This window comes from Gnatocerus cornutus, chromosome 4 (genome assembly GCF_029298725.1).
Source record: "Gnatocerus cornutus isolate USDA-ARS CGAHR chromosome 4, icGnaCorn1.1, whole genome shotgun sequence".
Classification (NCBI taxonomy): Eukaryota; Metazoa; Arthropoda; class Insecta; order Coleoptera; family Tenebrionidae; genus Gnatocerus; species Gnatocerus cornutus.
In genome coordinates, this window is record NC_142236.1 from 9,401,983 (window position 1) to 9,546,161 (window position 144,179).

The 144,179-nt window shown below is 32.8% G+C and overlaps 2 protein-coding genes across 2 annotated transcripts; one reads left to right on the plus strand and one right to left on the minus strand.

Moving 5' to 3' along the window:
- Positions 1–38,922: 38,922 nt before the first annotated feature.
- Positions 38,923–103,201, minus strand: LOC148176370 (uncharacterized). Its single transcript, XM_088035065.1, has 5 exons — positions 103,126–103,201; positions 42,046–42,107; positions 41,890–41,997; positions 39,026–39,181; positions 38,923–38,979 (listed from the first exon to the last, which is right to left on the minus strand). Exons 1-5 carry the CDS (start codon positions 103,199–103,201, stop codon positions 38,923–38,925), a joined length of 459 nt encoding a protein of 152 aa, XP_087891191.1.
- Positions 103,202–125,840: 22,639 nt separating this feature from the next.
- LOC148176371 (uncharacterized) lies at positions 125,841–128,953 on the plus strand. The gene is made up of 4 exons (XM_088035066.1): positions 125,841–126,457; positions 126,558–127,547; positions 127,867–127,902; positions 127,945–128,953. Exons 1-4 carry the CDS (start codon positions 125,841–125,843, stop codon positions 128,951–128,953), a joined length of 2,652 nt encoding a protein of 883 aa, XP_087891192.1.
- The last annotated feature ends 15,226 nt before the right edge of the window (positions 128,954–144,179 follow it).

The following is a 144,179-nucleotide window of genomic DNA, read 5'->3' on the forward strand; positions in this document are numbered from 1 at the left end:
CTCATTACAGGGTTGTACTCATTTTCTTTCCTTGAAAGGGTACTTCTAACTACCAACACAATGCTACTTGACTCACCCCTTCCGGAACACCCTTATTTAGTCAGGACCGGGCTTAGCACAACTGGGAAGTCACGGAATTCTCGCAACAAAACATATTGCCACCTGCCTTATCGGCCTTAATCATTTGGATTAACTTACCGGGGGAGTTTCGCCCCCTGCCCCATCGCTGGATATCGGCTCGGATTACTGGCACTGACCCCATTTTCTGCAACGGCAGGACACCCATGTCCTTACTCCGACCCTGGAGAGTTACTCGAACGGCTGGTCGACACCCACGTCTTGGCAGCATCTCGGCATCTTTTTTTTTCTTCGAGTACGGTGAAATCTACCATCACCGTACCCACCCGCGTACTGGAAATTATTCCCATCCAGACGCCACTTGGAAATTATTCCCATCCAAGCAATCAAACTCGCGCTCTGGAAATTATCCCCATCCAGAACGCAACTTGGAAATTATTCCCATCCAAGTCACCATACCAGCGTCCTAGAAATTATGCCCATCTAGAACGCTACTTGGAAATTATGCCCATCCAAGTCAATACACCAACGCTCTGGAAATTATGCCCATCCAGAGCGCCACTTGGAAATTGTGCCCATCCAAGTTATTACACCAGCGTTCTGGAAATTATGCCCATCCAGAACGCTACCTGGAAATCACGCCCATCCAGGTAAACACACCGATGTTCTGGAAATTGTTCCCATCCAGAACACCTTCACGCACGACACTCATTCTACCCTTCACTTTCACCGCCCAATCCTTACTGCCTTAAGCCACACATTCTGGCGTCGTTTTTCCCTACTGAGGGTGCGCATAAGTTACTGAGCCAATCCAAGGGCTCTTAATTACAACATTAATGACTCCCAGTTACGTCATCATCATTATTACAAATACCACATTTTTATCGTCTTACATTTGTTCGCAAAAATTTTCTAACTTGAAGGTCTGTTCTGGGAATTTTTGAAATTTCGCGCAATTTTGTACAATAATTTCTTAAAACATGATTTCTACACTCAATTTTTTGAATTAATTATGTTGTTCCATATGGTCTTGCTGCTTGAATTTTCTTATACACACTACTGTCTCCATCACCGATAATAAATTTAAATCTTAAATTATGCATCTGAACAGACTTTTTAAAAGCCTCTAAAATAACACCTGCCTCCATTGATGTGGATGATTTTTTCCAATTTGCAAAACATTTATGGCGGGGCACTGATTTCTTATCAGTCTTGAATCGTTTACAAAACTTGCATAATTTATTTTTAACAGCCACATATAAAATTTTTTTGGTTCTCGCACCGATTACACATCCAACTCCCGATAAAGCATTATAATTAGATTTATAAGAACGCTTGGACCATGCTCCATCAACAATTACAGTAATAAAAGGTACCCCATCAGCATCAATATCACCTAATTCCACCGCTAATTTACTTTCTTCTTGTCCAGCAGATAGCATTTCATCAATAGCCAATGTTTGCGTTTTTTCAAAAACTTTTCTTTCCGTGTTAACGTATTTTTTAGAACTCATTTGTGGAATATCTAAAGCGGCACAAAATTCAGTTAATTGCGCATGACCCCCACCTACAGCAACATTTCCGCAAACAATAGATTCATTTATTTCACATCTAGCATTTTCTGGTTCTGAACTGAAAGTATCTACAATTCTGCACATGTTACACTTATACGTAATAGTTATTTACAGTCGCGTGTGGTAACTTACATTTTACAGCGCGAAATCAGTTTGAAGCACGACGGCGTAGCCGGAGTGCTTTAATGATTGAGCGCTGTAAAATGGTTAACGCACAAGAGTTGTATTAAACTTTTTGGCCGAAAAATTTTAATTTAAATAATTGGATTTATGGGAACTGTCACATCTGACATTTGTAAATTTCATCATCTGTCAATTCTGTCAATTTTGTAGTTGGTGCACAAAAAGTACACAAGATGGCGCTGTATAAAAAGCGTTTTAATATTACTTTAAAAATAGAAATATTGTCTTAATTGAGATAATAATTTAGGTAGATTCCACTTTGGTGATCATTCTTCATTATGGTAAAGTGATTTTAATTTATAAACGCATGTGAAGAGCAGACGATTTGGGCAATTTTTACAGCACGGCGTGTGTAAACGTCCAGGGCGCTTGTAAATCTAGTGTTTCCGAAGCTGTCAATTGAATGTTAATTTGACGTTTACAATTCATGAGGCCAAAAATATACTTGTATATTTAGTATATATAAAATATACAAGCGCCCTGGACGTTTACACACGCCGTGCTGTAAAAATTGCCCAAATCGTCTGCTCTTCACATGCGTTTATAAATTAAAATCACTTTACCATAATGAAGATTGATCACCAAAGTGGAATCTACCTAAATTCTTATCTCAATTAAGACAATATTTCTATTTTTAAAGTAATATTAAAACGTTTTTTATACAGCGCCATCTTGTGTACTTTTTGTGCACCAACTACAAAATTGACAGAATTGACAGATGATGAAATTTACAAATGTCAGATGTGACAGTTCTCATAAATTTTGAAAAATCCAATTATTTAAATTAAAATTTTTCGGCCAAAAAGTTTAATACAACTCTTGTGCGTTAACCATTTTACAGCGCTCAATCATTAAAGCACTCCGGCTACGCCGTCGTGCTTCAAACTGATTTCGCGCTGTAAAATGTAAGTTACCACACGCGACTGTAAATAACTATTTTAAACCTATTCGTTTTTCCGCAATTATATCAAAGTTCTGAAAATTGCAATTAAATTGATCGTGTTTTAAATTTTTTATAGTATTAAACAAATGATTTATATCTACAATTCTACGACCACTGAGAGAAAAATTTGTATTATTGGAAACATTTTCTATTTCAAAGACATCGTCCGATAACTCTGACTCAAAACCGCTATTTACATTTTCACTTTTGGAACTCTTTCTAACATTTTTCCATAACCGCTTCGCAATTTGCTTTCTACTTTTTCGTTTAACTGATGTGCTTACATGATTTATTGAACCGTTCGCCATTGTAAAATAAAATAATTAAAAGCAAATAATAATCTAATCTAAAAAACAAAAATTTGCCAGCAACGATAAACACTCTCTATATGTGTAATAAACAGCAATTCTGATACAAGCAACTCACCCACTTTGAACAACAAAACTCACTAAAGAGATTTAGAAAAGTAAATTGATTCAGAAGTCGAGCACAGTCAAAAACACAAGTGTTCACAGACTGAAAGAATTTAAATATATTTTTTTAAGATATTTATACATAGGGCTTTCATCCCTTTATTTGTTGTTGTAGTGGGATAAAGAAGTGGGGCTATCACCCTCTAAATGTCTTTTTCTAAGTAGGTAAGCTAAGAAACTCAAATTCGTTTTTAATTGGTTTTGGATGATTGGAGTTTAGGGATTTGCAATATTGTCTTGAAATGGAAATTATGGTGTTAATCTCGGGATTTTTTAAAGCAAAACATTTTTGAAAGCAAATTGTCTTATTGGTTAAGTGTAAAATCCACCGGTAGCAGGTAGCTTATTAGAGATGAGGATTTTTATGTAAAATTCGTACAATTAAAGACACAAGTGGATACAGGTTTTTAAAAAATAGTTTTTTGCATAATAACATTAAACGACAATTTTGCTTTTCCTGTGTGGTTCTGACTTAAAAAATATTAACCAATATACAGTATGTCCCCGGATTGAGTTCACAAGAGGGAAAAAAAGTTTATTTTCCATTTTACAAAAAAATGACAAAGGAATAACATTTCTTGGTTATTTCAAAATAGATAAATCTGCAATTAAAATTTCAAAATTATAAGTTTGTACTCTTAAAATTAATTTTTTCATTATTTTTATTTATTAAATTTTGTAATCGTATTTAAATAATAGCAGGCTGTGGATTCGCAATATTAAATAGTGCGTTAAAGATTAAAGAAAAATTTACCCAATAATGTGTAAGTATTAAAAAATTGGAAAAAAATGCAATTGTATTCTTAACAATAATTGAGAAAATTCCAAATGGTCTTAAAGAATTACAAGTTAGAATTGAACTATGTGCTAAAATAGGTAATGGGTCAATCAAATAGGGGAAATTGGTTTGAATTAAGGAACAAATTTCATTCCTTCGACATTTTTTGCAAAGTCAAAAATAAAAAAGTTCTTCGTTATTTTTTGTTTTATTCGATTTCGAGAACCCAACTTGATAATATTAAAGTTTTAATTAAAGATTTATTTATGTTAAATTAAGCAAAAAATATTATTCCTTTGTCATTGTCATGGGGACATACTGTAGAAACTATGATAATTTAAAATGTTAAAATTGTTAAAAATGAATTAGGGAACTATTTTTATTGATTATCGGGATGTATTATTATGAAGAGTTAATTTTTAAATCACAGAAAACAACAAAGTAAAAAAGGCCCAAAAACTCATGTGTCAGGTAAAAGGTTTGGTTAAAAAAAATTAAATGCGTTTTTCTCAAATAAAAATAATAAAATAATAAGTAATTTTAAACTTTCCCCGGCGACCAGTGAGGAAGAATTTCGGACTACATTTACGAAAATTACATTTTTCAATTAAAAAACATTCTGCCATTTTCCATTAATTGAAAAAAAATAAAAATACGCCCGTAAAATTTTTACCTACTAGAACCCAAAATTTCACGGGCTCAAAACGCAGAGAAACTCAAATCCTAATATTTAAACTCATCTTTGGTCCAACACGAATTTATTGTTCCAACCGCTGGGTTTCTTAGGAAATGTGCAGGTCAAGCGACCGTTTCCATAAAGTTTATGATTCCCTCATTACCAAATCCTCGGTAATCCCTTTTGGCAGCTGTCAATCAAAGGTGTTGTTAAAGTTGCATACTTTTCAAACAGAAATTTTCGGGCAGGCTTGTAGACCCTTAACCATTGGATGAGGGTAACCCAACACTGAAATACGCTTCAAACGAGTTAACCAAAAATTCTTGGTTTAACCAAGTACTGAAATACCGGGCCTTAGTGAGTTACCCATGGTCAGTCTGCTTACTACGGTAATAAAACCATAAATAAAAACTACTTCTTAAAACCCCAGCCCAAGTAGTTTAGATTATTATTACCATCATCTTGTGGTCAAGACAATAGCTAATAGTTTTGACTGCATTGATGGCCAAATTATTATTGCCCATGGCCAGTAAATCTTAAATACTTTGATAGTTGAGTCCGATACTTTACAAATTACACCCATGAAACGTAATAATTACAATATCTCACTATTATTATTTAATGTTTATCTTCATAAATAAATTAAATTTTTTCCGAAAAGGTGGGATTTGTGTAATTGCAAAAATTGAAGAATTAATAGATGCACTGAGATCTTCGAATTTTGTCCAAGATTTTTGTAAATTTAACAAAAAATAGTGAACATAATTATAAATAATTAAATTATAAATAATAATTATATTCTGTTGTTTTAGTGATTGATCTATCTTTTAAAACCTTTAAATTACGAGAAAATTATCAGGCTTTTCACCACCCCGATTCATAATTTTGACAACAAGACGTTATACTACTGTCTGGTTGTTCTCAAAATACGTATGTATGAATTTTGAAAAGTCTACCATGTGAAATGCAAAAAATTATTTCGCTTTCAGCCAAGTTTTCGTCTTTAATTAATCAAAAAGTCATTAAATATTCACTTTACAAAAATTGTATATAGCATTTAACATAGTGCACGGTGAACAGATTCATATGCAAAAAACAGAAAGCAATTTACTCAAGTAATTTTCGAGTAATCGTGTTTGGAAAAATACATTGAATTTACTTTATATTGAAATTTGTTCGAGATCTCCTTAAAAAAATAAAGATAAAGACAAATATTTATCACTTAAACTATTCTAAAACAATTTAAAATAATAATTTATCAGATATAAAGTTCAAAATTTTGAAATGATTATCCTCAAAGCTACGTTCAGTTTGAATGAAAGAGAAAAATCTTGTTTCAGGCAAATTTAAGATTTTGTGTGTTTATGGAAAAGCTTCAGTTGTAAACTATCCCTTTGGTTACAAAATTGATTTATGGTACGCTTACCCGCACTTCTACCTACCAGACAGCCCTCTCTGGTACAGAGAAAAGAGATGTTACTGCTAAACAAGGATATACTATTCCAATTCTTCTAACGTTTTTAAGGCACACAGTCCTCATTACCGCAAAGATTATGAGGATTCTCAAAAGAGCAAGCAACCCCATTGTAAATCATTTTCAGGTACCCGAAAGTGGTCAAGATCGAATTTGGGGCAGGGCCGGGTTTAGAATAAGAATTAAATCGGAATTAAAGTAAACACAATTACATGTTTGTTCTTTTTAATTAATTAGAATGAAATCAATCGCTGTCGCTTTTAGTGAAATTTTCATCGCTGTCGCTTTCTTCCAAATCAATCACAAATTTGGGAAAATTAGGCGACACCTAACTGTCCTCAACTTGTTGAAGATGGTTAACACAGTTTCTCCATAAATCGTGTCCAATTTTGGCGGCTTCTGTTTGAATCATGTCTACCACGTTCGAGTTTAAATTTGAAAACTTGTTCATCTTCCAAATCGATCTCTTCAGAGAGCTCCAAATTAATTTGAAGGGGTTCAAAACACAGTAATAAGGAGGCAGTCGAAGCACTATGTGGCTGTTTCTTTGCCCATCCGTAATTTTTAAAAATTTTTGAAACGTCCAAATCTTTTATTTACTACTCAGTGAGAATCAAAAGTGGAAATGTAGGTATAAATCAATCATATAGGTACCTATTAAATTACACTGGTCAACAGTGATTTTGTTGCCCTTGATGTAAGAGTGGTTTCGAATACTTCTATGCCAACAATTCACGAAACTATGAATGGTTTTGAAAAATTGGCTCTGATTTTTTTTCAATCTTGATTTTCATATTTTACTAAAAATCTGTAAAATTGAGAAAGAAATAGCAAGTATATTCTCAATTTTTTTTTTTTTTTGGAAATTATTACAAATTGTTTCGTTTGAATGGTTAATTAATGTACATAGATGTTGAAAAAGAAAAAAAATTATAAAAGTTATGTTAAACTTTAATGAAACGCATTTTATAAGCGCGTCTTTTATATTTTTTATGACCTTATTTACTGAAAATCTTGACGCTTTCCAACTTTTGTTGGTCACGTGGCGTGCACAAAAGCGAATTTTAACATAATAATGAACAGTTTATTATAATTCGTGTTCTGAAGAGCCGACGCAGTCTAAATTGTTAAAAATATAAAATACGCCAAAATCATAAAAACCAGAGCCAATTCAGTACTTTAAAGAATATATTTGAAAACTATGGTCTTGAAAACATAGAAATCCGCTTAGATATTCAGAGCAACAAAAAAAAATTTTTTTGTTGAGCTGTGTTATCATATCGCCCGTAAAATAACTCACAAAAAAATTAATCGAAAAATCAATAATAAATTTGTGGCATATTATTACTGCTTGAGCTGCAACAGAATTGAACAGAATTTGTCGATGCAATATTTTTATGCATCCGGTCCTGTTAAAACCTTTCTGGACGGTCGAAACCGGAATTTATGAGGGGTATTGTATGGGTTATTAGCGTTTCTAAGGGTGGTACTGCCATAAAAACGTTAGAAGAATTGGAACAGTATAAGATGTTTCGAATATGAAAATTTCGAAACACGATTTCTCAAAAACTATTAACTTTAAAAAAAATCTGTTTGGTCGACGTTATGTAAAATTAGTCTACGCATGTGGAATGCTAAAAATTAATTTGCTTTCAGCCAAGTTTTTGTATTTAATTAATCAAAAAGTCATTAAATATTCACTTTACAAAAATTGTATGTAGCATTCAACATAGTGCACGTTGAACAGATTCATATGCAAAAAACAGAAAGCAATTTACTCAAATAGTTTTCGAGTAATCGTGTTTGGAAAAATACATTGAATTTGCCCTATACTGAAATTTGTTTGATATCCCCTTCAAATGTCAGTTGAAAAATCGAAAGCCACATTTGTAATAAGCGGCAAATTTCTTTGACATTTCATAGCCACCCTTGATGCTAGAAACATTTATAAACACCTTGTATTATGCACACTGAAAATTGTATTGTAATGGTACGACTTTGCAATCGCGAACGGAATTTTTTCGGACATAATTTTGTTAAAACTGTACATTTTTGTCACCGCGACAAGTGTTGCAGTTAACACGTGTTTCCCATCTGGAGACGCTGTCCGAACCTTTTTAGGTTTGGCCTGCATTCCTCTTGTCCCTTCCGGGAGCAGGTAGAACTGGAAGACGCTCTTTGCTTCCAGCCAGATGTGGTAATTTTCCATTCAATCGCGCTTCGATGACGCGATAATTGAAATGAGTAAATTAAATGATTTAAGTTTTCAAAGACATGTAAAGCAATTGGAGTCGTAGAAGAACTACTTGCATGTAGAGCGTAGCATGACCTTCTCTTCCTTCGGATTGGCGATTAATTAATTAAATTAATTATTTAATTGTTTATTCTAGTAGTTCTAATAGTGCTTGCATTGAAACAAGTAGGAAAACAGCATGGAAGCAAAAGAGTACTAAGTGAGGCATAAGTTGCGTCAGCGTAGTGCGATTACTAATTAATTAATTAGTAATTAATTCGCGTCGGGTGCTTCGAAAGCTCCATTGCTGCAGGATGTATCTTTCTTACAGGTTCGCGACAAATTGTTTCGTTTGGTACGACCGTACCTCAATTGATGTCACAAATTCATTGTAATTAATTTAATTAGATAAGCAGGTAGATCTGAGTTGAAATGTTAATTCAAAAACCACAGATTGATCGTGTTGCCATTGTGGTACTCGGAGAAGATCTAATTAAGTTTAAACCTTTTTTTTTTGTAATTTTTGAGCATTGGTCGATCATCGTCAATCAATCAAAAATCAATCGAACAATTTGAAAGAGACACCAACAAAACATAAGTTAATTCGGGAGAACTTGAACAGCCAATAGGGAACAGCGTCCCCTTTGGAAGGGTAGTGCTGATTGGTCGAAAGATAGCGTCGGGTACGACCGAGCTTTTAAAAAGAGCTGAAACTGAAGATTTCGGGGCATTTCGATTCGATTCTGTTTTCTACTTCGGGTCATTGGATTCTGTTTTTCTATTTCGGGTCATTCGATTCGAATTCTAACTCGGGATTCGGATTCTAACTCGGGATTCTGAATTCGATGTTGTTCCTTTTCACGATTCGAATTCTGATTCTTCTACAAGATTCTAATTCTGATTCTTCTACACGATTCGATTCATTCGATTTGTTATTTGTGAAGTGTTTGTGCAATTTGCCACGTAAGTCTGATCACACTTCCTTTTTATTTTTGTTTGTTTATAAATTTATCGCGAGGATGAGATTTTACCTGATTTGGGGTCTCCCATTTAAAGCGATAACGAAGTGAAACCATCAGTTAGGGTGAAGCCAACGCGAATATAATTCGTTAGATAGGGTGAAGCCTTCGAAGCAATAAAACAATAGCTTTGCTAAAACCTCGAAGCGATCACAAAACCTTAGTTAGGGTGAAGCCTTCGGGAAAGTTAAATAAACCAGCTAGGGCGAAGCCTACGCGAATGATTGAGTCAATTAGGGTGAAGCCTTCCGGAAATTCATTAGCTAGGAGAACCATGCATTATCTTACGAGTACCGCCAGCTCGAGATGATGACGCCACGAATATTCGGCGCCATTTTGTACTTGCAGTGTGATGTTCTAATTCTCGTTAATTACTTCATAAATTAATTAACACAATAATTTTAATTTCACAATTTTCGTGCAGTCGTCAGAACTATGAGTTCTGTTTTTTTTTTGATTCAACAATCAAAATTTATTCTGAGACTAATTTTTCTTGTCTCATTTTCATTGATTACTTCCATTTTATGCTCCTTCTGAGTGCGAGGCGATCAATAATAAATGATCAGATTCCATTCTAGCGTTCACAAGAATTTCGATTCTAGTTTTTTTTCTGACAATGCATCTGACGCTATGAATATTTTGATTTGTCAAACAATCGTACGCTAAGGCGTTTGGCTTGAGCTTGCCCGTCAATTTACTCGATTCTATTGATTTCTGACCAACTACAATATGCGAAACTTTCCAAAACTCTATTGTAGTACAATTTTAAATGTATTCAATTTGGATTCTAATTAATAATCAAGTTCAAGTGTCTTTCTGACACGGCTATTTTCCACGACTGTACACGTGATTAATTCAATTTAACCTAATTTAGACTTTCGAAGTCCGATTCTGTTTGAGTCTCATGCAAATCCATTTGCAGATTTAATTCCATTCGAGACCAAACCAAATTCTATTTTTTTTTCTTTCAAAGTTTTAATTTAACTTTATATACTTTGAGGATTGAACATTGCAAGTCACACGATGCTCTGATATTCCAGAGAAGGCGATTGCGACTGAAAACACACGCAGAACGAGAAAAAAAAAAGACTAAATGAGCAATAATCCAAAACTCTTAAGTTCCGATCAGATCAAATTTTCTAAGAATTGCGACAGAGTGGTGTCTCCGACAAAGCGTTTGATTTGAAACAGTTCAAATAATTGACGGCCAAAACTCAAATCATTTTGATTTGATTTTGTTAATAAACAATAATTGAAAGAATTTCTTTGTGTTTCATTCGTCTTGTAAACTGCGGCCTCACTGAATTTGGGGTTACACAACATAAATGATTTAGAATTTGATTCTAAATATTTCTTTTCTTTCTATCTGAGCAAAAACACAACGTACATTTGGGTCCATTTCAACCAACTTTATATCATCGTTTACCATAAACCACCTCATCATAACCATCAAGGCATGGATAAGCGCATTTTTCGACTTATTACAATTGGTGCCGTGACCAGGATTTCAAAGGGTCACAAGTTGGGGCATCAGATACAAAACCACCAGTTTTTGGAAATCATCAAAACTTTCAAGGATGACAGTATCATCGATTTCTTACAGTATCAATATCGTTTAATTGTGGAGCTATAAATGATCGGTTTTACCGCATTCATATTGTGGGAGTCTCCACTTGATGTAGAAGAGCTTTGGCCTATTAAGGAATGAAAGTTTCAACAATAAAAGACAGCAAAACGAAATGAAACTAGTGATGAAAAAGCCTTGTCACAAAATTTAGCAACATACAAGAGAAATAACGTCTAAAACCTTTAAATTCACAAAACTTTGCATTCAAAGTTCTTTACTAACATTAGCGATGACAATTTGGATTTGCCATTTAAAATTAGAGTAACAATCTACGTCATGATCCCTGATTGGTTCCATCCAGACGAGAGAGACAATACTGCATAAGCGTATCAGCGATAGGAATCAATGCAATAGATAGAGACAAAAATAAAAAAATTTGTTGCACATGTTTTGTGTAACGTATGTCCAAATTTCCATATGATAACCGGATCTATTATTTTCCAAATCTCTGTGTATAATAAAGATTAAATAGTATGTTAAAAATTTTCTACAGTTGGAGATTCTGTGGTTTTAGTGAAAAGTGCGAGAATAGAATTGTCATATACGGATCACCATGACTAATAATTAAAAAACTAATAATTACATTATTCAAAAATTTGTACAGTAAACCTTCAACATTCGCAGGGGTTCTATTTTAACTTTTTGACGCAAATGTCAAATTCGCGAATGTTAAGTCGATTAACTTGTGTAAATGGAGAAATTAAGTTCAAAGAAAAACATCAATTTTTTTGGAAATCGCGTTTTTTTAAACTTATTTTTTCCCCTCATATTTTGACGCCCACCTACCATCGAATTGCTACAAAATTAAAGGACAAAAAACATAAAAAACTCTGCGTTATCAGTCCGCCCGTAAGAAACCTTATTAATGGCTATTTTAAAATAATTTGCGGTGGTGTTTATAAAACAACTATTAAGTTTCAAATAAAGTAAAGATTTTTGGGAAATTACAGGTTGTTATGGAATTAAATACACAAAATACACGCTCAGAATTTTGTATATTTCATTGCAATATTTAGCTCGATGTTAAAATAACTTTTCCACCAGTAAAATAATGTCAGGAATCATCAATTAAAATCCAGTAACATTTTATTTATTCCTGTTTAACGAGATTAAGTAAACAAAAATTCTGAAATGCATTGTTTATTTGCAAAGTTTTCTCCAAAGAAGCGGCTAATTCCAATTATTCTGTGCGTTCTGTGTTTTGTTCTGTGTTCAACTGTCCGAGGCGTTCTGTCTTGGTTTTGTGTTGAAATGTTGAAATGAAATGTCAAACAGACAAGGTGGTTCGTTCATTTGAACCAGAACAGAATGTTTATGAGTTTATTTCATTTTATTTATACTTCAAGTTACTTATTACGTGGATATGTCTAGTATGTTAACTTTCACTAATATCCAGAAAATTCAATTCATAGAACGAAATTAAAAATTCTTATCTTCAGGTAATAACTGACCAAATTCACAAAAATACAGAGGCTTGTCGATTACTTCAAAAGGGTTAATCCACTTACATAGATAAGAAACGTGTTTTAAGAACTATTTTAAATAATTGGAAACAATTGAAAAATAGTGCTTTAATGAGCTTTTTTGAGCATACAAACAAAGAAAAACGTCAAAATTGTGAACTATTTTCAATAATTGCTTGTAGTCTTATATTCTATTCAAATTCTTTTCAGATTATATACAACAGAAGCTGCTGAAAAGAAAGCTCTTGCAAACTAAAACAAAGAATCCGATAAAAACAGAAGACCAAAACCTGAAAATATACTCTTAATGCCATGTTGTAGTTAGTCGAAATATTCTCTGAACATTTAAGTTTGAATACAGGGGCTGCATTCATTAAGCAAATCAAATAAATCTTCTTATTTCTTTCATTCCAGTGGTACCATTCAACCTCATTCAGTGCTTCTAAAATTTCGACAGACTAAAAACAAAATTGGAAAAAACTGTACCATTTAGATCGTACAATGTCTTCAATCCCTTGACCGCCTAATGCCATTCCTCCAATTGTTAAAATAACCATCATGGCCATCGTTATTAAACGAAAATATTGCGAAGCAATGGAACCATCAAACTAAAAACGTTTTGTTAAGTTGTAATTATTGCGAAAACTTACCGTGAAATAAAATATAGCAACATTTGCTACATAAATTGTACCGATGATTTGAGACGGGAATACGAAGACTTCTGCTCGTCGTAAAGTCTTCAATAAATGTCTGAAAGAACTACGTAAAAGAAATTCATACATTTGGCTTTCGTACACGCAAAAGTGAACATGGTACTTAACCAGCTGGATCAATTTTCTTGTAATCGTTCTTTGGCTTGTACAGTTTTCGAAAATTTCATATCTAGAACTTAAGGCGCGGACATGGTAAATCAGCATTTCTTGATGAAGGGTAAGATGACCAACAAAATAGAAGATGGTAAAAATTGGAGCTCCACTCAAAATGAACATAGCTATAGGTAATATTATTTTTAATATCCAGATGGCAATGTCAGCCTGAATTATCGGAAACGATAGATATTTAGTTTTATAGTACTGCAGTACTATTCACTAATGTTGCGGAAAGACATTTCGGCATTTCCGACCGCTTATTCGATCGTAAATAATGTGCGAAACGTTAGTGAATAGTACCGCTGATAAGTAAGTACCTTTTTTCCAAAAGAAGCATAGAGGAGTGGAAACCAATAAACAAAATTTTGATCATCATTAATTGGTATAGCCATTGCAATAGCTGACAGTGTTCCACACCCAACAAACACAATAATGTAGATCATAATCCAAAAAGTAGCTTTTTTGACTTTCTTTTGAATATTTGTAGGTGCATCTTCGAGCCTCCACAACAAGAGGTTTTGCATATTTGTCTTTGAAATACTTTTAGCAAGTGGTTGATATAGCATACAAACTGTATTCTGAAAAACACAGTAAACGAAGATTAAGAAGACCTCAACTTACGTATAAAATGATGATGTATACGGTACTGTGTTTGATTAAATATTGGACGTCAAAATTGTACACAAACAGATATCCTTGAATTAAAACTGATAACACCATTAAAATTTTAATCGTTAAAATTGGCAATTGAAGATACTTGATTTCAAAAATATCAACTGTTAAGAATCGACATATCTTCATGCAGTTCCAGTCTGAAAAAGTGGTTAATTTGTAGAAACTTTTTTTCGAAATATTTTCCATAGCTAAGCTGGTTGTTCCAAAATTAGGATAGAACTGAGTGACAAGTCTGGGGTCAAATACGAACGTTGTTTTTTAGATAATGGAAATATAATGACTTCTAATTTTCGACCAAAATGTTTATAAGACAGTTATTTTCTCCTAATTATTGGTAATATTTCAGAGATCGAAGGAAATGAGCGAAGTGTATCTAAAATATTGACACTTTATTCGCGCTAAGCAATTTATGCTGTACTTGTTTAAATTGTTTATGTTTGTTTTTCTTGATCAGGTCGGGATTCGTGGGCATTTTTAAAAAATCGTCTAGGCAGAGAACTACAGTTAATCGGAAATATTGCATCTCGAAAATACCAACCGATAAGAATTGACAAATTTGCATGTAATTACCTATACATTCTGAAAAAAGTGGTTAGTTAATGCAAAACAAATAAACGATACTTACCATGATTGAACTCGTTTCTTCAAAAGTCTTAAAATGACTCGGTTACGCCAAGTCTTTCGTTCTTGACCTGAATAATGGAAACTTAAAGAGATTCTAATGTTCGAGTACCAATTTTTATTAAACATAAATATTTCTTGTTAGTGTTTTATTTTGTTGATTCATTTGATAAACTAAATTAGAGCGAATTTAAGTCTTTCTCTGCACTTATGCAAAGTTTGTGGGTGTGATATGACACGAATAGAATAGAATATTAAATACATTAAATACATATACAATGTAAATAAACCTGGCACGATCAACAAACCAATTTTCCATTTTCCAACACTTAACGAAATGTTACATATGTATACACGAATATAATGTAAAGATAAAATTAAATAAAATGACACATCACAATACAAGAGTGAGTATATCGATTATACATTTAAAAACTCTTCTATGAATAAATTTTGCCTAATAAAAATGATTTGACCTTTATTTTGAATCGACGTAAGTTAGACGAGTCTCTTATTGTGTGAGAAAGATTACTGAAAAATCTACAATCATTATAATGTAGACCTTTTTGAAAATAGGCAGTGCTATGTTGCATTGGTAGTAATAACTCTTTTATATATAATTATTTAATATTAAATATATTTATAATATTAGACAACAAAGTTTTTTTTTGAAAAACTGCATAGGAAAAACACTTAGGACTTTAAGTTTACCTACGTGATGCAAGAGAGTGCTCTCTAATTATACAAGAAAAGAAAAAAAAATCACATTTTTAATTATTAAAATACTTAATTGATTAGTGTAGTTCAAATAGTGTCTTTGTGGTGATAATAATTGTTTTAACTAAAAGACGCAATTTTTTTCTAAGAAAAATTATTATAGAAAAAACAGTGAAAAACCTCACAGCATAACTCGCATTAGTTCTAGAGATGCTAGAGGTCGGCGCTTATGCTGTACTGCAACAAACATGATCTAAATCAGTTCATATTTAGACTATAAAAAACAGAAAGAGTCGAGAAAAAAGTACGAATAACCTAAAACAAAATTTCAATAAATTAGAAGAAAATGGTAAAAGTTTACTAGTAATGCCATGTTGTAGTTGGTAGAAATATTCTCTGAGCATTTAATTTTAAACATACGTGCTGCATTCATTAAGCAAATCAAGTATATCTTCTTATTTTTTTCATTCCAGTGGTACCATTCAACCTTATTAAGCGCTTCTACAATTTTGACAGACTTTACAAAATTAAAGTAGAAAAACTGCAATTTTAAACTTACAATGTCTTCGATGCTTTGACCGCCCACTGCAAATCCTCCTAAGGTTAAGAAAACTACAATGGCTAAAGATATTAGGCGAAAATATTGCGACGACACGGAACCATCAAACTAGAACATCTTGTAAAAAATTTTGAAACACCATTTTGTAAACTTACCGCAAAATAAAACAGAGCAACATTGGCCACTTCAATTATACCGACGATTTGGAAAGGAAGCACAAAATTTTCGGTCTTTCTTAAGATTTCCTGCGCGTGTCTAAACAAACTAGATAAAAAAGAGTAAGAAGAGTGGATTTACATACGAGGAAAATAAGATGTGATACTTGGCAAATTGAATTAAGTTGTTTTCAACACTTTTTTGATATATAGAGTTTTCGAGAGTTTTATGTCCAGAGTCTAAAGCTCTAACATGATGAAGTAGCATTTCTACTTGTAAGACTACATGACAAATGAGATAGAAAATACTAAAAACAGGAATTACAACCCCGATGTAAATAAATATTGGAAATAAAAAAATTTTGTTACACCAAATTACAAGATTAGCCTGAAATAGTCTGGGAGTTAATGCATTCAAAAGAACTATTTTATAAAAGTACCCATTTTCCAAAGAAAACAGATACTAGAGGAATGAAATAGATAAAACGTTGATCATCTTTAGTTGGTATAATCATTGCTAGTGTAATTAGCACTCCACCCATGACACAGAAAATCATATAAGTCATAGTCCAAAAAGTGTGTTTTTTGAATTTCCTTTGAATACTCGCAGGTACGTCTTCAAATTTCCACAACTGCAATTGTTGTAATTGTCGGGTTATCATATTTTGAGCGACTGGTTGATACAGTAGACAAACCGTGTTCTGCAAAACAGTGTATAGACCTAAAAATTTGCAACTTTGAACTTACATATACAGCGCTAAAGTATATAGAGCTGTATTGGACTAAATATTGAATATCAAAGTAGTACAAAAATAAGAATCCTTGAACCAATAGTGACATCACAATGGTGATCTTAATTGAAGAAAGTAAAAATTGAGAATACTTCAGCTCAAAAACATCAACCGTTAAAAATCGACATATTTTCATGTAATTACACTCTGAAAAAAGTAATTCAAGTTTATGCAAATATAACTTATCAATACTTTCCATGACTGTATTCGTTTCTTCAAAAGTTGGAAAACGACTCGGTTACACCAAGTCTGTCGTTCTTGACCTAAATTTTGGAGACGTAAAGAAATTCTAATGTTCGAAAACAAATAAGTTCATCAAACATAAGTAATAGTAGTACTAGTCACTAGTGCCACGTGCCACGTGATTATATGTATGTAGACAGTTAAAGACAACAAACGTTATTTGTACGACACTAAGTAAAAATTGTGTTTTCATACCTTGCTATTGTTGAAACGGTCTAAAAGCTAAAAGTCACTAGTATTTTATTAGTCAAGAAGTAAACGTGGCTATTGGACATAAATTATATAAGATTGTCCGGTTAATAGCAGAATATTTAGAGAAATATCCTGAAATAGCTTAACTTTTATTAAATAGGAAAACTTGTTCAGAAGCAACTATCCATTTAGTACATTTACTTTGATGAAGCTCAAATTTCAATACCTCTAGTGAAAACTGTGTAGGTTCTAAGGATTTTAATTGATATAATAAAGATTAAAATATGTTAACATTTTTTTACAGTTGTTGATGTGGTTTTAGTGAAACATGCAATGTATACATTTTTTAAGCGAACGAGTGTTGTGTGATTTTAATAAATATAAAGAAAGATTATAACAAGTGTTCTATTTTATCAATAGATATGCATAACTACATCCAAATTCCTTTGGTATCAGCTGGATAAATACTACCGGAATACACTATTGTATATCTTTTGCTCAGCTCTTACGATGCCATCTTGAATGACCAAATGTCAAATTTACAACCATCTGTCAATTAAAATTTCCCGCCATTCCATATGTCAAGTGTTCTGCCGAAATCTGTCAAAATTCCCGCCGCCAGCTGTCAAATTCCCACCGCCATCTAACAAAAGTTATTGTCAAATTCAAAATGTTTAAATCTCTCGCCATTTAGGCGCGCATGCGCACATGACACGGATTAACGGCTCGCGGCCTCTCCAACCGGCGACACTTTTAAATCTCCCGCCGCCATATGTGCGCCTGATTGGCAGATGACCAGCAATACATTCTTCGCCGGACGAGCCGTCGACATTGTGACTTCCGCTGCAGAACTCGCTTTGTATCATTACTTTTTATACTCATCGCTTGTTTTTCGATGTTTTGCGCACGCTTTTCAGAACGCGAAGCAGTGTTTCGCGGTTGAGTAGGGCTAGTCGACCGCAAAACAAAACAAAAGACAATGGTGCCTTGACAACGTGTTTCACCAGTGTCAGTACGGAACTTAATATTGGAAGGATGAACCAAATAAGCGATTTCGACATTGGGGCACACAAATTTGAATATTTCACAACAAAATTACAAATATAAAAAATGGTTGCTAAGTTACCAATAACTATTTGATTTAATTTCTCGTTTTATTTCTGGACACAAAAACTTGAGCAGTTTGTCTACCCCTTTGTTTGCCTCCTTAGTGACTTGGAAGGACCATGTAATAGAAGATTTACAAAGTATGGCAACCGCATGACAATTCTGTCTAAAAATTTAGTAAAATCAAAAAAAAATTAATTAAAAATATATTCGTATAAAAAATGTTATACAATCCTCGTGCGCAAAGCTTGTTCGTGCATTCGCGTAAATAAAACACTCGCTCCTTTCAGTCGCTCGTACTTTAAATAAACGCTCATGCACGAACATAAGCTTCGCGCACTAGTATTGTAAATAACTATTCTTCAATTGTAAAAATTTTTTCATCCGAATAAAGAATTTCTCAGTACTTGTTATCTGCGTACCGACGTACAAGCTCTTTCTTGCCTAAATCTTTTTAAACATGCTGTAAAAAGATGCCTCTTTATACTAGTAAAAGCTTTAAATTTAAGGCCTTCAATGATAATTCGTTTCAAGAATATCCTTGAAAAATTCATTCACCTGCAAATCCATGAACTTCTGCTTTCGTCTCGGATTTCGACAAATACGAGTTTCAACAGCTTTTTTCGAATTTGCCGCTTTAATAGGTCCATTAAAGTACTCAATTTGGAGTCGTTTATAGGTATCTATAAAAGAACTCAAAGTAGGAAATTTTGTTTCTTAAGAATTGGCAGAACTAATTGGTCTGGCTGTCACCTGTTTCCTGACAAGTTCTTGGTCAATTTGGATTTTACGATTCGTGTTTAATAAATTGCTGCGTAAACAAAAAATGTATCAATATAAATTGAATTGTCCTTTGCGGCCAACAATAATTGTACCTAAATATAATTGATGTGAATACTGGCTGTGAGGTTAGGTTACGTTATGTCAAAATTCAGTGACAGTGAAACTCAATAAATGTCAAATTTTAAATTGCATTTGAAAATCAAGTAGCAAGTCGTGGTTACAAAACCATTACCAATCGTGTAAAACGAAAAGTCTTAGAAATGGAAAAGTTAAATTTTTTATTAAAGAAAGGGTGCAAATTCGAAAAAATAGTATAAAGGACTTGTTCTATAATGGCATTGGTGCACTCGCCCCATACAAAACTCGCCTACGGCTCGTTTTGTACACCGGGAACTCGTGCACCAAATTGGCCATTATAAAACACGTTCTTTAATATACTATTATGACTGCTAAACTTGTTTAATCATTCCCCTGATGATGGTAGCATTGCTATCAAAACGCGCGTCAGCATTTTTTACGAAATTTGGTGTTTGGGAATAAATTGTATTTTTGATAATTTTTGTCAACACCAAGATTTGATCCAACAATTTTCTCTACAAATTCTTACAAATAGCTAAAAATCAGGTTTTCAAGGCGTCGTGACGTCAAAACTATCGGTGATAAAAACAAATTTTTGCATCAGCTCCTAGAGCGTTGTCAACTATGACCGTATGCAAGTTTTTAAAATTGTATGATTAAGCTTAAAGATTATATAGATATAATAGATATTTACTATACAGGGCTGTATTTATTATATAGTGTTAGGACCCAAACTATTCTCGACAAAAATCTGTTGTTCTCGAAATCGTAGATCGAGAGAATTAGATTTTTGGAGTGAATAATTTTTCCTTACACTTAAATATAAAATTAGATTTTATCCAAAGTCTCAGTTGGTTGCAATTCAGGCATTAAAAGAATTGACAGAAGTGACAGCAGTGACAAATTTTTTGCGTTTAGAAAACCATGCTTGCGTTGTTGTCATGGAAATGTGGTATAATTTTCGTTAAAGTGTTTAGAGAGTAAAAGAGTACTTTATTTGTCTATAAAATGAGTTAATAAAGTACTACTTTTTTAGTGCATATTGGATAAATATTAATTATTGACCTTCTTAAATACAGGGTGATTTTTTAAAAACGGCAGGCGTTGTAGAATTTTTATTTATGAACCGATTTCAAAAAATTTGAAACTGCTGATTTTAATTTTTTTTTAAATGTCTTAATATCTTTTGGGCGATACTCAACTTTCTTATTTTAAATTGACACCCATTTTTTTTTCATAATTTAGAAGATATTAATTTTCTTGATTAAGAAATGTGTAATATGTTCTACTTTTGCAAAAAATATTTAAAAAAAATATCAAAAATGAAAAAATTTAGGCAATAAAAGTTAAAAAAAATCTAGGTGCGTGGTGTCAAATAACATAATATCGTTATTGTAATGTCAAAAAGCAGCAAATAACAGAAAGAACAAGTTTTCTTTCAACAAGATGGGGCTACACCTTACAATGCACAATGCATTTCTCGTAGGTGTCAATTGTGCAATGAAAAAAACGGGATGGCGTTTCAACAGTATTTTAATTAAATTAGGTAGTTGTTTTTTCTGATTTGTAATTATTATTGTCTTTTGTTATTAATAATTTCAAAAAAAAAATGCCGATCCTTTCTGTTATTTGCTGCTTTTTGACATTACAATAACAGCATTCTTTTATTTGACACCATGCATCTAGATTTTATTAACTTTTATTGCTAGTTTTTTTTTTCAATTTTGATAATTTTTTTTTAAATATTTTTGGTAAAAGTAGAACATATTACACATTTCTGAATCAAGAAAATTAATATCTTAAAAATTATGAAAAAAAAATATGGGTTCCAATTTAAAATAAGAAAGTTGAGTATCGCCCAAAAGATACTAAGACATTTAGAAAATTTTTAAAATCATCAGTTTATAGTAAATTAAAAACTATATAATTTGTTTTTAAAATTTTTGAAATCGGTTCATAAATAAAAATTCTACAACGCCTGCCGTTTTAAAAAAATCACCTTGTATATTTCCTTGGGTTAGATAATCACAACAAATACATAATTTGAAACAAGTTTTATTTTTATTACACTCAAGAGTTTACGTGATGCAAGAGACTGCTTTATAATTCTACAAAGAAAGTCACATTTTTAATTATTATTATTACAGTACTTAATTGATATTTACTGTAAAGTGCAAATGAGTCTTTGTGCATGTGGTTCTTAAAGAAGTAGTTGCATCTTATTTTTGTAATGCTGTTAGGCCGTCACTGATAGTTACAAAGATCGTTTTAACTAATAGATGCAAAATGGTTTTTTTTCAAGCAAAATTATTAAGTATAGAAAAAGTAGTGTGAAACATTGTATAGCTTTCACACCAAAATCTCATAGCATAACTCTCATTAGTCCTAGAGATGCTAAAGGTCAGCGGATCCTAATCAGTTCATATTCAGACTATAAAAAACAGAAAGAGCCGAGAAAAAAGTACGTATAAGCTAAAACAAACTTTCAATAAAAATAGAACAAAATGGTAAAAATATTCTAGTAATGCCATGTTGTAGTTGGTTGAAATATTCTCTGAGCATTTAATTTTAAACACACGTGCTGCATTCATTAAGCAAATCAAGTATATCTTCTTATTTTTTTCATTCCAGTGGTACCATTCAACCTCATTCAATGCTTCTACAATTTTGACAGTCTTTGCAAAATTAAAGTAGAAAAACTGTGTAATTTTAGACTTATAATGTCTTCGATGCTTTGGTCGCCCTCAGCAAATCCTCCTAACAAAAAGAAACCGCCAATGCCTAAAGTTATTAGGCGAAAATATTGCGACGACACGGAACCATCAAACTAGAACATCTTGTAAAAAATTTTGAAACACTATTTTGTAAACTTACCGCAAAATAAAATGCAACATTGGTCACTTGAATTATACCGACGATTTGAAAAAGGAGCACAAAATTTTCTGTCCTTCTTAAGATTTTTCGCACGTGTCTAAACAAACTAATAAAAAAAATAAAGATAGTGGATTTACCTACGTGGTAAATAGAATGTGGTACTGAGCAAACTAAATTAAGTTGTTTTCAACACTTTTTTGGTATATAGAGTCTTCGAAGTTATTGTATTCAAAGTCTAATGCTCGAACATGATGAAGAAGCATTTCTACTTGTAAGACTACATGACCAAGTAAATACAAAATACTGAAAACTGGAACTGCAATCCCGATGTAAACAAATATTGGAAGTATAGTTATTTTGCCACACCAAATCGCAATATTAGACTGAAATAATTTAGAAGCAGAGAGAATATACTAAAGAACTATTTAATAATTACCCATTTTCTAAAACAAAAATAGATTAGAGGAACAATATAGATAAAATGATGATCATTTTTAGTTGGTATGATCACTGCTATTGTAGCTAGCATCCCCCACAAGACACAGAAAATCATGTAAATCATAATCCAAAAAATGAGTTTTTTAAGTTTCTTTTGTATCCTCATAGATACGTCTTCAAATTTCCACAACTGCAAAGGTTGTAAGTCTCTGGTTACAAAATTTTGAATGACTGGTTGATAAAATATACAAACTGTGATCTGAAAAAACATTCTGAAGAGAAAGACCCAAAATTTTGCAACTTTCAACTTACATACACCGTGGTCCACGAGTGATAATGAGCCTGACCAAACTCAAACTGCAACCCAATATACATTTTCATAGCATTCGTTGCCAAATTTATATTTACAACAAGACAGCTGTCAGAGTTTCGACAAATTCTTTCACTCAAGATAGTTTCTAATTGCATGTGGAATGGCATCTCCTCTGACGAAACCTTAAGCAGGTGAAAGCAATGCTAAAACTTAGCAATCTTCATAAATTAAAACCATAACAGCGCGAGTATATTGTTCTAAAAAAATTGTCAACTTTGACGTTTATTTCAAATATCTACGACAGCTATGAAAATGTATGTTGGGTTGCAGTTTGAGTTTGGTCAGGCTCATTATCACTCGTGGACCACGTAAGGTCACTAGATCAAAGTGTCTGTTTTATAAGGTACCGATGTTAGTGACAAAATGAAAGACAACGATATTTTCTGTCTATCTCTACATGCGCACTAAATTTTGTGTTGTTTGTGTGGACACATTGCTTTATGAACTGTCAATTCTTGTCAAATATCGTTTGTAATAAAATGGTTTAAATGTGCGATTTCTCGACACGAATCGTTATGGTGTATTCGTTTCCTCCGCCGTAAGTAAATACTATTTGACGTTTTATGTACGACGACTTTCCACTAATTTCAGAAAACTCCAAATAGAAGGTAGATGGAAGCCCTATCGAAGCCGACTATCATTGTGACATTGATTAAGCAGTACGTATTGGGGAATGCTAAAGTTGATTTTTGTATATGAACCCTTGAGTACTTCTTATAAGGTTATGGAATTTTGTACCTGTTGTTTATGAATTCCGTGAACTAAATTTAAATAATGTTCCCTCAATTTGTCTTCAATCGCTTTTGTATCTCAATAGCCCCAATACCAACATGAAGTTTTTGCATTCAGGCGAATAACTCGTTCATCTTATTGTTAATATGAGTTGAAAATCAAATCTATGGACAGGAAAATGGAAGAAGGAAGGCCACTCACATGTGGTACTAGCTAAGTACATCACAAAACCTGCGTTATGAACAGAAATGTTTCAATGGCCTAAAAAATAAGCAAAAATCTTGTAAAGTGTAAGTTTGTCGGCCTCAACGGGAAACGTCATCAAAATCTGTTGTAGGACCAATTGACTTGCTACCCTTAATCTAAAAGAGGCACCTCATAAAACAGAAGAGGGACAAGATACAGTCATTGCACTAAACACTGCAGATACACAGCCTCAGGAGGGAGATACAGCATCGCTTTCAACATCAGCGGCAGAAGCTGATTGCCTTTAAGCCACTTTCTGCTTCCTCATAATGAAAGGAAACACTGAAAATGCAATAAAGAAATACACATAAGAGAGGCAAAACAGGTTCTACAGTTCTAAGTGGGGTACGAAGGTCCTTAAACACATGGGTGCTAACTCATAGCTATACATTCATGGAGAAAATGTAGTAGAATAAAAGATTTGATTAAAATTATTTTATTGTCGTTGAGTTAACATGCTGCACTATTTCTTTACTTTTTGGATACAACGTTGAATCTCCATTTTACCTGAAATTAATCATTGATTTTCTTGTTATTCATAAGAAAATCACAAGGTTTCATTGCAACAATCTGTATTTCAGTGTTGTGCACCCTCAAGTTCTTGAATATTTTCCCACATTCAAACTTCTCAACTATTCAACTATATCCATATACTCTTAGTCATTTCCTCACTATACGCGTCACTTGCATTTTCCATGTATGTCCGTCCTAATGCTTTTTCTCAGTTCTTCTTTAGGTCTTATAATTTTTATATTTCTCGCTACAGTTCACAACATATAAACAATTTATAACACTTATGCCCTTACTGTATACAGGTGGAATCGTTGAAACACTGCCAAAGACAACGCTAGAGGCTCAAACACATGACTCGCACTTCAATGGAATTGATAGTAATGTTGGTTTTCTCACTCACTTCTTACGTATTCAAATGGTCTCCTGTAGTGTTAGAAATAGATTTAATTTTGTATTTTAGGGTGCTATAACCTTAATATTTCCTCCTGATATTCGTTTTGTTGATGTTGATGATAATTGCAGTTGTTCTGTATAAACTCAATCAAGATCTTAAACATGTCTACATCTTCAAATTTGTAATTCTCTCTCTTGTAAATAGCGCTTGAAGAATATCTCATGTACTTCATTTTCTGCTCATGTATTTGCTTCTTCTATTTATGCAATGCTTTCTCTCAGTTCTTTTTACATCACATCATTGTCTGCATAAGCTACAATATAAAAAGTGCTGATAGCATATTCTAATTAGGGCGTTACTGCATACAGGTCGAATCGTTGGAGATTGCCAAAGACAGTGCTTGACGCCCAAGAACTTTACTGAGTGTTGCTCTTCCTTAACGTGGCAAAATGAAATCGGTCCTAATGTCGTTTAGCTCTTACGTATTCTTAGTCTGTTCTAATGTTAGAACCAATTTTCATTTTGTACTCACGGTTTATTTAAGTGTATTTTCAACAAATAAATTTAAGATAACCTTAAAATTTGTCAATGACAAATTTTACGTCAACAATTTTATGACAATTCCCTAGAATCTTGCGTCTCGTTCTAACCCATTGCTTTATGGATTATGTCTGTCTCTCTTGAATTGCGCACTGAAAACTAATAGCGGTACCTTATAAAACAGAAACTTTCATCTAGTGACCTTAAACCCTAATATCAGACAACGCAGTTTGACATAATGGCTAAATTTTGCGTTCCAAAACGTCACCGTTTCCGAGAAAAAAAGTTTTTTGCAGAATTCTCTGTGCGCCACTGAAATGCTATCAATGTCAATGTCAGCTCTGGCTATCGAAAAAGTGGTAAATCTGGGAACATCGAGTAAAAAAAATCGATGTTGAACTCAATTTCAACTAGAGCACAATTACGTCGATCTCCAATACATCGGAAAAAAACATCGATTTTAAAAAAGAGGAAAAAAAACTCAATATAGCATTGGTTATTGTGAAAAACAAAAATAAATAAAAACCTTAAGTAATAAACAAAATAATAAGTAAATAAATTATGTATAAAAAAATAAAAAATTCGAGATTAATAAGAATAAACAAAATTCTAAAATATAACAACATTTAATTAAATTCCAGTCTGATTTATAAGTATCACCAAAATCAAGAATATCGAAACCGCAATTATCGATTTTTAATGATGTTTTTTTTGGCAAAATCGATATTAATAGAAAATCGTTCTAAAAGTCCTAAATTTAAAAAGTGGGAATAAAAACGCTAATAAACAAATGGCAAAAATGTCTTTATCGAAGCTCAAGTCAGTTTAGCAATAATCGCAGTAGAGAAATGTGGATTTTTCAGTGTCATATTGTTTAAATTTGAATTATTTTGAGTCGGATTTTTTTAAGTATTCTTATGAACCTAAAGTTTTAAAAAGTCCTTTCGTTGCGGATAAAACTAAATTGGATTGTCAAATGGAAGGCGTTTGATTATTTTCCATAAAAACTTGTATTGCTCCACTCAAATTCAAGTTTCAATTTTTTTACAATTATTCGGGTTTACACTGAATAGTTATTAAAACAACAAGCGTTATTTTATTTAAACGATATTAAGTAAAAATTGTGTTATCATACCTTGCGTATTGATCAAACGGTCTAAACACTAAAAAAAAGGACTGTTTTATTGTTATAGGTCAAGAAGTAAACGTAAACTATATAACATTGTCTGGTTAATAGCAATATAATTGTAGAAATATCTTGAAGTAACTTAAACTTTTTTAAATAGGAAAAGTTGTCCAGCATTATCTAGCAACTACTAGAGTTTTTTAAATTAGTTTCGTCGTCATAAAAAAAATTATTTTTTGCAACTTTTTAATTTTTTATAATTTGAATTTTTGATCTCCCTTTAATCTTCAAATCTTCAAATTGTTTGGATTCTTGTGGATATGTTTTGGATTCTGATATAGACAGAGTGGCCCACACTTTCAAGCCCGATTTCTATTTTTTTAGTCATATTATTATCGTTTATGGTTTCTATTTACGCAAACTTTTTTTTTAATTAAAATTTGAGTAGACTTTACTCTTATTACGTACATGGTCAACAGTTAGAAAAATTTAACGAATTAATTTATTTTATTACATCTACAAGATGATAAAAAAAGACAGTTACCTAAGTAATGAATTGTAAGTGAATTTTGTGGAAATCCAAAACCAAACACTTAAACTAAATTTGTATTTGCTAGAGAAGCCTTCGAATAAATTGTTTATAGGTTCTAGTGGTCAGATTGAAATGTAACGTACATCTTGAAGCTCAATAAAAAAAAATTAGAAGGTGAGCTTCTTTGAATTAATAAGACTTAGCTGGGCCACCTTATATGAACACGAAGCTATAATTAAGTCAAAAAACTCGCTTTTTTATTAACTAACTTTGTTTTTCAGACCTGAAGTGCATGAAAATTTGTCGATTTTTAACAATTGATATTTTTAGAACAAATTATGCCCACTTATTATTTTATTACGCAAAGATCATAATGGTATCATCCATTTTGAGTCAAGGATACTTATTTTTAAACTACTTTGATCTAAAATATCTAATCCAATACAGCACCATATACATTTGTATTTTATATGTAAGTCATTGAAACTAAGTACTTGTTGATTCAGTGTTTTTTAGAGCACAGTTTGCATGCTTTGTCAACTACTTGCTTAAAATATTGCATCGACAGATCTAGAAAACCTGCAGATGTGGAAACTTGAAGTTGTCTCTATCAGGATTCAAAAGAAAATAAAAAAAACTGTTTTTTGGATTATGTTTTACATTATTTTGTCTATTTTGTGTGGAATACTATACGTTGTTGCCATGATCACACCGACTAAAGATGACTACAAGTTTATCTATTTCTACCCATTAATGTCGCCTGTTTTTGGAAAATGGGTATTTACTTAGATATGTTATACAGGTGTTTCAAAACTTGCGCTTCAAAAACTAGATAGTAAATTCGAAAAACAAGTGCTTCGCATTGTTGTCTAGATAAGCAGACTTCTGGAACAGCTGTATAAGTTAGCAGTATTTTAACTCTTAATATCTGTAATTTAGACTGATCTGGTGATATTCTTTGGCAAAATATCGACGCTACCTATCAGTTTACCTTGCGATCGGAATTCCAGTTTTCAACATTTTATATAGCATTGGCTTCATCGCCTTGCAACAAGAACTGTTAATTCATCAAATCCAATAAATAAGATATCATTCCCGCCAATTCAAAGGGCAGTAGAAAATTTTCTGCACGATAGAGAGCTTTATGTCCGTGTCTGAAATGTACGTAATGAAATAATAAATTAATATCACGAAGTAATTTTCCATACTCATAAAATTGTTGGTAGTTTTTGACAAGTTGTCGCAATTTTACTATAATTATTTTGTGATATTCACAGCCGAACGAGCATTTGTAAGAGATTAAGAGACGGATATGATGAGTCATCATTCGTTTTTGAAACGCAATATCATCAACATAACGTACAAGATTAAAAGCTGGTATACTACCACCAATGAAAGTTACCAACGGCATTACAATCACTTTCACAGACCAAAACATAAAATCACCCTACAAATCTGTCAAAAGTTAATATTTAAAAGCGTTTTACTTTTTACCCATCCTTTGAAGATTGTATTTATTATGGGAATAATAAAAATGATATTGTAGTCTTCTTCCGTTGGAAACCAAAATGAAATTGCGAGCAGCAATTCGCACGCAGTTAAACAAAGCATATTTGTTTTTGAGACTTCCGCCTAATTTTTGAATTTACGTCGGTAAATTTCCAAACTTGAATTTGTGATAAGTGTATAGTCATAATACTTGCGGTGAGGGGTTGGAACAAACAACTCAATAACGTCTAAAAAATAAATCATAATGTAAACTTTCATTTTCATTACGTTACTTTAACGCTAACGTAGAGTAGAATACTGTATAGGGTGGCATACACTGAACGAAATATTGCAACTCAAATGTTTTTAAAATGTAGTTATTGCTATAGTTGTTAGATTCAGCACAAACTTAAATAATTTTACATGGAAAATATCCACTGTTAAAAACTCACAAATTTTTGCATAGATGGAATCTAAAAAAATTGCAGTTAGGGATTAATGGAGGCAGATAAGTAAAATACCGTTCATATTAGACTCTTCTTAGAAACAGTCAAGAATTATTTCCATATACTTCAGTATCAATATTTTTATTGATTGTAATAATTACGCCACTTTAGAAAAATAGTGTCCTTGTTTAGCCTTCTATCTGTCGATATAATTAGTATTGATTGAAATAAATATTCTCAAAATAAAAAAATCGTTAGTTTATTTATTACACAAGTAACTTATTAGTATATTATGTAACAAGTTTTATAAATGTCACTTTAGACACAAGTTCACTTAGACACGAGCAAAGCGAGAGTAGTTTATAAGCGTACTATTCTTTTTCTACGACCTCAAATTACCACCATAAATATTGAAACTAAAATATAAAACGTGTGACATTTCCTTTCGTAAATAGAGGCATGAAAACATCAACTATTTAACTGTATAAAAAACGCCACATTCATATGGGGTCGTAGAAAAATGACATTTAGAACAGATAAGAAATGAAGTACAGTAGACTCTCGATTATCCGGTTATTCGAGTCTCTGCGTTATTCAAGCAATCTGTAGTTGGGAATTCCTCCGAGTTATTCTATTTAATCTAGAATTTTATCCGAGTTTTTTCAGAAAATGAATGTACCTATAATAACTCAAGTTTACTCAAAATATAAGCGAGATATGGATATCAGAAGTTTGGCATAAATTTTGCGCAAACCACATTTCAATATCTCAAATAGTTTCCGAGATATTTAACTTTAAAAATTAGGAAAATTTTTTGGATACTTTGATCGGCCATAACTCAGTTTTTTGTTGTCGGATCTGAATTTAGGTCCCAGATTTGGAATCTGCGGAAAATTCTGCGTGCACTGATGTAAATAACCTAAGATTACTCCTAAAAGTAAGCGAGAAATGGATATCCGAAATTTGGCATAGTTTTAGTCATAATTTTTCGCGAAAATTAGCAAATTTCGACTTTTAAAAAATCTAAGAACTATTTCTTATGTAAAAAATCGCGATAAAAACGATGACACAAACCGCATCTTAATATCTCTAATAGTTTCCGAGATATCGAGCACCAATTGTTTCAAACCTTCAAAAATTTGGCCCTCAGGCGACAACCCAAAAATTCAAACGGCCATAACTCAGTTATTTGTTGACAAAAACCGTCGTGCTTTAAACTGATTTTGCGCTGTAAAATATAAGTTATCATACGCGACTGTAAATAACTATTTAAGTTTTCTGCCGAAATCGCCGTGCGACACTCAATTATTTGGGTAAACTAGTTCCAATGCCAGGTTTAGTTCAGTTCAACTTTACAGTGCCAAATTGATATTAATCCATTCATTCACTTCTTGTATATCCTGCAGCAACAAGTTTGGGATAACCCATATTCTGCACAAGTACAGTTCACCAAACGATCTAGTGCGGTTATGGCTTTGACATTTTAAATCGTTTACAGCCACCTTACCGCAAACCCCCATAAACATAAACATCCTCAAGTGGTTGGGTTTTATCTGCATTGAAATGAAGCGCTAGGCTAGACGTATTTTGAGGAATTCCATTGTTTAGATTTGTAAGACTGACCAGCTGGGTAAAAATATTTATTGCGGTTCAGACCCAACCACTTGAGAATGATCATGTTTATGAGGGTTTGCGGTAAGATGGCTGTAAGCGATTTAAATAGTCAAAGCCATAACCGCACTATATCGTTTGGTGAACTGTAGATGGTGTAGCACACGAGTGCAAAATAGCCATTCCAAACTATACTTTTTCGACAACCAACGATAAAACCCAACGAATAAATTAACATTTGACTAACATTTTGACTAACAGGTAGTAATTGTGCAAATTGACATTAAATGTGGTTCCACAGGATGCTCTACTAGTGGTCATTTTCCAACAATATTTTGTTGGACTGATCGTAGAAAAAGCGGCTGTTTTTTACTAAGATGCGATCAATCTTGTTATTCTTTCTGTTGTTTTATTTGTTATTGTAGTACTTTTTTCAGTATAAATAAAAAAATACTAATAAGAAGAGTGCAAGTGGTTTATTTTAATACCATTTAAAGAATCCAAATTAATTTTAAAAATATGCATGTTCCACATTGAGTGTGACTATAAAATAACTTATAATTATATAATACATCATTCTTTAAGCCAATCTCTTTCTTTAATTTTCTTAGAAACCAAGGTATTAATTACACTGCGCGTCAAATTCAAATTAACTTTAAGTATTTTATTTGAAAGTTGGTGATTTGTGACCTAAACAAATTGCCAAACAATATATTCACCTTAAAAATGTTATGTCAATTTGAAAAATATTTAAAAAAGCATGGAAAAAAGTTTGTTTTTTCAGGTTTATTTAAGATATTAATGCAGTTATGGTCTAAAAGATTCAAAATGTATTAGAAAGAAAAGAAATAAAAAAAATAAAAATGTATGCAAATCATATCTGATTTGGACCGCCTACTTTGATGCGAGTTTTTACAGTCACAAAAAGTTGTGCTTTTTACACTCATTTTGAATGAATTGTACTTGAGCTGTGTAATGATTTTTATTTTGAAAACAAAGACGTTTCATACTTGCAATATACTCACAACCTACTTGATTTAAAAATTAAATTTAAAAATTGGTATTCTTGAAAAGACGTTCTTATAACTTCTAAACGCGACATGATTAAAACTTGCGGTAAATGACATGTGTAATAAAAATGTGGGATAATCTTATTCCACATAACAGTTTTGAGGGTACCAAAATCTTGCCACGCAGTGTAATTGGTCATACCCTTGACGACGATATACAGGTGTTATGGAAATGAATACACAAAATTAAACTTGCAAGAGACATCACCATTTGCATCAACGATTTTTAAAAACTTTTTTTCGTAATCTCGTTTTAATTAACTAATTTTTTCTTCCTATATTTTGACGAGTCGCCCATCTACTATCGACGACAACGAAATGTGTACGGCAAAATTGTCTAACGTAATTTTCTCTTTAAATCATAGGCGCACTACCAATTGTCATTTATGACAATTGATGACAGTAGTTAGTTAAAATCGGCTAAACATTGAACTTTAGTCGAAAAACTAAGAGTTATTGCAACATTTGATAAAAATCGGTCGCTAAGAGCGGTGGCTGCTGATCAGTAAGAGTTGTATAGGTAAAATAAAATGTTTAGAGAAAAATCAAAAAGAACGCCACTGCTCAAAGTCTTTGACAGTTTATCCATGAGCGGGTAGGGTTTTCACAGCAAATTTTCATTGATTTTTAATTCGAAAATAAAAGCTTTTATGAATTTTTTCATTAAGAATAGTTGTTGTATATTTTGAGTTCTAATACCAGTATAATTTTGAGTACTCATTTCTATAACACCCTGTATAATCGTTTTGGTGTTTCGCTCGGTCCTTTCTATACAAAAATCTAGTATTCAACTTCCTGTTTCTATAGTTGCGTTGCTTGCAACACTCAAAAAATGTCATTTCTAGAGCTTTGCAAGCAACGGTACAAGTTGGTATACTTTCAATTGATTTTAGGTATAATTGTAACGAATACCACTCGAGCCTTAGAAAATAATCTTAATTATAACCTCTTAACTCGACAATAATCTGAAAAACTACGAGATCAAAGGTAACAAGTACGAAAAGTTTTGTTAATCGGTTAGTATTTTCAATTATTTTCTATACTTTTGTGATATTATAACTGATTATAGGTACAATGAGATGAGCTTTCGGGATTGGTTATTAAGTTTTTATCCTTTCTTTTATAGTATTAAACATAATCAATTTTTGTTTTGAAAATTTCCATCTGTATTGCTGTCGGCACTCTCCTGTCTTCTCTGGGTCATGAATTTTGGGACACCCTGCATCAGTGAGAACATACAGGGTTTTTATAAACGAATACAGCATTCCTTGTAATATGGAAAACAAAAAAACAATAGTCAAGATTTGCCACTTCCAACACTTTCAAATTCTTTAAGTTGACGTTTCTTGCATTAGTGCAGTTCACGTAAACCGCAAGGCGGCACATTTTCACTTGTTTTTTACGCCAACTGCGATGTTATGATGTTATATGATGATATTATATTGTAAAAACCCGGTAAACAATTTTTCTATTGTTGTTTCAAGCTGATAATAATCGAAATTGCAGAGAAAAAAGCTCGGATGACCTAAAACACCCACATATGTACATTTTTAGAATAAATTATAAATATACGTACTATCAGTGCCATGTTGTAGTTGAGCGAAATATTCTCAGAACATTGAATTTTAAACGTAGGAGCTACCATCATCAAAAACATTAAATACGTTTTTCTATTTTTCTCATTCCAATCGTACCATTCGACTTGACTCAACTCTCTTAAAATATCTACAGACTTTCACAGAAAAATAAGGTTAGTAGTTGGTTTCAGATAAGGACTTACAAAGTTTTCTATTTCTTGACCACTGACAACCATTCCTGCTAATGTCAGAAAAGAGACCGTTGCTAACATTACCATTCGAAATGACTGAGATAAAATGGAGCCTTCAAACTGAAAATAAATAATAGGAGTGATAATATCTGGCCTCTATAAAAGAATATAACATCGTAGTTGGCGTCGACGCCAAGTGGAAATGTGCTGCATTCCTGCATTACTACAGTAAGCAACGTCAACTGTCAAAATTTGATATTGTCAATTCTCTGAGAGTAAAATCTTGTTCACTATTTGAGGTAAGTGACAATCATGGCTATAGAATTAAGTCTGTTGTTTTCCCAAGCACACAAGGTGTTATAGTCGTTTATAGAAACCTTGTATGATATCTTACCACAAAATAAAATAGAGCGATGCTAGCCATTTCGGTGATTCCCACGAATTGATAAGGCAGTAGAAATACTTCTGTACGATGGAGAGCTTGATGAGCGTGTCTAAAATTTAAATAATAATAAAGTAACAATAAGAGTAATTTTCCATACTCATAAAATTGCTGGTAGTTCTTGACAAGTTGTCGTAATTTCACTGTAATTGTTTTGTGATAATGACAGTCTCTAGAGCTTTTGTAAGAGATTAATGAATGAATATGATAAATCAGCATTCTCTTTTGAAACGCCAAAATATCAATATAACGTAAAATACTAAATGCAGGTGTACCAACGGCAATAAAACTTACTATCGGCAGTACCATTACTTTTATACACCAAAACAGAAAATCTCCCTACAAACGTATCAACAGTGAATATTTAAGGATGTTTTTGGTTTTACCCATCTTTTAAAGATCGCATTCATTATCGGTAAAACAAAAATGACATTGTTGTCTTCTTCTGTTGGAAACCAAAATGAAATTACGAGCAGCAATCCACATGCAACTGAACAAAGCATATACACAGTGATCCAAAAAGTATGTTTTTTAGCCTTTCGTTGAATTTTTAAACTTGCGTCGGTGATTTTCCAAATTTGAATGCGTGGTCCGTGTGTTGTTAAAATACTATTGGTGAGCGGTTGGAACAAATAACACAATAACGTCTTAAAAATAAAACATTGATATAATTTACGCCCATCTTAACTTAACACTTACGTAAATTAGAACAGTATACAAGCTGGTATACTTAACAAAATATTGCAATTCAAATGTTTTTAGAAAAAGAAAAGTTTGTATGATAATCAACATGGCGACTCCCATAAATGATAGATTCAGTACAAACTGAAATAATTTTATATGGAAAATATCCACTGTTAAAAACTCGCCAATTTTGGCAGAGTTGAAATCTAAAAAAATGCACTTAGCCAATAACTGAGTGAGATAGGTAAAATACCGTTCATATTGGACTCTTCTCAGAAACTGTGAAGAACTCATTTCATTTCTTACACGTCGGTATCAATATTTTTATTGATTGCAATAATTACGGACAATTTACATAAAACTGTCCTTGTTTGGACTCTCTCCGTCAATATAATAGTATTGATTGAAATAAATACAGACCGATTTACCTAATATGACGACCTTGATGACTATCAAATGCAACCAAAAATACAATTTTCATTATTGTTCAGCTCGTTAAAATGTTTTTAGTTTATATTTTCCTCTTAAAATTATATAGTAAATAATATCCATTCACAAAACATAAAAGTTACTATGGTTGGCGACAAAAAATAACCCTAAACGGAACAGTTGGTGAGATTGGTAACCAAATGGTTATTTGACAATTATAATGCCAACATTTCAAAATAAAATCTTTAATTTCGACTCACTCTGCAAGAAAGCGTAAGAAATAGATAATTTCTGCATTGGGAAGTTTCAACAAGACATTAAGAAGTTCTCTAAGGTAAACTAAAGTTAGACAAACTGAACTGACATTGACAACAAACTTCAAAGTACAGTCCCATAAAATGATGATTGAAAAGTACACTCTGATTTTACAGAAATCAAAGGTAACTTGATTTTTATGTTTTGTGAATGGATATTAGGTATATCGGAAAATGTATTCAAAATCAGCAAAACATGCACTGTTTTGTCAAAGTGTGTATTCATCCATAAGTTGTTATAACAACATTATAAAGAAGACATACATAAAATTACGTTCATAACTTATGTAAAACATTTCAATTTATTTCAAATTTAACAAATACAATATCTAAAGTAAAAGTCCCTAGATTCTACGTTGGTAGTGGTCGTAGTTGAAAACTTTAGAATCGCTTTGACCAGTTTTGGTTAAAATGAATTAGAATACGCTCCCATATTTTAGTAATTAAAATAATGTTTTTAACTGTATATTTGTTACTAAATTTATTTTTTGATGCTTCCACACTCGTCCAACAAAATAGAAAAACGTTCACCTTTAACGTTGTTAAAGTAACTAGATATTTATTTACCTTACTTTTTGTTTTTCAGTGACGCCATCTATTAGAGGATTAAAAATTTTCAAATGACATTATTGAAGAACTGTCAAATTATCATTGTTAATTCTGGTCTAGATGGATTTATTGACCAAAAATTTGTGAAACGTCATTCAGGCAACAACTGTCATCAAATAATATCAATTGACAGTAGTACCAATTCACTTTCTGCTAGCTTAAAATCAGTAATTATGTCGTCTGCGTTTGAACTGTGAAATTAAATTTTTCTCTTACACGAAGATAAAAGAAAGGTATTTTGGTTTGCCTACATTAAACTAACTGTACAAACGTTATGTAAACCTCAAAAATAAAGGCGTTTAATTGGTTTTACTTTAGAAATTTTTATTCAAAATTGCAACGAACAGATTCCGACGTTTTACTTCTAGAAGATAGGATCGTAGTATAATAATAAATTTCCTAAATTTTTTAAATTTTAGTCTTAAAAGAGTTGTTGCGGAGTCTTTATAATAAATTGGTATAGGTATACATAATATTGTTAAAGCAAACGGTATATTTGTTGCTAAATTTATTTTATTGATCTTTCCACACTCGTCCAACGAAATAGAAAAACGTCCACCGAAATCTGCGTGCGGCTCCCAGTAAATGAGTACACCAAGCACGATTTTATCTTTTGTGTCGCAAATGTGGCACGTATTAGATTTACAGAGAGAATAGATCCTAAGCGTAATGCGACAGTCATCCACTATCTAGACACTTATAAAGAAAAGTATCTACAACACATCTGTCCACACACCCTTTTCAAATTGGTTTAAAAACAGGAAAACTGTTTGTTCTTCATTTTATTTAGGTGCTCGTACGTGCCAAATATGAATAATTTTCAATGTTTGCGAAAGTGACTAGACATGAAGATTATAATTTTTTTGTCTTTTCTCATTATGTCGGTGAGCGGAAATCTCTAAAATAAAATACAAAAGTGTGAAGCGAGATTGTGAAAATATTATGGAGGTGGTGCAAAGAAAAAGTCCAGACAGGGAGATTAAATTCCTTTAATATAACAGAGTTTTCTAACGCCGTTAAAATCGAAAACATAATTTTTAATTTTGATAACATACGCACTTTTAAATGCTGGAATCAATTTTGTATTGTTTTGATTTTGAATTTTTGGAGAGCGAATTTTCAGTTTTAATATTATTGAAACTATGGCAGATATAAGAAGAAACGGTCTACATCATCGGTTTTTGGCGTTTTCTTTAAAATTCGCTTTTAAAAATGCAAAATTCGGTGGTCAAGTTTTTGGAAAAACAAAAATTTTGTCAATTTTTTGTTTTTTGGCCGCTATTAATCAACTATTTAACGTTCCAATCTGAGATTTGCTCAGTTGATAGATTTAGAGTTGTTTTTTCGATTGATATACAGGGTGATTTTAAAAAAAACAGCAGGCGTTGTAGAATTTTTATTTATGAACCGATTTCAAAAATTAAAAAACAAATTAAATGGTTTTTAATTTACTATAAACTGATGATTTCAGAATTTTTCTAAATGTCTTAGTATCTTTTGGGCGATATTCAACTTTCTAATTTTAAATTGCCACGCATATTTTTTTTTGCATAATTTGGAAGATATTAATTTTCTTGATTCAGAAACGTAAATGTTCTACTTTTACAAAAAATATTTTTAAAAATATTATCAAAATTTAAAAAAATAGGCAATAGTTAATAAAATCTAGGTGCATGGTGTCAGTTGTGCAATGAAAAAAACGGGATGGTGTTTCAACAGTATTTTAATTAAATTAGGTAGATGTTTTTTCTGATTTGTAATTATCATTGTCTTTGTTATTAATAATTTTAAAAAAGATTGCCAAACCTTTCTGTTATTTGCTGTTTTTTGACATTACAATTACGGTATTGTGTTATTTGACAGCACGCACCTAGATTTTATTAAGTTTTATTGCCTATTTTTTTTCATTTTTAATAATTTTTTTTAAAATATTTTTTGTAAAAGTAGAACATTACTGCACATTTCTGAATCAAGAATCTCCCAAATTATGAAAAAAAATATGGGTGCCAATTTAAAATAAGAAAATTGAATATCGCCCAAAAGATACTAAGATATATAGAAAAATTCTAAAATCATCAGTTTATAGTAAATTAAAAACCAATTAAATTGTTTTTAAAATTTTTGAAATCAGTTTAGAAATAAAAATTCTACAACGGCTGCCGTTTTTTAAAAATCACTCTGTATAAGGTAGGTATTAAACATCGTTTTTGTATCGACATAAAAGATTAAAAATCACCTCAAAAAAAACTCTTCTAAACAATTTTTGGTGAATGTCTCGTTTATTTGTGAAGCAAACTCAAGTTATTTTTGCTCATTTAACGCAGAACTTCACGCTGATTTCAAAACCGGGCAAATTTTTAAGGTACACTAGCAAATAATTGAGTTATGGCCGTTCGAATTTTAAGGTGGTTGCTAGAGGTCCAAATTTTTGAAGATTCGAAAACCAATTTGCTCAATATCTCGGAAATTACGGCAGATTAAAAGAAACGGTTTTTGCCATCGTTTTTCTTGTCTTTTTGTTTATTAAGAATTTATTATTAGGTTTTCCGAAAATCGAAAATTTACATTTCGTCGTAAACTGTGATGCTTAAAACTATGGCAAAGTTCTATGGTTGATTTCTCCTTTATTTCTGGACTAAACTTGAATTATTATATCTCATTTTACGCAGAATGTTGCGCAAATTTAAAATCTGGGCTCAAAATTTACTTAGGACAACAAATAACTGAGTTATCACCGACTAAAATTTCGAATAGTATATTTTCTTTATCCTTAAACTTACGACAGAGGGGAAGAAATTTTGTTCTCTTAAATATGTTTTAAGAGAATTTAAATTATCGACACCACCAGTTAATTTTGCTATGGACTCATTTCTTTTGCTGCTGACTACAAATGCCAAAAAACCTTATTAGGGTATGCTATGACACTTAGGCTAAAATGATGTACATAATTTTTTATCCTACTGTCATCGAAACTGAATTACTTTACTTAGATTTGAGATTATACAAAATTGAAAGAGCCGAGAAAAAGGCATGGACGACCTAAAAAAAATTAATGACATTCCGAACATTGGAAGAACCAACTTACTGAAATTGCCATTTGATAATTAAGAGAAATGTTCTCAGAATACTTAATTTTGAACATGGTAGCAGCATTAATCAGAAAGATCAAATACAACTTTTTATTTTCTTGATTCCAATGGTACCATTCCACCTCATGCAGAGCTTCCAAGATTTCTACAGACTGTCAAAAAGTAAAATACGGTTTTATTACCGACTTACAATATTCTCGATTCTTTGACCGTTCACCACGAATCCTCCAAATACTACAAACGTCTCGAGAGTAAAAGTTAGAATACGAAAGTACTGTATGGCGATGGACCCTTCAAACTGGACATAACTTGTGCAAAAAAGGAACAGCGCAATGTTGCCTATTTCTAGGATTCCTAAGGTGTAAAAAGGAAGGACGAAAACGTCTGATTGATGCAAAATTTCTCGAGTATGTCTAAAAGAAATTGTTAGAAGAAAAGTTAAAATTGTAGTTTCTACCTATAAAATTCAATGTGAGTGACAAGAAGGTGGCGCAACTTTTTTGTCACATCTCCGTCTTGTTGCAGGTTTATGTGACGAATGGAATGGATTATCATAATTTTTTGTGAGTCCAATTCAGCGATGCCGTAGAGGATTGTAAAAAGAGGCATTGCAACAGCAACATACAGGAGAAGTGGGAAAAATAATTTGAGACACAAAGTAGCAACTTTACTCTAAAAACATAATGAAAGAGACAACTGGATCAGATTTTCCATTCTATTTATTTACTTACCCATTTTCCGAAAAATTTGCCCATAAGAGGTATAAAATACAAAATTTTATAATCGTCATCTGTTGATATACAGAATGCAAGAACGGCCAAAAATCCACACAGAAGAGCCACAATCATCAAAACTGTTATCCAAAATACAGTCCATTTTACCTTCATCTGTATTTTCAAATTTGCGTCCTCTAATTTCAAAATTTTCAATTCAGGTATGTAATTTATGGCAATTTGTGTAGTGAGAGGTTGATACAAAAAACAAACTGTCATCTGTAAATCAAAATATAGACAATAAACTTAACCGTTGTAGTTTTTACGTAAATCGTCATAATGTACATCGTGCTGTAATGCATCAAATAGTCCAAGTCGAATTTTACCAAAAAGAAGTAAGCTTGGATTGAACAAATGATAACTAATATAATTTTGGTGACAAAGAGCACTACTTTGACCACTTTTACTCGAAATATATCGATTGCTAAAAACTTGCATATCTTCAAATAATTGTCATCTGCAAAATACCATTGCGTAAATTTTTTTCTCAAATTTCTGGGAATGTCTGTCATGGTCTGGCAAGGTTGAATACTCGGTAATAAAGATCAATTGAGGGAAATGTCGATGGGAATTATGAAAATTATTTTAACCTTAGTCTCGAACGGTTATTTCAGACTCTCAAACTTTTTTCCAACACGCACCCTCTATATTCGAAATTACTCGTTGACGTCTTGTTACTTTTTCTCTTCCTCTATTATTATCCTGTCTTTTTCCACTTTTTTTTCGATCACTTTTTTTACTTTCTTCTGTTAGAAATTGTTGGAGTTTCGGCGTGCTTTGTAATCTTTTCAATCTAGAATTTAGAGCTTACGGGGCGTTTTAAAAAGTTAAAAAATTAAATAGTAGATTTTGTTGTACTGTAGAAAAGTGGTACTTTTTGTCGAGCAATTAAATTGCAGTAGCGAGGCGAAGCGTAGTGTAGCCGAGCGTATGCAAAATTGCGAGACAGCAAAGCAAATACCACTTTTTCCTCAAGCGTTAAAATTCAGTTTCACGACCGACAATGAGTGAACAGAAATTGAACTAAAAACATGGATGGCTACGCATGTAGTTGACATTTACTGTGAAAAATATTGGTTTCAAAGAGTTTCAAACTTACGATCGTTCAAGTGCCATACAAAATGTAAGTCGAAAGGTCTATACAGGGTCTGGCCACATTTGTGTGCACCCCTTAAATCGTCTTTAATTTTAAAGATAAAATTTTGAAAATTTGCATACGCTCATAGTTGACAAAGCTCTAGAAGCTGACGCAATCGTTTGTTTTTTATCACCGATAGTTTTGGCGTCGCGACGCCTTAAAAATGTGATTTTTAGCTAAATGCTAGCGGTGGCAAACCTATTAAAATTAGCACATTAAGAATGCGTTTTTGTCATGGAAATGTGAAACGGTTAGTGGGCCACTTTGTATAATACATATCCAAAAAGGGACTAAATAAAGCGTTAAAATTTGATGCAAATAATGTGTATTTTTATAATTAATTTAATACGGTGAAAATACATCATGACTTATTACAAGTGGGATTTTACGGCCTAATAGCAATGTTTGGCGTCTCAGCCGAAGGCTAGTGTAAACTAAAAGCTCTATTTCAAGTTGTCTTGCGGCATTGCAAATCAGAGTTGCGCCTTAGCAACAGCGTTAATGCAATTTTGCGCCACTGACTTGAAATCGGGCCCTTATAGTCTTTTACCGCACTTTTAAATCTTTTACACACTACTGACACAAAAATTAAGTTAGAGTAGATCCGTACACGATTGAAATTGTGTGTATGTGTTTTACCTGTATTATCTCTATTTGATTTTTAGGTTATACAAAATAGAAAGTGCTGAAAAAAATGCTTGCAACACCTAAAAAAATCAATAAAAATGCTGTGAAGCAAGTTTTTTAAATTTACTGTGAGTCCCATTTTATAGTTGACAGTAATATTCTCGGAATATTTAATTTTAAACAAGGGAGCTGCATTCATTAAAAATATCAAATATGTCTTTTTATTCGCTTCATTCCACTCGTACCATTCAACTTCTTGTAGAACCTCCAAAATTTCCACAGACTTTTAAAAAGTAAAATCGACCCTTTTATTTACACTTACGATATTTTCAATTTCTTGTCCACTTATAGCGAATCCTAACAGCGTTATAAAACTCACAAGAGCTAGAGTTACTAAACGAAAATACTGTGATGAGATGGACCCTGCAAACTTAAGACAATTTGTTAAAAAAAAATAAAAAAATTAGTTACATCTTACTGCGAAGTAAAATAGAGCAATATTAGCCACTTCAATGGTAATATGGGCAGCAATATGGGTCGCTAATGGATTTTTTAAGGTTTGTAACTCTTTGGAATGTCTTTATAATCTTCAGATTATTGTCGTCTGCAAAAAACCACTAGGTAGTATTTTTTCTCAAATTTCTAAGAATGACAAAGTCTGACAAGGTTGAATACTTTGTAATGAAGATAGTTCGTCTGAAATTTCGAAGGAAATTAAGAAAATTACTTTACCCTTATTCTTGATGTTGCTCAATTCAAGAGTTTGACACTCATTTTTCCAACGCACACCCACTTGAAAACAACTTATTCGAAATTATTCATGAGCATTGTCTTCAAATATTTATCCATTTATTCTGTATTTTTTCACTTTGTTTCGTTCACTCGGTTCCAGTTTCTTGTTTTCTTTTCTGTAGGAGTTTCAGAGTTTCAGAAGGTCAAAAATCACGTTTTTCAATCGTACGCGGACCAACTGTAACCTTTTTGCCGCCATGCGATAAAAAAGTTGGATTACTTTAGTCGCTCAAGAGTGTTCGGTCAAAAAACAACCTTTTACTGCAAATGTCACAAAAAGTCACTATTTTTTAGTCGTTTTTAGACAGTAAAGTAGGCAATTTTGTTATAAGTTGTGAAAAGCGCTCGTTTATACAATTTTCTTGCCTAGGCTGAGAATAGTTATTTATGTTTCACTAGGCTAGAAAATGGTCATTTGGAAATGCAAGGAAAGTATTGAAATCCGAGCCCGGAGGGCGAGAATTTCAATTTCCGAGCATTTCCAAAACATTTTCTAGCCGTGTCAAACACGAAATTTTGTGCGCCGACAATTATTAATAGTTATTTATTTTGACTTTGGTTTGAATTTGAAACGTCATTTTCTCATATAGGGGAATTCATCAGCTGGGAAATAGGTTGGTAGCACTCCATTCAAATCAAACGATTGCAGATTAATTTAAATTCAAATGTGTTTCAGCAAATTTTTGTGGTATCTTTACTTAATTAATTTACCTTTATAATTTTCGAAGGTCATTGGCCTCCAAATCGGCACACAAATTGACACAATTGACATTTATGCAGCGCTGCCAACTTGCAAAATAAAACCAACTATTCGAAATGTCACGGTAGACTGCCTAGACATTCAAAATGTGATTTTCTTGCCGCAAATGAGTATCACAAATTTCATGAAAAATGACGGAGGCTCAAAAAGCACTTTTTGTACTTTCGCGGTTTTTTAGCTCCTGCGACATTTTACGTTCCGAGCAAAGCAAGTTGACTATTAAGTGTCATAAATATATGAATATTGTTATTGAATTTGTCTTATTTGCTTACTTTTATGCTCAAAATTTTAAATTTTCATCCTTTGTAGTTTTAAGAAAAAAAAGTTGGTACGGATTTTTCCAGGCCGAGCAGTGTAAAAGTTAATTTAGATTAAGGCGGCGATTAACCCAGAGCATTCTAGGTTTGCTGTGTCGTTTCTCTGCTGTAATCTTATAGCGTTACACACACATCCATCCCTTCGACGAAATTCAAGGACAGGGTGATGCTTTCGGACACATCGGCAGTACACTAACCATTTCAGACTCGGCAAACGAAGCGTTTTTAGCATAGCATTTTATTAGTTGGACTACAGCTCAGAAAGAGTAGACATTGAAGACAGCGATATAGCAAAAATAATGATAAAAAATAATACATAATATAAAAATAAAAACAAAAAATATAAAAGCAACAACAAACCAATTATTTAATAAAACAAAAAACAAACAAACATAAAATTAGCCGAAATTATTAAAACCAAGGCATTCCTTTGTCGCAACGCGAATTCACAAGCTCGGGTACTAAATTTGTTCAAATTTGATGCAAACTACAGTGAAACCTGTATAAAAAGGAATTGCAATCCGATGTTTACGATGTTTACATAACCTAAAACCTCAGCTGAAGTACAATACGAGGTAAACAATATAAACAAGACAGTCGGCGTGTTACTTGTTTTCTAAACAATTCCTAATTGTTTCTAAGAAAATTTAAAAGAGTAAACAAAAAATTTCCCTTTTAAATATGCAATAGTCCGTTTTTTGGCTTCCGTGTTTGCGTAAATTCTGCTGTTTTTTAAAGGTTTCAGGTCTTTAAAATAGTCAATTTTGTAAAAATCCAAACAGTTTTAGAATAAATATTTAAAATTATAAAATTAAGGTATAGTAAATACAGAATTAACATGACCGATCTAAGAGCCAAAAATTAGAAAAATTAGATAATGTAATAAATTAATTCTAAATAATATCGTCCAATATGTTACGAATACCGGAAAGAAGGTAAAAGAAGGAAAACTAAGTGGAATGTGCGATGTATTTGTCAAGTGCTGTATGCCTTCGTTCTAAAGAATCCAATCTGTAAATAAAAATTTGCTTCTTATCTAACTGGACTGTGAATGAACCGAACAACAAACAGAAAAACTTGATGTTGTCTAAATTCGTAGTAAATCATAAATAAAGCCAAGACACAAATCATTTTTGTTGTTCCCGACACTTTGGCCAATGGTCAACCTTCAATAAAGACATTTTTAGTAAGTAATCTCTTTAAATTTTAACACAACGTGAAAGTTATCCTATCACATCTGTTTTAATTTATTCTAATTGTTAAAAGTGTTATAGGTGTATTGTAAATGTGCGCTAGCATTAGCACAATTGAATATAAACAACCAATAAAAATGCAAGCAAAATAACAATCTTCAGCAGATTTTACCATTTTTTAAACCTGCCAACAAAGAGTTTTATAAATAAACTTTTAAAAAATTAGTAATTATTTTTACGATTTTTTAAAAAAATTTAATAAAATTATTGACTAATTTGTATTGGTGAATATCTCATTATTTTTAATTAATATCATGGCGCTTAGAACAATTTTTGAATTTCAACGTCAATAATTTTTTTCTCATTTGTCAAGAAGACAATATTTAAGAACTCTCAATATCAAATTGCAAGTTTATTATCAAAGCTTAATAATATAGTTTTTGCAGTCAGGTTAATGTGACAATGTCTACTCGTAGTTTAAATAATTTCTCAAAATATGTGACTTGCTGCTGAACCCGTTATTTAGGTATGTCAAGTCTTTAAATTTGAATGGACATCGAGTCGATTTCGAGACCAAATGGGCAAAGAAAAGAAAGTTAGTCGTTTATTATCGTACAATTTCGTTCAGCTCACTTCTCGGACACATGTTATTTTTTCCCCCACCATTATGGTTACAGAGGGTTGGTTTCAACCTAAGATGTACGCAATTTATCCACAATTTGGGCGATGCAGGCTTCATGTAAATTAGATCCTACATGATTATAAAAGAATTAACAGTGGAACGAACATGATATTCTTCTTGTTAAAGAATGGTTCTGTGTCGGGACGAAGAGCTTTTTACAAAAAAAATGTTATTTCCTGAGATATTTAGTTCTAAACTTGGCCAAATTTAACGATTTTCAACATTTTTTTTATCATACTGTCATTACTTTTTTTCAAAAAAACTCAACGTCCCGACATTAATTACTATCTTAACTGCAGTTTCACAAAATTTGAACTGATTTTTTTCACAGACAACGGAGTAATATCGAATTTTGTGAGGCCTGAAAACATACATTTTTCTGGAGGTAAATCGCCGCCTTAAATACTTAACATCGTGTTAAAGTGACATGTGATTCTTTTTCCTATAATTAATGTCTAATCGTCGAATTACTTTCGAGATTAACTTAATTTTAATTAAATTATTGTGAAAACCGGCTCTTAGATCTTCCTAGTTCTTTAAATTATTTATTTTTATTTTTAGGTTTAAAGGTGGCAATTTTTGCCCTTTTATTACAGTTAAAAAATTTTAGTACGAAATTAAAAATTAATTTTAATTAAAGATGTAATTTTTATATTCTAATTTAATTTTTACAATAACTTATTATTCTAACGATCATTTTTCTTCATACAATTCACTTTTGTTGCTAAAAAACAATCAATTTTTAATTTTGATCAATAGTAAGTATAGGCCGGTTTAACGCAATAGTTTAATTGAAATTAAATTAAACTTGCAACTTACTTAACATAATGTTAAATACATTCTCTGTTCCAAAATAAGTGTCCGATTGTTTGAGACCTAAGAAACTCAAATTTTTTTCATTTTTTTTTAATAGTTAGTAATTAACTTATATTTCTACTAACTAGTAAGTGAAAAAGTTACAAAACAATGATAGCAAGTGATTTGACATGTCAAAATTGATAATTATATTTTTATTTAATTTAAGCGAAATTTGAAAAATTTCATACTGCATTTTTAAGATAATCTAAATTTTAATCATTCATCAACTCTATTATTACAAGTCCACATTAGATTAAAACAAAACCCAACTTCACACTCTGTATATTAGCGTATTTTTGGATCCTACATCCAAATTTAGTAGTGTAAACTAGGTGGCCCTCGTAATTCTGTAAAACTCGCCTTTTTTGTTTCATAATCTAACAAATAAACAATCCCAAATTAATATTCAACGCCACGGAAAAGCGAGGTCCACGAAAAAAGCGAGTCTACAGAATTCCGAGGGCCACCTAGTTGACCCTAATTTTCAAGTGATTTCTCATTAATTTCCCTGATTTTCTCGTGTTTTCTGGGAGGTTAACCTCTCGAGTATCGCTGTTTGCAAAAAAGGTTTATTTGCGCTCTTTCTTGAACTCATGCGATTACACAATAGATTCTCAGTTTTTAAAAAAAGACTGATGTTGATAATTTTTGTTTATGACGACAGTTCAATTCATAGAATTCCACAGTAATTAAGGCGATTTCTAAGTTAATGTCCGCTAAGTCATAAAATGGTTGGAACCCATGACAGGTCCCACAGCTTCTCAAACGCAAAACCGACAACAAAAAATTGAACAAATTTTGTAACTTCAATTATTCCCGATAACATCATTGCTACTTCAATATTCTATTTATTTTGTATTATTTTATTTCTATGTTTAAATGAAAATGTAGGCAGAAGGCGAATTCTGTTATTCTTGACAACCTTTTTTTGGATAAGTTTAGTTACTGCTGTTCTATTATCGATACAGTTTTGGTGGTTTATTGTTTTCCTTTTCCAACTCCTGTTATCATAAGTTATGAACGAAGATGAAGAACACTTAGTCGAGAGTCATACCCGTACCACATTCACAAAAGAAAAGGTTAAATAGGATGTGATTGTTACTGATTTACAGCAGCTCCATTTTATGGTTTAGAGGACACCAACTCAGAAATCGCCTGTACCTTCCAAAATATTCTTTTTTTTACCGAAATAAGGACCCAAAGAACTCATTTAGCACACCCAAAGCAAATACTTGTATTCGAAAGAGGCGTAAAATATCTATTTTCTTGTAAATCGAGAGTACGGTTTCGTAATTAATTAATGTCAAATTGAGTTTTTTTCAGAGCTCGGACTGATTTTAATAAGTGGAGTTTCTTTCAAAGAAAAGAAGCCGCTACCGTAAACTATATTTTATGTATTTAAACATTTTGTATAAACATCGTGTAATTGTAGATGTACGGTTTGGGGTTTGTTCAAGGGTTCTGTTTTTTTCTTGTTGAACTACAATAAAACGACCATCAAGATGGTCAGTTTTTTCTGATGAGAAAGGGTGTGGAGTGATGTCGATTACTTGTCGTAAATAACAAAACTAATTAAGAATTATGTAGTGTGATAGTTTACTCTTTTTGTGTAATGAGTACCCCAATTAAACCATACATACTTGCATTTTTAGTCTCCCTAATATCTACTGCTTTTGAACGATTAATCGGCCGAGTCGTAAATAGTACTTACGTTATGTCAACGATTTTTTTTTAAACTACAATAACACGACTATCAGGATGTCCGGTCGCATTCTTTATATAAGTTTCGCATTCTTTATCTCTTGTTAACTTATTGTTTTCTTGGAGTTCATATTTGTTTATCGGTTCATTCGTAATGAACATTATTTTATTCGATCGTACATCATTAATTCCATCAGTTTCTCTCAAATTACTACAGACCCCGCGAAAGAATCGAACAACATTCGAAGCTCGGCTATGAACTTATAGTTGTCGGTATCAAATAATGATTTTATGGCTTAATTAGGGTAGTCACTACCCAATAGAACAAAACCACCAAATAGCAGATTCTAAAATTTTCTCATTGTTAAAGACATCGGTAAAATTCGCTTAATTTGTTTAATCCCTCTAATATCTGCTGTCTTACAATCAATTTAATTTATCTGTTGAAATTTTGTTAACTGTAAGTATATAGTATCCTTTTTACGTCTGCTTTGACTTTGACTCGATAAGATTGTGCAAATCTGTTTGTTGATATTTAGTCGGGATTGACACTTTGAAAAAAATAACTTGCTACTTGAGATTGAAAATGTATCAATATTCTGTACTACATATTAAAAATAAGCGCCGAACATGCTCCTTGAGAATTTGTTGTTTTCTTCGAGTTGTTTATTCGTTTATTCATTATTATACAATGAAGAATATTTTTTTTATATCATCAGAACATAATAAGTTAGGATTCATTTGTAGATTTTTTTTGTAACTTCTCTCCATACCAAAATCACACGCTTGCAATAAAATTTCCATCGGTAGGTAACTGTTTCGATAAATATCCCAATATGCGAAACATGCATGAAAAACCGTATTGCCTCGATACGCTACGGTTGCGAGAGATAATAAAGTACGTTCGGTTCTTTGATTAAGTAAGCTTTAAGTAATAAAGTTTTCGTCACCTGAAGGAGCGGTCCAGTTTGTTTACATTAGTGCTCTTGAGATCCCAAGAAAAGAGGTAAAAAATACTGGTCATAATATTCGGGCAATATTTGAAGCTCCGCTGTCAAGTTACAGTTACAGCAGGTACCAAATAGTGATTTTATGGCTTAACTGGAGTACTCACTACACAAAAGCATTAAACCGGTAAATTAGCAGATTCGGTAAAATTCGCCAGCCGCTTGTGTGATGTTCAGTTTTTTCGGGTGAAGAGGGGGGTGGAGTGATGCCGGTAATACCTGTCGTAAATAACAAACACTTTTATGTAATGACTAATGAGTTCCCGCAATTAAGCCAAACACACTTGCATTTTTAGTCTCTTTAATATCACTGCCGTAGAACGTTTAAAAATCGCTCGAGTCTTAATAAATGGTCACCAAAATTTGATAGTTGTCGCGTCCATTTAAATTATCTGTTGTTCATCTGTCTTTACATCTGCCTTGACTTTCGATAAAATCGCGCCCATCTATTTTTGATAGTCGGAATTCAAAAAAGAGCCCTTTAGGTACTTGGTATCTATGCAATTTTTTTATACAGAGGATCAACAAATGTTTGTCCATCAATTGATGATCTGTGTTTAAACAATGAATTCGCGCTTGTAAAGAGGAGTTTCGAAACATGCTTCCAGATTTTTAAGTTTAAGTTTCGCGCATACATACCGAAAACACAGCTTGATGGTCAAAGAGATCCTGTATTAATAATAAGCCGAACTCAATTAATAAATCAATTTCCGCTAATGTTTTCTTCGTTGTTCGGACCGATTTAAATAAGTGCCGAGACAAAAAAGCCGCTACCGTACATGTTGTGTGTACAAAAAAATCAGACCCTTTTCTGAAATGTTTACTGCATCTTTATGACTCTCTCGACTTAATGGTCATGGTTTTGTCCCCACGAAACCGACGTGCGGTGATGTCCCAGAATCCACAGGAATCGAACCCAGAGTTTTAAAAATTTATTTCTCGAAAACCAAACGGCCGAAAAGGACGAAAACCGGCCACTTTGTTAGTTTGGAAACTCGTCGATTTTTCTAGCGGAGCAAAAGGAACGAGAAAGGTACGTACGGTTCGGGAGGAGATAATTTTGAAAGTACGTACACGCTCGAACTCGAACATCTCAACTTTAGAGTGAGGGTTACCCTACACGTTTTAGTATAGAGTTAACTAGGTGGCCCTCGGAATTCTGTAGATCTCTTTTTTCGTTAACCTCGCTTTTCCGTGGCGTTGGATTTTAATTTGAGATTGTTTATTTGATATACTATGAAACAAAGATGGCCTCGGAAAAATTAGGTTTACTAAAAAACCGAGTTCTAAAGAATTCCGATGGCCACCTAGTTAATTGCATTTTGTCATTTAACATTTAACAAAGAAAGTGTTAAGATAACTTCATATTTTGTGGTTTTCGTTTTTTGAAACTCTGATAGAAATAATTACGCATGGCAAAATGTAGATTTTCCTGAAAATTTTAGAATCAAAAAAAGAATAAAAGGTTTTAAGGTTCTAAAACCAACGCGCTTCGCTATTAAAAATTTAACAGTACTACGCAGAAAATTCATAAATCAGACTGGCTTCGTCTTTCGTGGTTTCTGAGTCTATTGCAAATTCTATTACTCATACAATAAAAGAAAAAAAAATATAAGACACACGGTGTAGTTATATAAATTGGTGAGTTTCTATGAATACAGGCGATTTCTGAGTTGGTGTCCTCTAAGCCATAAAATGAGGCTGTTGTAAATCAGTAATAATCATATCCTAATTACCCAATTTACGATTTTCTTTTGTGAATGTGATGCGGTACGACTCTCGATCTTTGTTCAAAACATCTGATGACAGAGGTGGAAAAGGAAAACAACAAACCATCGACAATAGAGCAGCAGTTACAAAACTGGTCCAAAAAAGATTATAAAGAATAACAGAGTTCGCTCTCTTACTAAATTTCTATTTAATCAAAGAAATAAAAAAAAATATAAATAAATTGAATATTGACGTAGCCATGATGTTAACGGAGATGATTGAAGTTACAAAATTTGTCCAATCTTTTACGGTCGCTTTTGCGTTTGAGGAGCTCTGGTACCTGTCATGGGTCCCAACCATTTTATGACTTAACAGAAATCGCCTGTAAATTCGTTAAATCGCAAATAAACATTGCATTTCAATATTCTCGATAATAAAAATTAACATATTTAAAATGGACATACAGAAAAATGGTCGAGTCAAAAAACTTTAGAACATTTTGAGATGTGAGCAATAATTATAAATGGGTTACAGTAATTTATATTTTGGGATCCATTGTTTGGAAACGACCTGTTTGTTTAAGTTTATTCATTTATAAATTGGTATTGACCAGGGGCTGAGTTCACCTGATTTTGTCGCTGATTGTCTTGTGATTTTGTCTAACTTCCTCTGATTTCCGTGTGATTTCGTCTAACTTTCCCTGATTTTTTTTTGATGTCGCGTCTAACTCCTGATTTTCTATTGATATCTTAATGATTTTCCCATATTGTCTGTCTGGTGATTTCTTATTGATAAGATGACTTGTCAAAAATGGCACACACTTAACTGCCTTTTATTTTCTCGCTAATTTCCCCTGATTTCCTTTTGATTTCGCCTAACTTCCCTGATTTCCTTGTGATTTCGTCTAACAATCCCTGATTTCCTTGTGATTTCGTCTGACAATCCCTGGTTTCCTATTGCAGGCCCCTGATGTTCTAATAATTTTCCATCGATTTCGTCTAACTTTCTTTGTTTTTTTGTATTTCGTCAAAGCTTCCCTGATTTCGTAATGAATTCCTCTGATTCATAGTGATTTCCTAAGACTAACACACTGATTTTTCAGGAAGATTAATCCTAGAAGTTAATATTTTTCAAAAATGGCATACGACAAACTTCCCTTGATTTCCTTGTGTTTTCGATTAACATTCTCGGATTTTCTTGTAATTTCGTCCAAATTCTCCTGATTTTCTTGGGATTTCGTCTAATTTTCCCTGATTTCCTAGTGATTTTCTCTGATTTTCTAATGATTGGCCCCCGATGTTCTAATATTTTCTCCTGATTTTTAGTGATTTCCTCTAACTGCCCCTGATTTTCTAGTGATTCTCGAGTATTGATAAGCATACCCGCTGTTTGCAAAAAAGGTTTATTTGCGCTTTTTCTTGAACTCATGCAATCACACAATAGATTCTCAGTTTAAGAAGAAAAAATGCTGTTGATAATTTTTCATGAAATTCTGCAGTTACCTTTCAAAACATTCTTTTTTTACCGAAATAGGGACCTAAAAAACTCATATAGCTCACTCAAAGCAAATACTTGTATCCGAAACATGCGTGAAAAATCGTATTTTTTTGTAAATTGAGAGTACGGATCCGTAATTAATTAATGTCAGATTATGTTTTCTTCACATCTCGGACTGATTTTAATAAGTGCCGTTTCTCTCGAGGAAAACAATATTTTATGTATTTAAACATTGTTTAATTATACTCGTACTTTTTGGGGTATTTAAGGTTCTGTTTTTTTTTTGTTAGATTAAAATAAAACGATTATCAGGATGTCCGGTCCCATTCTTCAGAGATTTCGCATTCTTCATTCCTTGTGAATTTATTGTTTTCTTCGAATTCATACTTATTTATCGGTTCATTTATAGTGAACATTATTTTAACAAATCCTTATATACCTCCTTCTTATCTCTGCTTGAACAGTGACTTTAAGTCTTAATTGGAGTACTCACTACACAATAGTACCAAACTACCAAATAGCAGATTTTGTTATTGATGAAAAATATCGGTAAAATGAGCCACCCGACTCTCCCTGTCTGATGGTCGGTTTTTTTCTGGTGAGAAAGGGTGTGAAGTGGATGTCGGTACTTATAAATACTCATAAATAACAAAACTCAAGTGCTGTGATGGTGTACTCCTTTTGTGTAATAAGTACCCTAATTAAGTCATACACATTTGCATTTTTAGTCTCTCTAATATCTATTATTTACTGCTTTAGAACGATTAAATGTCGGCCGAGTCGTAAATGGTACGTACTTACGTTTTGGGGTATTCATGATGAACGGTTCGTTTTTCTTTTTTTGTTAAACTACAATAAAACGACCATCAGGACTTCTTAATCCCTTGTTAATTTATTGTTTTAGTCAAATTCATATTTGTTTATCGGGACTATCGCTGTCTGATGGTCGTTTTTTTAATTGTGTGAAGGGGAATGGGGTGACGTCGATTTAGAATTAAGAATTAAATATATTTTTTTTAGAATATTTTATTTACATCATCAGAACAGAATAAGTTAGGATTTATTTGTAGATATGTTTTTTTTTGTAACTTCTCCCCGTGCCAAAATCACACGCTTGCAATAAAATTTCCATCGGTAACTGTTTCGAGAAATATCCCAATATGCGACAAATTAATGAAAAATCGTATTGTTTCGAAACGCTATTGTTGTAGTAGGTCGGGAATGGATTAAAATTTAGAAAGTCGAAATTGATTACACGTTCGTTTCTTTGATTATGCTTTAAGTAATAAAGTCTTCGTCACCCGGAAGGGGCAGTTTGTTTAGATACCACTTCAGATCCCAAGAAGAGACGTAAAAAATACTGGTCATAACACTCGGGCAGTATTTGAAGCTCCGTTGTCAAGTTACAGTTGCAGCAGGTACCAAATAGTGATTTTATGGCTTAATTGCAGTACTCACTATACAAAAGCATTAAACCGGTAAAGTAGCAGATTCTTAAATTTTCTTATCTTTTACATCTTTTGTGTAATGAGTTCCCGCAATTACGCCTAACACACTTGCATTTTTTGTCTCTCTAATATCTACTGCCGCCGAACGATTAAAAATCGACCGAGTCGTAATAAAATTCGATACTCGTCGCGTTCATTTCATTTATCTGTTGTAGTTTTGCATAAGTACCCCTAAAAAGAGCCTGTTAGATGCTTGGTATTTATGCAAATTTTTTATACACAGTATCAACAAATGTTTGTCCATCAAATGATGATCTGTGATTAAACAATTAATTCGCGCTTGTAAAGAGGAGTTCCGAAACATGCTTCCAGATTTTCAAGTGTAAGTTTCGCGCATACATACCGAAAACACACCTTGATGGTCAAAGAGATCCTGTATTAAAAATAAGCCGAACTCGATTAAAGAAATCAATCTCGGCTAATGTTTTCTTGGTTGCTCGGATCGATTTAAATAAATGCCGAGACAAAAAAAACCGCTACCGTATATGTTGTGTATCCAAAAAATCAGACCCTTTTCTGAAATGTTTACTGCATCTTTATAGCCTCTCTCGACTTAATGGTTATGGTTTTGTCCCCACGAACATTAAAGCATTTTAAAACATCTACCACGTCAGCAAAGCCGGACGAACGAAATCGACTTTTAAAAATTTATTTCTCGAAAACCAAACGGCCGAAAAGGACGAAAACCGGCCACTTTGTTAGTTTGGAAACTCGTCGATTTTTCTATCGGGCAAAAAGAGCGAGAATGGTACGGTTCGGGAGGAGATAATTTTGAAAGTACGTACACGCTCGAACTCGAACATCTCAACTTTTAGAGTGAGGGTTACCCTACACGTTTTAGTATAGAGTTAGTATTCTTCTATCAGCACTTAATTTGTATCACTTCAGAGTAAATAGTGTGCTAAACTTTATTATTCCAGAGATATCTAGATTTTTCTAAAAAATACATGGAAATTCCGCCACGATCAATCAACCAAATTTGGATGCACTTACGTGGAAATGCAAGCAATTAGCGGCGATTTACAAGTGGAGAAAAAGAGAATTCTCTTTGTGTCGCTGGTAATTACTAAAGTCCAACAATTGTATTTTATGTAGCAAGATCGCTAAGTAGAGTTTGGAAACCAAAAGTCGGCTAGAGTAACTTTTTCGGCAACCGTTTGTTAATGAGGGTCATTAATACACGATTTTTGGCTAAAATTGTTAGTTAATTAATAACACCTATTGATCAACGATTTTTATGGTCAGCTGAAGGCCATGCAAAACAATTTGTGCCACCGCGCAAAGAATAGGTTAGGAAGTTTTTCCATGTCAGTTTATTCTTTTTAGCAATTTCCGGTAAAATTTTTATACAAAATTTGTCAGCAAAGTTTCTTAGTAACTTAGCAACTAGTACTAAGAGCTTTACAATGTTCCAATATAAATTTAGTTTATTGCCCTTTTTATTCTTTTTTTGACATAAAATATTATTAACTCTAAATACATTTATGTCTCACAATCAACTTGTTATAAAAAGTTTATCCAAACAGAATTTGATTGCTTATAAACAGAAGCTATCTTAGTTAAAAACCACAAAATTTGTTTTGGTTTTCAATTTTGAGCTCAAGAAAAAATTTGCTGCAACATGATAGGTAGCATGGGCGTCTTTTATCATCACCTTGTATAACCCACGTGTAATGTACAACATTTTATCTACGACTGTGCATGGGCAAAATATTGCTAAATTCATTTACACTTTGACATGTGAACTACAAGTCAAATGTCACTAAAAAACGATCTAAACTATGTATATTATGTAACTAGTTGTATATAATATGTAAAGTAGTACATAAATTATGAAACACATTTTTCATTATACTATTTACATTTTATTACTTTTACAACTATTTACATAATATACTTACCTTATTAGACAACTAAAAAGAAATATTTATTTGCTCCTTGACAACACAATTAAAAATAAATACTTATTTTCTAATCTGCTGCTGTAAATATGTTCGTTTTGAATGCGTTAATAGATTTGCTACCATAGCAACGCAGAAAAAAAATAAAAAATAAGTCGTTAAATATGCAAATTAGAAAAAAATAGTATAATAAACTCGTTTTATTAAACTTAAAAGCACTTGTGCTGAAAAATTGTATTTATGTTTTAAAACAAATTTTATAAAGTTAGTTTTTAATATGTATACTATTTCTTAATTCGGTGTGGTAACAGCAATTTTCGCAATAGTTTTGAGTGCGTTAACAGACTTTTTACATCGGATGCGTTAATACCTTGGTTAACATAGTATCGTCGGAAAAATTAGATTTAATAGGTAAAGTAGCATAAGAAACTCGTTTATAAAATTTAAAAACAGTGTTTTAATACAAGTTTTATAAAACTCGTATTTTATATACTATTTTCTAATTTGCTGCAGTAACAGAGCTATTTCCGCATTCCTTTTGAGGGCGTTAACAAACTTTTCACAGCGGTTGCGTTTACAGCTTTGTTTAATAGGTAAAGTATGTAACGGTACGAATTTGTGCAAGAGATTTTTAGCGTCATTTTAAGTTTAGGGTGGTTAAGCTCTGTTGGCGGGGCTGGAGAATGAGCCGACGCTAAACTCTGGCGGGAGTAGAAGTCTCCCAAAGTAACACTACTTTTAGAGGTCCAGCATCATCCAGGAATCCTCCAGCGCTGAAACAATGCGTTTAGTTTTGGCTTAGTTGGGGAAGTTGTTTGTTGGAGCCAAGCAACCACCACATTCCTCTTTTACCCGCTCTAGGGGTGGCTGCTTGGACACCAGTCACCTCAGTTTTAGTGTCCATGTTTTGGTTGTGTTCTTTTGGTTTCGTTTAGTGTTTATTTCCGGTTATCCCTTAGTTGTGTCGTGTTTTCACGTTGTAAACAAACCCTATAACCTCACTTTTGACTACTGTCATCTGAGTCAACTAGTTCTTTTGGCTATAAAAGGTTGGTAGTACCGTCCTTCGTGACGTACTTCCCCTTTTTTATAGAGGTTTTCGGAGGGCGCGAAATGAGTACCGGATCGGCAGTCATCTTAGTTTTGGTACTCTAACAAGTGAGACGGTGGTGATTGTGGGTGCAGAAATCGGTGGTTATGTGAGCCATCCTCGTGGTTTTTGGAAATTGTTATACGGAGGCTCACTTGCGGCACAAGCCGGTTGTGATTTCTGCGGCCCAATTTTGGGTTTTGTGATTTTTGGGAACACCACGTTTCACCCACTTTGAAGCCGCCCTCCATCAAAGGTGAATATTTCTAACTGAAGGGACACAGCGCTTATTGCACTTTTGGTTATTCAGGCTTCTTCCTCTTCTTCCTCTTCTTCTTCTTCTTCGTTTTCCCCGCTTCATCGGCGTCGCTCTGGCTTGGGACGAGCTGTGCTGTTTTTCCGTCAGCGTGGGCATCCTTAGTGGTTCGTCGCTATCCTAGGAACAACCCGGACTTCGCCGTCCTAGGAACGTCATTGCCAGGGACTTCGACGCCGTTCACTAACTTAACCGATAAGTAGATAGTCGTATGCCCGCACTTTTCGGTCGTAAATTTAATTTGATTATTTTCTTGTAAGCGTAATCTCGGGAGCGGTACTTCATCTGCTCGGGAATATCTGTTGCGTCCGTTGGCAGAACTAATTAGTCTGACTGTCACCTGCTTCCTGTCAAACTCTTGGTCAATTTGGATTTTACGATTCGTGTTTAATAAATTGCTGCGTAAATAAAAAATGTATCAATATAATTGAATTGTCCTTTGCGGCCAACAATAATTGTACCTAAAAATAATAGATATGAATACTGGCTGTGAGGTTAGGTTAAATTATGTCAAAATGTGTTATGTGACAGTGAAACTCAATAAATGTCAAATTTTAAATTAAATTTGAAAATTAAGTGGCAAGTCGTGGTTACAAAACCATTACCAATCGTGTAACACGAAAACTTTAGAATTGGAAAATTTAATTTTTTTATTAAAAAGAGGGTGCAAATTCGAAAAAATAGTATAAAGGACTTGTTTTATAATGGCATTGGTGCACTCGTCCCATACAAAACTCGCCTACGGCTCGTTTTGTACACCGGGAACTCGGGCACCAAATTGGCCATTATAAAACACGTTCTTTAATATACTATTATAAAACTCTTTTTAAATAAATACTATTTTCTAATTTGGTGTACCTAGTAACAGAGCGTTAATAGCTTTATTACCGTGTAAAGGCCGAAATAGTGGATTAAATAGGCAATTTAGAAACAATGGCTCGTATGAATAAAGTCGAAGTAAATGCTAATGCTTCAAGCATTTGCTGAAAGTGTAGGTAATACTACACCCGCGAAGAATATGCTTGACGATGAAGTATGTACTACCGGAACTTACTTTTCGTCTAGCATCTACTACGCATTGCTTTAGTATTTACTTTTTGATGAAGTATTAGTATTTACTACACTTGCGGCCGATAAATGAAGCATTCTCTGAAATTGGTAAGCAAGCAACTTCGAGGCAAATGCTACAACATTTTCTGTGTATATAATATGCTAAAAAGAATATATGACGTTCAGAATGTATTTCTGAATCGAAATTTCAAATGTAATTTTTTTCTCAACTGTTTAGTTTTTTTAAAAAAGCGTTTTGAATATAGTTTTGGTACAGCGTGCATTGCATTGGACATTCTTTGCGTCTTGAATTAACAGACGGCTTGAAAAATCCAAAATTAGTAATCATCTTTAGTTTTTTACACAGTCGGTTCTGCCAGATATCTGTAACAAGTTTTTTAATTCAAATTAAAATTATATTGTGTGGTTTTGTTAAAAATATTATTGGGATTTTTTGTTCCATTTATGGGGCAGAAGCTGCGTATACATATACATTTTACATAATCCCTAACACTCTGTACATATACTGCATACTACTTTACACACCCTGCATAAGCAAATTGATTGTATTTCTTTTTAAAAAAGAATATATCGTCGTCTAAGTGGCAACTGCCTCTATCTCAATTTTGACGATTTTTCGTTTATGCTTGTTTTCGAATCGTTTCTTCGTGGGGAATGTCGTGACGGAGTCTGTTTTTTGAATTTCGCTACATTTTATGTTCTACGTGAAAATTTGACAACATCCGCTATCTCAATACGTAAGGCAACATACGCTATTTCATTCTCAATTCAAAATAAGGTAGAATAAAAGTGTATGTCGCATTGAGCTAAAAGTGTGTTCAGCGAGAAGAAAAATGTTTGATGGTGCTTCCAACATAGATCGTTCTATGTTCCTTCATATTAAGCAAATATCGTAAGTTAACAATACCTCTTATCAGAATTATTAATTCGATTTAAAATAATTCACTCATAGCATCAATAACCATAAGATTTCTATTTTAAAGTAATAAATCTACAGATCATTAAATAATATTAAAAAAAAACAATTTTTTAAAGCAATGTAATTAATTCGAAAAAAAGGTCAGCGCAAGGGTTTGAACACGCATGAAAAAAGTGTCTACGTTTTTTATTATTACAACAATATCAACATAGCATGGTAAATATCATAATTTTTAACATACGGCGAGTTTGTAAAATTATACCTAATCTAATTGCCTAATTGAACATCCACAAAAAAGGAAGTTAGCGATGGCTCTTTATATTATGTTCCAACTGAACTAATACGTTCTTTTTCACTCATTTTATTTTAATCAGGATCTACAGAAGACACAGTGAAAAAAAATGCCCAACCAATTAACGCTTATAGCTTTTTCTGTCACATAGAATTGGATGTACTTTAAGCTTTATTGTGATTATGACTGATGCTTAAAATAATTTGGAATAAGTTGACTATTTATGTTATGCTCTCCATCGATGCCAGAAGGTTGTCGATGTCGACGGTGGTCCGTTCATAAATTACAGCAATACCCGAAATTCCATGCTCGAAACTGTATTCACAATTGAAATTGTTAAAAGGATGAGATTTGTCATTTAACACAAAAAATGTTGTTTGTTGTTTGTATAGTATTGAAAACGTAAACTGCAACTTGCTCTATCTCAGGCAAAAATTAAGGCAACACCCTCTATCTCAAGCATTTCTTCAGAAAATTGTTTTATTTTACTGAAACTTTTAATAATTGTTTATAACACAACAAAAAACAAATGTAGAGGATTACTATTCCAAAAATGTATTTAATCTAAAAAAAAACAGTTTTTTTATTGTCCTGTAAAGTTGCAAAAATTGAGATTGCGTAGGTTGCCACTTAGACGACGATATAGTTCCTTTTTTTACTTTTTAAATGCGTAACGAAGAAAGGTTCAGAAAAATAAGAAAAAAAGAAGTGAGTGTTTATTTTCACCAAAGGTGAATTTATTGATCTAAAGTTGGATCAGTTTTCTTGAAGTTCTTGTTTAATGAATAAAACACTGTAAATTTAACTAACGATGTATATTAAAAAATGTAAGTAGGAAATTATTAGAGTTATTACAAGAATTGATGATTATAATACGGAGGTTAAAGTCGAACTTGTTCTCTTACTCTATTTATTTTTACCCTTTATTTTCGATAATGCAGGTAGCCCCCTAACACATTCCAATATTCCGTTAATTCGTATTTAATGCTCAAACTCGTGAAACGTGAAATAACGATATTTTATTCCAATACATTTTTATTGCTAATTTAAAAAAGTATATACTTCGTGTAGAAGTAGATGCTTGGTCCGTGTAGCGTCTTGCTTCAGTCGAAGTATGTGCTTGTAGCAGATTCTACCGGAACTAAGTTTATACTTCAATTCGCCAAGTATATACTACATACTTGAAGCATTAGCATTTACTTCGACTTTATTCATACGAGCCAATAACTTATAAATAAACTTAAAAGCACTTGTATTGAAAACCCGTAAATTAGTGTTTTAATGCGTGTTTTATAAAACTTGTTTTTTAATATAAGTACTACTTGCTAGTTTGATGCTTTAAAAGTCTCATTAAAGCACTATTTTGAGAGATGAAGTGCGTGTCAGTGCTATAAGGAGACGCTGTAAACTTTGGAAACAATCGAAGAATAATGCGTTAATTACGCTCTTAACGCAACAAAATAAAAAATCGTTTATTATTATTTATTATTTAGGTCCGGTAAAATGACGTAAAAATAAATAAAACAATAATGGAAATTAGTTAGAAGCATTGAACGAGCAGAAAACCAATTTCGCCGTTTGGTGTATTATTTATCTGCTTTTAACTATTGTCCGCTGCCGGTTGTACTGTTGACATTCTGCGTTTACGAGGCATAATATTATCCTTGCAACATGCAATGTGGAAAATGGAACCGTTAAGTGACAACAGATGGTATTTTTGAATTAACAACTACATTAAAGTTACGTGTTTATTAAATGTCTCCAGTTCGGAGCGGGAGAATCACTTTGGGCTCTTTATTGCAGGTCTGTATCTGATTTATTTCTTTGAGGGGTCATTATTTGAAGACGCGAGTCAGACGACGCTACGTTACTACGTTACTACGTTACTATTAATCAAATTTATTAAGTTGTTAGCACTGCCAAGAGGCCAAGGGAAATACGACTAGTGGTCAAGTGGCAATGAAGAAGCTTGACGTTATTCACACATTTTTTCCAATATTCAACTTGTCTTCGTACTTTTCAGTGAGATTTTTTTATCAATTCTTAATATTTTTTCGACTCTAAACTCTTAAGATTTTGTCAACTAGATCACGAATTTAATTTAATTTTTCATTCCTATGGTTTTTGAGATTTTTCGGATTGTTTTAAGGTTTTTTTTTTAAATAAACTGCCTGAAAATATGTCTACTTTTTTTAAATATTTACTTTTGTGGGTTAAACATTTTTTTAAACTCCAACTTCCAAGTGTTCAGATTTTCAAAATTTTCATATTTTTGAGTATATTTTGATATACCTAAATTGTACGTATCAAAAAAATTGCACGGGAAAAAAATTATAATTTTAGTAAATGTGTGTGTAAAAAACGTGAAACTTTGTTTCCAAGATAAGCAAACTGATCTATTCAATACCGCCACTTTATTATAAAAATTATGTACAGGATGTGATTTGTAGGAAATTAATTTTCAGTAATTACATAGTAAAATTACTTTTGATTTTTAACATCTTAAGCTTCATCATAGCTTGTTGTAAAATTAATTTTTGCGTTGACTTCAGGTGTTGTTGCTTCTGCAAAGCGTGAGTAGTAGGGTAGTGCCGGTTTCACTCCACGACCTTGTGGAGTGAAACCGGCATAGGTTTTGTGTTGATAAGTCATTGCACTTTTCTGGGGTTATTAACCTATTGCTCATCTTTACATATATTCATGTTTTTTTTTCACGTTTATGCGCATTAGGTGTAAGGTTAAAAAAGAAACTTTCTCATTTATTAAAATTTTTATTGTTTTGGTTTAAAATAACTTGCAGGTACATGTTTTGCACCATGTTCTTCTTTTGCAATGATTTGAAACGAACATGCCATACATTTGGCATTTTCCATATCAGTCTCTCCATTGCACTTGGGACATTTAAATTTTACAGGCACTGGCATGTTCTTCGCTATTCTGACTTTAGTCATAAGAATTTTCTATTGAAATGAATAAACAAAACTCTATGCAAATTATTGTGGTGAGAACAAGAATTTTTTGTAGTGGGGGACGATTTTAAATCGTCTTAAGAACGCCTCAGAAAAACGCCTTAAAACGCTTCAGAAAAACGCCTTAAAAACGCCTCAGAAAAACGCCCTAAAAACGCCTCAGAAAAACGACTTAAAAACGCCTCACAAAAACGCCTCACAAAAACGCCTTAAAAACGCCTCAGAAAAACGCCTCAGAAAATCTCCTTTTATAACGCCTTGAAAACATTTACAGGTTTTTTTCTAGTTTCAACGTTACATTGTGTTTGATATTTAATACTGGGTTGACATAAAAAAATAAATAACAATGTTAAGTTTTCATTTTATTATTTTTTTTGTTTTATTGTACAATTACAATTAGTTTAAAATGTTCCATTATTTTATTTTTCTTCAAATTCTATGTTGGTTGACCGTCCTGCAGGTCCCTTGCTTACTAGGAATATTTCTTTTCCGTTTTCTAAGTCTTCATTTAATAATTTCACAGTGTCGTTCTTCTTGAATACTTCTGTAAACCTCTGGGGCAAGAGAGTTTTAAAATCTTGACATTTGACGCACACTTTGTCACCGTAACATGTTTCTATGATTTCAAAAGAAACAACTTGAAATGGTTTATTCACATCCAAAGACTTTACACTTATAAAATCTTCAAGGCGCAAGTCTTCATTCAAATTCTTTAAAAGTGAAGCCATTTCAATTGATATGATGTTTGTTGGAGTGATTTAAAGTTAAATTAACTATTGTTTGTTAACAGACCGAGTTATATATAATTCAGGCACGTTCCTAAGCATGCGCTTTAGATATGAACACTCAGCATTTCCAGAAATGTGCAATTGTTGCGTGAAGTTCCGCAATACAACAAATATGCTGATTTTACTAAATTCATCAAGATGAGTCATGATAATGACGATGATACGCCTGCGCCATAAATATCCTTTTATTATTTATACAGTCAGAGTTACTCTACCAATATTAATTTGTTTAAAAACTCACAATGTATTATAGGTTTAAAAAAAATGGTGGTGTGTTGTTTAGAGAAAAGAAATATATGAATCAATTAGGTAATTTAAATTTTGATGAAAGTGAAATGAAATTTTTCAACAGACAAGATTATTGCCTGCCATGTTACAAGAAAGAAAAAAATACTTGGAAATGTTTAGATCCAAACAAAGCTTTAGAGATTGAAGAGACAATAACCAATATGGATGTTGTGTGTGATCAAAGCGAATTGCAATGGCTTATTTCAAAATATGGAAAGGAGTGCGTTTCCTGCCATGAAGATTGTTTTGAAGTCTCTGAGATAGATCCTCATAACACATCGCCAGTGAAAACAAAGTTTTATTGATACGAATATAAATAAAAATTATTATCATTAAATTGTGTTTTATTTACAAGTAAAAATACTACAATATAACATGTTATATTTATTTTATGGAAAACATAGATTACAATTAAAGGAAACAACTACGAATAATTTATTACATAAATTTTACACTACGCTAGTATTATCTATCCAACTGTTAAACTTTTTATCAAATCCCAACCACTTCACATATAATTTATTTCCTTTCTTTTTTAATACTTTTTCTATCAGATACACATCTTGATGCTTAACTTTCTGCAGTTCCATTTCATAAAATCCTCCTAAGATTTTTTCACCTTTGTCATCTTGAAGTAGATAAGTTGTTGGATTAGTTAGCTTGATTTGTCGCACAACAAATATTTCATTGGACCAATTTGGAGTATATCCTTTATCAAAAATTCCTCGATATTTGCTTATTCTTACATGATCACCTTTATGGAACTTATTTTTATTGGTAGCATATTTAATGTTGGTGTATATAGTTTTTAAAATAGATTTTTCGTTTTTTATATTTACTTCAGCAGGCTTCATTTTGATAGTCCTGTGGTAAGAATTGTTATATTGGTTAACAGTCCTTTCCAAAATATCCAACCATTTATAGTTTCCTTGTAGACTGAATTGCTTCCACATTAAATTTTTTAAGGTTCTATTTACTCTTTCAACAATTGATGCTATTTTAGTACTAAAAACGCTATAATGATTTATGTGATACTTTTTCATTAAAGTTTTAAAATTATTATTGTAAAATTCTGTTCCATTATCTGTTTGGATATGTTTTGGTTGAGTTTTAAATGTACCCAAAATATGACTCATAGCATTTGTAACTTCCGGAGCAGATTTTGTTTTAAGTTTACTTGCCCACACATATTTTGAAAAACAATCAATTACTATTAGAATGTATTTGTAACCTCTATTTTCCTTTGCATATTTAATCATTTCAACAAGGTCAGCTTGAAGTGTTTCATTTAGTCCTTTAATCACAATACGTCTTCTTTTAAAATTAACTCTTGCAGGTTTATGTAATTCATTTACAACATCTTGTTTTGTGGAAGAAATTTTCTGCTTTGAAATTTTCATTTTGTCTGAACTTGTTTATGATACAAACTTTCTGATGTAACTGAAGTTGTCTCAAATTCAACCGGACACTTTACGACCATTTCGGCATGAAAATTCTTGTTTACCAAACTTGAAAATGAAAGTCTATCACCCTTTTTTAGCTGAAGACTTAAAAGTTCAGTTTTTAAATATGGAATATCATTTACACAAGTTACTATTTCATCATCAGATAATTTTACACTCTTAATAACACCCAAATTTAACGGAAAAACATATTCAGTGTATCCAGACATTAAAACAAATTTATTTTTTATCATTTTAGTTGCATGATATGTTAATATTACATTATAGTACAAATAGTGTGAGACATCATCATCTTTATCTGTATTGTAAATTACATTTAGAGGATGTTTAGATATATGACGTCCAAATTTATCTAATGTCATTTTAAACTATTATGTTAGCTTCCCGTAATTCTTCAATGATCGAGATAATTTCGTTATTATGACTTGTATTGCCCGCTGTCTGAGATGCAACTAACAATCGTAGTCTATCGACTAACTCATTTGGATCATTCCAATAAACATAATCCACAGAGTTTAAATTAACCTCTTTCAACATTCCTTTACCAATTAATTTCTTGTTTTTTAGTGTTTTTAGTGGAGAGTTTGTTAATCCGGGAGCAACAATATTCCTATATTTTTCTGATCTTGAACCAGCAATTTTATCACCAGGATTGAAATTTTTTCTAGCAGCACAACTAATGCTTATGATTTTGTTATAATTATCTAAATCATCATTTGTATAATTTAAAGGCTTATTTTTAAACAACAATTCATATAAGCCGATTGTTCCCTTGTAAGTATTATTTCTAACTTCTATATCAGGACCAATAAAATTTACTGGTTCACGTCCTATATAATATTTTTCACCATAGCTATCATGACGAATTCCGGTCCTATGATCAAACTCCTTTTTACCATCATGATGCATTTCATCAATGTACCTTCTTGGAAGTTCATGAAAATCGTTCATCCATTCTTTATACACTGGAGTATCAATAAAGCTTGCAATATTTTGCTTACTCTCTAATACAGAATTTTCTAAAATTTCATCAAATGAAAAATTTTGTTCTTTGTTAGGGTTATGTTCAGCAATTGTTGAGGTGTGTAAAAACGATGTATCTTTAGATGCGGCTTGATGAAAATCCCCATCTTTGTTTTGTTCAATTTTTGATCTTATTGGTGAGAGTGTCTCATTTTCACCTTTGAGAAGATGAATACGCTTTTTAATTTTATCTACTTTTAAAGAAATTCTCTTAGGTGTAGTTGGAGATTGAGTTAATAATTTCTTTTTAGGAGTACTCGAAACAGTAGGATTAGTTGTAAACTCATTAGATTGTTTTGGTTCTAATTTATCTGCAATGTTTTTTAAATGACTTGTAATTGGTAAAAAAGAGTTTTCATGATTTTCTTGGCTTTCTTTAAGCAACTGTAATTTTTGTTGAAGAATTTTTCGTTTTTCGATGAGTTTTTTTGTTAGTTCTAAATTATTCTCTAAATCCATAATATACACGAATATAAAAAAGCTATAGTAAGCACAAAGGTTCTTTAAAGACTAAGTTAATCACTCGTTTTCATACACATATATTCGTTTCTTATTTGTCCTTCTTTTTGTTTTAACGGTTCTATAAAAGAATCTAATTTTAGTCTATACCGTCCAGCATTTACATCACTATCTTTGTCTATCGTCAAAAAGCCATGCTTTTCTTTCCAACAAAGAGAACACATTTCTTTGAATTGTTTAAAGTCAATATCACTGTTTACATTGTCATTATAGATATGACGTAAATTTAAGTTATCCTGCTCAAATATAATTAATAAATTTGCATTATCTCGAATTAAATGTTTTGGAATTCTCGTGTACGTTTGACACAAATAAAAACAATCCACTTGTTTATGACGCCCCATACTAAAATATTCTCTAATAATATTTTGTTTATCACAAGCTACATCATCAAAAACAAAAATTGAATTTGATTTTGCTTGATGCGGTGGCGGTATATTATCGTTTACATCTTTAAATGAGAAAAAATTCATTCCTTTAATGGATTTTAATAACTTTTCTAAACGACAGTATTTTGGTTGAAATAATGATTTTGAAAAAACATAAACGTTTTCAAATTTTAACCCATTTGGATGCTCAATTAAACTTATCATAACATTGGTTTTTCCACAATTAGAAGGTCCGACTATAAGACATCTTATTGTAGAAGGTAACAATTCACCATGTTTTTTATATCTAGTTTCCAGATTATCATCATGGTTGATGACTGGTAATCTAACTTGCTGCTTAACCACATTCATATTCGTTGTTACTGATCGTCAAGCTGTTATTAAACTGAATACCAATATTCATATCAGTAGTAAACGATCAGGAGTCAAACGGTGTGCATGTGATGCTTCAAAAGGTATAAAATGCTATCAGACCGGTCACAAAAAAACAGTTTAAGTAGAACCTCTGAAAAGGTGTATTACGGTGGAGGGCTTGTAAATTCAGCAATTAACAAATTACCCTTTGAATTACACATTCCCGGCTATCAATTTTGCGGTCCTGGAACCAAACTAGCTAAACGTTTAGCAAGAGGAGACAAGGGTATTAACAAATTAGATGAAGCTTGTAAATCTCATGACATAGCATACAATAATCACAAAGATTTAGAAGAGCGACACAAAGCTGATAAAATTCTTTACGAACAAGCTGTCGATAGATTTCGTTCAACAGACGCTAATTTTGGAGAGAAAGCTGCCGCTGCTGGTGTTGCAACGGTGATGAAAGCAAAAACCAAACTTGGTATGGGTTGCAATTTAAAATTAAAGAAACCAAAACGAAAATCTCAAAGAAGAAAATATAAAAGAAAAAATGGAAAAGCTTTGAATTTCAAGGACTTAGTAAATCATGCAAAACAAATTTTAAAAAATAAAAATTATAAAAACACTACAACTGCACTTAAAAGTGCGATTGCTGAAGTCAAAAAAATTAAGGGAACGAAGAAAATAAAACCAGACAGAATTATTCCAGTTCCAAAAACTGGTGGATTTTTACCATTGTTACCAATTTTCGCCGCTTTAGGAGCATTGGGATCACTAGGCGGAGGTGCCGCTGCAATAGCAAAAACTGTGAATTCTGCAAATGCTGTCAAAGAGCAGTTAAAAGAGAATCAACGTCATAATCAAGCAATGGAAGCTATTGCGGTGGGAAAATCTGGCAAAGGATTATATTTAAAACCATACAAATCAGGTTTTGGTTTTTTTTTAAAACCTGCAATAAACAAAAAAGGTTTCCGTTAAAACTACCTAAACGAGCACTTACAAATGTAGATTTGATTAAATATGTAAAACTTTTAAAAATTCCACATTTTCGAGGAATATTTATGAGAAACTCATTACCTACCAAAACCGTAAATGTCAAAGAATGTGGAATAATTAACTTAGATGATTGTAATGGTCCTGGAACACATTGGACAACATATAAAAAAAATTGCAATAAAATTATTTACTTTGATAGTTATGGAAATCTGCAACCTCCAAAAGAATTGATTAATTATTTGCAAAGTGCGGGCTCTTGTAGCATAACATATAATCATAAAAATTTTCAAAATTATAATACATATAATTGTGGTCATTTGTGCTTAAAATTTCTATATAACTACACACCAATTTAATGTTTAATTAGTAGTGACTCGGTTGTAACCAGAATAACTTTAATATGTCATTTACTGTAACATTAAGTGGAAGAAATTCCATACTTAATAGCAAATTTTATCCTCCATTATGTTTGGAAAACAATAATTTTGTGATGGGTTTAACAAATCTTCAGACCTATAATTCATTTCCAAATATTGATAAAACTAATAACAAATTTTACTTTAAATTGGAAAATAAACAACTATGTTGTATAAGCTTAGATGAGGGTTCTTATGAAATTGATGATATTAGTTCATGTTTAGACAAGAAACTAACTGATTATGTAACAAAGTTTTATGGCACTTCGTTCAACCCTAAAAAGAAGCGGAAATTATTACCAAAAGTATTAATTAAAGGAAATAATAACACGTTAAAAACTGAAATAAAGTGTACGTTTGATATTGATTTCACCCATAAAGATTGTATTGCAACTCTTTTGGGTTTTAAACCACAAGAGCTAAAGAAAAATATTAATCATTTTTCTGAATTTCCAGCAAAAATTCTCAAGTTGAACGCTCTATGTGTAGAGTGTAACGTTGTATCAAATTCTTTCAGAAACGGAAAAGAAGTGCACATAATTCACGAATTTTTTCCAAATGTTCCACCTGGCTATCGAATCGTGGAAATTCCTAGAAATGTTATTTAAATAAAATGACACATCACAATACAAGAGTGAGTATATCGATTATACATTTAAAAACTCTTCTATGAATAAATTTTGCCTAATAAAAATGATTTGACCTTTATTTTGAATCGACGTAAGTTAGACGAGTCTCTTATTGTGTGAGAAAGATTACTGAAAAATCTACAATCATTATAATGTAGACCTTTTTGAAAATAGGCAGTGCTATGTTGCATTGGTAGTAATAACTCTTTTATATATAATTATTTAATATTAAATATATTTATAATATTAGACAACAAAGTTTTTTTTGAAAAACTGCATAGGAAAAACACTTAGGACTTTAAGTTTACCTACGTGATGCAAGAGAGTGCTCTCTAATTATACAAGAAAAGAAAAAAAAATCACATCTTTAATTATTAAAATACTTAATTGATTAGTGTAGTTCAAATAGTGTCTTTGTGGTGATAATGATTGTTTTAACTAAGAGACGCAATTTTTTTCTAAGAAAAATTATTATAGAAAAAACAGTGAAAAACCTCACAGCGTAACTCGCATTAGTTCTAGAGATGCTAGAGGTCGGCGCTTATGCTGTACTGCAACAAACATGATCTAAATCAGTTCATATTTAGACTATAAAAAACAAAAAGAGTCGAGAAAAAAGTACGAATAACCTGAAACAAAATTTCAATCAATTAGAAGAAAATGGTAAAAGTTTACTAGTAATGCCATGTTGTAGTTGGTAGAAATATTCTCTGAGCATTTAATTTTAAACATACGTGCTGCATTCATTAAGCAAATCAAGTATATCTTTTTATTTTTTTCATTCCAGTGGTACCATTCAACCATATTAAGCGCTTCTACAATTTTGACAGACTTTACAAAATTAAAGTAAAAAAACTGCAATTTTAAACTTACAATGTCTTCGATGCTTTGACCGCCCACTGCAAATCCTCCTAATGTTAAGAAAACTACAATGGCTAAAGATATTAGGCGAAAATATTGCGACGACACGGAACCATCAAACTAGAACATCTTGTAAAAAATTTTGAAACACCATTTTGTAAACTTACCGCAAAATAAAACAGAGCAACATTGGCCACTTCAATTATACCGACGATTTGGAAGGGAAGCACAAAATTTTCATTCTTTCTTAAGATTTCCTGCGCGTGTCTAAACAAACTAGATAAAAAAGAGTAAGAAGAGTGGATTTACGTACGAGGAAAATAAGATGTGATACTTGGCAAATTGAATTAAGTTGTTTTCAACACTTTTTTGATATATAGAGTTTTCGAGAGTTTTATGTCCAGAGTCTAAAGCTCTAACATGATGAAGTAGCATTTCTACTTGTAAGACTACATGACAAATGAGATAGAAAATACTAAAAACAGGAATTACAACCCCGATGTAAATAAATATTGGAAATAAAAAAATTTTGTTACACCAAATTACAAGATTAGCCTGAAATAGTCTGGGAGTTAATGCATTCAAAAGAACTATTTTATAAAAGTACCCATTTTCCAAAGAAAACAGATACTAGAGGAATGGAATAGATAAAACGTTGATCATCTTTAGTTGGTATAATCATTGCTAGTGTAATTAGCACTCCACCCATAATACAGAAAATCATATAAGTCATAGTCCAAAAAGTGTGTTTTTTGAATTTCTTTTGAATACTCGCAGGTGCGTCTTCAAATTTCCACAACTGCAATTGTTGTAATTGTCGGGTTATCATATTTTGAGCGACTGGTTGATACAGTAGACAAACCGTGTTCTGCAAAACAGTGTATAGACCTAAAAATTTGCTATACAGCGCTAAAGTATATAGAGCTGTATTGGACTAAATATTGAATATCAAAGTAGTACAAAAATAAGAATCCTTGAACCAATAGTGACATCACAATGGTGATCTTAATTGAAGAAAGTAAAAATTGAGAATACTTCAGCTCAAAAACATCAACCGTTAAAAATCGACATATTTTCATGTAATTACACTCTGAAAAAAGTAATTCAAGTTTATGCAAATATAACTTATCAATACTTTCCATGACTGTATTCGTTTCTTCAAAAGTTGGAAAACGACTCGGTTACACCAAGTCTGTCGTTCTTGACCTAAATTTTGGAGACGTAAAGAAATTCTAATGTTCGAAAACAAATAAGTTCATCAAACATAAGTACTAGTAGTACTAGTCACTAGTGCCACGTGCCACGTGATTATATGTATGTAGACAGTTAAAGACAACAAACGTTATTTGTACGACACTAAGTAAAAATTGTGTTTTCATACCTTGCTATTGTTGAAACGGTCTAAAAGCTAAAAGTCACTAGTATTTTATTAGTCAAGAAGTAAACGTGGCTATTGGACATAAATTATATAAGATTGTCCGGTTAATAGCAGAATATTTAGAGAAATATCCTGAAATAGCTTAACTTTTATTAAATAGGAAAACTTGTTCAGAAGCAACTATCCATTTAGTACATTTACTTTGATGAAGCTCAAATTTCAATACCTCTAGTGAAAACTGTGTAGGTTCTAAGGATTTTAATTGATATAATAAAGATTAAAATATGTTAACATTTTTTTACAGTTGTTGATGTGGTTTTAGTGAAACATGCAATGTATACATTTTTTAAGCGAACGAGTGTTGTGTGATTTTAATAAATATAAAGAAAGATTATAACAAGTGTTCTATTTTATCAATAGATATGCATAACTACATCCAAATTCCTTTGGTATCAGCTGGATAAATACTACCGGAATACACTATTGTATATCTTTTGCTCAGCTCTTACGATGCCATCTTGAATGACCAAATGTCAAATTTACAACCATCTGTCAATTAAAATTTCCCGCCATTCCATATGTTAAGTGTTCTGCCGAAATCTGTCAAAATTCCCGCCGCCAGCTGTCAAATTCCCACCGCCATCTAACAAAAGTTATTGTCAAATTCAAAATGTTTAAATCTCCCGCCATTTAGGCGCGCATGCGCACATGACACGGATTAACGGCTCGCGGCGTCTCCAACCGGCGACACTTTTAAATCTCCCGCCGCCATATGTGCGCCTGATTGGCAGATGACCAGCAATACATTCTTCGCCGGACGAGCCGTCGTCATTGTGACTTCCGCTGCAGAACTCGCTTTGTATCATTACTTTTTATACTCATCGCTTGTTTTTCGATGTTTTGCGCACGCTTTTCAGAACGCGAAGCAGTGTTTCGCGGTTGAGTAGGGCTAGTCGACCGCAAAACAAAACAAAAGACAATCGTGCCTTGACAACGTGTTTCACCAGTGTCAGTACGGAACTTAATATTGGAGGGGTGAACCAAATAAGCGATTTCGACATTGGGGCACACAAATTTGAATATTTCACAACAAAATTACAAATATAAAAAATTGCTAAGTTACCAATAACTATTTGATTTAATTTCTCTTTTATTTCTGGACACAAAAACTTGAGCAGTTAGTCTACCCCTTTGTTTGCCTCCTTAGTGACTTGGAAGAACCATGTAATAGAAGACTTACAAATTATGGCAACCGCATGACAATTCTGTCTAAAAATTTAGTAAAATCAAAAAAATTTAATTAAAAATATATTCGTATAAAAAATGTTATACAATCCTCGTGCGCGAAGCTTGTTCGTGCATTCGCGTAAATAAAAGACTCGCTCCTTTCAGTCGCTCGTGCTTTAAATAAACGCTCATGCACGAACATAAGCTTCGCGCACTAGTATTGTAAATAACTATTCTTCAATTGTAAAAATTTTTTCATCCGAATAAAGATGTTCTCAGTACTTGTTATCTGCGTACCGACGTACAAGCACTTTCTTGCCTAAATCTTTTTAAATATGCTGTAAAAAGATGCCTCTTTATACTAGTAAAAGTTTTAAGTTTAAGGCCTTCAATGATAATTCGTTTCAAGAATATCCTTGAAAAATTCACCTGCAAAGCCATGAACTTCTGCTTTCGTCTCGGATTTCGACAAATACGAGTTTCAACAGCTTTTATGACTGCTAAACTTGTTTAATCATTCCTCTGATGATGTTATTATATAGTGTTAGGACCGAAACTATTCTCGACAAAAATCTGTTGTTCTCGAAATCGTAGATCGAGAGAATTAGATTTTTGGAGTGAATAATTTTTCCTTACACTCAAATATAAAATTAGATTTTATCCAAAGTCTCAGTTGGTTGCAATTCAGGCATTAAAAGAATTGACAGAAGTGACAGCAGTGACAAATTTTTTGCGTTTAGAAAACCATGCTTGCGTTGTTGTCATGGAAATGTGGTATAATTTTCGTTAAAGTGTTTAGAGAGTAAAAGAGTACTTTATTTGTCTATAAAATGAGTTAATAAAGTACTACTTTTTTAGTGCATATTGGATAAATATTAATTATTGACCTTCTTAAATATATTTCCTTGGGTTAGATAATCACAACAAATACATAATTTGAAACAACTTTTATTTTTATTACACTCAAGAGTTTACGTGATGCAAGAGACTGCTTTATAATTCTACAAAAAAAGTCACATTTTTAATTATTATTATTACAGTACTTAATTGATATTTACTGTAAAGTGCAAATGAGTCTTTGTGCATGTGGTTCTTAAAGAAGTAGTTGCATCTTATTTTTTATAATGCTATTAGGCCGTCACTGATAGTTACAAAGATCGTTTTAACTAATAGATGCAAAATGGTTTTTTTTCAAGCAAAATTATTAAGTATAGAAAAAGTAGTGTGAAACATTGTATAGCTTTCACACCAAAATCTCATAGCATAACTCTCATTAGTCCTAGAGATGCTAAAGGTCAGCGGATCCTAATCAGTTCATATTCAGACTATAAAAATCAGAAAGAGCCGAGAAAAAAGTACGTATAAGCCAAAACAAACTTTCAATAAAAATAGAACAAAATGGTAAAAGTATTCTAGTAATGCCATGTTGTAGTTGGTTGAAATATTCTCTGAGCATTTAATTTTAAACACACGTGCTGCATTCATTAAGCAAATCAAGTATATCTTCTTATTTTTTTCATTCCAGTGGTACCATTTAACCTCATTCAATGCTTCTACAATTTTGACAGTCTTTGCAAAATTAAAGTAGAAAAACTGTGTAATTTTAGACTTACAATGTCTTCGATGCTTTGGCCGCCCTCAGCAAATCCTCCTAACAAAAAGAAAACGCCAATGCCTAAAGTTATTAGGCGAAAATATTGCGACGACACGGAACCATAAAACTAGAACATCTTGTAAAAAATTTTGATACACTATTTTGTAAACTTACCGCAAAATAAAATAAAGCAACATTGGTCACTTCAATTATACCGACGATTTGAAAAAGGAGCACAAAATTTTCTGTCTTTCTTAAGATTTTTTGCACGTGTCTAAACAAACTAATAAAAAAAAAATAAAGACAGCGGATTTACCTACGTGGTAAATAGAATGTGGTACTGAGCAAACTGAATTAAGTTGTTTTCAACACTTTTTTGTTTTGGTATATAGAGTCTTCGAAGTTATTGTATTCAAAGTCTAATGCTCGAACATGATGAAGAAGCATTTCTACATGACCAAGTAAATACAAAATACTGAAAACTGGAACTGCAATCCCGATGTAAACAAATATTGGAAGTATAGTTATTTTGCCACACCAAATCGCAATATTAGCCTGAAATAATTTAGAAGCAGAGAGAATATACTAAAGAACTATTTAATAATTACCCATTTTCTAAAACAAAAAGAGATTAGAGGAACAATATAGATAAAATGATGATCATTTTTAGTTGGTATGATCACTGCTATTGTAGCTAGCATCCCCCACAAGACACAGAAAATCATGTAAATCATAATCCAAAAAATGAGTTTTTTAAGTTTCTTTTGTATCCTCATAGGTACGTCTTCAAATTTCCACAACTGCAAAGGTTGTAAGTCTCTGGTTACAAAATTTTGAATGACTGGTTGATAAAATAGACAAACTGTGATCTGAAAAAACATTCTGAAGAGAAAGACCCAAAATTTTGCAACTTTCAACTTACATATACAGCGCTAAAGTATAAAGTGCTGTATTGAACTAAATATTGAAGATCAAAGTAGTACAAAAATAAGAATCCTTGAACCAATAGTGACATCATTACGGTGATCTTAATTGAAGAGAGTAAAAATCGGGAATACTTCATCTCAAAAATATCAACCGTTAAAAATCGACATATTTTATTTTATTATTATTATTTATTTATATTTCATGTAATTACACTCTGAAAAACGTGGTTAGTTAATGCAAATATTAATCAACAATACTTTCCATGATTAGACTTGTTTCTTCAAAAGTTAGAAAACGACTCGTTTACGTCGTCTTTTGTTCTTGACCTGATTAATGATAACATAATGAGATTCTAATGTTCGAATACAAAAATGTTTATCAACATAAGTTTTTATTTCTTGCAATTCTATGGTAATGTATAATATAAATATATTTATTGATAGATTTGAGATACAGGCTAGACTCGAATAAAGTGCAAAGATTTTAACCCTAATATCAGACAACGCAGTTTGACATAATGTCACCGTTTCCGAGAAAAAAAGTTTTTTGCAGAATTCTCTGTGCGCCACAGAAATGCTATCAATGTCAATGTCAGCCCTGGCCATCGAAAAAGTGGTAAATCTGGGAACATCGAGTAAAAAAAATCGATGTTGAACTCAATTTCAACTAGAGCACAATTACGTCGATCTCCAATACATCGGAAAAAACATCGATTTTGAAAAAGAGTAAAAAAAACTCATTATAGCATTGGTTATTGTGAAAAACAAAAATAAATAAAAACCTTAAGTAATAAACAAAATAATAAGTAAATAAATTATAAAAAAATAAAAAATTCGAGATTAATAAGAATAAACAAAATTCTAAAATATAACACCCCTTAATTAAATTCCAGTCTTCTTTATAAGTATCACCAAAATCAAGAATATCGAAACCGCAATTATCGATTTTTAATGATGTTTTTTTTGGCAAAATCGATATTAATAAAAAATCGATCTAAAAGTCCTAAATTTAAAAAGTGGGAATATAAACGCTAATAAACAAATGGCAAAAATGTCTTTATCGAAGCTCAAGTCAGTTTAGCAATAATCGCAGTAGAGAAATGTGGATTTTTCAGTGTCATATTGTTTAAATTTGAATTATTTTGAGTCGGATTTTTTTAAGTGTTCTTATGAACCTAAAGTTTTAAAAAGTGTTTTCGTTGCGGATAAAACTAAATTGGATTGTCAAATGGAAGGCGTTTGATTATTTTCCATAAAAACTTGTATTGCTCCACTCAAATTCAAGTTTCAATTTTTTTACAATTATTCGGGTTTACCCTGAATAGTTATTAAGACAACAAGCGTTATTTTATTTAAACGATATTAAGTAAAAATTGTGTTATCATACCTTGCGTATTGATCAAACGGTCTAAACACTATTAAAAAGGACTGTTTTATTGTTATAGGTCAAGACGTAAACGTAAACTATATAACATTGTCTGGTTAATAGCAATATAATTGTAGAAATATCTTGAAGTAACTTAAACTTTTTTAAATAGGAAAAGTTGTCCAGCATTATCTAGCAACTACTAGAGTTTTTTAAATTAGTTTCGTCGTCTTAAAAAAATTTATTTTTTACAACTTTTTGCAATTTTTTATAATTTGAATTTTTGATCTCACTTTAATCTTCAAATCTTCAAATTGTTTGGATTCTTGTGGATATGTTTTGGATTCTGATATAGACAGAGTGGCCCACACTTTCAAGCCCGATTTTTATTTTTTTAGTCATATTATTATCGTTTATGGTTTCTATTTACGCAAACTTTTTTTTTAATTAATTCAAATTTGAGTAGGCTTTACTCTTATTACGTACATGGTCAACAGTTAGAAAAATTTAACGAATTAATTTATTTTATTACATTTACAAGATGATAAAAAAAGACAGTTACCTAAGTAATGAATTGTAAGTGAATTTTGTGGAAATCCAAAACCAAACACTTAAACTAAATTTGTATTTTCTAGAGAAGCCTTCGAATAAATTGTTTATAGGTCCTAGTGGTCAGATTGAAATGTAACGTACATCTTGAGGCTCAATAAAAAAAAATTAGAAGGTGAGCTTCTTTGAATTTCAATAAGACTTAGCTGGGCCACCTTATATGAACACGAAGCTATAATTAAGTCAAAAAACTCGCTTTTTTATTAACTAACTTTGTTTTTCAGACCTGACGTGCATGAAAATTTGTCGATTTTTAACAATTGATATTTTTAGAACAAATTATGCCCACTTATTATTTTATTACGCAAAGATCATAATGGTATCATCCATTTTGAGTCAAGGATACTTATTTTTAAACTACTTTGATCTAAAATATCTAATCCAATACAGCACCATATACATTTGTATTTTATATGTAAGTCATTGAAACTAAGTACTTGTTGATTCAGTGTTTTTTAGAGCACAGTTTGCATGCTTTGTCAACTACTTGCTTAAAATATTGCATCGACAGATCTAGAAAACCTGCAGATGTGGAAACTTGAAGTTGTCTCTATCAGGATTCAAAAGAAAATAAAAAAAACTGTTTTTTGGGTTAAGTTTTACATGATTTTGTCTATTTTGTGTGGAATACTATACGTTGTTGTCATGATCACACCGACTAAAGATGACTACAAATTTATCTATTTCTACCCATTAATGTCGCCTGTTTTTGGAAAATGGGTATTTACTTAGATATGTTATACAGGTGTTTCAAAACTTGCGCTTTAAAAACTAGATAGTAAATTCGAAAAACAAGTACTTCGCATTGTTGTCTAGATAAGCAGACTTCTGGAACACCTGTATAAGTTAGCAGTATTTTAACTCTTAATATCTGTAATTTTGACTGATCTGGTGATATTCTTTGGCAAAATATCGACGCTACCTATCAGTTTACCTTGCGATCGGAATTCCAGTTTTCAACATTTTATATAGCATTGGCTTCATCGCCTTGCAACAAGAACTGTTAATCCATCAAATCCAATAAATAAGATATCATTCCCGCCAATTCAAAGGGCAGTAGAAAATTTTCTGCACGATGGAGAGCTTGATGTCCGTGTCTGAAATGTACGTAATGAAATAATAAATTAATATCACGAAGTAATTTTCCATACTCATAAAATTGTTGGTAGTTTTTGACAAGTTGTCGCAATTTTACTGTAATTATTTTGTGATATTCACAGCCGAACGAGCATTTGTAAGAGATTAAGAGACGGATATGATGAGTCATCATTCGTTTTTGAAACGCAATATCATCAACATAACGTACAAGATTAAAAGCTGGTATACTACCACCAATGAAAGTTACCAACGGCATTACAATCACTTTCACAGACCAAAACATAAAATCACCCTACAAATCTGTCAAAAGTTAATATTTAAAAGCGTTTTACTTTTTACCCATCCTTTGAAGATTGTATTTATTATGGGAATAATAAAAATGATATTGTAGTCTTCTTCCGTTGGAAACCAAAATGAAATTGCGAGCAGCAATTCGCACGCAGTTAAACAAAGCATATTTGTTTTTGAGACTTCCGCCTAATTTTTGAATTTACGTCGGTAAATTTCCAAACTTGAATTTGTGATAAGTGTATAGTCATAATACTTGCGGTGAGGGGTTGGAACAAACAACTCAATAACGTCTAAAAAATAAATCATAATGTAAACTTTCATTTTCATTACGTTACTTTAACGCTAACATAGAGTAGAATACTGTATAGGGTGGCATACTGAACGAAATATTGCAACTCAAATGTTTTTAAAATGTAGTTATTGCTATAGTTGTTAGATTCAGCACAAACTTAAATAATTTTACATGGAAAATATCCACTGTTAAAAACTCACAAATTTTTGCATAGATGGAATCTAAAAAAATTGCAGTTAGGGATTAATGGAGGCAGATAAGTAAAATACCGTTCATATTAGACTCTTCTTAGAAACAGTCAAGAATTATTTCCATATACTTCAGTATCAATATTTTTATTGATTGTAATAATTACGCCACTTTAGAAAAATAGTGTCCTTGTTTAGCCTTCTATCTGTCGATATAATTAGTATTGATTGAAATAAATATTCTCAAAATAAAAAAATCGTTACTTTATTTATTACACAAGTAACTTATTAGTATATTATGTAACAAGTTTTATAAATGTCACTTTAGACACAAGTTCACTTAGACACGAGCAAAGCGAGAGTAGTTTATAAGCGTACTATTCTTTTTCTACGACCTCAAATTACCACCATAAATATTGAAACTAAAATATAAAACGTGTGACATTTCCTTTCGTAAATAGAGGCATGAAAACATCAACTATTTAACTGTATAAAAAACGCCACATTCATATGGGGTCGTAGAAAAATGACATTTAGAACAGATAAGAAATGAAGTACAGTAGACTCTCGATTATCCGGTTATTCGAGTCTCTGCGTTATTCAAGCAATCTGTAGTTGGGAATTCCTCCGAGTTATTCGATTTAATCTAGAATTTTATCCGAGTTTTTTCAGAAAATGAATGTACCTATAATAACTCAAGTTTACTCAAAATATAAGCGAGATATGGATATCAGAAGTTTGGCATAAATTTTGCGCAAACCACATTTCAATATCTCAAATAGTTTCCGAGATATTTAACTTTAAAAATTAGGAAAATTTTTTGGAAACTTTGATCGGCCATAACTCAGTTTTTTGTTGTCGGATCTGAATTTAAGTCCCAGATTTGGAATCTGCGGAAAATTCTGCGTGCACTGATGTAAATAACCTAAGATTACTCCTAAAAGTAAGCGAGAAATGGATATCCGAAATTTGGCATAGTTTTAGTCATAATTTTTCGCGAAAATTAGCAAATTTCGACTTTTAAAAAATCTAAGAACTATTTCTTATGTAAAAAATCGCGATAAAAACGATGACACAAACCGCATCTTAATATCTCTAATAGTTTCCGAGATATCGAGCACCAATTGTTTCAAACCTTCAAAAATTTGGCCCTCAGGCGACAACCCAAAAATTCAAACGGCCATAACTCAGTTATTTGTTGACAAAAACCGTCGTGCTTTAAACTGATTTTGCGCTGTAAAATATAAGTTATCATACACGACTGTAAATAACTATTTAAGTTTTCTGCCGAAATCGCCGTGCGACACTCAATTATTTGGGTAAACTAGTTCCAATGCCAGGTTTAGTTCAGTTCAACTTTACAGTGCCAAATTGATATTAATCCATTCATTCACTTCTTGTATATCCTGCAGCAACAAGTTTGGGATAACCCATATTCTGCACAAGTACAGTTCACCAAACGATCTAGTGCGGTTATGGCTTTGACATTTTAAATCGTTTACAGCCACCTTACCGCAAACCCCCATAAACATAAACATCCTCAAGTGGTTGGGTTTTATCTGCATTGAAATGAAGCGCTAGGCTAGACGTATTTTGAGGAATTCCATTGTTTAGATTTGTAAGACTGACCAGCTGGGTAAAAATATTTATTGCGGTTCAGACCCAACCACTTGAGAATGATCATGTTTATGAGGGTTTGCGGTAAGATGGCTGTAAGCGATTTAAATAGTCAAAGCCATAACCGCACTATATCGTTTGGTGAACTGTAGATGGTGTAGCACACGAGTGCAAAATAGCCATTCCAAACTATACTTTTTCGACAACCAACGATAAAACCCAACGAATAAATTAATATTTGACTAACATTTTAACTAACAGGTAGTAATTATGCAAATTGACATTAAATGTGGTTCCACAGGATGCTCTACTAGTGGCCATTTTGCAACAATATTTTGTTGGACTGATCGTAGAAAAAGCGGCTGTTTTTTACTAAGATGCGATCAATCTTGTTCTTCTTTCTGTTGTTTTATTTGTTATTGTAGTACTTTTTTCAATAAATTTTTCAATAAAAAAATACTAATAAGAAGAGTGCAAGTGGTTTATTTTAATATTTTAATAATTTTAAAAATATGCATGTTCCACATTGAGTGTGACTATAAAATAACTTATAATTATATAATACATCATTCTTTAAGCCAATCTCTTTCTTTAATTTTCTTAGAAACCAAGGTATTAATTACACTGCGCGTCAAATTCAAATTAACTTTAAGTATTTTATTTGAAAGTTGGTGATTTGTGACCTAAACAAATTGCCAAACAATATATTCACCTTAAAAATGTTATGTCAATTTGAAAAATATTTAAAAAAGCATGGAAAAAAGTTTGTTTTTTCAGGTTTATTTAAGATATTAATGCAGTTATGGTCTAAAAGATTCAAAATGTATTAGAAAGAAAAGAAATAAAAAAAATAAAAATGTATGCAAATCATATCTGATTTGGACCGCCTACTTTGATGCGAGTTTTTACAGTCACAAAAAGTTGTGCTTTTTACACTCATTTTGAATGAATTGTACTTGAGCTGTGTAATGATTTTTATTTTGAAAACAAAGACGTTTCATACTTGCAATATACTCACAACCTACTTGATTTAAAAATTAAATTTAAAAATTGGTATTCTTGAAAAGACGTCCTTATAACTTCTAAACGCGACATGATTAAAACTTGCGGTAAATGACATGTGTAATAAAAATGTGGGATAATCTTATTCCACATAACAGTTTTGAGGGTACCAAAATCTTGTCACGCAGTGTAATTGGTAATATACAGGTGTTATGGAAATGAATACACAAAATTAAACTTGCAAGAGACATCACCATTTGCATCAACGATTTTTAAAAACTTTTTTTCGTAATCTCGTTTTAATTAACTAATTTTTTCTTCCTATATTTTGACGAGTCGCCCATCTACTATCGACGACAACGAAATGTGTTCTGCAAAATTGTCTAACGTAATTTTCTCTTTAAATCATAGGCGCACTACTAATTGTCATTTATGACAATTGATGACAGTAGTTAGTTAAAATCGGCTAAACATTGAACTTTAGTCGAAAAACTAAGAGTTATTGCAACATTTGATAAAAATCGGTCGCTAAGAGCAGTGGCTGCTGATCAGTAAGAGTTGTATAGGTAAAATAAAATGTTTAGAGAAAAATCAAAAAGAACGCCACTGCTCAAAGTCTTTGACAGTTTATCCATGAGCGGGTAGGGTTTTCACAGCAAATTTTCATTGATTTTTAATTCGAAAATAAAAGCTTTTATGAATTTTTTCATTAAGAAAAGTTGTTGCATATTTTGAGTTCTAATACCAGTATAATTTTGAGTACTCATTTCTATAACACCCTGTATAATCGTTTTGGTGTTTCGCTCGGTCCTTTCTATACAAAAATCTAGTATTCAACTTCCTGTTTCTATAGTTGCGTTGCTTGCAACACTCAAAAAATGTCATTTCTAGAGCTTTGCAAGCAATGGTACAAATTGGTATACTTTCAATTGATTTTAGGTATAATTGTAACGAATACCACTCGAGCATTAGAAAATAATCTTAATTATAACCTCTTAACTCGACAATAATCTGAAAAACTACGAGATCAAAGGTAACAAGTACGAAAAGTTTTGTTAATCGGTTAGTATTTTCAATTATTTTCTATGCTTTTGTGATATTATAACTGATTATAGGTACAATGAGATGAGCTTTCGGGATTGGTTGTTAAGTTTTTATCCTTTCTTTTATAGTATTAAACATAATCAATTTTTGTTTTGAAAATTTCCATCTGTATTGCTGTCGGCACTCTCCTTTCTTCTCTGGGTCATGAATTTTGGGACACCCTGCATCAGTGAGAACATACAGGGTTTTTATAAACGAATACAGCATTCCTTGTAATCTGGAAAACAAAAAAAACAATAGTCAAGATTTGCCACTTCCAACACTTTCAAATTCTTTAAGTTGACGTTTCTTGCATTAGTGCAGTTCACGTTAACCGCAAGGCGGCACATTTTCACTTGTTTTTTACGCCAACTGCGATGCTATGATGTTATATGATGATATTATAATGTAAAAACCCGGTAAACAATTTTTCTATTGTTGTTTCAAGCTGATAATAATCGAAATTGCAGAGAAAAAAGCTCGGATGACCTAAAACACCCACATATGTACATTTTTAGAATAAATTATAAATATACGTACTATCAGTGCCATGTTGTAGTTGAGCGAAATATTCTCAGAACATTGAATTTTAAACGTAGGAGCTACCATCATCAAAAACATTAAATACGTTTTTCTATTTTTCTCATTCCAATCGTACCATTCGACTTGACTCAACTCTCTTAAAATATCTACAGACTTTCACAGAAAAATAAGGTTAGTAGTTGGTTTCAGATAAGGACTTACAAAGTTTTCTATTTCTTGACCACTGACAACCATTCCTGCTAATGTCAGAAAAGAGACCGTTGCTAACATTACCATTCGAAATGACTGAGATAAAATGGAGCCTTCAAACTGAAAATAAATAATAGGAGTAACAATATCTGGCCTCTATAAAAGAATATAACATCGTAGTTGGCGTCGACGCCAAGTGGAAATGTGCTGCATTCCTGCATTACTACAGTAAGCAACGTCAACTGTCAAAATTTGATATTGTCAATTCTCGCACAGTAAAATCTTGTTCACTATTTGAGGTAAGTGACAATCATGGCTATAGAATTAAGTCTGTTGTTTTCCCAAGCACACAAGGTGATATAGTCGTTTATAGAAACCTTGTATGATATCTTACCACAAAATAAAATAGAGCGATGCTAGCCATTTCGGTGATTCCCACGAATTGATAAGGCAGTAGAAATACTTCTGTACGATGGAGAGCTTGATGAGCGTGTCTAAAATTTAAATAATAATAAAGTAACAATAAGAGTAGTTTTCCATACTCATAAAATTGCTGGTAGTTCTTGACAAGTTGTCGTAATTTCACTGTAATTGTTTTGTGATAATGACAGTCTCTAGAGCTTTTGTAAGAGATTAATGAATGAATATGATAAATCAGCATTCTCTTTTGAAACGCCAAAATATCAATATAACGTAAAATACTAAATGCAGGTGTACCAACGGCAATAAAACTTACTATCGGCAGTACCATTACTTTTATACACCAAAACAGAAAATCTCCCTACAAACGTATCAACAGTGAATATTTAAGGATGTTTTTTGTTTTACCCAGCTTTTAAAGATCGCATTCATTATCGGTAAAACAAAAATGACATTGTTGTCTTCTTCTGTTGGAAACCAAAATGAAATTACGAGCAGCAATCCACATGCAACTGAACAAAGCATATACACAGTGATCCAAAAAGTATGTTTTTTAGCCTTTCGTTGAATTTTTAAACTTGCGTCGGTGATTTTCCAAATTTGAATGCGTGGTCCGTGTGTTGTTAAAATACTTTTGGTGAGCGGTTGAAACAAATAACACAATAACGTCTTAAAAATAAAACATTGATATAATTTACGCCCATCTTAACTTAACACTTACGTAAATTAGAACAGTGTACAAGCTGGTATACTTAACAAAATATTGCAATTCAAATGTTTTTAGAAAAAGAAAAGTTTGTATGATAATCAACATGGCGACTCCCATAAATGATAGATTCATTACAAACTTAAATAATTTTATATGGAAAATATCCACTGTTAAAAACTCGCCAATTTTGGCACAGTTGGAATCTAAAAAAATGCACTTAGTCAATAACTGAGTGAGATAGGTAAAATACCGTTCATATTAGACTCTTCTCAGAAACTGTGAAGAACTCAATTCATTTCTTACACGTCGGTATCAATATTTTTATTGATTGCAATAATTACGGACAATTTACATAAAACTGTCCTTGTTTGGACTCTCTCCGTCAATATAATAGTATTGATTGAAATAAATACAGACCGATTTACCTAACATGACGACCTTGATGACTATCAAATGCAACCAAAAATACAATTTTCATTATTGTTCAGCTCGTTAAAATGTTTTTAGTTTATATTTTCCTCTTAAAATTAGTAAATAATATCCATTCACAAAACATAAAAGTTACTATGGTTGGCGATAGAAAATAACCCTAAACGGAACAGTTGGTGAGATTGGTAACCAAATGGTTATTTGACAATTATAATGCCAACATTTCAAAATAAAATCTTTAATTTCGACTCACTCTGCAAGAAAGCGTAAGAAATAGATAATTTCTGCATTGGGAAGTTTCAACAAGACATTAAGAAGTTCTCTAAGGTAAACTAAAGTTAGACAAACTGAACTGACATTGACAACAAACTTCAAAGTACAGTCCCATAAAATGATGATTGAAAAGTACACTCTGATTTTACAGAAATCAAAGGTAACTTGATTTTTATGTTTTGTGAATGGATATTAGGTATATCGGAAAATGTATTCAAAATCAGCAAAACATGCACTGTTTTGTCAAAGTGTGTATTCATCCATAAGTTGTTATAACAACATTATAAAGAAGACATACATAAAATTACGTTCATAACTTATGTAAAACATTTCAATTTATTTCAAATTTAACAAATACAATATCTAAAGTAAAAGTCCCTAGATTCTACGTTGGTAGTGGTCGTAGTTGAAAACTTTAGAATCGCTTTGACCAGTTTTGGTTAAAATGAATTAGAATACGCTCCCATATTTTAGTAATTAAAATAATGTTTTTAACTGTATATTTGTTACTAAATTTATTTTTTGATGCTTCCACACTCGTCCAACAAAATAGAAAAACGTTCACCTTTAACGTTGTTAAAGTAACTAGATATTTATTTACCTTACTTTTTGTTTTTCAGTGACGCCATCTATTAGAGGATTAAAAATTTTCAAATGACATTATTGAAGAACTGTCAAATTATCATTGTTAATTCTGGTCTAGATGGATTTATTGACCAAAAATTTGTGAAACGTCATTCAGGCAACAACTGTCATCAAATAATATCAATTGACAGTAGTACCAATTCACTTTCTGCTAGCTTAAAATCAGTAATTATGTCGTCTGCGTTTGAACTGTGAAATTAAATTTTTCTCTTACACGAAGATAAAAGAAAGGTATTTTGGTTTGCCTACATTAAACTAACTGTACAAACGTTATGTAAACGTCAAAAATAAAGGCGTTTAATTGGTTTTACTTTAGAAATTTTTATTCAAAATTGCAACGAACAGATTCCGACGTTTTACTTCTAGAAGATAGGATCGTAGTATAATAATAATTTTCCTAAATTTTTTAAATTTTAGTCTTAAAAGAGTTGTTGCGGAGTCTTTATAATAAATTGGTATAGGTATACATAATATTGTTAAAGCAAACGGTATATTTGTTGCTAAATTTATTTTATTGATCTTTCCACACTCGTCCAACGAAATAGAAAAACGTCCACCGAAATCTGCGTGCGGCTCCCAGTAAATGAGTACACCAAGCACGATTTTATCTTTTGTGTCGCAAATGTGGCACGTATTAGATTTACAGAGAGAATAGATCCTAAGCGTAATGCGACAGTCATCCACTATCTAGACACTTATAAAGAAAAGTATCTACAACACATCTGTCCACACACCCTTTTCAAATTGGTTTAAAAACAGGAAAACTGTTTGTTCTTCATTTTATTTAGGTGCTCGTACGTGCCAAATATGAATAATTTTCAATGTTTGCGAAAGTGACTAGACATGAAGATTATAATTTTTTTGTCTTTTCTCATTATGTCGGTGAGCGGAAATCTCTAAAATAAAATACAAAAGTGTGAAGCGAGATTGTGAAAATATTATGGAGGTGGTGCAAAGAAAAAGTCCAGACAGGGAGATTAAATTCCTTTAATATAACAGAGTTTTCTAACGCCGTTAAAATCGAAAACATAATTTTTAATTTTGATAACATACGCACTTTTAAATGCTGGAATCAATTTTGTATTGTTTTGATTTTGAATTTTTGGAGAGCGAATTTTCAGTTTTAATATTATTGAAACTATGGCAGATATAAGAAGAAACGGTCTACATCATCGGTTTTTGGCGTTTTCTTTAAAATTCGCTTTTAAAAATGCAAAATTCGGTGGTCAAGTTTTTGGAAAAACAAAAATTTTGTCAATTTTTTGTTTTTTGGCCGCTATTAATCAACTATTTAACGTTCCAATCTGAGATTTGCTCAGTTGATAGATTTAGAGTTGTTTTTTCGATTGATATACAGGGTGATTTTAAAAAAAACAGCAGGCGTTGTAGAATTTTTATTTATGAACCGATTTCAAAAATTAAAAAACAAATTAAATGGTTTTTAATTTACTATAAACTGATGATTCCAGAATTTTTCTAAATGTCTTAGTATCTTTTGGGCGATATTCAACTTTCTAATTTTAAATTGCCACGCATATTTTTTTTTGCATAATTTGGAAGATATTAATTTTCTTGATTCAGAAACGTAAATGTTCTACTTTTACAAAAAATATTTTCAAAAATATTATCAAAATTTAAAAAAATAGGCAATAGTTAATAAAATCTAGGTGCATGGTGTCAGTTGTGCAATGAAAAAAACGGGATGGTGTTTCAACAGTATTTTAATTAAATTAGGTAGATGTTTTTTCTGATTTGTAATTATCATTGTCTTTGTTATTAATAATTTTAAAAAAGATTGCCAAACATTTCTGTTATTTGCTGTTTTTTGACATTACAATTACGGTATTGTGTTATTTGACAGCACGCACCTAGATTTTATTAAGTTTTATTGCCTATTTTTTTTCATTTTTAATAATTTTTTTTAAAATATTTTTTGTAAAAGTAGAACATTACTGCACATTTCTGAATCAAGAATCTCCCAAATTATGAAAAAAAATATGGGTGCCAATTTAAAATAAGAAAATTGAATATCGCCCAAAAGATACTAAGATATATAGAAAAATTCTAAAATCATCAGTTTATAGTAAATTAAAAACCAATTAAATTGTTTTTAAAATTTTTGAAATCAGTTTAGAAATAAAAATTCTACAACGGCTGCCGTTTTTTAAAAATCACTCTGTATAAGGTAGGTATTAAACATCGTTTTTGTATCGACATAAAAGATTAAAAATCACCTCAAAAAAAACTCTTCTAAACAATTTTTGGTGAATGTCTCGTTTATTTGTGAAGCAAACTCAAGTTATTTTTGCTCATTTAACGCAGAACTTCACGCTGATTTCAAAACCGGGCAAATTTTTAAGGTACACTAGCAAATAATTGAGTTATGGCCGTTCGAATTTTAAGGTGGTTGCTAGAGGTCCAAATTTTTGAAGATTCGAAAACCAATTTGCTCAATATCTCGGAAATTACGGCAGATTAAAAGAAACGGTTTTTGCCATCGTTTTTCTTGTCTTTTTGTTTATTAAGAATTTATTATTAGGTTTTCCGAAAATCGAAAATTTACATTTCGTCGTAAACTGTGATGCTTAAAACTATGGCAAAGTTCTATGGTTGATTTCTCCTTTATTTCTGGACTAAACTTGAATTATTATAGCTCATTTTACGCAGAATGTTGCGCAAATTTAAAATCTGGGCTCAAAATTTACTTAGGACAACAAATAACTGAGTTATCACCGACTAAAATTTCGAATAGTATATTTTCTTTATCCTTAATTTTACGACAGAGGGGAAGAAATTTTGTTCTCTTAAATATGTTTTAAGAGAATTTAAATTATCGACACCACCAGTTAATTTTGCTATGGACTCATTTCTTTTGCTGCTGACTACAAATGCCAAAAAACCTTATTAGGGTATGCTATGACAGTTAGGCTAAAGTGATGTACATAATTTTGTATCCTACTGTCATCGAAACTGAATTACTTTACTTAGATTTGAGATTATACAAAATTGAAAGAGCCGAGAAAAAGGCATGGACGACCTAAAAAAAATTAATGACATTCCGAACATTGGAAGAACCAACTTACTGAAATTGCCATTTGATAATTAAGAGAAATGTTCTCAGAATACTTAATTTTGAACATGGTAGCAGCATTAATCAGAAAGATCAAATACAACTTTTTATTTTCTTGATTCCAATGGTACCATTCCACCTCATGCAAAGCTTCCAAGATTTCTACAGACTGTCAAAAAGTAAAATACGGTTTTATTACCGACTTACAATATTCTCGATTTTTTGACCGTTCACCACGAATCCTCCAAATACTACAAACGTCTCGAGAGTAAAAGTTAGAATACGAAAGTACTGTATGGCGATGGACCCCTCAAACTGGAAATAACTTGTGCAAAAATGGAACAGCGCAATGTTGGCTATTTCTAGGATTCCTAAGGTGTAAAAAGGAAGGACGAAAACGTCTGATTGATGCAAAATTTCTCGAGTATGTCTAAAAGAAATTGTTAGAAGAAGAGTTAAAATTGTAGTTTCTACCTGTAAAGTTCAATGTGAGTGACAATAAGGTGGCGCAACTTTTTTGTCACATCTCCGTCTTGTTGCAGGTTTATGTGACGAATGGAATGGATTATCATAATTTTTTGTGAGTCCAATTCAGCGATGCCGTAGAGGATTGTAAAAAGAGGCATTGCAACAGCAACATACAGGAGAAGTGGGAAAAATAATTTAAGACACAAAGTAGCAACTTCACTCTAAAAACATAATGAAAGTGACAACTGGATCAGATTTTCCATTCTGTTTATTTACTTACCCATTTTCCGAAAAATTTGCCCATAAGAGGTATAAAATACAAAATTTTATAATCGTCATCTGTTGATATACAGAATGCAAGAACGGCCAAAAATCCACACAGAAGAGCCACAATCATAAAAACTGTTATCCAAAATACAGTCCATTTTACCTTCATCTGTATTTTCAAATTTGCGTCCTCTAATTTCAAAATTTTCAATTCAGGTATGTAATTTATGGCAATTTGTGTAGTGAGAGGTTGATACAAAAAACAAACTGTCATCTGTAAATCAAAATATAGACAATAAACTTAACCGTTGTAGTTTTTACGTAAATCGTCATAATGTACATCGTGCTGTAATGCATCAAATAGTCCAAGTCGAATTTTACCAAAAAGAAGTAAGCTTGGATTGAACAAATGATAACTAATATAATTTTGGTGACAAAGAGCACCACTTTGACCACTTTTACTCGAAATATATCGATTGCTAAAAACTTGCATATCTTCAAATAATTGTTATCTGCAAAATACCATTGCGTAATTTTTTTTCAAAATTTCTGGGAATGTCTGTCATGGTCTGGCAAGGTTGAATACTCGGTAATAAAGATCAATTGAGGGAAATGTCGATGGAAATTATGAAAATTATTTTAACCTTAGTCTCGAACGGTTATTTCAGACTCTCAAACTTTTTTTCCAACACGCACCCTTTATATTCGAAATTACTCGTTGACATCTTTTTCCTTTTTCTCTTCCTCTATTATTATCCTGTCTTTTTCCACTTTTTTTTCGATCACTTTTTTTACTTTCTTCTGTTAGAAATTGTTGGAGTTTCGGCGTGCTTTGTAATCTTTTCAATCTAGAATTTAGAGCTTACGGGGCGTTTTAAAAAGTTAAAAAATTAAATAGTAAATTTTGTTGTACTGTAGAAAAGTGGTACTTTTTGTCGAGCAATTAAATTGCAGTAGCGAGGCGAAGCGTAGTGTAGCTGAGCGTATGCAAAATTGCGAGACAGCAAAGCAAATACCACTTTTTCCTCAAGCGTTAAAATTCAGTTTCACGACCGACAATGAGTGAACAGAAATTGAACTAAAAACATGGATGGCTATGCATGTAGTTGACATTTACTGTCAAACTTACGATCGTTCAAGTGCCATACAAAATGTAAGTCGAAAGGTCTATACAGGGTCTGGCCACACTTGCACCCCTTAAATCGTCTTTAATTTTAAAGATTATAAGGTTTGTAACTCTTTCGAATGTCTTTATAATCTTCAGATAATTGTCGTCTGCAAAAAACCACTAGGTAGTATTGTTTCTCAACTTTCTAAGAATGACAAGGTCTGACAAGGTTGAATACTTTGTAATGAAGATAGTTCGTCTGAAATGTCGAAGGAAATTAAGAAAATTACTTCACCCTTATTCTTGAAGTTGCTCAATTCAAGAGTTTGACCCTCATTTTTCCAACGCGCACCCACTTGAAAACAACTTATTCGAAATTATTCATGAGCATTGTCTTCAAATATTTATCCATTTATTCTGTATTTTTTCACTTTGTTTCGTTCACTTCGTTTCCAGTTTCTTGTTTTCTTTTCTGTAGGAGTTTCAGAGTTTCAGAAGGTCAAAAAACACGTTTTTCAATCGTACGCGGACCAACCGTAACCTTTTTGCCGCCGTGCGATAAAAAAGTTGGATTACTTTAGTCGCTCAAGAGTGTTCGGTCAAAAAACAACCTTTTACTGCAAATGTCACAAAAAGTCACTATTTTTTAGTCGTTTTTTTGTTTTGTTATAAGTTGTGAAAAGCGCTCGTTTATACACTTTTCCTGCCTAGGCTGAGAATAGTTATTTATGTTTCACTAGGCTAGAAAATGGTCATTTGGAAATGCAAGGAAAGTATTGAAATCCGAGCCCGGAGGGCGAGAATTTCAATTTCCGAGCATTTCCAAAACATTTTCTATCCATGTCAAACACGAAATTTTGTGCGCCGACAATTATTAATAGTTATTTATTTTGACTTTGGTTTGAATTTGAAACGTCATTTTCTCATATAGGGGAATTCATCAGCTGGGAAGTAGGTTGGTAGGCACTCCATTCAAATCAAACGATTGCAGATTAATTTAACTTCAAATGTGTTTCAGCAAATTTTTGTGGTATCTTTACTTAATTAATTTACCTTTATTATTTTCGAAAGCCTCCAAATCGGCACACAAATTGACACAATTAACATTTATGCAGCGCTGCCAACTTGCAAAATAAAACCAACTATTCGAAATGTCACGGTAGACTGCCTAGACATTCAAAATGTGATTTTCTTGCCGCAAATGAGTATCACAAATTTCATGAAAAATGACGGAGGCTCAAAAAGCACTTTTTGTACTTTCGCGGTTTTTTAGCTCCTGCGACATTTTACGTTCCGAGCAAAGCAAGTTGACTATTAAGTGTCATAAATATATGAATATTGTTATTGAATTTGTCTTATTTGCTTACTTTTATGCTCAAAATTTTAAATTTTCATCCTTTGTAGTTTTAAGAAAAAAAAGTTGGTACGGATTTTTCCAGGCCGAGCATTGTAAAAGTTAATTTAGATTAAATACTTAACATCGTGTTAAGTGACATGTGATTCTTTTTCCTATAATTAATGTCTAATCGTCGAATTACTTTCGAGATTAACTTAATTTTAATTAAATTATTGTGAAAACCGGCTCTTAGAGCTTCCTAGTTCTTTAAATTATTTATTTTTATTTTTAGGTTTAAAGGTGGCAATTTTTGCCCTTTTATTACAGTTAAAAAATTTTAGTACGAAATTAAAAATTAATTTTAATTAAAGATGTAATTTTTATATTCTAATTTAATTTTTACAATAACTTATTGTTCTAACGATCATTTTTCTCCATACAATTCACTTTTGTTGCTAAAAAACAATCAATTTTTAATTTTGATCAATAGTAAGTATAGGCCGGTTTAACGCAATAGTTTAATTGAAATTAAATTAAACTTGCAACTTACTTAACATAACGTTAAATACATTCTCTGTTCCAAAATAAGTGTCCGATTGTTTGAGACCTAAGAAACTCAAATTTTCTTCATTTTTTTTTAATAGTTAGTAATTAACTTATATTTCTACTAACTAGTAAGTGAAAAAGTTACAAAACAATGATAGCAAGTGATTTGACATGTCAAAATTGATAATTATATTTTTATTTAATTTAAGCGAAATTTGAAAAATTTCATACTGCATTTTTAAGATAATCTAAATTTTAATCATTCATCAACTCTATTATTACAAGTCCACATTAGATTAAAACAAAACCCAACTTCACACTCTGTATATTAGCGTATTTTTGGATCCTACATCCAAATTTAGTAGTGTAAACTAGGTGGCCCTCGTAATTCTGTAAAACTCGCCTTTTTTGTTTCATAATCTAACGAATAAACAATCCCAAATTAATATTCAACGCCACGGAAGAGCGAGGTCCACGAAAAAAGCGAGTCTACAGAATTCCGAGGGCCACCTAGTTGACCCTAATTTTCAAGTGATTTCTCATTAATTTCCCTGATTTTCTCGTGTTTTCTGGGAGGTTAACCTCTCGAGTATCGCTGTTTGCAAAAAAGGTTTATTTGCGCTCTTTCTTGAACTCATGCAATTACACAATAGATTCTCAGTTTTTAAAAAAAGACTGATGTTGATAATTTTTGTTTATGACGACAGTTCAATTCATAGAATTCCACAGTAATTAAGGCGATTTCTAAGTTAATGTCCGCTAAGTCATAAAATGGTTGGAACCCATGACAGGTCCCACAGCTTCTCAAACGCAAAACCGACAGCAAAAAATTGAACAAATTTTGTAACTTCAATTATTCCCGATAACATCATTGCTACTTCAATATTCTATTTATTTTGTATTATTTTATTTCTATGTTTAAATGAAAATGTAGGCAGAAGGCGAATTCTGTTATTCTTGACAACCTTTTTTTGGATAAGTTTAGTTACTGCTGTTCTATTATCGATACAGTTTTGGTGGTTTATTGTTTTCCTTTTCCAACTCCTGTTATCATAAGTTATGAACGAAGATGAAGAACACTTAGTCGAGAGTCATACCCGTACCACATTCACAAAAGAAAAGGTTAAATAGGATGTGATTGTTACTGATTTACAGCAGCTCCATTTTATGGTTTAGAGGACACCAACTCAGAAATCGCCTGTACCTTCCAAAATATTCTTTTTTTTACCGAAATAAGGACCCAAAGAACTCATTTAGCACACCCAAAGCAAATACTTGTATTCGAAAGAGGCGTAGAATATCTATTTTCTTGTAAATCGAGAGTACGGTTTCGTAATTAATTAATGTCAAATTGAGTTTTTTTCAGAGCTCGGACTGATTTTAATAAGTGGAGTTTCTTTCAAAGAAAAGAAGCCGCTACCGTAAACTATATTTTATGTATTTAAACATTTTGTATAAACATCGTGTAATTGTAGATGTACGGTTTGGGGTTTGTTCAAGGGTTCTGTTTTTTTCTTGTTGAACTACAATAAAACGACCATCAAGATGGTCAGTTTTTTCTGATGAGAAAGGGTGTGGAGTGATGTCGATTACTTGTCGTAAATAACAAAACTAATTAAGAATTATGTAGTGTGATAGTTTACTCTTTTTGTGTAATGAGTACCCCAATTAAACCATACATACTTACATTTTTAGTCTCCCTAATATCTACTGCTTTTGAACGATTAATCGGCCGAGTCGTAAATAGTACTTACGTTATGTCAACGATTTTTTTTTAAACTACAATAACACGACTATCAGGATGTCCGGTCGCATTCTTTATATAAGTTTCGCATTCTTTATCTCTTGTTAACTTATTGTTTTCTTGGAGTTCATATTTGTTTATCGGTTCATTCGTAATGAACATTATTTTATTCGATCGTACATCATTAATTCCATCAGTTTCTCTCAAATTACTACAGACCCCGCGAAAGAATCGAACAACATTCGAAGCTCGGCTATGAACTTATAGTTGTCGGTATCAAATAATGATTTTATGGCTTAATTGGGGTAGTCACTACCCAATAGAACAAAACCACCAAATAGCAGATTCTAAAATTTTCTCATTGTTAAAGACATCGGTAAAATTCGCTTAATTTGTTTAATCCCTCTAATATCTGCTGTCTTACAATCAAATTAATTTATCTGTTGAAATTTTGTTAACTGTAAGTATATAGTATCCTTTTTACGTCTGCTTTGACTTTGACTCGATAAGATTGTGCAAATCTGTTTGTTGATATTTAGTCGGGATTGACACTTTGAAAAAAATAACTTGCTACTAGATTGAAAATGTATCAATATTCTGTACTACATATTAAAAATAAGCGCCGAACATGCTCCTTGAGAATTTGTTGTTTTCTTCGAGTTGTTTATTCGTTTATTCATTATTATACAATGAAGAATACTTTTTTTATATCATCAGAACATAATAAGTTAGGATTCATTTGTAGATTTTTTTTGTAACTTCTCTCCATACCAAAATCACACGCTTGCAATAAAATTTCCATCGGTAGGTAACTGTTTCGATAAATATCCCAATATGCGAAACATGCATGAAAAACCGTATTGCCTCGATACGCTACGGTTGCGAGAGATAATAAAGTACGTTCGGTTCTTTGATTAAGTAAGCTTTAAGTAATAAAGTTTTCGTCACCTGAAGGAGCGGTCCAGTTTGTTTACATTAGTGCTCTTGAGATCCCAAGAAAAGAGGTAAAAAATACTGGTCATAATATTCGGGCAATATTTGAAGCTCCGCTGTCAAGTTACAGTTACAGCAGGTACCAAATAGTGATTTTATGGCTTAACTGGAGTACTCACTACACAAAAGCATTAAACCGGTAAATTAGCAGATTCGGTAAAATTCGCCAGCCGCTTGTGTGATGTTCAGTTTTTTCGGGTGAAGAGGGGGGTGGAGTGATGCCGGTAATACCTGTCGTAAATAACAAACACTTTTATGTAATGACTAATGAGTTCCCGCAATTAAGCCAAACACACTTGCATTTTTAGTCTCTTTAATATCACTGCCGTAGAACGTTTAAAAATCGCTCGAGTCTTAATAAATGGTCACCAAAATTTGATAGTTGTCGCGTCCATTTAAATTATCTGTTGTTCATCTGTCTTTACATCTGCCTTGACTTTCGATAAAATCGCGCCCATCTATTTTTGATAGTCGGAATTCAAAAAAGAGCCCTTTAGGTACTTGGTATCTATGCAATTTTTTTATACAGAGGATCAACAAATGTTTGTCCATCAATTGATGATCTGTGTTTAAACAATGAATTCGCGCTTGTAAAAAGGAGTTTCGAAACATGCTTCCAGATTTTTAAGTTTAAGTTTCGCGCATACATACCGAAAACACAGCTTGATGGTCAAAGGGATCCTGTATTAATAATAAGCCGAACTCAATTAATAAATCAATTTCCGCTAATGTTTTCTTCGTTGTTCGGACCGATTTAAATAAGTGCCGAGACAAAAAAGCCGCTACCGTACATGTTGTGTGTACAAAAAAAATCAGACCCTTTTCTGAAATGTTTACTGCATCTTTATGACTCTCTCGACTTAATGGTCATGGTTTTGTCCCCACGAAACCGACGTGCGGTGATGTCCCAGAATCCACAGGAATCGAACCCAGAGTTTTAAAAATTTATTTCTCGAAAACCAAACGGCCGAAAAGGACGAAAACCGGCCACTTTGTTAGTTTGGAAACTCGTCGATTTTTCTAGCGGAGCAAAAGGAACGAGAAAGGTACGTACGGTTCGGGAGGAGATAATTTTGAAAGTACGTACACGCTCGAACTCGAACATCTCAACTTTAGAGTGAGGGTTACCCTACACGTTTTAGTATAGAGTTAACTAGGTGGCCCTCGGAATTCTGTAGATCTCTTTTTTCGTGAACCTCGCTTTTCCGTGGCGATGGATTTTAATTTGAGATTGTTTATTTGATATACTATGAAACAAAGATGGCCTCGGAAAAATTAGGTTTACTAAAAAACCGAGTTCTAAAGAATTCCGATGGCCACCTAGTTAATTGCATTTTGTCATTTAACATTTAACAAAGAAAGTGTTAAGATAACTTCATATTTTGTGGTTTTCGTTTTTTGAAACTCTGATAGAAATAATTACGCATGGCAAAATGTAGATTTTCCTGAAAATTTTAGAATCAAAAAAAGAATAAAAGGTTTTAAGGTTCTAAAACCAACGCGCTTCGCTATTAAAAATTTAACAGTACTACGCAGAAAATTCATAAATCAGACAGGCTTCGTCTTTCGTGGTTTCTGAGTCTATTGCAAATTCTATTACTCATACAATAAAAGAAAAAAAAATATAAGACACACGGTGTAGTTATATAAATTGGTGAGTTTCTATGAATACAGGCGATTTCTGAGTTGGTGTCCTCTAAGCCATAAAATGAGGCTGTTGTAAATCAGTAATAATCATATCCTAATTACCCAATTTACGATTTTCTTTTGTGAATGTGATGCGGTACGACTCTCGATCTTTGTTCAAAACATCTGATGACAGGGGTGGAAAAGGAAAACAACAAACCATCGACAATAGAGCAGCAGTTACAAAACTGGTCCAAAAAAGATTATAAAGAATAACAGAGTTCGCTCTCTTACTAAATTTCTATTTAATCAAAGAAATAAAAAAAAATATAAATAAATTGAATATTGACGTAGCCATGATGTTAACGGAGATGATTGAAGTTACAAAATTTGTCCAATCTTTTACGGTCGCTTTTGCGTTTGAGGAGCTCTGGTACCTGTCATGGGTCCCAACCATTTTATGACTTAACAGAAATCGCCTGTAAATTCGTTAAATCGCAAATAAACATTGCATTTCAATATTCTCGATAATAAAAATTAACATATTTAAAATGGACATACAGAAAAATGGTCGAGTCAAAAAACTTTAGAACATTTTGAGATGTGAGCAATAATTATAAATGGGTTACAGTAATTTATATTTTGGGATCCATTGTTTGGAAACGACCTGTTTGTTTAAGTTTATTCATTTATAAATTGGTATTGACCAGGGGCTGAGTTCACCTGATTTTGTCGCTGATTGTCTTGTGATTTTGTCTAACTTCCTCTGATTTCCGTGTGATTTCGTCTAACTTTCCCTGATTTTTTTTTGATGTCGCGTCTAACTCCTGATTTTCTATTGATATCTTAATGATTTTCCCATATTGTTTGTCTGGTGATTTCTTATTGATAAGATGACTTGTCAAAAATGGCACACACTTAACTGCCTTTTATTTTCTCGCTAATTTCCCCTGATTTCCTTTTGATTTCGCCTAACTTCCCTGATTTCCTTGTGATTTCGTCTAACAATCCCTGATTTCCTTGTGATTTCGTCTGACAATCCCTGGTTTCCTATTGAAGGCCCCTGATGTTCTAATAATTTTCCATCGATTTCATCTAATTTTCTTTGTTTTTTTGTATTTCGTCAAAGCTTCCCTGATTTCGTAATGAATTCCTCTGATTCATAGTGATTTCCTAAGACTAACACACTGATTTTTCAGGAAGATTAATCCTAGAAGTTAATATTTTTCAAAAATGGCATACGACAAACTTCCCTTGATTTCCTTGTGTTTTCGATTAACATTCTCGGATTTTCTTGTAATTTCGTCCAAATTCCCCTGATTTTCTTGGGATTTCGTCTAATTTTCCCTGATTTCCTAGTGATTTTCTCTGATTTTCTAATGATTGGCCCCCGATGTTCTAAAATTTTCTCCTGATTTTTAGTGATTTCCTCTAACTGCCCCTGATTTTCTAGTGATTCTCGAGTATTGATAAGCATACCCGCTGTTTGCAAAAAAGGTTTATTTGCGCTTTTTCTTGAACTCATGCAATCACACAATAGATTCTCAGTTTAAGAAGAAAAAATGCTGTTGATAATTTTTCATGAAATTCTCCAGTTACCTTTCAAAACATTCTTTTTTTACCGAAATAGGGACCTAAAAAACTCATATAGCTCACTCAAAGCAAATACTTGTATCCGAAACATGCGTGAAAAATCGTATTTTTTTGTAAATTGAGAGTACGGATCCGTAATTAATTAATGTCAGATTATGTTTTCTTCACATCTCGGACTGATTTTAATAAGTGCCGTTTCTCTCGAGGAAAACAATATTTTATGTATTTAAACATTGTTTAATTATACTCGCACTTTTTGGGGTATTTAAGGTTCTGTTTTTTTTTTGTTAGATTAAAATAAAACGATTATCAGGATGTCCGGTCCCATTCTTCAGAGATTTCGCATTCTTCATTCCTTGTGAATTTATTGTTTTCTTCGAATTCATACTTATTTATCGGTTCATTTATAGTGAACATTATTTTAACAAATCCTTATATACCTCCTCCTTATCTCTGCTTGAACAGTGACTTTAAGTCTTAATTGGAGTACTCACTACACAATAGTACCAAACTACCAAATAGCAGATTTTGTTATTGATGAAAAATATCGGTAAAATGAGCCACCCGACTATCCCTGTCTGATGGTCGGTTTTTTTCTGGTGAGAAAGGGTGTGAAGTGGATGTCGGTACTTATAAATACTCATAAATAACAAAACTCAAGTGCTGTGATGGTGTACTCCTTTTGTGTAATAAGTACGTTAATTAAATCATACACATTTGCATTTTTAGTCTCTCTAATATCTATTATTTACTGCTTTAGAACGATCAAATGTCGGCCGAGTCGTAAATGGTACGTACTTACGTTTTGGGGTATTCATGATGAACGGTTCGTTTTTCTTTTTTTGTTAAACTACAATAAAACGACCATCAGGACTTCTTAATCCCTTGTTAATTTATTGTTTTAGTCAAATTCATATTTGTTTATCGCGACTATCGCTGTGTGATGGTCGTTTTTTTAATTGTGTGAAGGGGAATGGGGTGACGTCGATTTAGAATTAAGAATTAAATATATTTTTTTTAGAATATTTTATTTATATCATCAGAACAGAATAAGTTAGGATTTATTTGTAGATATGTTTTTTTTTGTAACTTCTCCCTGTATCAAAATCACACGCTTGCAATAAAATTTCCATCGGTAACTGTTTCGAGAAATATCCCAATATGCGACAAATTAATGAAAAATCGTATTGTTTCGAAACGCTATTGTTGTAGTAGGTCGGGAATGGATTAAAATTTAGAAAGTCGAAATTGATTACACGTTCGTTTCTTTGATTATGCTTTAAGTAATAAAGTCTTCGTCACCCGGAAGGGGCAGTTTGTTTAGATACCACTTCAGATCCCAAGAAGAGACGTAAAAAATACTGGTCATAACACTCGGGCAGTATTTGAAGCTCCGTTGTCAAGTTACAGTTACAGCAGGTACCAAATAGTGATTTTATGGCTTAATTGCAGTACTCACTGTACAAAAGCATTAAACGGGTAAAGTAGCAGATTCTTAAATTTTCTTATCTTTTACATCTTTTGTGTAATGAGGTCCCGCAATTAAGTCTTTCACACTTGCATTTTTTGTCTCTCTAATATCCACTGCCGCCGAACGATTAAAAATCGACCGAGTCGTAATAAAATTCGATACTCGTCGCGTCCATTTTATTTATCTGTTCTACTTTTGCATAAGTACCCCTAAAAAGGGCCTGTTAGATACTTGGTATTTATGCAAATTTTTTATACAGACTATCAACAAATGTTTGTCCATCAAATGATGATCTGTGATTGAACAATGAATTCGCGCTTCCTGATTTTTAAGTGTAAGTTACGCATACATACGGAAAACACACCTTGATGTCGAACTCGATTAAATAAATCAATCTCCGCTAATGTTTCCTTCGTTGCTCGGACCGATTTAAATAAGTGCCGAGACAAAAAAAAACCGCTACCGTACATGTTGTGTGTACAAAAAATCAGACCCTTTTGAGATGTTTATAACTGAGTCTCTCGACTTAATGGTCATGGTTTTGTCCCCACGAACATTAAAGCATTTTGAAACATCTACCACGTCAGCAAAGCCGGACGAACGAAAACGATTTTTAAAAATTTATTTCTCGAAAACCAAACGGCCGAAAAGGACGAAAACCGGCCACTTTGTTAGTTTGGAAACTCGTCGATTTTTCTAGAGGGGCAAAAGGAGCGAGAATGGTACGGTTCGGGAGGAGATAATTTTGAAAGTACGTACACGCTCGAACTCGAACATCTCAACTTTTAGAGTGAGGGTTACCCTACACGTTTTAGTATAGAGTTAATATTCTTCTATCAGCACTTAATTTGTATCACTTCAGAGTAAATAGTGTGCTAAACTTTATTATTCCAGAGATATCTAGATTTTTCTAAAAAATACATGGAAGTTCCGCCACGATCAATCAACCAAATTTGGATGCACTTACGTGGAAATGCAAGCAATTAGCGGCGATTTACAAGTGGAGAAAAAGAGAATTCTCTTTGTGTCGCTGGTAATTACTAAAGTCCAACAATTGTATTTTATGTAGCAAGATCGCTAAGTAGAGTTTGGAAACCAAAAGTCGGCTAGAGTAACTTTTTCGGCAACCGTTTGTTAATGAGGGTCATTAATACACGATTTTTGGCTAAAATTGTTAATTAATTAATAACACCTATTGATCAACGATTTTTATGGTCAGCTGAAGGCCATGCAAAACAATTTGTGCCACCGCGCAAAGAATAGGTTAGGAAGTTTTTCCATGTCAGTTTATTCTTTTTAGCAATTTCCGGTAAAATTTTTATACAAAATTTGTCAGCAAAGTTTCTTAGTAACTTAGCAACTAGTACTAAGAGCTTTACAATGTTCCAATATAAATTTAGTTTATTGCCCTTTTTATTCTTTTTCTGTCATAAAATATTATTAACTCTAAATACATTTATGTCTCACAATCAACTTGTTATAAAAAGTTTATCCAAACAGAATTTGATTGCTTATAAACAGAAGCTATCTTAGTTAAAAACCACAAAATTTGTTTTGGTTTTCAATTTTGAGCTCAAGAAAAAATTTGCTGCAACATGATAGGTAGCATGGGCGTCTTTTATCATCACCTTGTATAACCCACGTGTAATGTACAACATTTTATCTACGACTGTGCATGGGCAAAATATTGCTAAATTCATTTACACTTTGACATGTGAACTACAAGTCAAATGTCACTAAAAAACGATCTAAACTATGTATATTATGTAACTAGTTGTATATAATATGTAAAGTAGTACATAAATTATGAAACACATTTTTCATTATACTATTTACATTTTATTACTTTTACAACTATTTACATAATATACTTACCTTATTAGACAACTAAAAAGAAATATTTATTTGCTCCTTGACAACACAATTAAAAATAAATACTTATTTTCTAATCTGCTGCTGTAAATATGTTCGTTTTGAATGCGTTAATAGATTTGCTACCATAGCAACGCAGAAAAAAAATAGAAAATAAGTCGTTAAATATGCAAATTAGAAAAAAATAGTATAATAAACTCGTTTTATTAAACTTAAAAGCACTTGTGCTGAAAAATTGTATTTATGTTTTAAAACAAATTTTATAAAGTTAGTTTTTAATATGTATACTATTTCTTAATTCGGTGTGGTAACAGCAATTTTCGCAATAGTTTTGAGTGCGTTAACAGACTTTTTACATCGGATGCGTTAATACCTTGGTTAACATAATATCGTCGGAAAAATTAGATTTAATAGGTAAAGTAGCATAAGAAACTCGTTTATAAAATTTAAAAACAGTGTTTTAATACAAGTTTTATAAAACTCGTATTTTATATACTATTTTCTAATTTGCTGCAGTAACAGAGCTATTTCCGCATTCCTTTTGAGTGCGTTAACAAACTTTCTGCATTGGTTGCGTTAACAGCTTTGTTAACATAGTAACGTCAAAAAATTGGCTATAATAGGTAAAGTAACATAAAAAACTCGTTTTATAAAACTTAAAAACAGTGTTTTAATACAAGTTTTATGAAAGTCGTATTTTATATACTATTTTCTAATTTGCTGCAGTAACAGAGCTATTTCCGCATTCCTTTTGAGTGCGTTAACAAACTTTTCACAGCGGTTGCGTTTACAGCTTTGTTTAATAGGTAAAGTATGTAACGGTACGAATTTGTGTAAGGGATTTTTAGCGTCATTTTAAGTTTAGGGTGGTTAAGCTCTGTTGGCGGGGCTGGAGAATGAGCCGACGCTAAACTCTGGCGGGAGTAGAAGTCTCCCAAAGTAACACTACTTTTAGAGGTCCAGCATCATCCAGGAATCCTCCAGCGCTGAAACAATGCGTTTAGTTTTGGCTTAGTTGGGGAAGTTGTTTGTTGGAGCCAAGCAACCACCACATTCCTCTTTTACCCGCTCTAGGGGTGGCTGCTTGGACACCAGTCACCTCAGTTTTAGTGTCCATGTTTTGGTTGTGTTCTTTTGGTTTCGTTTAGTGTTTATTTCCGGTTATCCCTTAGTTGTGTCGTGTTTTCGCGTTGTAAACAAACCCTATAACCTCACTTTTGACTACTGTCATCTGAGTCAATTAGTTCTTTTGGCTATAAAAGGTTGGTAGTACCGTCCTTCGTGACGTACTTCCCCTTTTTTATAGAGGTTTTCGGAGGGCGCGAAATGAGTACCGGATCGGCAGTCATCTTAGTTTTGGTACTCTAACAAGTGAGACGGTGGTGATTGTGGGTGCAGAAATCGGTGGTTATGTGAGCCATCCTCGTGGTTTTTGGAAATTGTTATACGGAGGCTCACTTGCGGCACAAGCCGGTTGTGATTTCTGCGGCCCAATTTTGGGTTTTGTGATTTTTGGGAACACCACGTTTCACCCACTTTGAAGCCGCCCTCCATCAAAGGTGAATATTTCTAACTGAAGGGACACAGCGCTTATTGCACTTTTGGTTATTCAGGCTTCTTCCTCTTCTTCCTCTTCTTCTTCTTCTTCGTTTTCCCCGCTTCATCGGCGTCGCTCTGGCTTGGGACGAGCTGTGCTGTTTTTCCGTCATCGTGGGCATCCTTAGTGGTTCGTCGCTATCCTAGGAACAACCCGGACTTCGCCGTCCTAGGAACGTCATTGCCAGGGACTTCGACGCCGTTCACTAACTTAACCGATAAGTAGATAGTCGTATGCCCGCACTTTTCGGTCGTAAATTTAATTTGATTATTTTCTTGTAAGCGTAATCTCGGGGGCGGTACTTCATCTGCTCGGAAATATCTGTTGCGTCCGTTGGCAGAACTAATTAGTCTGACTGTCACCTGCTTCCTGTCAAACTCTTGGTCAATTTGGATTTTACGATTCGTGTTTAATAAATTGCTGCGTAAATAAAAAATGTATCAATATAATTGAATTGTCCTTTGCGGCCAACAATAATTGTACCTAAAAATAATAGATATGAATACTGGCTGTGAGGTTAGGTTAAGTTATGTCAAAATGTGTTATGTGACAGTGAAACTCAATAAATGTCAAATTTTAAATTAAATTTGAAAATTAAGTGGCAAGTCGTGGTTACAAAACCATTACCAATCGTGTAACACGAAAACTTTAGAATTGGAAAATTTAATTTTTTTATTAAAAAGAGGGTGCAAATTCGAAAAAATAGTATAAAGGACTTGTTTTATAATGGCATTGGTGCACTCGTCCCATACAAAACTCGCCTACGGCTCGTTTTGTACACCGGGAACTCGGGCACCAAATTGGCCATTATAAAACACGTTCTTTAATATACTATTATAAAACTCTTTTTAAATAAATACTATTTTCTAATTTGGTGTACCTAGTAACAGAGCGTTAATAGCTTATTACCGTGTAAAGGCCGAAATAGTGGATTAAATAGACAATTTAGAAACAATGGCTCGTATGAATAAAGTCGAAGTAAATGCTAATGCTTCAAGCATTTGCTGAAAGTGTAGGTAATACTACACCCGCGAAGAATATGCTTGACGATGAAGTATGTACTACCGGAACTTACTTTTCGTCTAGCATCTACTACGCATTGCTTTAGTATTTACTTTTTGATGAAGTAGGAGTATTAACTACACTTGCGGCCGATAAATGAAGCATTCTCTGAAGTTGGTAAGCAAGCAACTTCGAGGCAAATGCTACAACATTTTCTGTGTATATAATATGCTAAAAAGAATATATGACGTTCAGAATGTATTTCTGAATCGAAATTTCAAATGTAATTTTTTTCTCAACTGTTTAGTTTTTTTAAAAAAGCGTTTTGAATATAGTTTTGGTACAGCGTGCATTGCATTGGACATTCTTTGCGTCTTGAATTAACAGACGGCTTAAAAAATCCAAAATTAGTAATCATCTTTAGTTTTTTACACAGTCGGTTCTGCCAGATATCTGTAACAAGTTTTTTAATTCAAATTAAAATTATATTGTGTGGTTTTGTTAAAAATATTATTGGGATTTTTTGTTCCATTTATGGGGCAGAAGCTGCGTATACATACACATTTTACATAATCCCTAACACTCTGTACATATACTGCATACTACTTTACACACCCTGCATAAGCAAATTGATTGTATTTCTTTTTAAAAAAGAATATAATATAGTTCCTTTTTATACTTTTTAAATGCGTAACGAAGAAAGGTTCAGAAAAATAAGAAAAAAAGAAGTGAGTCTTTATTTTCACCAAAGGTGAATTTATTGATCTAAAGTTGGATCAGTTTTCTTGAAGTTCTTGTTTAATGAATAAAACACTGTAAATTTAACTAACGATGTATATTAAAAAATGTAAGTAGGAAATTATTAGAGTTATTACAAGAATTGATGATTATAATACGGAGGTTAAAGTCGAACTTGTTCTCTTATTCTATTTATTTTTACCCTTTATTTTCGATAATGCAGGTAGCCCCCTAACACATTCCAATATTCCGTTAATTCGTATTTAATGCTCAAACTCGTGAAACGTGAAATAACGATATTTTATTCCAATACATTTTTATTGCTAATTTAAAAAAGTATATACTTCGTGTAGAAGTAGATGCTTGGTCCGTGTAGCGTCTTGCTTCAGTCGAAGTATGTGCTTGTAGCAGATTCTACCGGAACTAAGTTTATACTTCAATTCGCCAAGTATATACTACATACTTGAAGCATTAGCATTTACTTCGACTTTATTCATACGAGCCAATAACTTATAAATAAACTTAAAAGCACTTGTATTGAAAACCCGTAAATTAATGTTTTAATGCGTGTTTTATAAAACTTGTTTTTTAATATAAGTACTACTTGCTAGTTTGATGCTTTAAAAGTCTCATTAAAGCACTATTTTGAGAGATGAAGTGCGTGTCAGTGCTATAAGGAGATGCTGTAAACTTTGGAAACAATCGAAGAATAATGCGTTAATTACGCTCTTAACGCAACAAAATAAAAAATCGTTTATTATTATTTATTATTAAGGTCCGGTAAAATGACGTAAAAATAAATAAAACAATAATGGAAATTAGTTAGAAGCATTGAACGAGCAGAAAACCAATTTCGCCGTTTGGTGTATTCTTTATCTGCTTTTAACTATTGTCCGCTGCCGGTTGTACTGTCGACATTCTGCGTTTACGAGGCATAATATTATCCTTGCAACATGCAACGTGGAAAATGGAACCGTTAAGTGACAACAGATGGCATTTTTGAATTAACAACTACATTAAAGTTACGTGTTTATTAAATGTCTCCAGTTCGGAGCGGGAGAATCACTTTGGGCTCTTTATTGCAGGTCTGTATCTGATTTATTTCTTTGAGGGGTCATTATTTGAAGAGGCGAGTCAGACGACGCTACGTTACTACGTTACTATTAATCAAATTTATTAAGTTGTTAGCACTGCCAAGAGGCCAAGGGAAATACGACTAGTGGTCAAGTGGCAATGAAGAAGCTTGACGTTATTCACACATTTTTTCCAATATTCAACTTGTCTTCGTACTTTTCAGTGAGATTTTTTTATCAATTCTTAATATTTTTTCGACTCTAAACTCTTAAGATTTTGTCAACTAGATCACGAATTTAATTTAATTTTTCATTCCTATGGTTTTTGAGATTTTTCGGATTGTTTTAAGTTTTTTTTTTAAAATAAACTGCCTGAAAATATGTCTACTTTTTTTAAATATTTACTTTTGTGGGTTAAACATTTTTTTAAACTCCAACTTCCAAGTGTTCAGATTTTCAAAATTTTCATATTTTTGAGTATATTTTGATATACCTAAATTGTACGTATCAAAAAAATTGCACGGGAAAAAAATTATAATTTTAGTAAATGTGTGTGTAAAAAACGTGAAACTTTGTTTCCAAGATAAGCAAACTGATCTATTCAATACCGCCACTTTATTATAAAAATTATGTACAGGATGTGATTTGTAGGAAATTAATTTTCAGTAGTTACATAGTAAAATTACTTTTGATTTTTAACATCTTAAGCTTCATCATAGCTTGTTGTAAAATTAATTTTTGCGTTGACTTCAGGTGTTGTTGCTTCTGCAAAGCGTGCTCAAAAAAAATTGTAAAAATCAAAATTAAAATATTTCCTTTTTTTCTAAAATTTTGTTTTAAAATAGGTGCTTCTTTGAATGTCCATATGATAATTTTAAATAGACAAATTGTAAAATTATTTAAAGAAAGAAATAGAGCTTTGAAATTTAGATCATTTAAAAAAACAGCATCATTCTTCAAATTTTTATGATGATAAAGTTGAAATTTAATTTATTAAAATATTAATTTTTAGGCGACTTAAACTGAGAATTCAACTCACCATAGATTCGACCAATAAGAGACATTTATTTTTTCAAATAAACCAATCAGAGCAAACTTTTTTTGGAAATTTTCACTAGTGAAATTTTCAGCGGAAATACCACGCGAGAGTGACAATTCCACCACGCAAGCTGTCAGTTGCTTGTCAGTTCGTTGAATTCTCATGACGAATATAACTCGGGAGCTCGAAATTGTGGGAAATTTTTCCTCCAGTACTCGTAGTTTGTTTCTCCGGACAATTGGCACTCGTTCGCTTCGCTCACTCGTGCAATTGATCGTCGAAAAAACTACTCGTCTGTCGGAAAAATTTCCGACAATTTCGAGCCCACTCGTTATATTACTTATGAAAATGGAATTTTTAGGCCTCAAAAGCAGTCTAAGTCTAAAGTAAGTCTTTTCTGGCCGCAAACATTTTTAGCCGATCTAGTGTGGCGCCATCTATTCATAGTTTTGCATATTATATCAAGATACCGACATTACCTCCATTTTTATAATTATTTGAGTAAAATCAAATAGCCAAGCGGCTCTCGCCTCGGCCATTAAGAAAAAACTCGACCAAAAAAGAAACACTTTTTGGTCTTGATACTCAAATAACTATTTTATCAATTTTATTATTGAAAGACGAGTTAATTTTAAAACTATTTTATGAAAAATTAATTTTTGTATTAGGTACACGTGGATAAAAAAATTTTTTGAAATTTTTTACTTTTAATATAAAATTACAGTTAATTTTAGAGAAAAAGTTTACAACTTTTTAACCATAATTTTAAAATTTCTATACAGGGTCCGGCAACACTTGTGTCCACCCCCAAAATCGTCTTTAATTTTAAAGTTACAATTTTGAAAATTTGCATACGCTCATAGTTGACAAAGCTCTAGAAGCTGACGCAAAAATTTGTTTTTTATCACGGTTTGCTTGGCGTCGCGACGCCTAAGAAGTATAATTTTTAGCCATTTTTAAGTTTTTGCGGAAATATTCGCGAATTCAATTTTTTTTCAACATAACTGCGATACAAATATCTGAGTTTTTATTTTAAATCTAATGCAAATTGTGTTTAAAATTTGCGAAAAAAACGTTGTTTTATCAAGTTAGTTTTCAAAATTATGACAGCGCAGGGACAAACTACGTCTACACCAAAATTTCACAAGTCATTTCATTCACTCTTATAAAGGTTAATTTTGATTAACACGGGCATGTCGCACTTTATGGACACCAGAAATCGTTAATTAACATCGACAAAGCGACAATTTCACCAAGTAAGACTTTTGTTACAATCTAAAGCGAGCCAAAGGATAGATGTCATTTGTGACACAAGATGTTGACAGATGGGTGTAAACGTAGTTCCCAACTTTGACGTAATGAAATTGGAAACTAACTTGATAAAACAGCATTTTTTTCTCAAATTTTGAAGACAATTTGCATTGAATCTAAAATAACAACTGAGATATTTTTAACAAATTTATATTGAAAAATAAATAAATTAGGGGTTGATATCACAAACCCTCACAATTAACTAAAATTACATTTTTAAGGCGTCGCGACGCCAAAACTATCAGTGATAAAAAACAAATTTTTGCGTCAGTTTCTAGAGCTTTGTCAACTGTGAGCGTATGCAAATTTTCAAAATTTTATCTTTAAAATTAAAGACGATTTTGGGGGTGGACACAAGTGTTGCCGGACCCTGTATATACTGAATACAGTAAATTTTTAGATTTTACTTAAAATTTAAACTTTTCAAATTACAACGTCGAAAAATCTAGGGCCAGTTTACAGAAGCTAAATTAAACCTTTAATTTCGATTAAATACATCATGTTAAAGTGACATGTGATTTTTTTTCACCAATCAAATGTTAACAATTGTTAAAGTAACCCAAAGGGTATAAGGCTATATAGCAGCAGTAAAATTGTTCCATTGTGTAAAAGTTAACTTGTCTACAATAGAAAACATCCCAGAGTTGTAAACCATCTGGTTGTACCGCAGCGCTTACTTTGGTCACTTCAACCAGTCCTGGGATTAATAATATTTAAAAATTATGGAGACATGTCCGTGAATTACATCAAACTTGTACAAAGAAAATATTATTAATCGCAGATTACACATATATTGTTTTTTTTTTTAATATAATAAATGATTAAATATCTGTTATTTCATTCGTCCTCACATGAACAGAAATTTTGTAAACCCAGGTAGAAAGTACAAGGTACGATGTTGGTAAATTGAACACCGCGGTCAACTTACCAGATATATCCTAATTTTGCGATTACTAAAACATTTTAAGCCGGTTCTGATAAGTTCAGGCAAACCATGATTTATTGCTGGGACACGCGCTTGCCGATGAAGGTACAAAAGAGATGATAATTGACGGTCAAAATTTGAATTGGTGCAATATAGCCTTATACCTTTTGGGTTACTTTAAATTAGATCCGGGATTCACTTAATTTAAATTAAATTATTGTGTAAAGCAACCTCTAGTGTCAATAGAAACAATAGAAACAAAATAAAGTCCAAAGAATATATGTATAGCCAAAGACGCAACAGAATCTAAGCAAAATAAAAATAAAACTATTATTAAATCTAAAAGGAGGTGAAAAATCTAAGAAAAAGCTAGAGTTCCACAGAATTGTATAAAGTTAAACAGAATTAGTACTTTTTCAAAACATATTGTTGAAGCTTATTGTAGACCACCTGTATAAGTAATCGTATTTTAAAAAACATGTAAAATGAATAATAAATAATAATAATACAACGAGGAAAAATTAAAACTAAGAAAAACTACAGGTGAAACGACAAATAGAAAATAAAAAACTGAAATGAAAAATAAACAGGATAACTATAAAGACGACACATAAAAAAAGATACAAGAAAATACTTAAGACGACTAGTTATTTCGAACTACTTATAAAAGTTTGTCCAGGTTGGGAAAAAGAGTTTGAAAGCAAATTCGACTTGATAAAGCAATTTCCATAATGACTATCGACTTTTTACTCAAATAATCTTTATTTCGAGAGTCTCCCCGGTCAGACCATGAACAAATTTTTTTTTATCAACAAAAATCGTTGGCTATGGTTTCTTACAAACGCCAATTATATGACGATTTGTAAATTCTTGGCAATTGATATATTTCAAGTAAAAGTAGTCCAATTCATGCTTGGTTTCATCAGAATTGTTTTAGTTATGTTGTGTTTAATCCAAGCTTATTTCTTTTTGGAAAAATTTGATTTGGACTATCTGGTTCATTACAGCACGATGTACTGCAGCGTTGTATACGTAAGTACCTAAGTACCAATTTTACGATTTTTGAACTGAGACTTGAGTTATAGACGACAGTTTGTTCTTTGTATCAGCCGCTTGCTAAGAGCATTGCCACAACAAACATAGCGGAACTGAAAATTTGGAAGTTTGAGGACGCAAATTTGGAAATACAAAAGAAAGTGAAGAAGACAATGCTGTGGACAACTGTTTTTATAATTGCGGCTCTTTTATGTGGAGTTCTGATTACTGTGGCTTTCTGGATACCAACAGACAACGACTATGATCTTCTGTTTTTTATTCCATTATATCAGAAGTTTTTCGGGAAATGGGTATAAATCGCCAAATTTAATTAAATGTCTTTTTAACTAATTAATTCGGTAGAGCGAAATCCCAATTTTAGCTTTAAAATTATCCATCCCTGTGATAGCTTATATCAGCATTGGAACGCCTGTTTTCACCGTCCTCTACTCCATAGGAGAACTGGAGTTGCAAAAAAGCATGATGATTTATCACATGCGAGATTTGAACTCCTTGGATGATCTTGAGAACCACGAAAAAATTACAAAGAAGTTGCATCAGCTTCTCTCTGCCCACATAAAATTAAACAAGTAAAAACTCCTCTTCGATTCATTTTCTTCTCTTAGTTTCTTTTAGACACTTGCGTGAAGCTTTACGTCGTGCAGATTTCTTCGTTTTTCCCATTTACATTGTCGGAACCACCACAATGGCCAATGTGGCTCTATTATACTTTGCGGTAAGAATACAATTTCTTCTACTTTGTCTTAGAAAAAATCTTCAGTTTGAAGAGTTCATCTCAGCACAGTACTTTCGTATACTGACTTTAGCTCTGGTGGTTTTTGTTGCAATGGGAGGATTGGTAACAAGCGGACAAATAATCGAAAATATTGTAAGTCAGTAAGAATGATAAACTTGCAATTTAACTTTTTAACAGTCTGAAGAAATCTTAGAAGCTTTGTATGAGATGGAATGGTACCAGTGGAACCAGGGAAATAAAAAGTTGTATTTGATTTTTCTGATGAATGCTGCTCCCACTTTCAAAATTAAATTTTCTGAAAATATTTCTGTAAATTATCAATTAGCACTTGCAGTACGTGTTTGTTCTTCATATGGTATTGCCGTTGATTTTTTTTGTTTCAGGTGATGAGAGCATTTTTTTCTGCTCTTTCAATTTTATATAATCTCAAAGTAAAGTAGATGTGAGATAGAAAGATGTATGTATGTAGGTTCTATTTAAAAATGATTGTTTTTTCATTTTATATATTTTTATTTCATTTAATATTTCATATAGTTTTTGGTTTACCGTACGTTTTTCTTTTTCTTTTTTTAGTTCTCTTCTATAGAAGAACATCGTCATGTTCCGACTTTTTTCTTGGTTCAAAAATAAAAAATTTAAAAAAAAGATTTTTTTATTCCAAAATTAATCAAAACTACAAAATTTCATCTATGTAGAATATTGGAAATTTTTAGTTTGTTTCATGCGCCATGCTGCGGGCTGAAAAAGTTTGGAGACTCCTGGTCTAGATTATAACAGTTCTAAACGCCAAAGTTTGAATATGTTTCAATGCAATATGTATTTTTTTAGAAAAATTAAGATTTCTCTGGAATAGCATAATTTAACACATTTTTTACAAAATGAGACTCAATTTGAATGTAAAAACCAAAAATGTAATAATACATAGGATGTTCAGATTATGTATAAGGTGTTTTTGAAATATACAGAGTGTCTCAAAACTCGTGACCTTGTCTTTGTCTTTGTTTTTGTCTTAGAAAAAATTTTCAGTTTGAAGAGTCCATCTGAAGCAATGAAGCAATTTCCATAATGACCATCGACTTTTTACTCAATTAATTATAATCTTTATTTCGAGAGTCTCCCCGGTCAGACCATGAACAAAATTCTATTTGTCAACAAAAATTGTTGGCTATGGTTTTTTACAAACGTCAATCATATGACGATTTGTAAATTTTTGGCAATTGACATATTTCAAGTGAAACTTTTTCGATTCTTGCTTTATTTTATCAGAATTATCCTATATATATTGTGTTTAATCCAAGCTTATTTCTTTTTGGAAAAATTCGACGCGGACTATTTGGTTCATTACAGCACGATTTACTTCACCACCTTATACGTAAGTACAGCATGTCCAGTCTCAAAAAAGCACTAGATGCATGCGCAAAGGTTCTAAATTTGGCGCTAATTCAAATATCAGCAGTGGCGGTGTGTTGAAGATCTTAACACTGTATGTCTTACAATTCTGTTTTCGATGGACTATGAGTTATGTGCCGGAAACGGCATTATTATAATTAGCTTGCTAATAAAATGTTAAAAAAATAAGAATACTGAAATTATAAATGTTTACAATGAATTTTTTAGATGAAACTCTATCTATACAGGGCTAGTCACGAGAAGATTACTTCTAAAAATTATATTTCCGCAACCAAAAATACTAATACCCTGAACTATTCGATACTGACAGAATTAGAAATAAAATGCTGAATCCACGATTGCTTTGGGGTCTTTTGGGGTGGTCAATGTCACTTTGACATTATTTATTTTAATTTCGTCTTTATTCTTAATTCCGCTCCTTTAGAGCCCCATTAGTTCGAAGTACCTTTATTAATCTGTCCTATACCGAAGCTGTAAGTGCTCGACCAATAATTTTTCTCCTCAACACGCATGGTATGTTAGGTTGAGTTGAGAAACCCGTCACAAAGTCTTATTCAAATGATGAGAAAACTGAGATGATTCTCATATACGGAGAGTGCCAAATAATGCTGTAGCTGCTGCGGACCTTTATCGTAAAGATATCCACATCGAAACTGAACTGGGTTGTTTATGGACACTCACGTAACCTCCTTTTCCGTAATTGTCAAAGTGAGACTGTCAAAGCCTAAGCAATCGTGGATTCAGCATTTCATTTCTGATTCGGGTTGTATCAAGTGACTCAAGAAATTAGTATTTTGGGTTGCGAAAAAATCATTTTCAGAAGTAATCTTTTCGTGACAAGCCCTGTATAAAACTAAGCAGAGGTAAAACTAAAATTAGTAAAGGTAAACAGTTTTTAGAAATGAATTAAATAGTATATTATGTAACGAGATCTCTTATTTACGAGGTTGAGTTTGCAACACAAGAGACCTTGAGAGCAAGTGAAGTAAATAATCGCCATGACATGCGAGTGTAATACTATGCTTTATTCATGACCCCAAAAAAGTATACACAAACCTGATTTTTTCGGCAAAAGATTTAAGGTTACGGCTTTGCAATGCGAAGTACTAAATTATTCGTCAGAACTACAATCACTACTCCAAGTTGAAACCCGTTTCTTCTTAAAAATACACAAACTTTAATGACTTAGTAAATTTTTAATTGTCAAAATAAAATCTGACAGTTGTTTTCATTAAGTATTAAGATAAATTGATGAAACGTTGGATTATAGTAGTCATAACTACATGATTTTCAGCCAATCAAAGCCCGCGATAAAATAACTACACGGGTTCCAGTTATGGCTATCATAACTTGTTTAAAGCAAATTACGTTATAAATAAATAACTATAGATAATAAATAATAAATAATATAATATATATATAAATATATATAATAAATAACTGTAGATAAAAGTAATTAAGAGTAGGTAAGGTTAAGTAGAACTGTTACTGTTATTACTCAACAGATTTAACATGTTTTAAGCATTCATTCATCAAAACTATCAATTTTGCAAAAAATATTTAGCAAATTGTATGCAAAATTTGTAGTTTTTATCAATTTTGACTGTTTTTTTTTTGTGTTATTAAAACAAATATTTTTATAACAATATGTTTTATGGATAGCCATAAGCTTCTAGTAGGTGCACCTAGCAAATGGAACATCACCGTGATGGTAGGCTAGGTATGGATTCTAACGCGCGACACTTCAACAAAGTGTTTTTAAATGTTTCTAGCAGCATCAAGGGTGGCTATGAAATGTCAAAGAAATTTGCCGCTCATTACAAATGTGTGACATTTGTAGTTAACCTCACTCATAGAGGAAAGTAAATTTTGAAAAAAAAAACTGTTCTAGTTGTGATTTTTGAAACCTGAAAATTATAAATTTGAACACAATTTTGCAACAGAAACGTCGTTGACATAAGTGACATAAATAATTTTCAAGATAGTTATATTCACTATTTGTTTTTAAACAAATCATTATTTGTTAATACTGTGTGATTAAAATTATAATAAAGCTCTTTTATATATAATCTTCTACACCGGAATAGGTAAAACAGAAAAAAATAAAATTAATATTTTTTGGTTAAAGTTAATGTCTCGATGATTCAAAGGAACAACAACTTTTTAAATTTTTGTTACACTGTGTTATTATTTACAACTTTTACAAGACAGAACAGTACATTTTCATTTTCAAGAGTGCCAATTGCGAAAAATTAACTTTTCTACAAACCTCACAAAAAAGTCACTATTTTTCATTTTAATTTTTTTTAACAATAAAGTAAGCAATTTTGTTATAAGTAATGAAAAGCGCCTGTTGTCAAGAGAACGCAGAAAAAGTACTTTTTGTGACTATTACTATTTGAGATTTCCATTTTGTATGGCACTTGCACGATTTTAACTTTAAAAACCCTTTAAAACCAATATTTTTGGCAGTAAATGTCATCAATAACAACGACATTCATAGCCATCTATGTTTATAGTTCAATTTGCGTTGACTCATGGTCGATCGTAGAACTGAATTTTTCGTTTGGAAAAAAAGTAGTACATATCTGTTGTTTGACCGAAAAGTGGCTTTTGCTGTCTCGCAATTGTCTGACATAGAGGTGAAATTTTTTGTATTTTATTCGGGTACACCCTGTATAAAAGAAACAGGAAAGTAATATTTAGAAAGTGAGTGTAATGTAAATGTTTGGTTAATATTATTGGTGTACAAATTAATTAAATAATTATTGATGAAAACTTTGAAAATAGTGACGAAGACTTCGAGAGAAGAGACAACGAAATGTACGTGTAGGCTGATTTAGTCAATTCAATTTGATGAGTTTTTAGGTATTATGTATTATGATTGTATAAATATAATAAATTGCCATTTTGAACGCTGTTTAATTTCATGCTCTACGCGACTGGTGTTCAAAGCTAGAGGAATTAGTGATGACCTACGCGTTAGTGATAGAAAATTTATTTGATCAATTCTTGGTGTTGACAAAAATGATCAAAATTGCAATTTATTCCCAACACCAAATTTTGACAAAAAATGCTGACGCGCGTTTCGATAGCAATGCTATCATCATCAGAGCGATGATTAAACTAAAAACTAACAAATAATTCGTCCTTATAATACTAAAAGTGTGTAGGACCCGTCCCCTTTGGCGCAGGTAGAAGGGAGTAGAGGGGGAGGAGGGGATGGGGCCGTTGTCTGAGTTCATTATTACATTTTTGTTCCTAAATATTTCTAGACTTTCATAAATGTCTAGATATTTACAATTATTTACATTTTTAATTGAAGACAACTTTCATCATTATGGTGGTCATTTTCAAAAACATGTTTATCAACGCTTGATTTTTCAAACCTTCCAAATTTGAGATGAGCTTGATGCTCTTTGAACCTTTTTAAAATTGTTTATATTAAGTTTAGATTAAACATTTCCAACCCGATTGTTCCAAAATTGTATTGTTTGCCAAAAATTCATAAACCGGGGAAGTCAGTGCGACCAATTGTTTCGGCCATTAATGCACCGACTTCACAAATTTCAAAATGGTTGACAAATGAATTTATTAATTATTAATCATCGCTCTGATGATGATAGCATTGCTATCGAAACGCGCGCCAAAATTTTTTTGACAAAATTTTGTGTTTGGAAATAAATTGTAATTTTGATAATACGCGTTAGTGCTTTTTCTAATACTGGACATGCTTGTACCTGTGTACTAATCTTCCGTTTTTTTTAACTGAGAATTGGGTTACAGACGGTAGTTTGTTCTTTATATCAGCCGCTTGCGGAAAGCATTGCCAGGGCAAATATACCGGAAATAAAGATCTGGAGATTTGAGGACGCAAATTTGAAAATCCAGAAGAAAGTGAGGAAGACGGTGTTTTGGATAACAGTTTATATGATTACGGCTCTTGCATGTGGAGTTTTGGGCTCTGTAGGTCTCTGGATACCAACAGACGACGACTATGATCTCCTGTTTTTTATTCCTTTATGTCAGAAGTTTTTCGGTAAATGGGTAGGTAACCAAAACACAATCGAATTGTCTCTTTAAATAATACATTTCATAGAGTGAATTCTTAATTTTGGGCTTAAAATTATCCATACCTCTCGTAGCGTTTATAAGCAACGGAACGCCTCTTTTCATCATGCTCTACTTCATTGCCGAAGTGGACTTGCAAAAAAGAATGTTCATCCAGCACATTAGAAAATTGGAAGTTTTTGAGAGTCACGAGAACATGACAAGGAAGTTGCGGCACCTTCTCGTCGTACACATAAAATTAAACAAGTAAAAACTCCTCTTCGTTTCATTTACTTCTTTCAATATCTTTTAGACACATGCATGAAGCTTTACGTCGAGCAGCGATCTTCGTTTTTCCTCTTTACATTGTCGGAACCATCGAAATGGCCAATGTGGCTCTATTATACTTTGCGGTAAGAATAAAATTCCATCTACTTTGTCTTAATAGAAATCTTCAGTTTGAACAATCCATCTCAACACAGACCTTTCGAATACTAACACTAGGTCTGTCGGCTATTGTACCATTAGGAGGAATCTTTATGAGTGGGCAAATTATCGAGAATATGGTAAGTTGATAATATGACATCATTTTAACTCTTTCACAGTCTGAAGAAATCTTGGAGGAATTGCATGAGGTCAAATGGTTTGATTGGAACGAAGGAAATAAAAAGTTGTATTTGATTTTTCTGATGAATGCTGCTCCCACATTTAAAATTAAATTTTCTGAGAATATTTCTGTCAATTATCAAATGGCGCTTGCAGTACGTTTGTCTTTGTATGGTGTCGTCGTTGATTTTGTTTTCTTTTAGATGATGAGAGCCTTTTTCTCGACTCTTTCAATTTTGTATAACCTTAAACTAAAGAAGGTAGATGTCTGATAGAAATGGATATGTCTGTACTAATTAAAAATTATTGTTCTCTTATTTTCTTTCAATTTTATTTAGTTTTCTTCTGTTTGATATTTAAAATAGTTTTTCGTTCATCATAAATTTCTTTACTTTTTTTTCCTTCTTTATTGGCGTCTTAAATAAATCTGCGTCCGTTCTGACCAGAAAGTGGTTTGACCTATCTAAGCCCATGGTTTCCAATCGACCAGTGCACATTTGCACAGAAAGACGCGATGTCAAGTGCAAGATTCAGTTTGACTCAGTTCACATTTCTTTACTTATGGGCTTTTCCACTGGCATACCAGTATTTTAAAACTACAAAACTCTTTATTCTGATTGAAAAATCATACAAGGTGTTTTTGAAATCTTGCACCTACAATTAAACAACGTCTTTGGCAGCCTTAGGAAATCAACTTGACTATTTTTTGTTTTTTTTTCTGACGATAAAAAAATACCTATTACTATTAACATGGAACGCTTCAGATAAAAATATCTGTTTAAAACACCAAACCGTTCATTGTTGCTAAGCAAGTAAGATTATATTTTTTAATCCAAGTAGCGAATTGGAAGTTTTGGGTAGTTTTGACCATATATTCGATTAATTTTATTTCAAAAACGAAAAGACTTACCTAAAGCATTTTTTGACAAATAATTCTACTTGTCTTTACCAATCACCGTCTTTTCTTTAGTAGTAGTGTATTTCAAAAAGTTCCTACGCATAAAATTTCAAAATTATGAAACCACCATCAAAAATAGAAAATTCGATTAATTATAGGTTGTGAATATTTGAGGATTAATTTTTCAAAACTCAATAAATCCATTTCATAAATTTTGACAAGGGATTACAAAAAAACGATAATTTGTTCAATTTTCTTCAAATTTACTTGAACTCTTTTGGCATAAGAGGGTAACACAATGTTTTAGCAAGAGGTTTTTCATTGAATAAAAATACACATTCCAAGAATTATCCAAAATATTCCCAATTTCACATCAAACCCAATGTCACTTAAAATTGGATTTATTGAGTTTTGAAAAATAACTCCTCATTTAGAACATTCTGATTGGTAAAATTGTATTTTTGTGTTATTTTGAATACCAATGGACCAAAGTAACTAACTTTTCATATTTCCAATGCAATGCGATTTTTTTTAGAAAAATTAAGATAATTTTGGAATAGTATAATTTAGCACATTATTTACGAAATAAAACTCAAATTTAACCTTTCAGCAGTCTGGTGGGCTCTGACAGACCGAGAAGTGGAAAAAAAGCGTTGCACTCTATGAACTAATTAACTCAAAAAGCCCAAATCCCTTATAGCTGCCTATTTTGACTCATTCTAACTACCGTCTTTTTTGTTCCGGCATTGTCGGTGTAAAAATATAAAATTTGGCCTCTCAGACCCCATCAGACTTAAGACGCGATATCATTTCTTTCTGATTTCAAAAGTGTTCTACAGTATGTTCCCGGATTGAGTTCACAAGAGGGAAAAAAAGTTTATTTTCCATTTTACAAAAAAATGATAAAGGAATAACATTTTTTGCTTATTTCAAAACAGATAAATCTGCAATTAAAATTTTAAAATTATTAGTCTCTACTCTTAAAATTAATTTTTTCATTATTTTTATTTATTAAAGTTTTGTAATTGTAACAGGCTGTGGATTCACAATATCAAATAGTGCGTAAAGATTAAAGAAAAATTTACCCAATAATGTGTAAGCATTAAAAATTTAAAAAAATGCAATTGCATCCTTAACAATAATTGAGAAAATTCGAAACAGTCTTAAAGAATTACGAGTTAGAATTGAACTTTGTGCTAAAACAGGTAATGGGTCAATCAAATAATGGAAATTGGTTTGAGTTAAGGAACAAATTTCATTCCTTTGACACTTTTTGCAAAATTAAAAATAAAAAAGTTCTTCGTTATTTTTTGTTTTTTCCGATTTGAAGAACACAGCTTGATATTGATTATTATATTAAAGTTTGAATTAAAGATTTATTTATTTTAAATTAAGCAAAAAATATTATTCCTTTGTTATTTTTTTGTAAAATGAAAAATAACGTTTTTTTTCCTCTTGTGAACTCAATCCGGGGACATACTGTATATTGTTTTCTAACTGAAAATACAATTTTTTGAGTAACATGCAAATTTTTAACTCGTGGATTTCTTATAAATTGTAACTATACAAAAAAATTGATTTTTGAACATGAAAAATGTGCTTTTTCGTTTTTGAAAAAAAGTGCCGTTTCAAAAAGAGACATTTTTGTCGGATGATGTAAGGAAAATTGATTATCTAAGTGATAATGACTTATACAGTGAATATATTTGCATAGAGTCCATAGAATCCATCATTTTTTGTGTTTGTTCACTTTTAAATTAATTTTTTTTGATTTGCAAGTTTATCATGTTTTCACGATGTAATTTAAAATGTTTTTAATCTACTGAATACAATTTTCTAATAATATATTATAGAGTGTTCAGATTATAATAAGCAACTTGACATATTGAAAAAATGTAGAACAAGTTTATTGTGGACTACCTGTATAAGTATGCGTATTATAAGAAACGAATTTTAAAAAGATCTACCTACCTAAATAGCAAAAGTAACAAAAATCTACAGAAAAGTGAAAAGACAACCAAAAATAGAAAAACTGAAACGAAAATCCAATGAAATATAACAAAAAAAAAAGGATAACAATCAAGACGATAGATTAGAAGAATATTACAAAAACGACGAGCTATTTAGAACTACTTGGATAATGACTTTGAAAACGAGTTCGACTTGGTAAAGGTTCAAACAATTTTCATAATAGACATTGACTTTTTACCCAAATAATTTTTATTACGAGAGTGTTCCCGATCAAACCATGAAGAGCATTCTTTTTTCGAAAAAAAATCGATGGCGGTGGTTTCTTACAAACGCCAATTATATGACGATTTGTAAATTCTTGGCAATGGATTTATTTCAAGTGAAACTGTTTCGATTCTTGTTTTTTTCTTTCAGAATTGTTCTGTATATCTTGTGTTTAATACAAGCCTATTTCTTTTTGGAAAAATTCGACTTGGACTATTTGGTTCATTACAGCACGATGTACTACACCGCTGTGTACGTAAGTACCTGAGTACCAATCTTAGGAGTCGATTTCAAGTGGGACTTGCGTCACTGCAAATACATAGCAACGCCAATTATATTGCTTATACCTTGGCAGTGACTACTTGTGTATTAACTTACAGACGGCAATTTGTTGCTTATATCAACCGCTTGCTGAAAGCATTGCCACCACAAACGTACCGGAACTAAAAATTTGGAAGTTTGAAGACGCAAATTTGGAAATACAGAAGAAAGTGAAGAAGACGGTTTTTTCGATAATGGTTTTTATGATAGCAGGTCTTATATGTGGAGTTCTGAGCACTGTGGCCTTCTGGATACCAACAGACGACGACTATGATCTCCTGTTTTTTATTCCTTTGTGTCAGAAGTTTTTCGGTAAATGGGTAGGTAACCAAAACACAATCGAATTGTGCCTTTAATTAATAAAATCCATAGAGTGAATTCGCAATTTTGGGTTTAAAGCTATGCATGCCTATCGTAGCGTATATAAGTATCGGAACGCCTCTTTTCACCATCTTCTACTCCATTGCTGAATTGGAGTTACAAAGAAGAATGATGATCTATCACATCCAAGAATTGAACTCTTTGGAAGATTTTGAAACCCACGAAAACATTACAAGAAAGTTGCGGTATCTTCTCGTCGTCCACATACAATTAAACAAGTAAAAACCTCTATTATTTTTATTTTCTTCTTTCAATTTCTTTTAGACAATTACGTCAAGCTTTACGTCGGGCAGAGATCTTCGTTTTTCCTCTTTACATTGTCGGCACCATTGAAATGGCCAATGTGGCTCTATTATACTTTGCGGTAACAATAAAATTCTATTTACTTTGCCTTTGAAGAAATTTTCAGTTTGAAGGGTCAATCTCAGCACAGTACTTCCGTTTAATAATACTAGGTCTGGTGGTTTCTATAGAATTGGGAGGATTCGTAATAAGCGGACAAATAATGGAGAATATTGTAAGAAATCTTGTAATATGACATTATTTTAATTCTTTTACAGTCTGTAGAAATCTTGAAAGAATTACATGAGGTCGAATGGTACCATTGGACCCAAGAAAATAAAAAGCTGTATTTGATGTTTTTGATAAATGCTGCTCCCACTTTCAAAATTAAATTTTCTGAGAATATTTTTGTCAATTATCAATTGGCGCTTTCAGTGAGTTTGCTTTTCATATGGAATCGTCGTTGACTTTTTTGTTTCAGGTGATGAGAGCACTTTTCTCGGCAGTTTCAATTTTGTATAATCTCAAAGTAAAGTAGATACGTTGTAGAAATAGACATCTTTGGTACTAATTAAAATCATAATGTCCATATTTTTTCTCAAATTTTGTTTAGTAAATTTCGGTTTGATAATTTTTTTTGTTTCATCGTACGTTTTTTTTCTTCTCCTTCCTTTCTCTTTCTCTTCTGTCGTCGTCAACATCGTCAACGTTCTCATCTTACAGAAATCAATCATTAACCAGAAACACAAAATTTGTAAAACTAAACTTTGGAAATTGACAAGACAACAAGCGTAGCAAAGTTTCATTTTTGTATTTTTAGCAAAAATACGAAATATGAAATATTGAAAATTCTTGATTCGTCCTAAAATGCAAAATTTTAGAATAATATGTTTGGTGTTCAAAAATTTTGGAATTTGGCACTTTGATAAGGTTGTCAAAAGTAGTAAATCTGGGAACATCGAGAAAAAAAATTCGATGTTGAACTCAATTTCAACAAGAGCACAATTACTTACATCGGAGAAAACATCGATTTTAAAAAATAAAAATAAATAATATTTTCAATAAAACAACAAAATAACAAGCAAATACAAGAAAAACAAAAATAAATAAAAACCTTAAGTACTAGCCAAAATAATAAGTAAATAAATTATAAAAAAAATAACAAATTCAAGATTAATAAGAATAAACAAAATTCTAAAATATAACTCCCTTAAATTAAATTCCAGTCTTCGTTATAACTATTACTAAAATCAAGAGTGTAAAATAAAATACATACAACGAAACCGCAATTAACGATTTTTAATGATACATCGAAAATGTATGTATTAAAAGTCGATGTTTTTTTGGCAAAATCGATATTAATAAAAATCGATGTAAAAATCCCAAATTTAAAAGGTAGTGTCGTCTAAAGCGTCAAAAATACAAAATTGAATCTAGAAGATGTAGAAATTTTTTAGTTCGCCTTGTAATAAAATTTTTTAAAAAGCTGTTTCTTGTTCTAAAATTTGGAATTTAGAAAGTTTAACAAGAAGAAGCGTATCAAAATTAGTAAAATTTTGTTCTTGTGTTTTAAAAGCTAGCAAAAATATGAAATTTAATGTACAATATTGGAAATTTATTGTTCGTCTTTTGAAAATTTTGGTTGGTCTGAATTTCATTCATATTTTTGTAAAATAGGCAAAAAAATCGTTTCTGATTCTAAATCTAGAATTTTGGAACTTGACAGAAAAAATTTTTTGGTTCGTCGTAAATACAAAAATTCTAAAAATTCTATTTTTGGTATTCTGTGTTTTTAAAATGCATGTACAAAACAGTTTCGCGCTATTCTAGATGGCATATGAAGTATGAAAAACCAATTTTTAAATCAAAAACTGACAAGGTAAAATTAACCCCAATCTACGTACTTTTTACACCACCTGGCATAACTTGTTTCCTGAGCAACCAACAACTGGATGTTTTGTTCACTTTTAAATCATTGGCGCACAAGCAAATTTATTGAATTTTTTGTTTAATTTTATCTCAAAAACAAAAAGACATTTACTAAAACGTTTTTCTCTTAATAGACTCAATTTGTAACAAGAAATTATCGTACCATACTTTTTTTGCAGGTAGGTCAGCAGCAAATGTATTGAGCTCATGGGCGGAATGGGTCGTAACGAGGTGCAGTAAACTCTCAGCGAGTGGTGTCCGTAATCTGCACTCTCATAAATCAAATTTGCGGGGCCTAAGAAATTTCGAAGCTTTGTTGTTGAAAAACTGACCAGGGATATTTGTGAGGTTTTAATTTACACAGTCGTAAATTCATGAACGACGAATTTCGCAATTTCGACCGGCAAGTTTTAATTGCTAAAATCTCACGATTTAGTTTTGTTTTTCTAAGATGGATAAAAGATTGAATGTAATGATTGATGAATCAATGTGTAATTCGATTTTTTACACTTAAATGCAAAATTTACGAAACCAACCCTCATTACAGGGTTGTACTCATTTTCTTTCCTTGAAAGGGTACTTCTAACTACCAACACAATGCTACTTGACTCACCCCTTCCGGAACACCCTTATTTAGTCAGGTCCGGGCTTAGCTCGACTGGGAAGTCACGGAATTCTCGCAACAAAACATATTGCCACTTGCCTGATCGGCCTTAATCATTTACTAATGAAATAACTTACCGGGGGAGCTCCGCCCCCTGCCCCATCGCTGGATAGCGGCTCGGATGACTGGCATTGACCCCTTTTCCTGCAGCGGAAGGACACCCATATTCTCACTCCGACCCTGGTGACATCTTGACATCTTTTCTTTCTTCGAGTACGGCAAAGTCAACCATTACCGTACCCACCCGCGTACTGGAAATTAACCATCCAGCACGCTACCTGGAAGTCAGCCATCCAGGCCTTCTGGAAGTAAACCATCCAGGCCCTCTGGAAGTCAGCCATCCAGCTCTCTGGAAGTAAGCCATCCAGCTCTCTGGAAGTAAGCCATCCAGTCCTCTGGAAGTAAGCCATCCAGCTCTCTGGAAGTAAGCCATCCAGCTCTCTGGAAGTAAGCCATCCAGCTCTCTGGAAGTAAGCCATCCAGCTCTCTGGAAGTAAGCCATCCAGCTCTCTGGAAGTAAGCCATCCAGCTCTCTGGAAGTAAGCCATCCAGTTTTCTGGAAGTAAGCCATCCAGCTCTCTGGAAGTAAGCCATCCAGAACACTTCCTGGAAGTCACCCATCCAGGCATCACACCCCACACACACACACACACACACACACACCCGCCTCTATTTTGTCCCGATCTCTTTATCGAGAGATTACCAAGCGAGCCCCGACCACGTCGCACCACGGGAGGCCTGTCACTCTCCCTTTTCGTTCAGGCGACCCTTCAGGCTCTTTTCTCTCTCCCTCTTACCCATCGTAAATAAAACATCTGTTTATGGTTAAGAGATTTATTGACTAACCCAGAATATTTAATTGTGGTCGTATTACAAATGTAAATAAAAAAGTCACAAGTTAAAGAAAACAAACAAAAAAAATTAACTTTATTGTAAACAAAAAATTAATAAAACAAATTAAAATAAGGCTTCGAGGTTATTTTGCCCCCTGGCAATCCACCTCTTCACCTCTTCAACGTCGTTTCCTAGAAATAAAAAAAATGAATATTGAAATGGAAAAAGTGAATAAATTAAAATATGTTTATTATTATTAAACTTGCCGATAGATTGAACCTTTCCGATATTTTACCCGCCCGCTCGGCAACCGAGAATAAAACCCTTGGTTTCCAACGTCGAGTTCTTTAGCTCTGGCAAACGTGGTATCTTGGAGAAAGTTGGCAAATTGATTTTCCCAAATATTTACCGCATAGTTGTAGGGGTAGAAGATAATCCGACAGGTATGTGGTCAGTTGAAGTGAAAATACGTGGTATTTGCCCTCAAAAACGCAAATTTTTAAACAATTTTTTCAATTTTCATAAATTATGATTTCAAAATCCCAAGAAAATATAACCAAAATACTCTCAAATATAGTTTGCTATGTAAAAATTAAGATATAAAGATATGTTAGAATAGTTATTTCTATTAGTTGGCGATTGGATCGCAGGGCCTTCTTTTAGTATGTAATAAAAACAAAGTTAGTTGAATGTACTGTCAATGTATGTATTTTGAATAATTATCTTTCCGTGTTGTTCCTTCTTATATAATAAACTATTCACCGTCTGGCACCGTTTAATTTCAACAGGTTATGGGCCCAGACCAGAAATCGCGAACAATTTCATAAAGTTGTGTAAACTCTGGTGAACGCGAAATTATTGTGAATAGTAGAGAACGCGTATGAACAAAAGTACTATGGAAATGGCGGCGAGAAGCATCACTCATATTCCAGTATTAACACGGGAAAATTACGATACTTGGAAATTGAGGATACAAGCTGTCATGACAAAAAACCGTACGTGGGCATACGTCAACGGGCAAAAATCAAAACCTGAAGTTCAAGAAGGGAATGATCAACAAGCCGCAGCGCTGGAATTATGGTTGGAAGAAGATGAAAAGGCGAAGGCCGATCTTTACCTGGCTTTAAGTGATGCTGAACTAAAACAAATAAGAAATTGTGTTACATCAAGAGAAATATGGTCAAACTTGGAATCCATGTTCGAATCGCAAGGTCCGGCGAGAAAAGCATCATTGTGGAAGAAATTGATGTGTCTTCGATTAGAAGAAAATGGAGACGTAAATCAACACATCAATGAGTTCTTTGATGTAATCAACAAGCTAACCGGATTAGAAATTGATGTCTGCAATGATTTACAGTCAATAATGCTTTTACATAGCTTGCCAGACAGTTTTGAAAACTTTAGATGCGCCATCGAATCAAGGGACGTCCTACCAGATCCAGAAACATTAAAAGTTAAGATAATAGATGAAACTAATACGAGGCGACAACGTGTACAAAACAGTGACAATGACGCAATGTTTGTGAAAAACATTGGAAGAAGGAAGCCATTTACAAGAAAAACTGAAAATTCATCATTTAAGTTTAAGTGTCATCGTTGTAAGCGAGTAGGTCACAAGGCCGCAGACTGTTATGCATATAGCTATGGCCATAGCAAAGTGCTATGGAAAAGAAAAACAGAAGACTGCAATGGTAGAAGAAATTTCGGTTTTTGCAACAGATGGTCAAGAAGCAAACAGTGTGAACGAGACTAGAGTAGACCGAGATAGATGGTGCTTGGATAGTGGAAGTACTTCGCATCTATGCAATAAACGCGAAAAATTTGAACAGCTAACCAATGCAAAAGGCTTTTCAGTAAACCTGGCAAATAGTGCTTCGACCGTCGTGAGTGCGAAAGGAATTGTGAAGATAGTAGCGTCTGATGGAACTAAAAATCGACGTATGAGATTAAACAACACATTGTACGTACCTGATCTTCGAACGAACTTATTGTCAGTATCGAAGATAGTTGATTCGGGTAACAGCGTCACATTCGAAAAGAAGCGTGCAACAATAATGAACCAAAACGGGAATGTATTGTTAGTTGCTGCTAGGGTAGGAGACCTGTATTATGTTGAGGAATGCGCCGAAGAGATTGCATGTGTAACTAACAATACAGATCAAGAATCGATGCAGAAGGTAATAATTTCACGCGACACGAAATTTACCGATACCATTCATTTCAATGATACATACGCTCCTGTAGCTCGATTAGGTTCTTTAAGACTTTTACTTGCTCTATCAGTGCAACTGGACATGAACATATGTCAGTTTGATATCAAGACGGCTTATCTAAATGGAGAAATTGAAGAAGATCTGTTCATGGCAGTACCGAAACTTTTGTCAGAATCTTTAACCGAAATAGTAAACCGTCGAGGTAATAATGACGAAATTTCAATGAAAGCCAGAAAAATGTTGAAATCGCTCAAAGGGTTCAACAAAGTGTGCAAGTTGCGAAAAGCTCTTTATGGATTAAAACAAGCGGGTCATCAATGGCACAAGAAATTCCACGAGAAATTGATTAGTATGAATTTGAAGCCTACTACCGCCGACCCTTGTGTGTATCACATGTGTGTCACATCAATGTCCTAGATTTAGTGTTTATTTATAATATTTCAAGGGTTTGAGTCAGTTCCTCGTTGCGTAATTAGATCGACCATTTCGCTGATACTGGGTCACCAAGTGACGACAGACGTCAGCAAAATGGTAAGAGTCAGCAGTAACTTTGGTACATCGCAATGTGTCGATGATGATGTCATTTCTCAATATTGAACTTTGCACGAGGAAATGACCTAAACCCTTGACGGTATTTAAGAGGGAGCAGCACCACTGACAAAAACAATAACTGGTGGTGTATTGTGCCGATAGTGTCTGTGGTTGTTCCGTCAGGTGTCTGCCCCTCGATCCAATGTTTGTCGTCAGAACGTAAGTCTGTTCCAATATACTTTACTGAGTGGCCCCATATAGTCTCTCTGTATTTATCATCCCTCCGATTGAACCTACCCGTCCTTGTCACCCCAAACGTGACAATATGAAGAACGAAAACGATCCAATTTTTGTTCTTATTCACGTGGATGATATTATCGTTGCTTACAAGAAGAATATTGATCTAAATTTTATTTGTCAGGAATTGAAGAACGAATTCGAACTGAAAGATTTAGGCAACATTAACTATTGTCTTGGTATTGAAATTAACAAAAGCAATGATTGTGTATCTTTGTCGCAATCTGGGTACATATCAGATTTGTTACGACGGTATGGAATGGAAAATTGTAATCCTGTTTTCACTCCTATGGAAGTCGGCAAGAAAACAAGCAAAGATGGCAATCAAGCTGAAGAATCAGAAGAAATAAAGAATATTCCTTATAGGGAATTAATTGGTTCATTGAATTATTTGGCAGTTGCTACCAGACCAGACATCGCGTATGCTGTCAGTTATTTGAGCCAATTCAACACCTGTTACCGCAGGGAACACTGGATTTCTGCAAAAAGAATACTTCGCTATTTGAAAGGGACTAAAACTCATGGCATCGTATACCACAAGAAGTCTGTGAGTCTGCAGGGTTTCGTTGACGCTGATTGGGCTAGTTGCCATATCGATCGTCGATCCTACACCGGCTTTGTGCCCACTATGTGCGATGCTGCTATTTCTTGGGAATCAAGGAAACAGAGAACCGTAGCCCTCTCATCTACTGAAGCCGAATACATGGGTCTCACTGAAGTCGCTCGTGAGATATTATTCGTGAAGAAGTTTTTGCTGGAGATAGGCATGAATATTGAAGAACCCATTAAGGTTTACAACGATAACCAAGGTGCCCAGCTCCTGGCTAAAAACCATACGTTTCATGCTAGGTCGAAACATATCGATATCCGCCATCACTTTATCAGAGATGTTCTGAGTTCTGGTCAAATCACGATTGACTACTTAGCGTCTTCTGAAATGCCAGCCGATATTCTGACCAAGTCACTATCTTGAATGAAACATGAAGAGTGCACCAACAAAATGGGTATTGTTCCTGTTCCTGTAACGCGCGCTCCATTCGAGGGGGAGTGTTAGAATAGTTATTTCTATTAGTTGGCGACTGGATCGCAGGGCCTTCTTTTAGTATGTAATAAAAACAAAGTTAGTTGAATGTACTGTCAATGTATGTACTTTGAATAATTATCTTTCCGTGTTGTTCCTTCTTATATAATACACTATTCACCGTCTGGCACCGTTTAATTTCAACAAGATATCACAACTTCGTGGCAGTTTCAGCACTTTTTTTTTCATTTCATTGCTGAGTTAAATTGGCAGAGAATGCATTTAACACGTCAAAAAAGACAATAATAAAACTATAAAAATAAAAAAAGAGTTACTTCACTTGTATTAATTGTTAAGTAGAGGAATTTCGTAGTATAAGTATAAGTTAATAATTTACGGTAAATTTGATAACAAGATAACACTCGGAACTGCATGAGATTAACATGATTGAATATGTTGAGAAATGTATAAAAACTTTTACTACAAAAAATTTACTGTACCATGATTTTGAAAACTACCTTCATAAAACAGCGTGTTTTTTTTCTCAAATTTTAAACATGATTTGCAGGTTTAGAATAAATACACAAATTTTTATTTAGTTATGTCATAAAGAATTTAAATTAGCGAGTGTTTTCTCAAAAACTCCAAAATTGATAAATATTTTAATTCTTAGGTGTCACGACACCAAACTAACACTGATAAAAAACTAATTTTTCTATTTCTTGTTCATAATGAAGATATTTCGATACGCGTTTGAGCGTATTTCGGTATCGTAATGGACCAATCCCGTGCCAATATTTCCAGGATCTCATATTTTTCTTAGGTTTGCAGCAGACAAACCGTCAACCTGCCGTCAACGTTAACAATTTAGATTTTGGTTTTGATAAACCATGAAAAAATCGATCAATACACTATTATTTCTTGTTGTACTTGGCTTAATAAATCATCGGAGAAAAACTCTTTAGATGCAAGAGAACCATCATGATCATGATCAACATCTTTGCTCTCTTGGCTCCCTTGCGCTCCGGTAACCTCAAAACGTCACACCTGTAAAACTGACTGAAATTGGATTTGGCTACTTCGAATTTTTTTCCCGAACATTTTGCAAATGCCAACTACCCTAAAATTCCCTAGATTTCGAAATACAGTTTTTTCGTGTAAAATAAAGCGAAATAGAAAAAATAGCGTATGATACTTGTTCATAATGCATTTTGCCGCACTTACTACTTTATGGCACTCCTCGCGGCGCTCGTCGTGTCTTAAAAACGTGCGTGCGGCAAAATGTTCATTATGAAACGCGTTTCATAATATACTATTTTGCATCCGATTTTGGAACATGATCAACCGTAAGCGTATGCAAATATGCAAATTTTTATCTTTTAAATTAAAGACGATTTTGGGGGTGTTTATCAGTGTTGCAGAATCCAGTATAAAAATTTGCCAAACAGTGGCAGTCGGTAACAGTCAAAGTAAAGTCATTAGGTTAGGTTAAACACAGGTAATCCAATTTCCACTAAACGGATCATTGTAATCCTTCCTAAGAATTTCAGAATAATTTGCGGCTATTTGGAATTTTTGAAAGGACGTTTGACAAAAAATTTTAAATATACTTATTCGATCTTGACTTTTTAATAATTTCTTATTAACACTTAGAAGATAAAAATTTGCAAATTTGCATACGTTACGGTTGATCAAGCTCCAAAATCGGATGCAAAAATTTGCTTTTTACTAGTGTTAGTTTGGCGACACCTAAGAATTGGAATATTTATTGATTTTTGAGTTTTTGAGAAAACACTCGCTAATTAAAATTTTTTATGACATTTCTATTTTTATTTTAAACCTTAAATGCAAATCATGTTTAAAATTTGAGAAGAAAAAACGCTATTTTATCAAAGTAGTTGTCAAAATCATGTCGGTACAGTAAATTTTTTATATATTTCTGAACATTATCATCTTATCGAAAATGCAATTTATTCTTAAACACCAAATTTTGTCAAAAAATGCTGACGCGCATTTCGATAGCAATGCTATCATCATCAGAGCAATGGTTAAACTGAGTTAATCGCTTTAATGATGGTAGCATTGCTATCGAAACGCGCGTCAGCATTTTTGACGACATTTGGTATTTGGGAATAAATTGTATTTTTGATAATTTTTGCCAACACCAAGATTTGATCCAACAATGTTGTTCTCAACATCTTCAATCGTTTTGAACTTGTGCAGTTCCAAGCGTTTTCAAATTTACCGTAAATTATTTATTTATCATAAAATTCTTTAATTAATTAAATTAATTAAGTGAAGTATACTGTTTTTTTCATCTTTACAACTCAATTTCAATTTCAAGTCGTTTGTGACATCGCTAAGGTTGCCGTTATCTGTTTGGTATTGCTACGTCGCAAACACCTTTAGCGACATTGCTAAATAACTTGAAATTGACTTCAAATTACTTTTACCCAAATTTTGGAGTTAAATCTTGCTTAATTGGTTAGCACTACAAGAATGAAATGCTGCAAGTCGTTTCGTTAACTACTTGTCTTCCCCATTTTTTTTTAAATATTGACGCTCGACCATGCTTTAGCTCCCTGTGCTTAATTTTATTTTGCATTTGACAGTGCGTAACCGATTTGTGGCACTGAATTAAAATTGACCCCTTAGAGTCCGATTTTAAGTCAGTGGCGAAAATTGCGTTGACGCAGTTGCTGTTTAATTGGGGTTGCTAAGACGCAACTCTGATTTGCAATGAAGCAAGTCAACATGAAATCGGGCCCTTATTGTCTACTTTGACGGGTTAAATGCATTCTCTGCTAATTTAGCGGCGCAATGAAATGAAAAAAAAGTGCTGAAACTGCACGAAGTTTTAGCATCTTTATATCTTAATTTTCATGTGGTAAACTCTATTTGAGAGTATTTTGGTTATGTTTTCTTGGGATTTTGAAATCATAATTTATAAAAATTTTAAAAGTATAAAAAATTGCGTTTTTAGGTGCAAATACTCACGCATCCCCACTTCAAATGACCACATACCTGTCGGATTATCTTCTACCTCTATAAATATGCGGTAAACATTTAAAAAAAATAATTTGTGAATTTTCTCCAAGATACCACGTTTGCCAGAGCAATAAAGAACTCGACGTTGGAAACCAAGGGTTTTATTCTCGGTTGCCGAGCGTGCGGGTAAAATATCGGAAAGGGTCAATCTATCGGTAAGTTTAATAAACATATTTTATTTTATTCACTTTTTCCATTTCAATATTCAATTTTTTTCTTCCTAGGAAACGACGTGGAAGAGGTGAAGAGGTGGATTGCCAGGGCGCAAAATAACCTAAGCCTTATTTTAATTTGTTTTATTTAATTTTTGCTTACAATAAAGATTTTTTTTTGTTTCCTTTTACTTAAGTTTTTTTATTCATATTTAAGCTTTTTTTAATTTGTTTTATTATTTTTTTGTTTATAATAAAGTTAATTTTTTTGTTTGTTTCCTTTAACTTGTGACTTTTTTATTTACATTGATTCATCAATCATTACATTTAACCTTTTATCCACCTTAGAAAAACAAAACTAAATCCTGAGATTTTAGCAATTAAATCTTGTCGCTCGAAATTGCGAAATTCGTCGTTCATGAATTCACGACTGTGTAAATTAAAACCTCACAAATATCCTTGGTCAGTTTTTCAACAACAAAGCTTCGAAATTTCTTAGGTCCCGTAAATTTGATTTATGAGGGTGCAAATTACGAACACCACCCGCTGAGAGTTTACTGCACCTCGTTACGACCCATTCCGCCCATGAGCTCAATACATTTGCTGCTGAGTGTACATGCATTTCAAAGACACCTGAAATTATGTGTACTAAAGTGAGTAGATACTGTTTCTAAATTTAATTTTTGTATTTTTCAAGTAAACGATAACACGAAATTTGGTCTAAAATATTGGAAAATTTTAGTTTACTTAATAAAAAAAAATTCTAAAAAACAGCTGTTGTACTAAACGTGTCAAAAGCAGTAATGTCTTTAAGCTTCATACTTGCATCCGTAAAATTAAAGAAAATACATCATTTAATCTAGAATATTGAAAACTTTTAGTTCGTTTTAGAAAATCTGTTCCTGGTTTTAAAATTTTAAAATTTGGCAGAATTAATACGCGTGTCAAAAATAGTTATGCGTCAAAATTTCATTCTTGTAATCTTAAAGTTGGAAAAATTACGGAATACAATCTAGAATATTGCAAAGCTTCAGTTTGTTTTAAAAGTAAACATTTCTAAAAAGTTTGTTTCAGTTTGCAACACTTTTGAATTTGGCAAAGTTAATCAGTAATGTTCGAATTTCATTACTTAATGTATTTCCAAAATTCCAAATTTTTAAATATTCATCGACAAATGACAAACAAGCATATCTTGGTCGTTCCTATAGATATGAAGATATGAGTATAAATATTGTATGACACAAAATTGAAAATGATATGAATAACACGTTAAACGGAAAACAAATAAGGAAAAGCAAAAATAACAAAAACCTACAAACATAAAATAGCAAAAAAATGTCGAAAAATGTAAAAACAGTAAAACAATGAAGGCGGTAGACCAAAGAATGATACAAAAAATTGTTTCAAAAACGAGTTACTTTTAACTATACTTGAAAAGTTTGTTCTTGTTGAGAAAATTAGTTTGAAAACGAACTCTGTCTAATGAAGGATTAAACAATTTTCATAAAGACCACTATCAACTCAAATAATCTTCATTACAAGTGTATTCAACCCATGATTCAACCCAGTCAGACCATGAACTACAATCATTTTTTGGAGAAAAATCAATGGCGGTGGTTTCTTACTAACGAAAACTATATGACGATTTGCAAATTTTTGGCAATTGATATATTCCAAGTGAAACTTTTTCGATTCTGGCTTTCTATCGTCAGAATAGTTCTAATTATCTTGTGTTTAATACAAGCTTACATTTTTTTGGAAAAATTTGACTTGAACTATTTGGTTCATTACAGCACGATGTACTGTAGCGTTGTATACGTAAGTACCTGAGTACCAATCTTAGAGTTTTTTACTTGTGGTTTGCAGACAGCTGTTTGTTCTTTATATCAGCCGCTTGCTGAAAGCATTGCTACCACAAACGTACCGAAACTGAAAATTTGGAAGTTTGAAGATGCAAATTTGGCAATACAGAAGAAGTAAGCAATACTGTGTTTTGGATAACAGTTTTTATGATTGCGGCTCTTTCATGTGGAGTTTTGATTACTGTGGCCTTCTGGTTACCAACAGACGACGACAATGATCTTCTGTTTTTTATTTCTTTATATCAGAAGTTTTTCGGACAATGGGTAAAAATCGCAAACTCAACCAAATGTCCCTTTTAACTAATAAATTCCCTAGAGTAAAATTGTAATTTTGGGTTTAAAACTATCCATCCCTATCGTAGCGTACATAAGCATCGGAACGCCTCTTTTCACCATCCTCTACTCCATTGCCGAATTGGAGTTGCAAAGAAGAATGTTGATTCATCACATTCGAGATTTGAATTCCGTGGAAGATCTTGAGAACCACGAAAACATTACAAAAAAATTGCGTCACCTTCTCGTCGTCCACATAAAATTATCCAAGTAAAAACTTTTTTCGCTTTATATTTTTCTTTCAGTTTCTTTTAAACACATGCATGAAGCTTTACGTCGAGCAGAGATCTTCGTTTTTCCTCTTCACATTGTAGGAATCATCGAAATAGCCAATGTGGCTTTATTTTATTTTGCGGTAAGAATAAAATTTCTTTTACCTTGTTTTAGAAAAAATCTTTAGTTTGAAGGGTCTTTATCAGCACAGTATTTTCGTATACTAACACTAGGTCTGGTGGTTTTTGTAGCATTAGGAGGATTCGTAATGGGCGGACAAATAATTGAGAATTTTGTAAGTCGGTAAAACGTACAACAACATTTTAATATTGTAGTTATTATTATTATTTTAACATAATTTTAATTCTTGCAGTCTGTAGAACTCTTGGAAGAATTGCATGAGGTGAAATGGTACCACTGGAACAAAGGAAATATAAAGTTGTATTTAATTTTTCTTATGAACGCTGCTCCCACTTCCAAATTAAATTTTCTGAAAATATTTCTGTCAATTATCAATTGGCGCTTGCAGTATGTTTGTTCTTCATATGGTATCGTCGTTAATTTTTTTGTTTCAGGTGATGAGAGCTTTTTTCTCGGCTCTTTCAATTTTGTATAATCTCAAAGTAAAGTAAATGTGTTATAAAAATAGATATAGGTGCACTAATAAAAAATTGATGTTTTCTTCATTTTTCTAAATTTTATTTGGTAAATTTCTGTTGGATAATTCTAATAGTTTTTGATTTATCGTTCATTTTTCTTTGTCTTCTTTTACTCGTAAAAATCTAAAAATTCAGTTTCTGCTTTCGAAATTTTGGAATTGGGCAAAGTCAACAAGCATATTAAAATTAAATTTTTGTATTTCTAAATTATCGAACATTAAAAAATTTCCTAATATACGACTAGAATATTGCAAATTGTTATCTCGCTTTAAAATAAAAAACAAAAATCTGTTGTGTCCTTTAAAATCTTGGAATTTAAAATACATAGTACTTAAATAAACGTAAACTTTTTTCTTGCCTTAGTAAAATTAGAAAAAATAGGAAAATATAAGAAATATTTAGTTTGTTTTAAATTATAAAGTTTCTGAAAAATCTGTTTCGATTTTTTTAATTTAAAATTCGATCAAGTCAACAAATGTTTTAAAATTTCACTTTCGTATTCTAAAATTAACCAACCAACAAAATTTAATTTAAATTGTCAATTTTTTTTTAAATTCTAAAAAATTTGTTTCTGGTTATAAAATTTTAAAATTTGGCTTTAATAAACGTGTAAAAAAATTCGTTTGTATTTGATCCTTGTCTAATTCGATTTTTACGCTAAAACGCTCAATTTACGAAACGAACCCTTAATACAAGGTCGTACTCAGAACACCGGTGTGTTTACCTGAATGGGCGTGATTTCCAGGTAGCGTTCTGGATGGGTACAATTTCCAGAACGCTGGTGTAATAACTTGGATGGGCACAATTTCCAAGTGGCGCTCTGGATGGGCACAATTTCCAGAGCGCTGGCGTATTGACTTGGATGGGTACAATTTCCAAGTAACGTTCTAGAAGGGTACAATTTCTAGGACGCTGGTATGGTGACTTGGATGGGGATAATTTCCAAGTTGCGTTCTGGATGGGGATAATTTCCAGAACGCGGGTATTATTGCTTGGATGGGTACAATTTCCAAGTAGCGTCTGGATGGGACAATTTCCAGTACGCGGGTGTGTACGGTGATGGTAGATTTCACCGTACTCGAAGAAAGAAAAAGATGCCGAGATGCTGCCAGGACGTGGGTGCAGACCAGCCGTTCGAGTAACTCTCCAGGGTCGGAGTAAGGACATGGGTGTCCTGCCGTTGCAGAAAATGGGGTCAGTGCCAGTAATCCGAGCCGCTATCCAACGATGGCGCAGGGGGCGAAGCTCCCCCGGTAAGTTATTCCATTATAAATGATTAAGGCCGGTAAGGCAAGTGGCAATATGTTTTGTTGTGAGAATTCCGGGACTTCGCAGTTGTGCTAAGCCCGGACTTGACTAGATAAGGGTGTTCCATAAGGGGTGAGTCAAGTAGCATTGTGTTGGTAGTTAGAAGTACCCTTTCAAGGAAAGAAAATGAGTACAACCCTTTAATGAGGGTTGGTTTCGTAAATTCTTTAAAAAGGCGCGATTCCACTTGGTTGTTCAGCCGCGATTCCACTTGCTTGCTCTAGCCCAGACCAGACCAGACATTCAAGATTTGAGTAACGTTTTTATAATTCTTCAGCCCCTTTCTGCGGTTGGGCCGTAATAAAACATTAAGATGCATTTGCACCCCTGATTGCTAGTTACATTAGTGCAGATAATGAGACGCCCTTTGTCCGTGGACTTCAGTCATTCCACCACTATCTATATTTGTTATATTTGATTATTGTACCCATATATACTGGACCCAAAATGTATTCGGGGGATTCTGTATTCCGAAGTTAACTCTATTAATAAACGATTTTTATTCGAGTAAACATTAACAATCTCTAATTCCGGCTATGCAATTGGTGAAATTCAAAATAAAACCGATTCGAGAATCACCATCACCTTAAACTCACCGATGAAAGTTATAAATTTCAATGACGACACTAAAAAACGCTTCAATTTGTTTCACATTGAAGATCTTTTTACTACAACCAACGATCATGACCCTGACAAACAAGAGATAAAAAATCTATTAAGAACTGAACATCTTAATAAAGAAGAGAAAAACGCGATTATCTCATTATGTAAAAATTATACTGACATTTTTCATAAAAACGAAGAAAAACTAACTTTTACTAATAAAGTAAAGCACGAAATAAAAACAACCGATGAAGTTCCAATTCACACAAGATCTTATAGATATCCGTTCGTTCATAAACCCGAAATAGAAAGACAAATTCATGAGATGTTAGAAAACGGGATAATAAGACCTTCTGTAAGTCCATGGGGTTCACCAATTTGTATAGTTCCGAAGAAAATGGACGCTAGTAAAAAAGAGAAATGGAGGATAGTAATCGACTATAGAAAAATCAACGAAAAAACAATCGACGATAGATATCCGTTGCCCAACATCAATGACATCTTCGACAAGCTAGGAAAGTGCCATTATTTTTCAACCCTTGATTTGGCATCGGGTTTCCACCAGATCGAGATGGAACCAAACTCTGTAGAGAAAACAGCATTTAATGTTGAAAACGGACATTACGAATTCGTTCGTATTGTAACGGATCAGATAGAGCGAAATCAAGTAGGGAGAACAACAACGGAGGCGGCGAGGGGAGATTGACATTAGAAAAATAGGAGAGAATTGAAAATAGTGCAAGAGTTGTTGAAAAGTTGTTATAAAGTCGTTTTTGGGTTTAATAAATAATATAACGAACACGAAAAACGCTACAATTGGTGTCAGAAGTGGGATAGTGAATTAAGAGACATAAAATGGCTATGAGGAAAGCCTTGTTAAAGGATTTGAAGGTAGCAGACCTACGGCGGGAGCTAGAGGAACGCGAGTTGGACGCCGAGGGTAAAAAGACCATACTCCAACAGCGGCTGCAAGAGGCAATACGAAATTCAGGAGAAGATCCAGAAATATTTTTATTTCAAAATCCAAGCGACGTGACTACGATGCTTCAGATGATGGACAAGAGCATTCGAGAAAATGTAGAACAGAAAAATGTAAAAAAAGAAATTTTAGAAAGTTTTGAGGGTTTGGAAAAAAACCTGCTAGATAGAACAATTGAGTTGGAGCAAAACATGCTGGTAAATTCTAGAGAGCTGCGTAAAGAATTTAAAGAACAAGCGGAACAATTGAAGGATGATCTATCAGACTTAGAACGTCGATTGCTGGCATTAGAGGAAAAGATCGAAAAGAAGAATGTTCAAGCAACGTTGCCTATATTTGAAACATCAAAACTGCGTCTAAAACCTCCGCTGTTCGATGGAAAGTCCTCATGGGCCACATACGTTCCTCAGTTCGAAGCAGCGGCAGCAACGAATGGATGGACTCCAGCGGAGAAAGCAACAGCATTGATTGTGGCCCTGCGCGGTGAACCAACTGAGGTTTTACAAGCTCTTCCTCCAGAACAACAACACGATTATCAGCAACTGGTGAAACACCTAGAAATGCGCTATGGACAAGCTCATCTGGAACGTGTATACCACTGCCAGTTAAAGAACCGGTCCCAGAAGCTAAATGAAAGTTTACAAGAATTCGAGGCCGACGTGGCTCGTTTGACGCGTCTAGCATACCCCGCGACTCCAGAGAACGTGCTGGAACGGCTAGCGGTGGACGCGTTCATAGACGGCCTTCGTGACAGCGATACGAGACACTTTTTACTGATGGCTCATCCCGCGAAATTAATGGATGCGCTTGCTCGTGCTTTAGAATTTGAAACAACGAAGATGACATCAAGAAGCCATCAAAAGATTCGAATGGTTGAGAGCGAAGAGTTGGAATGTAAGGGAGAAGATCTGGAGGCTGCCGTGAAGCAAATTTTGAATGACGTCATGAAAAAAAAACGTCCGATAAGATGTTGGAACTGCGGAAAAGAGGGGCATGTACGTAGTTACTGCAAAGAAAAGCCCAGGGAGACGTCGACCTATCGCCAGCAAGCCCCAAGAGCACAAATCGCATCGCTAAAACACCAACCGAACAGCGCTTTCGTGGATGGCCTTATTGACGGAAAGTTACACATGCTGCTGCTAGATACAGGTGCGACAAAGACAATTGTAAGATCGGATGTTATCAAGACTGGCAAGAAAGTATCGCCCACCAATTGGAGATTACGTACTGCCACCGGGGAAGCAGCTGTAACCCATGAAGGAAGTGAGGAAGCCTTCGGGAGGCTGAAAGAGGCTTTGACTAGTGCCCCGGTGCTCAGTTATCCGATGACTGATGGGAAGTTTATACTGGACACCGACGCAAGTAATGTGGGAATAGGAGCAGTACTGTCTCAAGAACAAGACGGACACGAAAAGGTCATCGGTTATTTCAGTAAGACCTTGTCGAAATCTGAAAAGAACTATTGTGTCACTATGCGAGAGTTATTGGCGGTCGTTAAAGCTGTTGAGCACTTCTACAAGTACTTGTATGGAAGGAGATTTCTGCTGAGAACAGACCATGCTGCATTAAAATGGCTTTTGAAGTTCAAGAATCCTGAGGGCCAGGTGGCCAGATGGATTGAGAGGCTCCAGGAATTTGATTACGACACCGAGCACCGAGCTGGAAAAATCCATCAAAATGCCGACGTCTTATCAAGAAGACCTTGCGAAGAGGATTGTAAACATTGTCAGCGAACGGAGGAGAAAGATGAATCTGCTCGCAGAATTAGAGTAGTGAACGACCGTTGGGAGAATGAGAAGCTTCAAAGGGATCAAGAAAATGATCCTGACCTGGGGCTGATGCTTCAATGGAAAAAAACGGACCGCCGCCCGACATGGGAGGAGGTCGCGCGGTTTTCACCTGTTGTGAAATCCTACTGGGCTCAATTGAACTCCATTGTCGTCGACAATGGATTGTTGAAAAGGGTATTGCGGACATCGGAGAGTCAGGAAGACAGAAAGCAATTTATAGTTCCGAAGAATCGAATATCCGAAGTGCTAGGAGAGGTCCATAGTGGTACTACAGGGGGGCACTTGGGGGTAGCCAAGACGCTCGGTAAACTGCGAGAGCGATTTTATTGGGTAAACTGCAAGGCAGATGTGCAGGAATGGACAAAGAAATGTGTGACCTGTGCGGCAAGTAATGGGCCGCCTAGACGTCGAAAAGCACCCATGCGTCAATACAATGTTGGTAGTCCTTTTGAGCGAATGGCCGTGGACATTGCTGGTCCATTTCCAGAGACTGACGACGGAAACAAGTATATTGCCGTGGTTATGGATTATTTTAGCAAGTGGGTCGAAGCATACGCTTTGCCTAATCAGGAAGCTGTAACTGTGGCGGATGTTTTAGTAAGAGAGCTCGTTTGCCGATTTGGAGTGCCGCTTGAACTACACTCAGACCAAGGAAGAAATTTCGAGTCCGCGTTATTCCAGGAGATGTGTCGCGTTCTAAAAATTCGCAAGACCAGAACAACTCCGTTACATCCGCAATCTGACGGGATGGTGGAGCGAATGAATAGGACAATGAATCGGTACCTGACGAAAGTTGTCTCTGACCATCAAAGAGACTGGGATCGTCATCTTCCATTCTTTTTGTTGGCATATCGTTCTTCGGTTCATGAGACCACCGGACAAACGCCTGCAAGTATTTTAATGGGTCGTGAGTTACGTCTGCCTTGCGATTTAATGTTTGGATGTCCGCCTGGACAAGATATCGCAGGTGAAGACTACGTCAGTGGGTTACGCAGGAAAATGGACGATATTCACCACCGGGTGCGTCATAACATCCAGATAGCTAGCGATCGGATGAAGGAAGCATACGACGTCAACGCAGACCGTGGTGGTTACCAGCCCGAGGATTTGGTCTGGTTTTACAACCCTCGTCGTCGTCGAGGGTTGTCTCCAAAGTTACAAACCTCGTGGGAAGGGCCATATCGGGTTGTCAACCGCATCAATGACGTCATCTATGCTATCAAGAAGCTTCCTAATGGCAAAATGAAAGTGATCCATTTCAATCGGTTATCACCATACTTTGGGGAAGAAGAAGGCGTGGTTAGAACTTTATCGCCACCTGAAAAGACTGTTCCCTGCTACTTTTTCGAGACCTCTCGATGCAAGAGAGGATCTAAATGCAAGTTTGCTCACAGGCTGACCGGAAAAACACTTCGGGACGAAGAGAATTTAAGAAGGGGGCAATGTAACGGATCAGATAGAGCGAAATCAAGTAGGGAGAACAACAACGGAGGCGGCGAGGGGAGATTGACATTAGAAAAATAGGAGAGAATTGAAAATAGTGCAAGAGTTGTTGAAAAGTTGTTATAAAGTCGTTTTTGGGTTTAATAAATAATATAACGAACACGAAAAACGCTACAGTATGCCATTTGGCCTAAAAAATGCTCCCGCAACTTTTCAGAGAGTGATGGACAACGTTCTAAGAGACTTACAACACAAAGTTTGCTTCGTATACATAGATGACATCATCGTATTTTCTACGTCTTTGCAAGAACATATTTCAAACCTGAAACTAATTTTTGATCGTCTCCGCAAATATCAACTTAAGATACAACTAGATAAATCGGAATTTTTAAGGAAAGAAGTGGAATTTCTAGGACACATCGTCACGCAAGATGGAATTAAGCCAAATCCAAAAAAAATCGAAGCGATCAAAAAATTCCCAATACCAAAAACAGTGAAAGAGATAAAATCGTTTCTGGGACTCCTGGGCTATTATCGCAGATTTATCAAAAACTTCGCCAAAATAAACAAGCCATTCACAAAGTGTCTAAAAAAGGGAGAAAAAATTGAACATACACTAGAATTTTGCGAAACCTTTGAATATTGTAAAAATATTCTAATGAACGAACCAATTCTGCAATACCCAGACTTTACAAAACCATTCATCCTTACTACAGATGCATCACAGGTAGCACTGGGAGCCGTCCTCAGCCAAGGTACAATTGGCAAAGATTTACCTGTTGCTTATGCATCCAGAACGCTAAATTCAGCTGAAGGCAACTACAGCACAATCGAAATGGAATTATTAGCTGTAGTATGGGCGACTAATAAGTACTTCCGACCATATTTATTTGGTAATAAGTTCACTATTGTTACCGACCACAAACCCCTGCAATGGCTTTTCAACTTAAAAGAACCCAATTCTAGATTAGTACGATGGAGACTAAAGCTAGAAGAATTTGAATATGACATCGTATATAAAAAGGGAAAACACAACACTAACGCTGACGCACTATCTCGCATCGAAATTCATAACATAGAAAAAGACGAAGATACATCATCAATTGAAGCAAATGAAGGAGATATTTCAGAAACAATTGCAAGATATCTCGCAAACCCAGATTTAATCACCGTTCCTGACAGGTTACTCAAGGTGACTCAAGCTTAGCAAGTATGATGTCGACAAACAAACCAAAAATCAAAATTATCTTGGACATTCAAATTAAACCTCCAAATGCGAATTTAATCAACATAACAGACAACGAAACAATACATTCCTCTATAGAAAACCCAATCATAGAATTTCCCGTAACTGAAAAACCCTTAAACCAATTTAAACACCAACTAATCATTCATTGTAACAAAAAAGCGATTTCATCAAACGTCAAAAAACAAAACCTTTTTGATAAAAACAGAATAATTGCTTCCATACCACTAAAAAATTTTGAGACACATGCTGTAAGTGCGATAAAACACTATTTGGACCCGAAACAAACACACGCTATATTTTTCAAAAGTGCAGAAATATCGCCAAGATTTATTAAAACTATTCAAATGTATATTAAAAACACAGCTTTTAAATTTATTAAAACTAATATTTTCTTACAAGATATTGTAAATTCAGACGATCAGAAAGAAAAAATTAAATATCACCATGAGGGAAAAACTTGCCATAAAGGAATTAACGAAATGGCCAAATCTATTGCTAAAAACTATTATTGGCCGAATATGACTAATGACATTACTGAATATGTAAATAATTGCCAACTTTGCCAAAAAGCCAAATACGACAGAAAACCACCTGTGATAAAATTTAATTTAACACCTACAGCCGAAAAACCTTTTGACCACATTCATGTCGACACTTTCAAAATCTTAAACCATTCTAACGTAACAATTTTAGATGCATTTTTACGTTATGGTCAAGCATATCCGATCAAATCACTTCAACCAATAAATATCATTGACAGCTTTTTAATTTACATTTCTCATCATGGAATTCCCTTAAAAATCACTACCGATTGTGGAGGCGAATTTAAAAATAAGATGTTAGAAGACTTTTGCAACATGCATAGAATCGAACTTCATTACACTACTCCAAAAAATTCTAATAGTAATTCTCCTATTGAAAGATTTCATTCAACATTGGCAGAACAGATCAGATGTCTAAAACTAGAAAAACCACGCGAAAACCCCGACACCTTAATGAGTTACGCGATTATTGGTTATAATAACGCAATCCATTCGGTAACTGGATTTACCCCTTTCGAAGTTGTGAAAGGTCATATTCAATCAGATAATTCCTTTGAATTATCAGACAGCAAAATCATCTCAAACTACATTCAAAATCACAAAGATAAATAATTGAAACCCGCCCATTGAAACTACTGAGGACAACGAGCATACAGAAGCAATTCATATCGAGTTGCAGCATATCGATTTAGACGAGATTTCTAATATAAGGAAAGAAGCCAACTACGTTCGCCAATTAAGTCCTAGTGGGAACCACCCGTCCCATTACGCATCCTTGAGCTCAACAGCTACCCTAATCTTTATTCTGATTTTAGTTATTGCATGGAGATTTAGGGGATACATATGCCAAGTCAGAAGTCCTCATCCAAGACCTACAGCAACGGATGTTCCTACCCCTTCCACATCTAGAGATGAAACAGAAGAAGTGCTCAAAAATCATAATTCTGTATTATTTTCGAAGTTAAGGGGGGAGAAGTTACATTAGTGTAGATAATGA

Excerpts from the sequence above, each read along its gene's own strand:
- LOC148176370 (XM_088035065.1), bottom strand. The coding sequence starts at position 103,201 with ATGACTGCCGATCCGGTACTCATTTCGCGCCCTCCGAAAACCTCTATA. Across the intron at positions 41,998-42,045 it reads TTGCTCTATTTTACTTCGCA|TTTGCAGGGTCCATCTCATC; the intron begins GTAAGATGTAAC and ends AATTGTCTTAAG. Across the intron at positions 39,182-41,889 it reads GACAAGAAATTGAAAATATC|TCTGTAGAAATCTTGGAAGC; the intron begins GTAAGTGTAAAT and ends ACTTTTTGACAG.
- LOC148176371 (XM_088035066.1), top strand. The coding sequence starts at position 125,841 with ATGGCGGCGAGAAGCATCACTCATATTCCAGTATTAACACGGGAAAAT. Across the intron at positions 127,548-127,866 it reads GACCCTTGTGTGTATCACAT|GTGTCTGCCCCTCGATCCAA; the intron begins GTGTGTCACATC and ends TTGTTCCGTCAG. Across the intron at positions 127,903-127,944 it reads CCAATGTTTGTCGTCAGAAC|TCTCTCTGTATTTATCATCC; the intron begins GTAAGTCTGTTC and ends GGCCCCATATAG.